Source organism: Bufo gargarizans, chromosome 1, assembly GCF_014858855.1.
Source record: "Bufo gargarizans isolate SCDJY-AF-19 chromosome 1, ASM1485885v1, whole genome shotgun sequence".
Classification (NCBI taxonomy): Eukaryota; Metazoa; Chordata; class Amphibia; order Anura; family Bufonidae; genus Bufo; species Bufo gargarizans.
Genome location: NC_058080.1, coordinates 505,561,914 through 505,706,092, shown reverse-complemented (window position 1 = coordinate 505,706,092; position 144,179 = coordinate 505,561,914). Strand labels below are relative to the sequence as shown.

Below are 144,179 nucleotides of genomic sequence, written 5' to 3'. Positions count from 1 at the left end.
TAGTGGAACAGTACGTGTGCACACGCCTACATGTACTGACTGATGGGACTGCCCCATTCAACTTGTGGGTATTCAAATTGGGCACATGGCCTGAGCTTGCCCTTTACGCTTTCGAGGTGCTGGCCTGCCCTGCCGCCAGTATATAGCACGGCGGGGGGTGATCACAGACAAACGCAGCCGCCTGTCCACAGCCAATGTGGACAAGCTCACGCTTATTATAATGAACCAGGCATGGATCCCACAGGACTTGTCCTTACCTTGTTCTGAGTAGACAAGTATAATGGCTGCACCCAGCCATTGTTATACTCCAGCATACTTTCTCTTTGCATTCTCTTTTCTAGTTCTCAATGTTTTGGAGTCTCCCCAAATTTATAAAAAAAATTAAAATAAAGAAAAAAAATTAAAATAAAAAAGCAACAAAAACTACCTCCTCCTCCTCCACCGCCGCTTCCACCTACACCACCTCCTCAACCTCCTACTCCACTATAGACCGCCTATGTGGTCTCCTCCATCCTGCACTGCTACTTCTCAAGGTCTTATGTTCATTATGCGGACTGGCAATTTTTGTAAATAGCAGAGTACCAAAACTCAGAACAACTATGAACCTTAATTTTTAATAAATAAATGAAAATATATCTGAACAAATCGATGTAAGTTAGGTTATTAAAAATGATAAACCCTAATACAGATAAAGAGGTTAAATAAATTGTCGGTGCACATAAAAAAGAATGGTCTTGCCACTTTTGAAGATGCAGATTGTAGATGGATACCATTTACAGATCCTAAATGAGACAGGGCAGATTGGGATACTAAATCCCTAATCAGTGGACCCCAACTTGATCAACTGGTTAGTGGAGCCCCACCCTGAGAAGGGCAACCTTGATGGATCATCCCTACAAGCTAGCTAAAGTCGCTCTAGATACCCGGCCTAAGTCATTCTAGGCCCTAGGGCGATTTTATCTAGATTGTAGGGGCGATCCATCGGGGTCAGGGTCGGGCTTCACCCTGTCTTATTTTGGATTTCTAATCTAATTTACATCTAGTTTTCAGATGTATTTGAATTTATTTTTTAAAAGTTAAGTTTTATAGTTGCTTTTTTTTTAAGTTGGTACTCTGGTATATGATGTCTATGTAGATCAATTTTTGTACCTTTTGTGGCTACCAGCCTACCACCATAAATTTTGGTTTAGTAATCTGTTTGGGGTAGGAATTGAACCGAAGGTTATAGAAAAGGTATAAAGGGGCAAACAAATACCAGGTCATTAGCCCTGAGTGGCAAAATCCTACACGAAAATGGGTAATGTGCTTTTGGCCCTTTCTCTCGCATTGTGGCTAATCAGTCGTCCAAGGCATTGTATGTACGAATAATCCCACCAACTAAACTGCCCTACCAGGGAGTTAGTTTAAAAAATATAAAAACAGACGCCCTGGTGCTTGAGCACAATGGCAAGTTATCGGCTGAATTCTGCCGATCATTCCATCCTACATACAGTTTTGGCAGATTAATGGCCAAAAGTTTTCGAGCATGGTGGACTGCATTTTAGGCAGACAAGAGTCTGCCGTCGGCAATCGCTAGTTTTTGAAACGACAGTCTGCAGAAATGGCCGAAATCAGTCATTCTGGCCAACTTTAATCTTATGTGTATGGCCACCTTCATGTATCCCGCTGCTTACTGACACAGTTGCGATTCTTTGATCTAAACACACTTGTCATTGTAGTGGCACTTCTGATCATCACAAGCTTCCAAAGATAATCCTCGCATGCCTAATTCCTGGCACATTTTTGGAATGGGCAGAAAATTGGTCTATGTGCCACAGATTTTCAAACTTAAATAACTTTATCAGAATTGATCAGCAACATTTTGTCAGTTAGGGCTCATGCACATGTTGTTTTGCGGTCTGCTTTTGACTGTATCTGAGGGTTTTTTCTCTCTAATTTAAGTCCTCTTCCGTTCCATTATTGCACAAAACATATCCATATGATTTCCGTATTTGATCAGTTTTTTGTGGATCGTATACAGAAACAGTAACTTATTAATCACCAAACACATTAGCAATATTGGCTGGGTATAGCATTTCTACAGTATAAAGTAGATTCTGTATTTTCTACAGCCCCATTGAAGTGAATGGTTCCGCATACGGTGCGCAAAACCCCCGAAATGGAAGCGGAAAGAAAATGCGTTCGTGTGCAGGCGGCCTAATGGACAGGCTCAGTGTTGAAAGCTGTTTTCGAATTGTAGATTGGACGGTAAGTATTCAGGATTTGATTAGGATTCCGCTCCTAAATCTTCATGAGGTTTGTTGCTATTCTGCATCCAGTGTAAATGAATCGTTAATTTCTAACGATAATTTGTTTTCCCTTAGTCCTAACAGTGGCACAGATGGGGTATTCTGCCCCTGTGGACTGGTTAGGACAGGTGGAAGTTTTAATGAAACAATAAAAAATACTGGCATGCACACGCCCTCCCTGCCCCCAATAAAGAGGGGCGTAGCCCTCATGCTATTGTGTAATAACAAGTAGACAAAAAATTGTCATCAAATTGTCATCAATTTAGCAAAATTCAAGAAAACAGAGCTTAATCGCAAGCTTCAGGATCTTTACCCAGAAGATCCTAGCAAGCTCTTATAGTAAGCAACAAAGATTTTCAGCACATAGGTAGCAAACACTCTAGCACCAAACCACACTCAAGGTTGACAGCAAGCTGCGCTCCAGGAGACTGAACCTGGAGCTTCACCAAGTTTAAATAGGGTTTGTTGGCGCCAAAAAAGAAAGCCCCGCCCCAAAAGGGCGGGGTAACCCTCTGAGTTTATCTCCTTTGAATAACAAGGTAAAAACTCTAAATTAGGGACCCAGAGAAGGACCCTGAAACATTTTGAAGGCCCCCACGGCCTTAGATCATCTAAAATACACCTCCGGCTGACGTTATCAATCGGCCGGAGCGAAAACCGGAAGTGACATCACTTGACGACACTTCCGCAAGATGGCGGCGCCCAGCCGAACATGTGGGACGCCGCTCCAGCCACTCCACCTCCGCTCTGCATAAGGGAGAGACACAGTTTAACGTCGGCCGGAGCGAAAACCGGAAGTGACGTCACCTGACGTCACTTCCGCAAGATGGCAGCGCCCAGCCGAACATGCGGGACGCTGCTACCGCCGCTCCAGCCACTCCACCTCCGGACAGAGGTAAGCCCCAGCCTGAGACAGGGCTGTGCATAAGGCCTCATGCACACGACCGTTGTGTGCATCCGTGGCCGTTGTGCCGTTTTCCGTTTTTTTTCACAGACCCATTGACTTTCAATGGGTCCGTGGAAAAATCGTAAAATGCACCGTTTGGCAGCCGCATCCGTGATCCGTGTTTCCTGGCCGTGAAAAAAATAGGACCTGTCCTATTTTTTTCACGGCCAACGGTTCACGGACCCATTCAAGTCAATGGGTCCGTGAAAAATCACGGATGCACACAAGATTGTCATCCGTGTCCGTGATCCGTGTCCGTGATCCGTGTCCGTTTTTTCCTATTATTTCAATGGCAAACTTGACTTAGATTTTTTTTTCATTTTTCATGTCCGTGGATCCTCCAAAAAACAAGGAAGACCCACGGACGAAAAAACGGTCACGGATCACGGACCTACGGACCCCGTTTTTGCGGACCGTGAAAAAATACTGTCGTGTGCATGAGGCCTAAGGGAGAGACAAAGCTAAGGCCCAGGAGGAGCGGCCCAGTTCCAAAGGAACCACAATAAAGAAAAGGGAATAAACACTCTCTCTACCACAAGGATGGAGGAGTGCACCACCCGTCCCGTCCTGTCCGCAGGACAGAAAAAAACACAATAGCATGAGGGCTACGCCCCTCTTTATTGGGGGCAGGGAGGGCGTGTGCATGCCAGTATTTTTTATTGTTTCATTAAAACTTCCACCTGTCCTAACCAGTCCACAGGGGCAGAATACCCCATCTGTGCCACTGGTTAGGACGTAAGGGAATGGGGTGTTTTATACCCCATTCATAGAAAAAATCTGCACAAAATAATGATCCTTGTTGTGGATTTTAAAGTCAGCAGTAAATTTATTATTTGCACAGATTGCACTTGAAAAGGCCTTAGATTAGCCCAAAGGCATGACGATTGGGTTAATCCTCATGTAGACCCGCTGGCACATTCATGGCATCATCCCTTCTACAGTGGGTTATTTGAAGAATACACATTAGCAAAGTCTGTGACACATAGAACAGGGCTGGCCAACCTGCGGCTCTCCATCTGCTGTAAAACTACAACTCCCACCATGCCCTGCTGTAGGCTAATAGCTGTAGGCAGTATGGGCATGCTGGGAGTTGCAGTTTTGCAACAGCTGGAGGGCCGCAGGTTGGCCATTCCTGACATAGAAGGTATGACATAGTATGACACAGTTTTTCAGGTATTTTTGCTACAATACACAACCAATAGAAATTGTATGCTAACAATTTTCCTATTTTTTTTTTTTTTGTTTTTCTGCTTGTTTCTGCCTATTTTTGCCAGCCTGTTTCTGTCTCTGTTTCTCTGCTTGTTTCTGTCTTTCTCTTTGCCGCCTTCTCTCTTTTTCCCTTTCCGCATTTTTCTCTCTTTCTTTCTGTTTTTCATGATCTCGCTTCTTTTCACGCTCTCTTATTTTTTGCCGTTCTTTTTCACGATCACGATTGTTCTGAGCTCTGTATGCTGCACCTGCAACGGCGGCCGTCAGGATCACATCTCCATCCACCTTTTTCACCACCTCCTCTTTTGGCTCTTTTTCAGGACTAACCCTGTTGTACTAGTCAGGGAACAACAAACATTTGGAGTCAGCAATAGTACGTGAGCATTAAAACAGTCCAATGTACTATATGTTTTCAGTATCTACATTTTACAATTATTATGACATTGCATTAAATTGACGGCCTGAAAGGTTTGCTGCTAGAAGCCGCTAGACATTGAACTCATGTGTCAGTATTCTAACCACTTGCTCTTGGATTTGTGAGATATAAATGAAAGTATATTATACCTGCTGAATAAAATATATTGTTCCCTGTTGGCAAAGCCATTTCAAACCTGTGGAGCCGTAATATGATCCCTAAGTTCTGTAAAACATTTCCTTCTGATCACTACTTTATTTCCCATATTTCCAGAAACATTCATATACAATTATGTGAATGATAGTATTATTTCTTGTCACCTGTTACTTTTACAACTCTTTTGTTTTAGGCTACTTTCACATCATAGGATCTCAATAGCGGAAGAAAACGCTTCAGTTTTCTCCCCATTCATTGTCAATGGCGACAAAACTGAACGATACGGAATGCTCCAAAATGCATTCCGTTCCGTTTGGTTGCGCTCCCATCGCTGACAGAATAACGCTGCTAGCAGCGTTTTTCTGTCCACGAGGTGGTGCGGAGCAAAATGGATCCGTCCTGACACACAATGTAAGTCATTGGGGACGGATCTGTTTTCTCTGACACAATAGAAAACGGATCCGTCCCCCATTGACTTTCAATGGTGTTCATGACGGATGTAGAAGACATAATACAACCGGATCCATTAATGCGGTTGTATTATTGTAACGGAAGCGTTTTTGCAAATCCATGACGGATCTGCAAAAAATGCTAATATGAAAGTAGCCTTAGGTGTATTGTCCCTTTACTATGTTTTCTAGAAGTCTCAAGTCTGTATAGGTCTGTAGTAATCTTTTGTACCCATTCTATGGTCATAGCTGCTGCCTACAAGCCCCCCGCAAGCTGTACCAAGAAATTTACATGGAAATGAATATACCTGGTGGCTTCATTTGTAGGCAACTGATTATTATTTCATGTATTGACCTAACAGAATAATAAATGTCTGGGACAGTGTTATAACCAGCAATTCGCGGGGTCAGTAGATTTTTGTATACAGGCTCACATGACAGGTAATTCAACATGCATGCTTATGTACTTAAATACTGAGTAAATACAACCATTGAACCTCCTGAAACAATAAATTATTTTCAAAACTGGGAGCAAAGAGGATCACTCACCTCATCTTCTGAGTCAGTCTCTGGGTGCAGACAACTACAACCACTCATCTTCTACTTTAGGACTTGGAGAGCTTTCAACCAAATGAATCACACCTCTCTGCTGTGCAGGCGAGTGTGACTACGCACCTCAGCCACGGTGGATGGGTGTGGGAGATTTGCTAATCCTGCTGATGTCAATTTGGCAACAATTGATCAACACCCCAAATAGGATGACGTACCGATCCTAGGGATACAAAGAACCAGGGATTTTAATAGCATTTACTCACGCCCATATATGTCTTCACATGCCCTTTACTTGTGCAATCTGTACCAGCAAGCTTTAAAACTCTAAATGTGAGTACATGAACAGAATATATAGATTTAATTCTGTGGTTGCTGGATAAAGACACTGGCAATTTACACAGCTGACTTTTATACACGGGCCCCTGTGGAGGCTGACCTTAAATGCTGGAATCTGATATTTAAGCCTGTGTTGTAATGTTACGTATATCTGGAGGTCACTATGTGCTGTTATGATCACTTGCCTAGGACTGGTCATACTGTCGGCCTATGGGGCGAGGAGAGTAAAACCTGTGTTATACTGGCAGATTTTCTGCCAGATGAACGCTAACGAGTGTTTGTAGTAACGCTTCTTAGCGATCATCTGGCAGTGTAGTACTATAGACGATTACTCGATGAACAAGCAAACGTTCATTCATTGGGCAATCGTCGGTTTGCTAGCGGCAGATCATGCTGTCTAATCACGATCTGCTGCTGGCAAATAACTAGACCGCATGGGGACAATCAATGGCATAACCATTGCTAATCATATACATACTGTGAAGGAGATCTCTGCATGTAATAGTGGAGGTCTTCTCCGCTAGCGAGCACGCGATTGTTCGGAAGGAACACTTCCCTCCCGACAATCGCCTGCAGAATTGGACTGTGTAATACAGCCTTAAAGTGGTTCTTGACTCTCCACAGGAAACATTGCCATGCATGAGAGCTACTGGAACAGCATAGCACAGCAAGCTATGCTGTTTCCAGACCAGGAGGTGGTCTGGACTGTGTCTCATCTCGCTTTAGTGACGGCGAGATGAGACAGTGTCAGAGTCAGGCAGTGGCATATATCCTGGAGGACAAAAGGGTCAAGTATATTGAACTGTCTGATTCTTCTCTCAACCATCTACTGTCAGGGGAGTCAAAAACCCTTCCCATACACAATAATCTGGTGTGTATAGCAAGTGTAACCACTTCATTACCATAGTGTTTACCCCCCTTTCTCACCAGGATTTTAGCTGAGAGCGCCCCCCCCCCCCCCTGCCGGCTTTACTTCATTGTGGCAGCCTGATTCCATATTCTGATGCTCTCCTTTGCCCTGCGCTGAATAGCACAGGGCAAATGCTTTTTTTTATTTATCCGGTGACGTAGCGGGCTCTCCATGGGTAAAGCTAGGTGGAAGCTTCTGCCTAGCATTGAGCCCAGTAACGTCACAGGCACTATTGGTCAGGCTTTAGCGCTGCCCTAGCCTGTAAAATGGCTAGGGCAGCGCTAAAGCCTGCCCATCAGTGCCGGTGACGTCACCAGGAACACTGCTAGACAGAAGCCTCCGCCTATTAGTTTTAAAAATATAAACAAACAGCCCTTGCCCTGCGATATACAACGCAGGGCAGGAGAGCGCATAGGAGGCCAGTGATAACACCTCCTCCATGTACAACTGTCAGTGACTGACCGTTATCTCTGTATACACCTTACACTGACTGACAGCTATCTCTGTATACACACTTACACAGAGAATACTATCAATCACTGATAACACCTCCCCTGTGTACATCTATCAGTGACTGACAGCTATCTCTGTATACACACTTACACAGAGAATGCTATCAATCACTGATAACGCCTCCCCTGTGTACATCTATCAGTGACTGACAGCTATCTATGTATTCACACTTACACAGAGAATACTATCAATCACTGATAACACCTCCCTGTGTACATCTATCAGTGACTGACAGCTATCTATGTATATACACTTACACAGAGAATGCTATCAATCACTGATAACACCTCCCCCGTGTACATGTATCAGTGACTGACAGCTATCTCTGTATAGACACTTACACAGAGAATGCTATTAATCACTGATAACACCTTCCATGTGTACATCTATCAGTGAGTGACAGATATCTCTGTATATACACTTACACACACAATGCTATTAATCACTGATAACACCTCCCCTATGTACATCTATCAGTGACTGACTGCTATCTCTGTATATACACACACATAGAGAATGCTATCAATCACTGATAACACCTCCCCTATGTACATCTATCAGTGACTGACAGCTATCTATGTATATACACTTACACAGAGAATGCTATCAATTACTGATAACACCTCCCCCATGTACATCAGTGACTGACCGCTATCTATGTATACACACTTACACAGAGAATACTATCAATCACTGATAACACCTCCCCTATGTACATCTATCAGTGACTGACAGCTATCTATGTATATACACTTACACAGAGAATGCTATCAATCACTGATAACACCTGCCCTGTGTATAGCTATCAGTGACTGACAGCTATCTATGTATACACACTTACACAGAGAATGCTATCAATTACTGATAACACCTCCCCCATGTACCTCTATCAGTGACTGACCGCTGTCTATGTATACACACTCACAGAGAATATTTTCAATCACGGTTTTGAGTTTTCGTTTTGCACTCCCTGCCTTCCCAGAGCCATAACTTTTTTATTTTTCCATTCACATAGCCGTATGAGGGCTTGTTTTTTGCGAGACAAATTGTACTTTCCAATTTATTGCATATGATGTACTGGGAAGCAGGAAAAAAATTACAAACGGGAAATTGGGGAAAAAAAGAAATTCCACCACAGTTTTACAGTTTTTCATTTTTTTTTATTTACGACGTTCGATGTTCAATAAAACTGCCCAGTTACTATCATTCTACAGGTCAGTATGCATCCGGCGATACCTTATATGTATAGTTTTTCTTGCATTTTGATAAAAAAAAGTTTAACTTTTTCATTGCCATATTCTGACTTCTAGAACTTTTTTGTAATAATATGTACAGAGTAGTATGAGGGCTCATTTTTTGCAGGGCTGTTCTTTTCATTGATACCATTCTGGGATGTGTACGACTTTTTCATAACTTTTTATTTAAATTTTTGTTGGAATTGAAGCGACCAAAAACTGTGAATCGGCCATTTTGATTTTTTTTTCTTCATTTTGCTGTTTGTCATATGGGGAAGATATTTTTATATTTTATAGTATAGGCGTTTTCACACGTGGCGATACCCATGATGTATTTTTATTTATTTTTTTCATTTTGGGGGAAGGGAGGTGATTTGGATTTTTATGTTTTTTATTTTTAAAAACTTTATTTATTTTTACACTTTTTTTTATAGTTCCCATAGGGAACTATAAAAAGCAATCATTTCAATTGCCACACGGGGGAGCCAGAGCATTACTGGAAGCGCACACTTCAGGTATTTAGTATGCACAGGCTACAAAACATAGAGTACATATAGACCCAAAAACAATGTGTTGGGCACTATAAATTAATAAGACCCTAACAAAAAACCTACTCAGTGTACATAAATACACCTATACTAAAATAAACTGAGACTAAACAGGTTTTACATTAAAAAAAAATATATTATTGTAAATACAAATGACATAGATAAAAAAGAGACATGATACATCAGATAAAAATAGTGCACTACACCTGAGGAGGTATTGACAAAGTGTACGTGTAGAGGGAATACAGAAAATCATGTAGGCAGGCCCAATTTATATATGGCACCCAGCATAGTACTAAAGTGCAAGTGCATACAGTACAGACCAAAAGTTTGGACACACCTTCTCATTCAAAGAGTCTTCTTTATTTTCATGACTATGAAAATTGTAGATTCACACTGAAGGCATCAAAACTATGAATTAACACATGTGGAATTATATACATAACAAAAAAGTGTGAAACAACTGAAAATATGTAATATTCTAGGTTCTTCAAAGTAGCCACCTTTTGCTTTGATTAATGCTTTGCACACTCTTGGCATTCTCTTGATGAGCTTCAAGAGGTAGTCACCTGAAATGGTGTTTTCACTTCACAGGTGTGCCCTGTCAGGTTTAATAAGTGGGATTTCTTGCCTTATAAATGGGGTTGGGACCATCAGTTGTGTTGTGGAGAAGTCAGGTGGATACACAGCTGATAGTCCTACTGAATAGACTTTTAGAATTTGTATTATGGTAAGAAAAAAGCAGCTAAGTAAAGAAAAACGAGTGGCCATCATTACTTTAAGAAATGAAGGCCAGTCAGTCTGAAAAATTGGAAAAACTTTGAAAGTGTCCCCAAGTGCAGTCACAAAAACCATCAAGCACTACAAATGAAACTGGCTCACATGCGGACCGTCCCAGGAAAGGAAGACCAAGAGTCACCTCTGCTGCGGAGGATAAGTTCATCCGAGGCACCAGCCTCAGAAATCGCAGGTTAACAGCAGCTCAGATTAGAGACCAGGTCAATGCCACACAGAGTTCTAGCAGCAGACACATCTCTAGAACAACTGTTAAGAGGAGACTGTGTGAATCAGGCCTTCATGGTAGAATATCTGCTAGGAAACCACTGCTAAGGACAGGCAACAAGCAGAAGAGACTTGTTTGGGCTAAAGAGCACAAGGAATGGACATTAGACCAGTGGAAATCTGTGCTTTGGTCTGATGAGTCCAAATTTGAGATCTTTGGTTCCAACCACCGTGTCTTTGTGCGACGCAGAAAAGGTGAACGGATGGACTCTACATGCCTGGTTCCCACCGTGAAGCATGAAGGAGGAGGTGTGATGGTGTGGGGGTGCTTTGCTGGTGACACTGTTGGGGATTTATTCAAAATTGAAGGCATACTGAACCAGCATGGCTACCACAGCATCTTGCAGCGGCCTGCTATTCCATCCGGTTTGCGTTTAGTTGGACCATCATTTATTTTTCAACAGGACAATGACCCCAAACACACCTCCAGGCTGTGTAAGGGCTATTTGACCATGAAGGAGAGTGATAGGGTGCTGCGCCAGATGACCTGGCCTCCACAGTCACTGGACCTGAACCCAATCAAGATGGTTTGGGGTGAGCTGGACCGCAGAGTGAAGGCAAAAGGGCCAACAAGTGCTAAGCATCTCTGGGAACTCCTTCAAGACTGTTGGAAGACCATTTCAGGTGACTACCTCTTGAAGCTCATCAAGAGAATGCCAAGCAGTAATCAAAGCAAAAGGTGGCTACTTTAAAGAAACTAGAATATGACATATTTTCAGTTGTTTCACACTTTTTTGTTATATATAATTCCACATGTGTTAATTCATAGTTTTGATGCCTTCAGTGTGAATCTACAATTTTCATAGTCATGAAAATAAAGAAAACTCTTTGAATGAGAAGGTGTGTCCAAACTTTTGGTCTAGAAGGTGTGTCCAAACTTTTGGTCTGTACTGTATATCTAGTCAAGTTGTTCCTCCATATCAAATAGCAACATGCCAGTAAGGTAAATAGAACTACTTGAATCATACAGATAAATATGCTGGGGAACATACATATGGAATATAAAGTATGTATAAAAATACACCACTAAGTGTTTACCTCATACCTAAAATGACATTGGTATCACATACCCATAGTAGGCAAATCCACCTCAGTAAAGCCACGTACCCCGACGCGCGTTTCGGCGATGCCTTCCTCTCTATTCCCTCTACACGTACGCTTTTTCAATTTCTCAGTTGTAGTCCACTATTTTTATCTGATGTATCATGTCTCTTTTTTATCTATGCAATTTGTACAGTATTTGCAATAAAATCTATATTTTTTTAGGTAAAACCTGTTTAGTCTCAGTTTATTTTAGTATAGGTGTACTTCCGGTATTTATTGCGCTCAGATGCTGTGGTCAAGATTGACTATGGCATCTGAAGTGTTAAATGTTGGCAACTAACATTATTAGCCGTTGGTATCTGTGGTAAGAAACAGCAGGCACCCCGTGGCTATGACGCCCGCTCCACTCACTTTACTGGTCGGGAAGGGGTTAACGACAACCTGCTTTGTGCACCACTCCATTGGCAGAATTTTAAGTTCCACTAATCATATACATAGAATTATGTACACTGTGCTGTAGCTTCTTTCATTCATTATGTTGCCCGTGCATAGAATTAAAGGCTCAATCTATAGCCAGTTTTAGGGTGCCAGGCCCTTTCTGCCGTTATCCTGCTTTCCCAGGTGGGCAGGGTTGTCGCTCCACTGATCCTGTGAGTATTGCTCAGTGAACTTCCTTACAAAACTGCTAGAGTTAATCCTTCCTTCTTGCTCCCTGTCCAGCTGCTGACTAAGATGCTGATAACCTTCCTATTTTCTGGGCTTTGGTTCCACCTCCTTGCCTGAGCTTTGAGGTTTTCTAGTGTCTAGTAATCAGTGAAGATGTGATTTCTTGTCTGACTTCCTGTGTACTGTACCTTGCCTGACTACTGATTGTGCTCCTTGCTGCCTGCCCTGACATTGGAATTGCTATCTGTATTAAACACTGGATTATGCCCTGACCTTGGAGTGTGTTCAAACTACACCTTTTGCCCAATCCTGTGGTGCTTCACATTGGCATCTCTGTAGATCAGCTGCCAACTTCACCTGGGCTATTTCAGGGGGTAGGAGCTGGTTGGTTCCCTGCAGCAAAATCCACATCCCTATACAGAGGTTAAAGGGTGAATACCAGGAAACCACCAAGACAACACTCTTAGGTTTAGCCAAAAGCTAAACTGGTTAGTTGGCACAGTGGGTCCACACCCACGGTCTATTACAGCCAGAAGGCTATGAACAAATGATTGCTAGTATAAAGGAAATATAATTATGTGTTTAGAATTATTCGATATACTGTATGTAGAAATCCTATCTCAGTTATGTCATATGAATTGAATCTCAGTTTCAGATGATAAGCTAATTCTAAAATCTTTATAATTTAAAACTGAGTTCGACCAGTCTTCAAAAGAGTACATTATATACATGCACAAATAGCTGATATTTCATTTGAAAAATCCAGCGGTGCAATATTATCCTTTTTAATCTTTAAAGCCATTCCTATATAGCTATGTGTTCACTTAAGGTCCTTTTACAAAGGCTGATATTTCAGGCAATTATCAGGAAGATACAACAATAAATAGCAATCAACCCGCGCTTACTAGTAGGCACCTATCACTTCTTGTGATACATCATACAATCTCCCAGAAATTTGACCTGTTCTGGGGGGTATAAATTACCTGGTCTAAGTATTCAATTGAATACTTCCTCACCCAAAGTAATTTATATCCCCCAGAACAGGTCAAATTTCTGGGAGATTGTATGATATTTATTTAAAAACATAATTATTTTAAATATGAGACCGAGTATTACCTTTAGACGTGAGGGACCGCGATGGGGACCAGGTTCGCACTGAGTTTTGCAAACCTCTATATGGGGAGGTGGGAGGCCCAAACAATATATGTACTTCCAAGGAACTCTTTATGCAAATCTGGTCCTCTGGAAACATTTTATTGATGACATCTTTTTTATATGGGATGGGGAAGAGGCAACATTGGGGGAGTTTTTAAAGGAAATTAATAAAATTAATTTTATCTACATTTCACCTCCACTTTAAGTAGGATATAGGTACATTTTCTAGATCTCACGGTGTTCATAGATAATGGCCAGATCCAAAGAAAAACTTATTATAAACCTACTGATAGTAATAGTTACAATAACCAGTTGCCACTTATCTAGGTGGCTAAAAAACATACCAAAAATTAAATACATACGTCTACACGGGAACTGCACTACAGTGGAACAATATAAAAAAGGAGGCGAATAACCGGCAGAAAAAATTCTAACAAAAAGGCCATCATAGCACCCAATTAGAGAAAATAAAACATGAAGTGAAGCAGACACAAAGAGACGTACTACTAGAAAATAAAAATAACACAAATGAAACAGATAGTAGAACATCTGAGACAAAGGGAAATGCAGAATGAACTGATTTAGTAAAAGTACCTATAATTACAAAGTATAGTAAAAAAGTAGGCTTTTTTAGGAAAATTGTAAAAAAAAAAACCTTGGGACATTTTTAAACAGGATAAGATAATAGGAGACAGTTTAACAAAAAATCCTATTTTCACTTTTAGAAAAGCAAGGAATCTAGGAAACACAATTGCCCTTAGTATTAAAACTGAAACCACAAAAAATATGGGTAAAGAAAAAAGTGACCAATTAATAACAAAAATTAAAAAATGCTTTTTTCTGTGTGGTATGTGCAAACCATGTCAGAAAGTGGAAAAAAATAGCCCAATTTTTGAAGTAGAAAGTATGGGCATAAAACACGAAATTAAGGATCACATTACATGCAACACAACAGGGGTCATTTATGCATTTAATGCCCATGCAATAAAATATATGTTGGGAGAACAAAAAGAGCACTTCAAATTAGAATAAGTGAACACACAAATAATATAAAGAAAAAATCTGAAATACATCCCCTGTCAAAGCACTACAAAAAGATGCACGCAGGCCTCTTTAAAGGATCAATATTTGGTGGTATTGAAATAGTTTAACCTGAAACACGGGGAGGGGACTATGTAAAACAGATGTCTAGGACAGAGAGCAGATGGATCTATGAATTGGATAGTTTGGCACCTGAGGAGTTAAATCAATCAAATATAATTATTTGCCTTTTAAGATTTAGATACCATAGGAGGCAAATTAATAAAGGAATTTTAGCAATAATTAAATAGGTCCATGGATGCAATATTCACCATAATTAATTTGGAATGGGCGTTCCTGGAGGCAAATATAACATGTAAGATGGAAGGACCAGTATCCCTGACGAAAAAGATTGAGTTCTCTGAAACCCTTTGGATTTTTTTCTGGTTCCCAGAGGCTGCCATACATGTGTGACATCACACCAACACTTCGGGAAGCCCGTTCTGACTTCTAAGACACGAGCGAACGCCACCGGCTGGGGTGTCGCCACGTGCCGAAGCTGAAGACGCAAGCAGGATTAAGCATCGGAGCTCATTGGCAGGACTAAACTACAGGACCGCTACAAATATAAATACAAACACGGAAAGTGACTGCAGGAGACTATTTTTGAGCACTTTGGAACATTGTACTAAATTGTATGTATCGGAATAAGGCATAGAAGTTTCTTTGTGGGAGTCTTGTTTCTATTTATATTGCAGTTGGCGCAATAGGTATCAGTCGGTTTGGAATATTAAAACTAGTATACAACTGATATCAGCACCAATACCCCACAAGAAGTAATAGGTGCCCACTAGTAAGCGCAGGTTGATTGCTATTTATTGTTGTATATTCACCACATCACGTACGGCAGGTTACTTTCTTTTACACAGAAGCCAATAGGAAAATTATATTTATATATAAAAGACTCTATACTGATAGGATATTTGCTACAGCACACTCAAAATATTAAAGGGAACCTGTCATCAACTTTCTGCTGACCGTACTGCAGTATAAAGTAGTGACAGAAATGCTGATTTCAGCGGTGTGTCACACATCAGCTAACAGTAAGTGGTCGCTGAGAACCAGCATCATAATCATTGCAGCCCAGGCCTTGAAAAGAGTCACGGGCACCTGAGAGGAGTCATGGTTGTTCGTGGTCTCCTGCTCTCCCTGCCCACCTTCTGATGACTGACAGTCTTCTACCTAGTTTTCTCCCTTTCTCTAGGAGAAAACTGCCAATCATCAGCAGATGGACGGGGAGAGCAGGAGATTATTAATAACCAGGACCAGGGCCGGCCTTTGGGGTGTGCGGGCTGTGCGGCCGCACAGGGCGCCATAGCAACAGGGGCGCCGGGCGGCCGACAGCCCGCAATGTAATATGGGCAGGCGAGGCGGCACTTATGTTTTCCCACGGGGCGGGCCCCCCCCCCCTCCTATATTCAGCAGGGGGCGCCCGGCGCCCGTTGCGGCTTAAAAAAAAAAAAGTTGCTTATATAAGTTGGGGGCGGCTGGCGTCGCCCCTCACTCTGCGCCGCCTGAGTGGCTGAGGCTGAGCGCTTGCCGCTCTAAAGAATCCTGCGCCTGTTAATGTAGCGTGGCCGAGCTCTGTTAGGTCCGCGGTACAGGAGCTTTTGTTTCCTGTACCCGGCCGGACTGACAGGAAGTGCTCACTTAGTGTGCACTTCCTGTCAGTCCGGCCGGGTACAGGAAACAAATGCTCCTGTACCGCGGACCTAACAGAGCTCGGCCACGCTACACTAGAGGTGGAGGTGGGACGTGGGAGTAGAAAGAGAGTGACAAGGGGGGAGGGGGGAGGAACGAAAGAGAGTGACATGGGGGGGGGGGGGGGAATAATGAGAGTGGGGGGGAAATAATGAGAGTGGGGGGGGGGGGAAATAATGAGAGTGGGGGGGGGGAAATAATGAGAGTGGGGGGGGGAAATAATGAGAGTGGGGGGGGGGGAAATAATGAGAGTGGGGGGGGGAAATAATGAGAGTGGGGGGGGGGGAAATAATGAGAGTGGGGGGGGGAAATAATGAGAGTGGGGGGGGGGGGGAAATAATGAGAGTGGGGGGGGGGAAATAATGAGAGTGGGGGGGGGGGGAAATAATGAGAGTGGGGGGGGGGGAAATAATGAGAGGTGATGGGGGGGGAAATAATGAGAGTGATGGGGGGGAAATAATGAGAGTGATGGGGGGGGGAAATAATGAGTGACAAGGGAGGGCGGGTGGAATAATGAGAGTGACAAGGGAGAGGGGGGATAATGAGAGTGACAAGGGAAGGGGGGGGGGGAAAGAGTGACAAGAGAGGGAGGGGGGGGGGGAGAGAGTGACAATGGAGTCCCCAGAGCCAGACTGCAGCCAGAGTCCAGATCATCTAATTGTCCTGGCGGTAAGTAGACAATGCAATATGTTTATTATTTAATTGTTTAGTTATTAATACTACATTGGAAACGAATTTTCTCAGCTGGACACCGGCCGACACTGCGCATGCGCTGGGAGCCTCACCAGCGGTTAGGGTAGGGAAAAAGCACTGGCCCGTACGTAATTTTTCCCTTCCCTAACCGCTGGTGAGGCTCCCGATGCATGCGCAGTGTCGGCCGGTGTTCAGCTGAGAACATCCATCCGATCCCTGCGCCTGCACATTGGCCCATAGTTTTTCCCTACCCTAACCGCCGGCGAGGCTCCTGGCGCATGCGCACTCTGCTGTGAAATTTCCCTAACCTGTCGTTGTGCGCCTGCGCGGCGCTGCACACCTCCTCACGTCATGTCCGGTGCGACCGGAAGTGACGAGGGTAGGGAAATCTCACGAACTAGGGAAGTATAACATTACACCGGCCTTTGGGGTGTGAGGGCTGGTAACTACTTGGTTGGATAGTCAGCCAGCCTATGCCATGATGCCAGCAACAAGCAGTGTTTTTTTTTTTTTTTGGGGGGGGGGGGGGGCGCCACAAGGTTATCTCGCACAGGGCGCCTGAACACCTAAGGCCGGCCCTGACCAGGACTCTTCTCAGGTAGATCTGACTCTTTTCCAGGCCTGGGCTGCAATGATTATGATGCTGGTTCTCAGCAACCACTGACTTTTAGCTCCTGACTGACACACCGCTGAAATCAGCATTTCTGTCACTATTTTAGGCTGCCCTCAGTGAGGTCAGCATTAAGTTGATGACAGGTTCCCTTTCAGGAGCGCAGCAGTGGAAAGTTATTTAAGTTGTGTGATTTGAATTATCAGGAAGAACCAAATGTTCATGATAATTGCCTGATTTTTAGTGCAGATGAGGGCTGTCCACACGTACACTATGTTATAGAAAGTTGAGTGACACAGGAGGAAATATAATAGACAGGGAAGCAGATAAGAGAGTAGAATGGAAATGATAATTTACTAAACTCACGGTTTAGGAGTTGCAGGTATGATATCCAATATGTAAGTGAAAAGCTCCAGCCCAGTATCCTGTACTCATCATTTCCTCAAACACCACTTCCTTGTATCACAATAAAAGGCTTCTCTCCAAGTTTCCCATCACGTCAGGACAGGAGCGGTGTGACTGTGCCTTTTCTTTTTGGGTGTGCATAGTTTAGTGACAGTAACTTATGAGATTTCATAAGACAGCGTACATTATATAAAAGTTGGTATTTGCATGGAGCTGTATAATTGAAGATGTGCCTCTCCCAGTACATTAAAATCTCCCCTCCAGCTACACAGCTCATTTTGTTGCGTCCTAACAGACACATTTCTGTATATTAAACAATCATAAAACATGCAACAATCATTTATTTGTTGTCCAAATAAAAGGAATCCTCTCAAACTGCTGTGAAGGCTTAGATTGTACCATAGCTTTATGGTATTTGCTCAGGATTCCGCTGGATGATCAGTAGAGAACATTGGTCCCAGTGTGGTTGATTTATTTAAATTGTAGTCCACCCAATGTGTAAAAATGCAAAATACATGCTATACCAGGTGTCACGGAAGTTCCTGTGGCAGGTACCAGGAGATCGGAGAGACTGGCAACTCGTGGGTTATATTAAAGTTCACTGTGGACCTTATTGTCTCTGTGTTTTGGTGAATGCCACACCACTTTCTTCAGGTGTTGCTTTTTGGTAAATTACCTTTACCATAAGTAGCCGCTTCCCACTCTTGGAGGTGCAGTTTATTGATTTTCTTCCTGCCTTCTAACTAGCTGGTCGGTTGTACTCTGTGGGGCTTCTGTAGTTGCCAGTTTTCTACTTTCAGATAAGTCTTGTCTTTTCTTATTGTTTTGTGTTTGTTATATTCCCTGTTGTTTGCATCTGGGCCGGAGACAGAGACTTCTGTTAGTCCATTTGGGGAGGAATGGTTGTCTCTGGTCCTAACCTCATTCCAGGGCCTTAAAGGTATATAAAGGTCTAGGTATACAGCATATGAACATTCCTACCTTCAAGGTCTATTCATATTGATAGGTAGTTAGGGCCCGGATTAGGGTTGTTAAGAAGGTGACCTGTTCCTTCCCTAGTTTCCAGGCCCAGTTACTGTTCCCCTTCCCTCCTGTTTTTAGTGTGGAGTTTTTCCCCCACACAGGTCGTGACACCAGGTCATCAAAAACCTAATAAAACCATTATTTTCCAAACTACAGGATAACTGTTTCTGGTCTACCATCAGGGTTGGACCACCAGAGAACCAGAGGATCTTCAAGTGGGCCAGGCTCTGATTCAATAGTGGTCCAGCTCCAGGAGAAAAAACAATTGGAGCTGCCTGGCAATAATCATGTGCCACTAGGCTCAATTTATTTGATTCAAAACCTATTAGACATTATTGATGATATAGGGGTTGAGGCCTGAGAAAAATTTCCTCTGAAGGGCCCAAGGAACTCCAGTCTGACACACTCTAGCATAGTTACATAATTGCCTAAATTACCCTCTATAGGACTGCACTGTGTGCGCTTCAGTACAAGAAGTTGATACAACAGTTAAGTGAAAAATAAAGTTTATTATTTATTGTGTTAAAAATTACTGTATTGTCACGCTCATTGGAATACTATACAGCTTTATTACAAGGGAATATGGACAGGTTTTTGTATACCTGGTCCCTTTGGGATCTCCACCATGCTGACTTACACTTATAGACCGAAGGAGAGAACTACTTATTACTTATTCTTTTTCCCCCTTCCCCCCTTTCTCCTTTAATTTCTTTCACACGTGCTGTACGCCAGTTTTGTTCATTACTCTGTAAGCGTGTGCAATAATATCCTATGTCTTATACTATTTAAAGGTATCTTTGAAATACCCCCATACACTTTTCTGTATGTATACTCAAAAAATATTTAATAAAAATAAAGTTGAATTTTTTTTTACTGTATTGTGGATTTACCAGCTACACTGTGCTGCAGAAGTGTTGTAGATGTTATCACTTACCCTGCTTGCTGTAATTGAACTGAGCCTGAGGCACTTCTATGCCGCACAATGCCCCACAAGGGGTCGCAACACAATTACAGAGAAGTCGCACCAGAATTGTGAATCATCTGCCAAGCATGGGAGAACTGCAGAGTACAGGAGCAAAGAGTGTGTGGTACTTGCTCCTGGGGGAACAAGGAAAAAAAGCCATACCATGCGGGAAGTGAGTGCCATAAGCCTGACCTGGACTATCGGCAAAGCTGCTGCTTGCTGCCGCTCTTCAAGAAAGCCAAAGACAGATTCTGGCCCTGTCCAACCTTAGACACCAGACAGAGAGAGCACCAGGAGCAGAGCACCACATCACTGGTAGTCCAGCAAGAAGTAAATCCTACTGGCTTGTATACAGACATTTTGATTGTTGGGAGCTGAAAATAGAGCCCATGAAATGAGGTGGCAGAGCCAGTCACATCCTGCAAAAAGACTGCTGCTTCCAACAAGACAAGATGGTGGGAGCATGCCACCAGCAGAAATGGCCAACAATGATGTGGGGAGATGACCAGGATTGACAAATTGGAGAAGCAACTTAGGGTCACTTTAGGAGTAGACAACCATCTCCACGACCACCAGAGCGCACAATGGCTGTTGCGGAGGCCGCAGTTAGAGTCTCTGTGTGACTTCATGGCCAGGGAGTATCACAGCCAGTTATCCCACCTCAATAGGCTGAGGCGGAACTATTGAAAGATTGGATGCAGATGGCCTTATTAGAAAAGACCCAGCAAAAACAGAAGGTGCTCCTCATCCTGGACTACCCACAAGCTGCTGACAAGAATGGGCACCGTCCACTGGTTTTCTGTTCCGTCAACGACGGATTTGGATTCCTGGAAAATGAAGAGTAGATATTGGCGAGCTGGAGGTCAGTAAAACAGCCATATCTTTCTATCTGTGTCACTGCTGCCACTTCCATTCTCTTCGCGAGCGCTCCTGGTGCAGGTTTCTGCAAAAGCTCCTATGACAGAGATGGAGATGTACATGATATGGCCAATAGTATGTAGACCCCCTACCAATAACTGTATACAGGTGTTTTAGTCACATTGATTGCAGATATAGTCAAGATCAAAAGCACACAGCCATGCAATATTCATATAAAAACATTGATTGTAGTAGTATAGGACATACTGAAGAACTTGCTGACTTCATGCCTGGTACTGTCATAAGATGCACTGTCTGTGGTAGTGTAAAGCACACTGTCCTCAGACTCTGTCTTCACTGGAATAATGTATTGCCTTGCTCTAACTGCCAAGCTGATGTATGAATCCTGGTTTGATGGATGCCCAGTTACTGCTACCTACCGGAATGCATGATGCCTACTCTGTTGTAAAGAGGCATAATGGTATGGGGAAGTTGGTCAGGGTTTCGGCTAGGTGCCCAAATTTCCAATAAAGGATAAATTTAATGCTACAGTATACAAATTTGACATAACTGATGGGATACAGGTAACCTGTCCAGAAAACTATGTACCCACTGCAAGACTTGGTACTAGCTATCCTGCAGGCACCTGAATCCTATGAGGAGCTACAGTCAGATTTTGGGGCCCAGAGAGGAACTTCAGGGAATTTACCAGAATGAGTAAGGAAATTAATTATCATTCAGAAGGTCTAGCAGCCAAACTGGAGGGTGTGAGGAAACAGACTGGACTCCACAGCCCTTTGCTAAATTTCAACTGCCTAAGTCCCCCAGTCATACCAGAGAGATTGAATACGGGTCCTTCTTAGGATCTAAACCCCGCAGTGGGCATGATAGAAAAGCTTTGTGAGCGTTGTGCCCCCAGGCTTGCCTAGAGCGTAGCATAGCTTGATATAGGAAAGTGCATCTGGATAAGGTACAGTATCTGGAGACAACCTTTTCTAGTTCAACCAAAAATGTATTAACACTGTTTAAGAAATGTGCCTATGTTTAAAATTGAATATACACTACTCACAAAAAGATTGGGATATTTGTCTTTCTGGTGAAATCTACTGAAATCGTTAAAAGTTCATGCTACAGTGATATTATACCATGAAAGTAGGGCATTTAAATAGAAGCATGCAATGGTGATTTCCTTATCTCAAAAATGTATTGAAACAAAAAACAACAGTGGTGGGTATACCACCCAAAAAAAATGTCAATGACTCAAAAACTTGTCATGTGGCCTTGAACATCAATTAGCGCTTGATAATGATGTCTCATGCTGTTCACAAGTCGACTTCAACTTATTGTCTGCTGAGGCATGGCATCCCACTCTTCTTAAGGGCGGCCCTCAGGTCATTGAGGTTTTGGGGTACAGAGTTACGAGCCTCTACACCGCAACTCAGCTGATCCCATAGGTTTTCAATGGGATTCAGGTCTGGAGAAAGTGCAGGCCATTCCATTTGAGGTACCTCAGTCTCCAGCAGTCATTCCCTAATAATGCGACCTCGATAGGCTGGCGCATTGTTATCCATGAAGATGAAATTAGGCCTGTGTTGTTCATACATAGGCGCAATGACTGGATTAATGTTGCTATTCAAGTAGTATGAGCTTGTCACTGTACCATTCACAAAGTGTAGGGCAGTTCTGTATTGACTAGACACACCTGCCCACACTGTAACACCAACACCACCTAAGGCTCGTCTGGTGACAATAGTGGCTGATGCATAGCGCTTTCCTTGATGTCTCCAACATCATTGGTGCCCATCATTTCTGCTCAGTGTGAATCATCTTTTATCAGTGAACAGCACTGAGGCCCACTGGTCCCTAGTCCAGTGTAGATGCTTCCTGGCCCATGCTAGATGATGATGCCTGTGTCTGGTGGTGCGGTCAGGTACCCTAGCAGGTTGCCTAGCACGCTGATGCAAATGGTTTCAAATGGTCTGACGTGACACTTGGGAGTCTCCCACTTACCTTAAATGTGAAGCCTCGCAATGGCAAAGTACTGTTTATCAAATGTTAGGTGTCGCCTTAGTCTCATTATGTTAAAATGTGAACAGCATGGGGGGGTGTGGCTTGGCTGCCTAGAGTAATGGATGCCTGAACACACAGCTCCTGCACCATAGCGACCTTATACCATCATATACTCCACAATTTCCCCTGGAATTTGACTGGTGGACGCCCGATCAGCTCCCTAACAGAATGGGGAAGTCAAAGAGATTGCTCCGGAGGGTAGACGGCGAGAATTTAGAGAAGTACTTTGAAAGAGGAAGAATCCAAGATGGCGCCCGGAGCCCTGACTTAACTGCAGCTCAGTCCCCGCTGCGCACGCTATCGCCTGTGCCTGCTCCCGACCCTAACACTCCCTCTCCCCCTCCAGAGATTCTGGACACCTCTCGCCCCAACTCACCATCATTTCCCTCCACACTGGAGGATGTCAGGGAGGCGAGTACCGGCCGTGCACGATTTCAAGATGGCGCAGATGCGCAGGACTCCTCTCCTTCCTCCAGCCCGCAGAAACGGAGACCCAGAGTGGAACAACCTCTTGGAAACCAGGTCAGTCAGGTCTCCCCCTTATATAGCGCTGTATTACCTGGCGATGACAACTTCATTAATTATCCTGCATTAGAAAAACCTGTGTCAGAGGACACAATAAAGCAGATGCTACTGGCATTGAAATCATCCATGCATCGGGATTTGGTGGCCCTTATTACCCCCTTATCCTCTAAACTGCAAGATGTAGACCAGAGATTGTCACATATAGAGTCCAAGATGTCTGAGTTTGCTTCATCTCAAAACGAAGTCATTGATGCGCATAATGGAATGGCAGATGAGTTGGAAGATATTAAAATGAAAATGGCAGATCTAGAAGACCGCTCACGGAGAAATAATATCAAATTCTGTGATATTTCAGAAGACGTCTCCAACTCTGAGCTGTCTTCCTATATTCAGAAGATGTTTAAGACTCTCGTACCCCGATTCTCACCCTAGGAACTTATCATAGATAGGGCTCACAGAATTCCAAAACCAAAACACCTGGGTCCAGAGGTCCCTAGGGACACATTGGCATGCATTAACTTTTTTCCCCACAAAAGAAGCTGTAATGTTGGCAGCCAGGAAATTGGGTACTCTCCCTGCCCCCTATCAATCTGTCCGATTATATACGGATCTCTCTGCGGCCACATTGAGACAACGCCGCACCCTTCTGCCCATCACAACCGCCTTGCGCAAACACAACATCATTTATAAATGGGGCTACCCACTGATGCTACTTGTCTCCAAAGATGGTCACACTCATCTGGTTCGCACCTTTGAAAACGGAAAATCACTACTTCAGGGATGGCACATCCACATTTCTGGCCCTGAGACAATCCCGCTTCATCCTTGTGCTCCTCACAAGCAGGTCTGGAAATGATTTTTATGTAGCCTCGCCTTAATAAAGGACTTCGTCTAGACTCCTGAAAATACTTGAGAACACTACGTGGGCAAGCAGCATTGATCAACCTCTTCAAGAGACCATCCGATACTCTCTATTTGGATGTCTTAGTTCTCTACTGCCAATTCGCCTATCTACCATCTCTTAGGATCACCCTTGCTGCTCCAAACACGGGTGTCCCCCACGTCCACTATAATGTTATCTTTCACTAAAAGTGGCTTGGGTGGACGTAGCTCCTCATTGGTGCATCTCTTGTTGTGTTATATATTACTTACGTTTGAAACTATTTTAGCTTTCGGCTTCAATATGGAACTTTTGCCCCTTCCTGTAGATAGAGCCTTGTCTCTATTTTGGACTTTTCTTTTTTCTTTTTATGTTTTACCTAATAACTCTTTTTATGCAATGCTTCTCCCTATGCTTGTCTCCTTTTTAGGTCGCTTTGAGCATAACACCAGCCGAACTCACCACTCCTATCCGAGACCATGTGACTTAAAATTCTTTCCATTAACTCCAAGGGGTTAAACTGCCCACAAAAAAGATCATATTTGTGAAGAGAGGCGATGTCTAGTGGGGCAGACATACTCTGCATACAGGAATCTCACCTGTTGAAAAATGATTCCTGCAGGATTAAACATAGTCTATTCCCAATAATTATTCATTCCAATAATATCAAGAAATCCAGAGGTGTATTTATAGCCATTAAAAACTCCATCTCTTTCTCTCTGATTTCCCAGGTTATAGATCAGAGGGGCAGGTACGTGATTTTGGTATGCGTGGTGAACAACATTAAGTACACAATAGTGAATGTATACGTTACTAATGAACACCAGATGTCCTTCCTACACAAAGTTATCAGAAGGGACCACAAGGTCAAACAAGGTAAATTGATTATATGCGGAGATCTCCATTCCATTGTTGACCCTTCTCTTGATACGACTAATCCCTCCAGACACTCCCCTACGGGCCTAGCAGCATTTTTAGACTCCGAAGGCCTAATAGATGTCTGGCGGGCTCAGCATGGTCAAGAGAGGGACTATACCTTTTCCTCCCCTTCCCATTCATCATACTTCCGAATAGATATGTTCAATGGTCAGATCACGCCCCTATACTTTTGCAGATAGCAGAAAAATTCCAATCCACTCTTCCTCCCATCTGGAGAAAAAATACGTACCTCCTCTCTCACCCTAAACATAAGCGCGAGATCACACAAGCATTTGCAATGAGCAGGACACTGGGTCAGTGGGGTTGCTATGCAGTGGGTCAGTTTATATGTGTATAAGTTTGTGACGCCAATTGCAGCTTGTGCAGGTACTATAGCAGGGCCCTTTAAGATGTTACAGCTCATATACCAGGTGAGGAATGCCAGAGGGGGATAATGTCTCAGTGTAGTGTCAACAGTGTCTTCTACCTTGGTACGGCTGGACTCCTGAATCCTGGCTCACTTGCAATAAAATTGAGTGTTGTTAATAGGAGTTCTGATGGAATAATTGAGATCCAAACGGGTAATGAAGTCCAACTTGTCTTTACTGAATGTCAGCTTTATATCCATACAAGGTACAGCAATAGTCTTGGGTCCCAGCAGGTATTGGCAATATATGGCAGGAATTTCTATATATATTCTGCTTCTAATCATATGCCTAGTAGATCTGGCAGGTATCTATCTTCTGCTCTGTCCATAGTCTGCTTTGTTTGGGCCTGACTAGCTGAGGAGGAATTTGGCTTCTCCTGGACTTGGGATAAGTACTCACAGGACTGCTCGCAGGGTATGGTGATGTCTTCCCTGAGATCTATGGTTCTGTGGATGCTGCTTCTCTGGTCATCCAGCTGAGGTAGATGACTCAGGCTGGGAAGATGGATCCTTAACCTCAGCCGAGGTTGGATCCAGGGTTGGGATCCCTGTAACTGGGAGCTCCTACTAACACAACCTACCCTAACAGGGGTGGCTGGTACACTCGCAAGACTTCCTTCTCCTCCTCATGATACAGGACATGGGAACGTCCCACTTCTGCTCACACAGGGGAGCCTAGACTGGAATGGACTATTCCAGTCTAGATATACTAAACTATTCTATAGACTGTCTACACATTGCCGCCACCTACTGGTGTACATGGAGAATTACAGCAATTTATATAAACAGACATAGAAAATCCATAAAATGGAAAATGCAATGTAAGATTACACAGGATGATAACACAAATACACTTAACATCATGTAGCTGGGTGACAATAGTTTTAGTGACATACTTCAGGATGTTACACATTACAGGAATACTTTCAGCTGAACGCAGACTCTGTCCCTGACCCACTCACGGTGTGGCATGCCCACAAAGCTTTTGTTAGTGGTATATTAATAAAACTGAGCCATATTGGGGAGAAAAAACGGGAAAGAGACCTAGTCTCCACACTGGACAAAATTTCAGTTTTGGAAGTGAGAAATAAACGGCAAACTTCCGCAGAAACTATAAATCAATTGCGCACAGAAAGAGATAAGCTAATGAATATCCTTGATAGGGATTTTAATAAATCACTTCTGCTCTCGAAAGCTAGATATTATGCCCAAGGCAACAAGGTGGGCAAACTACTGGCCAACAAGCTTAATGAGTGAAATCCAGAATCCCCTTTCTGTTACACCCATTGTCTAAAGCTAAACTTCTCGATCCTAGAGACATAGCAGAACAATTTCATCTTTACTACCATGACTTATACATCCTTAGGGATAGCTATTTAATGCCTGCCAACTATGACTCCTTAGTCCAGGACTTTTTGGGTAAAGCTCAATTGCCCCAAGTTTCTCCCACGCAACTGGCCCTTTTAAATGCCCCAATCTCAGAGTCTGAACTGAAAAAACTGATACTATCCCTCCCTATGGGTAAATCCTCAGGCCCGGATGGATTATCGAATGAGTATTATAGACATTACTACTCCACTTTAGCTCCCTTTCTCCTATCCATGTTCCAAAATACCATGTCAGGCACCCCATTCCCATCGGACATGCTAATGACTGATTATTACTTTGCCCAAACCTGGTAAATCACCTGACACTCCCCAAAACTTTAGGCCTATTTCTCTCCTAAACTCGGATATTAAAATCTTTGCCAAGCTAATTGCCTATAGGTTAATTTCCATCCTCCCGCACTTGATACGGGAAGATCAATCTGGTTTTGTGAAGGGCAGACAGGCCTCTGACAACACCAAACGCTTGTTCGACCTTTTCAATGTGGCCGAAATTAGAAACATTCCTATGGTAGCAGTCACGCTAGACGCTGAGAAGGCGTTTGATCGTCTCAGCCTTCTCCGACCTGGAGCAATGGGCTTTGTTGGTCCCACCATCCATACAATAAAGGCCTATACTCTGAACCAACCGCTAAAATATTTGTTAATGGGGTATTGTTTGACAGCTTTCAAATCACAAATGGCTCCCGACAAGGATGCCCCTTATCCCCTTTGATATTTATCCTGGCTTTGGAACCCTTAGCCCAGCACATTCGCCTTTCCACCGACATAGAAGGTATAAAAATAGGACCCACTTCACATATCATTTCTCTATATGCTGATGACAATATCCTGTCACTAATCCTACCCACTCATTACATCATGTATTCTCCATTATCTTTTTTTTGGCTCTCTCCCATTACAAAATGAATAACTCAAAATCACAAGCTCTTCCTAAAAAATATGTTTCCACTAGACTGGCAATCTACCCTATCTTCCATACTTGGGAATCAAACATGCATATCCTTGTTCACACGCGTACCAGCTCAACTATGTGCCCCTTCTCATCACTATGTCGAAAGATTTAGCAAATTTCAATATGCAGGAAGTCTCCTGGGTTGGCAGAGTCGCCTCATTCCAGATGATGACATTACCTAAATTAATATACATCTTTCGTACCCCCTACTGTAAATTATAAGACTATTAAAAAGACAGGGAGGTTTGGTCTGGGCTGGTAGATGATAGAAACTTAGCTGCCGCACAACCTCTTTTTGAAGAATAAGTAAAAAAAAAAAGTTTTCTGATAGTCTGCATCAGCTGCAGAATACATATGTATAAGACACACGGCAGCTGCTGGCGAACTTAAGTCTCATTCACAAATATATTCTGTGTAAGAATATACTGTGGTTCCTGCCACAGTTTATCACTTTGAATTCTGTGGACCTGCTCGGAATAGTACTGAACCCTATGTAGACACCCACCGCGCCTTCAGTGGATTTGTCTGAACACTGAACCAAGAAGGGACAATTGGAGGTGGACATTCCCAGAATTTGGCGCGGAATCGGAATAAAAATTCCAGCCGCAAAAGATGCTATATGAATGGGCCCTTAGACTATACAGTCTAGTAATCTTTGTTTATTAGGCTGCAGCGATGACATCTTCATATACAGTAATGCGCCGAATACTGCTAAGGCCAGTAATTGGCTGAAGCAATGTCTGGTGGTTGTATACAGACACATCATTGCTGCTGCCAAGACGATGATTTCTCGGCTGTAGCAGCAGGGATGATTGGAAGCGACCGGGGATAAAATCGGTAAATATACATTCTTTCATTATTTTATTACAATTGCTGGCTGTTGGGACTTTTTAAGGAAGGACAACCCCTTTGAATCCAGCAGTGTTTCAGCCATAGTGATGTAACTTAACATAACCATGGAGGCACGGGACATTTTTAAAATCCAGGCCAATCGCTTTTTTGATTGTGGAAAATGACATAAGCAAAGTGAAAATATGAAAACTCTATGTAGTATAGTAGTGCAATTTGGCAGATTAAAATCCACCACCAAATTAAAACCAATTCTTTCCCAAGAATAGTTCCCAAGTGAAACTGCAATGAAACTATGACCCCATTATAAGGCCTTATTCTCACACGTGTCTGTTTTGCATTCGCAAAGATCTGAGTTCATGAAATGTTTTTTTGCATTTGGTAAAAAAAAATAAAAAATTAATTGTCTATGCAATGGGTCAATAAAAAATGGACAACACAGATGGCATCCATGTACTGTTTATAGGGACATTGGAGGATATTTAATCTTTTATGGCACTATTATAACGTAATAAAATAGCAAATTATGCCACACTCCATATTTGTGACTTTGTCAAATTTTCTAAGTGGCAATAAAAGGGGCAGGGATTTCTGCCCCTGCCCTCGCCAGTTCATCAATATCTGATCAGTGGGGTCTGACCGCCGGCACCCCGGTCCCGCCCATCAGCTGCTTCCTTTCATTACACTACGCGTTGTCTTCCTTGCCATGGAGGCGTAGTGTAATTACAAGTGCTTGCACCATTCAATGAATGAAGAGGAAGTATCACTCGGATGGAGCACCTCCTCCTCTTCATAAGGCAGATGCATACTTTCCTGTTCAAAAACGCATGGCTTGTATAGAACGCCACAAAAAGTACATGTACTAAAACATGGTACTTGTAAAACATGCAACTAAAGTGCAGCAAAGGCACCTCAGAAAACGTTGTTAAAATGCATGTAATATCCAGACATTTTGTGACACAAAAAAAACAGCAAACCAAAAGGAAGCTTTAATGGGTTTTTCAAGCTTTTAGATATTGACGGCCTATCCTCAGGATAGGTCATCAATATCAGATTGATGGGGGTCCAATACCCAGCACCCCCGCTGGTCAGCTGTTTGCGATAGCCGCTTGTGCTGGAGACCAAAGAGTGGACGTAGCCACAAGCAGAAGGCTCCATCAACAGTGCAGTGGCTGTCTTAGGGTACTGCAGCTTAGCTCCTATCCAAGTGAATGGTAGCTGAGTTACAGTATGCTGGCACAGTCACTATTGGACGGAGCCTTCTACTTCTGGCTCCATCCATTGCTGTGTTTACGGCACCAGTATTGCACCCACATCAATCAAAAGCAGGAATACCCCTTTAAGGAGACTTTATTTTCATGCACACTAGTTAAGCTCATGTCTGTGAACTGGCTTCTGTCGTATTTGCACAGTTGCTGTGTGTAAAATTGGGAACAGAGCTATGTAAATAATACTAACATGTAATCTTGAGATAAAAAAAAATCTTTGTCACTCTTTGCCATTATATTTAGATTAATATTTTTGGAGATTCACATTTTTTTTTTACTTGTGCCAACCTGCATACTGGGACATAAAGCCTCATGCCCACACTTGTAATACAGCAACATGATACTATTAGGCTATGTTCACAACGCATTCGAGACTTTCATCAATATTTTATTACGTATATATATGTGCTAGTGTATACTGTAGGCAACAGTAGCTTATGTCACCTACACAGGATGCCATTGTTAAAACAAAACAAAAAAAACACAAAAAAGGAGCTAAGCGCACTGAACTGAACATGGAGAATTCTGCATGGAACTATTTAGGCTATTTTCACACTTGCATTTTTGCCTGATCCGGCAGGGATCAGCAAAATTGCTTCCTTTAGGCCTCTTACACACAGCCGTAGTGCTCCCATGGCCGTATTGCGGGCCAGCCACATACGGAGGTTCCGCAATACACGGTGCACTGGCCGTGTGCATTCCGCATCATGGATGCAGACCCATTCACTTGAATGGGTCCGCAAATCCAGAGATGCGGTGCGGAACGGAAGCACGGAACAGATCCCCACGGAAGCACTACAATGTTCTTCTGTGGGGTTCCGATCCATGCTTCCGCTCCGCAAAAAAATAGAACTTGTTCTATCTTTTTGTGGAATGGACGGATCACTGAGCCATTCAAGTTGAATGGGTCTGGATCCGTCCCAGCTGCCGCATGGACATTGCCCGTGCATTGGGGACCACAAATTGCATTCCCCAATGCACAGAACAGAACCAATACTTTTGCGTGAAAGAGGCCTTACTGATAATACAACCGTCTGCATCCATTATGAACGGGTCCGGTTGTATTATCTTTAAAGTAGCAAGAACGGATCAGTCATGCACTCCATTGAAAGTCTATTGTGTTAGAGAAAACAGATCCGTCCCCATTGACTTGCATTGTGGGTCATGCTGGATCCATTTTGCTTTACATCCCATGACGGAAAGAAAACCACAGCTTGCTGCGGTTTGCTGTCCTGTATGGGAACGCAACAAACCAAACGGAGCGGAATGTATTTTGGAGCATTCCGTTCTGTTCGGTTACGTTTTGTCCCCATTGACAATGAATAGGGACAAAACGGAAGAATTTTTCTCTGGTCATTGAGATCTATGACTGATCTCAATTCCGGAAAATAAAACCGCTAGTGTGAAAGTAGCCTTAATTGAGGACTCTCTCAGACCTGATTTTTATGTAGGACATTCTCCTACTGTTATGAGCCCAATTATTTTGAGGGTACTGCATTCATTGTCTCTACGGGCAAGACCCACTATTTTTTTATGTACTGTTTACATACTGTATGTTTCCACTTCTGAAAATATCCAATATCCTGTTTCCTGCTAATTGAATGTCAGTAGTATTTTGCTTAGATTTAGTTCAAGTAGAAAAGAGTAAAGGAGTTATCTACCCTTTCAGATCAGAGCTGCTTTAGTGATCTGGCTACCAACACCACTGGAAAATTAGCCAAAAATGCAGTATTGCATGACAGCCATTCGAACGATTGTTCATCCATGTAATGATACATGGACGGCTCAAGATCGGCATGTAAGGGCCTCTTACATTGGTTGAGGATTGGGACTATTATAGTGAGATAATTTGGGAGATTGCTCTGGCACCAAAAATATTCCTTTGCTGGCACACATGAACCTTTGTATATGGGAATATGCTGCTATCCAACAATGGAAGTTTATGGGGATGAATGATCGTAATAATTCATCCCATACATTAGAGATGGTGCACCCTATCATTGTGCAATGATTGAGAATTCATTTCTTCATTCCTGATCACTGCCTGTGTAAAAGAGCCCGAAGATTGCTCATAGTGGGGGGGTCTTGTCTTGAGCAGGGACCCCTTCTGATATTCATAAGCCATAATAGGGCATATGGGCAGGGAGTGTCCTCAGTACACAATTGTAAAAAAAACATATAGGCGATTCTACATTGAAATACCTGGAGATTTTTTCTTGCATTTTCAGAGCTGTTTTAGTTGCGGTCGTTCCATCATTTTCTATAAAGATAACATTGCTGCTTGTTTTCCTCTATTGCTTTCAGTGGTTTTAACGCCCTGATACAGAGAGATGGCACATAACAGACCTTGTGATCATATTTGGCATCAGACAGCTGACTGATATCATCTGTGACATGACAAGGTAACATAACCCATGCCTCTCATTTATGCTGGAAAATCCTAAAAAAAATGATTTTGCCACCCAAATCTGAATCTGTTGTTGTGGAGAAAACATAAAAAATGAAAACGAGAAAGCTGTGACTGTGCCTATTACTCGGGCACAGTATGGTAGTATTGTCTGAGGGGCATTATGGCAGCATTACTCTCCATCTCCCCATTTTCAGGTGTATATTAATGGCTAGATTTGTATACAGTGGAACCATGCCACCCTCACATAGCAACAAAGGCTAGCCCAAGTACTGCAAAAGACAAGGAAAATAGTTGTATTCATAGTGAAATCTTTTCAGTGTCCCTGATCAAAGAACAGTCACCCGGGCCTTATGTCACTACCTACTGGAGGAATTAATTCAGCACAATCAGCTATTCTAACAAAATAGAAGATTATGATAGCCTCATAGATACAAAAATAGGGATCTATTTTGCACACTTATTTCTTTACAGTTGTCTGGACAGCTATACATAATAAGCTAATTTCAATGTGGATTTCTTAGGGTAAGGCATCATGCACACCACACAGCCTTACTATTGTATGAAGCCCGATTTTGCATTATCTGCTATTGCGCCCAATAATAAAGGGAATAGTCTATTACATTTTTGCATTATTCATTGATTAAGAACAATTGACAATTTAAAGTGTAACTGCAGTTTTATTTTTACATTACACAAGTAAAAATTAAAACGGCAGTTACACTTTTTAAGAAAAGCAATTTACTAATAAATGTGCTTTATAAAATAAGGTGTTAGTACTAACAAAAACATGTATAATATTGCCACCTGCTGGTCAAAGCTGTGAAGAACAGCCTAAAATGGATAACCTTTGATGACTTGGATTAGGTCTGTTGTTTGTAGCATATTCAAAATAGAACAAAATCAGACATTTTCTTTAGTTTAAAAGCAGGATCTCTCAGCAGTTCTGACATGTCTCTCCACACATTTCCAAGAGGAGTAACAGAGGAACAGCACAATGGACCACATTTGATAATCCCCTCCATTCCCCCACTTGTGTTAATAAAAAATAAAAAAAGAACTCACTTCCTCCATTTAATCGCGCCGTGGTGAACACTTGCCGCTCACTGGAAGCTCAGGACAAAACTTGCGCTCCAGCATCATGATGTCTCGCAGGTCCTGAGCTTCCAGTGAGGCGCTAATGGGGGCATTATTAATTCTTGGGGGCACTAATTGGGACACTAATATTAGGGCACTAATGGGGGCATTATTTTTCTGGGGGGCGTTAATGGGGGCATTAATATTACTGGGGGGGCACTAATGGGGACATTATTAATTCTGGGGTGGACTAATGGAGGCATTACTATTACTGGGGGCACTAATGGTGGCATTAATATTACTGGGGGGCATTAATGGGCGCATTATTAATACTGGGAGCCACATTATGACATAGCGGCTTGCCAGTAATGATTGGACAGTATCTAAGTGTGAAAATAGCCTGGGACGGATCCGTCCAGACTTTCAATGTAAAGTCAATGGGGGACGGATCCGCTTGAAGATTGAGCCACATTGTGGCATCTTCAAACGGATCCGTCCCCATTGACTTACATTGTAAGTCTGGACGGATCCGCACGCCTCCGCACGGCCAGGCGGACACCCGAACGCTGCAAGCAGCGTTCAGCTGTCCGCCTGTCCGTGCGGAGGCGAGCGGAGCGGAGGCTGAACGCCGCCAGACTGATGCAGTCTGAGCGGATCCGCCTCCATTCAGACTGCATCAGGGCTGGACGGCTGCGTTCGGGTCCGCTCGTGAGCTCCTTCAAACGGAGCTCACGAACGGAAACCCGAACGCTAGTGTGAAAGCAGCCTAAGACTGTGTAGGGACACACCCTACTGACAGTATTACCCAGTAATCAGTTTATAAATTTTATACCTTTCCAAGAGGAGTAACAGAGGAACAGCACAATGGACCACATTTGATAATCCCCTCCATTCCCCCCACTTGTGTTAAGAAAAATAAATAAATAATAACTCACTTCCTCCATTTAATCGCGCCGCGGTGAACACTTGCCGCTCACTGGAAGCTCAGGACAAAACCTGCGCTCCAGCATCATGATGTCTCGCAGGTCCTGAGCTTCCAGTGAGCAGCAAGTGTTCACATCAAATGGATGAGGTGAGTTCTTTTATTTATTTATTTTTTGCACAAGCAGAGAAGGGGGCATTATTAATTTTGCGGGGCACTAATGTGGGCATTAATTACTGGGGGGACATTAATAATTCTGGGGGCACTAATGGAGGCATTACTATTACTGGGGGGCACAATTAATTCGGGGGACACTTAATTCTGGGGGCACTAATAGGGGCATTATTAATTCTGGGGGGCACTAATGGGGAGATTACTATTACTGGAGGGCACTAATAGGGGGAATCTTAATTCTGGGGGGCGCTAATAGGTGCATTATTAATTTTGGGGGCATTAATATTACTGGGGGGCACTAATTGGGGCATTACTATTACTGGGAGAACTAATGGAGTCATTATTAATTCTGGGGGGCACTAATTTGGGCATTAATATTACTGAGGGGCACTAATGTGGGCATTACTATTACTGGGGGCACAAGTATTTCTTGGGGGTACTGATAGGGACATTACTATTACAGGGGGCACTAATGGGGTCATTAATATTACTGGGGGCTCTAATGCGGTCAGTATTAATTCTGGGTGGCACTAATAGTGGCATTATTAACTTTGGGGGGCACTAATGGGTGCATTACTATTACTGCGGGCACTATTAATTCTGGGAGGCGCTAATGGGGGCATTATTAATTCTTGGGGGCACTAATTGGGACACTAATATTAGGGCACTAATGGGGGCATTATTTTTCTGGGGGGCGTTAATGGGGGCATTAATATTACTGGGGAGCACTAATGGGGACATTATTAATTCTGGGGTGGACTAATTGAGGCATTACTATTACTGGGAGCACTAATGGTGGCATTAATATTACTGGGGGACATTAATGGGCGCATTAATAATACTGGGAGCCACATTATGACATAGAAACTTAACACCCCGTGTTGAGCCACACACCCACAATAACTTGGCCAGTATTTTGTGTTAGGAAAAGTGGCAACCCTAGGTGAAGGTCACTCACAATGATTATCGTCCACAACCGCACTTGTAGCATAAAAAAGTGCTTTTACTGATTCATGACCATATACAAAAACAGGACATAAAGATATTCCATAATCCCCAAAACAAAATGCAGACTTAATAATACACAAGGATCTTGATAAGGGGGGTTGGGTGGCCGAATTATCAGGGCAATCGATACGTCCCAGGGCAAGATAGATCCTCCCTAAACTTCCATTGGGGGAGATTTATCAAACTGGTGTGAAGTAGAACTGGCTTAGTTGCCCATAGCAACCAATCAGATTCCACCTTTGGAAAATGAAAGGTGGAATCTGATTGATTGCTATGGGCAACTAAGCCAGTTCTACTTTACACCAGTTTGATAAATTATCCCATAAGTCCTCTGGTATGAATCTGATGTTTTAAGAATACAGGAAAGGCTTTTGATACAGGTGTCGATGATTATTAGGAGCTTACAAAATGGATACCAGCTGTCCCATCAAAGGCCTCACTGGAGTGGCTCCAGTATCCCCAGTAATTAATATGTCGGTAATACGTCCAGATACTGAGAATTAATGAGATCCTCCCACAGCTTCAATTATTTATGGGTGAGTAAACCAGTAATGGGGCAATCTCATTCCTGATAGTTCAATGTAACATTATAAGGGCTCATGCACATGACCGGTCCGCAAATTGCGGATCCGTAAAACACACATACTAGCCATGTGCAATCTGAATTTTGCAGAACAGAATGTCCAGCCTTCAGCAGGGAAGTCCTATCCTTGTCCGTAATGCAGACAAGAATTGGACATGTTCTATATTTTTGCAGATGCCACAGAAAGGACATACAGATGGTGACAGCGCGCAGTGTGCTGTCCGCATATTTTGTGGCCCCATTGAAGTGAATGGGTTCACATCTCACCCGCAAAAAATGCAGATCCGATGTGGACAAAGAATACAGTTTTGTTCATGAACCCCAACAGTGATAGCCCTTTAGTATGTAGCAGCTGAGGATAATAGCCAAACACGTGACATTTGATAGATATATGGTATCCTTAGAATGGAGAGAGAGGGGAGGAAGAGGATGCCTCCCATAGTTACAGCTCTGAAGTACCCCAGATGTTAAATAGTTCAGGGCATATTCTTTTACTGCTTGGAATACTGCCTGATGGAGATGCAGATGCATGCTCAGATGTGGGGGTTGTCAAGTCCACTTGACAGGTTTCTGGAAGTTTCTAATGTGTTTTTGATGCAGCATGCCTCTCATCTCCCCTGCATTTCTTCCTACATGTGCCTTGTAAGAGATAAACTGTTTATTGTCCATAACAACCACTCACAGCACAGCTTTCATTTTACTATAGCGCTTCTCAGTCTGCCTCTATCCGCGTATTGTCAGAAAAGAAGGTCCTTTTGATTCAGAATAGTAATCTCTCTACATGTGCTGTCTAACCAATGCTACAGCATGCATTTTATGCACTTAAGTAACTAATTGCTGAGGCACTGCTTCTCACTCTGCCTCTCATCTTCTCTGCATTTTAGATTACTTCTCATTTCCCTACATGTGTGTTCTAAAAAACGTTTTACTGCCCATTGCAACCAATTTTATAGCATGCATTTTATACACTAAAGTAACTAATTGCTGAGGCACTGCTTCTCACTCTGCTTCTCATCTCCCTACATGTGCTGTCTAAAAGAGTTTGTTGCCCATAGTAACCAGTTACAGTGCAGCTTTTATTTTTTTACTACACCCCTTCGTACAATACTGTAGTCCTGTGTTTACCAACCTGTGGCTCTCCAGCTGTTGCAAAACTACAACTCCCATCATGCCTTGAAGGCTAGGTTCGACCAGCAATGCACTTATGTGTATAGGGGCTTTAAAGGGGTATTCCCATCTCAGACATTGTGGGCATATCGCTAGGATATGCCCCAAAAGTCTGATAGGCATGAGTCCCACCTCTGGGACCCGCACCTATACTTAGAATGGAGCCCACAAAGTGCTAGAGGGTGCACCGCACATACCCGGCCGCCCTCCATTCATTCCTATGGGAGCACCGAAAAAGGCCGAGTGACATACTTGCCTATTTTCAGAAGTCCCCAAACCATCGCTGACTGAAAACTTCATGCAACCTTATGTGCCCCTCCACTCTTTCTCCAGACTCTGGGACCTTGAAATGCAAAATTTACTTTCATCTTTCAATAGGACTTTGGACCACTGAGCAACAGCCCAGCTTTTATTTTACTACTCTGCTTCTTACAATACTGTAGACCTGTGTTTACCAACCTGTTGCTCTGCAGCTGTTGCAAAACTACAACCACTATGTATCCAGGAAATGTATAGCATAATTGGGCACTATATGTATTTTCATCCCTATATATTAATCACTATATGCATTTATAATTTTTTTTTTCAAGTTAAACATAATAAAAACCATATAAATTTGGTATCTCCATAATCATACTGACCCACAGAATAAAGTTACCGCCATTTTTACCACACAGTAAATGCTGAAAAACTGCATTTCTTTCCCATTTCCACCTCACAAATAATGTTGTATCTGCTTCTCAACATATTACCGTATATGGAACATTAAATAGATCCATTAAAAATGCAATTCATCCATTCTTCCTTGCAAAAGGCTTCCAGCTCTGTGAGATTCCTGGGCCGTCTTGCATGCACTAATCTTTTGAGGTCTATTCACAGATTTAGACTGAGGGCCATGGTAAAACCTTCAGCTTGTGCCTTTTGAGGTAGTCTATTGTGTCTAGGATAATTATCCATTTGTATAAGCCAACCTCTGCGCCAGCTTTTTTACAGTTGGTGGTAGGTTTGCTTCCAGAAATTGACAAAATTTAATTGAATCCATTCTTCCCATCATACATGAAATGTTCCCAAAGCCATTGGCTGCAACACAAACCCAAAAAGTGTCATTGCTCCACCCCATGCTTAATGGTTGGCGTAATGTTCTTTTCATGAAATACTATGCCTTTTTTCCCCAAACATACTTTTGCTCATTGTGGCCAGTGAGTTATTTTAACCTAATCGGTCACAGGACCTGTTTGCAAAATGCATCAGGCTTGTTTATATATGTTCTTTTGAAAACTTCTGATGCACAATTTTGTCTTGGGGATGTGTTCTGGTTCTGGTCAAGCTGCCAGGTCGGTTGATGTACTGCTCCAAATTAATTTGTTAAAGTATACTGAGAGATCAATACTGAGACAACACACAGCTGGGTTATAACAGGGTTGCCGAACAGCATACAGTATATAGTACGGAAAGGAGTGGGGGGTGTAAGGTGGCGTGTATCTTTTCTATTGACTATAAACTCTGTATTTTCTGTCACATCGATGACAAGAGGAAGTTTCCCCCCCCTCCCTCTTCCAGATTGGGGAAGCTGCTTCTTTCTTTAAAACTGCTTGCTTGAGCTGAACGGAAACCACATAATAAAACACAAAGTAAGAGTCTAGTTTATAGGCATTGGCTGAATGCCTGGCCGCCATCTTAGCCAAGTATAGTTCTCAACAAGCAAGTATCCATTTTGTCTTAATGGTCCATAACAGATGCAGGAGGTTTTTTTTCTGATGACTCTTCCATGAAAGCCATATTTGTGCAGGTGTTGCTATGCAGAACAACGTACCACAACTTCTTCCTGAAGGTCTTTTGCAGTTCTAGCAAGCCTAGAAACAACTGTCTCTGTCTTCCAGACCTTCTCTTGACCTCCACTGTTTATGTTAACTGGAATTTCATAATAAAATTTCAACCTGATGAAATGCCAACCTTAAAATGCTTTGCTATCTTCTTACAGCCTTCTTTAACTCCTTTGTGGGCCCCATCCATTTTAATTTTCAGAGTATTAGGCAGCTACTTAGAAGAACCCATGGCTGCTGCTTTTTTGTGACAAGGTTAGAGGACTCGGGGTATTTATAAAGCTTTGAAATTTGCATCCCTTGGCCTTTCCTAATGATGATTGCGAACAAGCCTTAACCCTAACAGGCTAGACTGTGGCTCTCATGCATGTCACAGCTACTCAGAATTGCTTCAATAAAATATTACTGAACTTTATGACGACACAAAGCGGTTCTTTAATATTTTTATTTTACAGTGTGAGGAAAAAAAAAAAAACTAAAAACAGAAAAATATAAGAGTACAACAAAATGAATCCTATACAGAATGCCCCCTTCTATACATCCAACTCTTCAGAACATCCAGAATTAAAACGTGATGTAGCGCGCCTTTCTCTATACAAACCTAAAAACATACATTTTTTGAGATTGAGTAACCTTTTAGTAGGGCCAGAATCACAAAATATCAACTATGCAAAACAGCATCTCAAACTCGGACACATAGGGGTATGCCTGTGGAAGACTACTGCATCATTCAAACAGAATCTCAAGACTATTAAAATCTATGTAGAGTCACAGGTTTAGGACTCATGCATACGACTATTTTTTGGCCTTGTGCGATCCGCATTTTTTTTTTGCAGATTGCACACAGACCCATTCATCTCTATGGGTCTCATGAAGACTGTGAGATGCACACGGACCGCATCAGATTTGCTGCTCGTCTTCAACTTGTGTGATATAACCCTGAACATACAGGTTATGCCTTGCACTTTAGATAACTGAGTAACCTCCCATAAACAAATGCTCAGATCAACAAGCAATTGTATTACCATATGGAGACACAGTAGATTGTCTGTTGATCGGCTCACAATTATCTACTCTATATGGCCAGCGCAAGACTGTGGAAACAGTGCTTAAATGATGAGTATACTTGCTCTTTGTATCGATTGAAGGACCCACTATTTACCATGCCTGCATTAGTATGTTGGGTGCATTCCGCACTAGGCTTGGCTACAATTCAGCAGCTCTCATTTATTAAACAGTAAGAGAAACAAGGTTCCCATTCTAACTCGCAAGACTTCCAGATCTTATTTTTTATGTATAAATAGCTGATGAAGTAGCTTCTGCCTTTGAGCGAAAGCCCATATGGTACATAATGTTTCTGACAATAGTCTTAAAATCTGTGTCCATACATATTCCTATGCGTTGTGAGAAACGCTCAAGGCGAAGTAGTGAAACAGTGTATGGTTGGCACAATGACCACAGTACAATACTGATTGTTTTCTTGAAGTCACGGCTTGCAGTTAGCACTAGTGATACTGAGCTGTTCATGATCTTGATCAAGGCATAAATTAGCATACTCTAGCTAAAAACAAAACACCGTAGCCTTTAATAAAAATTTAGATACATTTAAAAAGTAGCGGATAACTGGCTAAATTATTAATGTCCTCTATATTACTCCTAAATCCAATTCTAACATTTATTATTAGGTTTCATTGATATTACACCTAGAAATTATGATAGATAGGGACATCTCCGGCTTGTGTCTACAGTGGGGCCATTACTGGTAGGACACTATTTTGAATGAGGATGGAAGTACGTGACACTTAATCTTATAACTATACATGTCCCCAACCAATCTACACGTTTATTAAAATAAAATTAAAAATGCATCTACCTTGTGATTTATCTACATGTTTTACAACTGAAAAGCAAATACTAGTCTTGTAAAATCTCCCCCTAAGACTCATGGAAGCAACCCTGAGCAAGTGGCAGCGGAGAAGAGTTATGGCAAAGTATTAAAAAAAAAGGCATCAAACACTACTACTTCAAGGTAAAGCATGTAAAGAGAGTTAACTTAAAGACAGCAGCTTTAAGATTCTTAATAGCATGAATGTCTTATTTTGCACTGTTCTCTATTGTGTGCTGCAATCTTTACAGTGACCTCAAAAATGTAAGTATTCCAGTGGTTGGACCTTTGAGAACACCCCCCCCCCCCAATTCCTCTTGGGCATAATGATAGGAGATGAAGCTATCCCACATTACAAGTTATAATGTGCCATGGAGGGCTTTTTAGGATAATACAATGCATTAGAGATACATAGAGGTGGAACTGTAAAGAACTGTTCTGTAGTCTGCCTGGCTTTGGAGAGATCAAGAGCAACGAAAGGAGAAAAAACAATTACAGAATATGCTGAAGAAAAAGGTAACATTAGATACCTAAATATCCCTTGTGATCTCGGGTTAGTGTATTCAGCTGTATGCTACTACAAAATAAGCAACCCTGCAAATCTTTTACACAAGTATATGAATTGTAAGTATAAAATAAGAAAAGGCAAAGTGATCAGAAAAAGGGATAATACAAATCTGGCGATAGGAGAGAAAGAAAGACAGGTACAGACATCTTATCTCTCATGTGAAATCTGGGTTTGTGGTTTAGTTTCCTAATTAGCTCTGCTAAAATGCCTTCCCCTCAGACAGAGCGGGGCTGATCACATGTCCCCAGCGTCACGGCTTCTCAGCAGGTCACCTCCGTGAATGTTCCTGTTGGTCCTCCCCCCGACTCGCTGCTCTGTGACAGGGTACGAGAGCGTGAGCGATTCCCCTCGCTGGATAGAGAGGCGGTGCGGGAGCGAGACAGACGAGTCATGCAGGAGGATGCCACTGCAATGAGAAAAACACAACAGAATGAGAGAAGGAATGGACAGAAGAAACAAGGTTCTTTACTTCAGGTTTATCCAAAGCACTTGACCACCGCTTCACAATTCTGCTAAATACGCAGGAAAAAACAAAAAGGTGTGAACTGTTTTTTTTTGTTTTTTTTTATGAGCTCTCCTCTTAAAGGTAAAGCATTTTAAGAAAAAAAGTGACAACACAGTGACAAAACTAACATGACGTGGTGCAGCTGTGGGATTTTGTAAACTACAGGTCAGCAGTCTAAAGTAGGATAGCCATGCTTAGGTAACAGGTCAAAGGGTCGTCGGCCAATAAATAAAAGATCCTCCATAGTCCAAACAAGCTGCAATGAGTTCAGCTCATCTGACCAAAAAAAGATTGTAGCTAGGTATTAAGGTATAAGCTCACACAAAATATAAAAGTACATTGTAAGCACACAAAAGGTGAGGCGAGTGTCATGCCCAAGCACCTGGACAGAAGCTGGGTGACAAGAGGCAGCAAGGGTGCAAGGGCTAAGAGCAGTGAAGGAGGATGGAAAAATTGATAGGTTCTTCAAAGATACTTCACCCCATACTGCGCTTCTTATCCAGAATGTGGGGGACTGGGAAGAAGAAACAGCAAGACAAATGAAAACTCCTGGATGTGCTGAGAACATCAGTAAGCACTTGGCCAGTATTTAGAGCCTGTGGGGTTGGACAGGCATCAATAGGGTTCTTACAGGATAAAACATCCATACCTCTGGTAAAGGCTCATCAGACAGGTCTTTAGGGTTTTGACATTGCAGTGGACTATGATAAAGTGTGGAATTTTAGGTGGCCTTGTGAAGAAGCCACTTATAGATTCAGGATGTAGGGAATACTTTTTTGGAAACTAGTCTCCATACTTGAATTATTGACCTCTATAGTATATCCTCTTTACAAACTTTATAGCAACTAACCAGACTGATGGTTACGTATGTCATCACAAGTCACCTCCAGCAGCAGCCAGAGCAAGTCCAGTTGAGGTTGAAGCCAGTATACTTCATTCCACTGTACATGTACCAGATGTGCTGGAGTTGCCTTGAGCTGGTCATAGTGATGCTTCAGAGAAGCAGCCTCACCCCAATGAGACCCTACAGTTCATTTGAATATTGCTTTGGTGCTTTATATACTCTTGATGGGTTCCCTTTAAATATTCAACTAGTACCAAGTCTGGATTTCCACATTGTTCAGGTTTTCTGATGCAGTTCTGAACACCTCCCCATCACACACTGGACTATTACAACGTGGTAAGCAGCCCGTTGCTGTACATCATGTAGACGGCAAGGCACTGGAGCTGTGCCCTTCCATCTGCTGCAGAAGCCAGGTGTTATAGCATCCCCCACATGATCATGTTGTAAGGTGCCAGTGATTATTATTAAAGCTGAAAGCCCAACAACGGCCTCCAGGTCCACCAAGTATAGAAACCTATTAGGCTCTGTGCATTATGTAAAGATAGGTTCACGTTTGCGTTTAACGGATCCTGCAGGCAGTTTCAGCCAGTTAGTCCAGATACTGCTGTTCACTACAGGACCCCATTGACTATAATGGGATCCAGCAACACAAAAACTGGTGCATGCCATGTTTTTGTCTGGCCAAAATCCACAATTTCACCGCCCGGATCCTATTATAGTCAGTGGGTCCGGCAGTGAACGGCAGTATCTGGCTTAGCCAGATCTGGTTAACTCCAGCCGACTGTTCTTTGCTGAAACAGCCTGCTGGATCTGTTAAACACAAATGTGAACCAACCCCTAGCAATCAAAGGATCAGATGTTTAAGTTGCCTTTTGGGAGGTAAAAACATAGTATATTAAAAAACAAACAAACAAAAAAAAAAACCCCCCCCAAATTTTTTTTAAATAAAAATAAATAATAAAATGCATGAATTTTGCCTCCCAAAAGAATTCATATACTAGCAAAAATTGTACCAATAAAAACTACAACTCAGGATACTTTCAGACTAGCGTTAATATTTTCTGGTATTGAGATCAGTCATAGAGTCTCAATACTGGAAAAAACGCTTCAGTTTTCTCGCTATTCATTGTCAATGGGGACAAAATGTAACTGAACAGAACAGAGTGCTCCAAAATGCATTCCGTTCCGTTCTCATACCGGAAAGCAAGTCCTGGAATGTGGAGCAAGACAGATCAGTGATGACCCACAATGCTAGTCAAAAACTGAATAGAAAACTGATCCGTCCCCCATTGACTTTCAATGGAGTTCATGACGGATCCGTCCTTGCTATGTTAAAGGGGTTCTGCAGTTTTTTTAAACTGATCTATCCTCTGGATAGATCATCAGCATCAGATTGGCAGGGGTCCGACAACCGGGACCCCTGCTGATCAGCTGTTTAAAAACGCAGCGGCGCTGGCAGTAGCGCCGCGGCCTTTTAGTCATTTACCGCGGGCCCAGTGATGTCACGGCTAGTATCAATGGCCTGGGTAGGGCTAAGCTCTGTTCACTTGAATGGAGCTTAGCCCCGCCCAGGCCATTGATACTAATCGTGATGTCACTGGGCCTGCGGTAAACAGTGAGAAGGCCACCGCGCTACTGCCAGCACTGCTGCCTTCTCAAACAGCTAATCGGCAGGGGTCCCGGGTGTCGGAGCCCCACCGATCAGATGCTGATGATCTATCCAGAGGATAGATCAGTTTAAAAAACAAACAAACTGCAGAACCCCTTTACAGATAATACAACCGAATCCGTTCATAACGGATGCAGATGGTTGTATTATGAGTAACGGAAGTATTTTTTGCTGAACCCTACCGGATCCAGCAAAAACACTAGTGTGAAAGTAGCCTCACCCAGTATTCCATAGAATTGTAACACTGACAGGCAACTTATTAGGACACACCTCTGGTATGGTCTAATAGGCAGATATCAATGGCAAACATGGGGGTCTTTGTTAGTTCTTGACTGTCATGGTAACCAACGATGCCCCACAATTGTATTAAAGGGGGAAAAGTGGGAGGTTGGATGGGCTGAAAATGGTAGCTCCCTTACATGCCACTGTCACTATTGACTGCAGCATCTCTAAGGGGTTAAAGATTATAAATCAGAGGTTCCACTGATCATTGCCTAATATTACAGCGCCTCATTGTGCAGGCAGTTGTTTTGTCTATACAGTTATGCTCATCCTGATGTGGCAACTGCCGAAGAAAGGAAGATCATAACATAACACACAGCAAATCCTGAAAAAACTGCTTCCAAAAACCTGAGCGTGGAAATTCAGCCGAAATACCATACTTAGGGCTCATGTACACAAACGTATTTTCTTTCCGTGTCCGGAAAGTTTTTTTTGCGGACTGTATGCGGAACCATTCACTTCCAACGGGTCCACAAAAAAAAAAAGGAAGTTACTCCGTGTGCATGTCCGTTCCGTAAAAAAATAGAACATGTCCTAATATTGTCCACATCACGGACAAGGATAGTACTGTTCTATTAGGGGCCAGCTGTTCCTATGTAACCTCATGAACCGTATGTCTCGGAGGGCATACGGTCGTGTGCATGAGCCCTTATGCATAGGATTGCAATGAATCATTTTTTTTTTTTTTTTTTTTACAGGATCCAGTAAAAAAACGGATCCTGTTGCATCAGTTGTCTTCCGTTTGAGCCATTTCTGTCTGAGATTAAAAAAAAATTGACGGAAACAAAACTACTGCATGCAGGACTTTTTCCTCCTGTCGAAGGGTACTTTCACACTAGCATTAAAGTTTTCTGGTATTGAATTCAATCATAGTGGCTCAATAACGGAAAAAAACGCTTCAGTTTCTGAATGGAAAGCAATCCGTTCAGTATGCATCAGGATGTCTTCAGTTCAGTACCTCTTACGGTATTTGGCCGAAGAAAGTACCGCAGCATGCTGCAGTATTTTCTCCGACCAAAATTCCGGAGCACTTGGCAGAATGCCGGATCCGGCATGTGATTTCCATTGAAATGTATTAATGCTGCATCCGGTACCAAGTGTTCTGGAAAAACGGATCCGGTTTCCCAGTCTGCGCATGTGCAGGCCTTTAAAAATGCTAAAATATATACCGGACCTGTTTTTCCGGATGACACTGGAGAGACAGATCCGGTATTTCAATGCATTTGTCAGCAGAATCTGCATCCGGAAACAAATGCTATTAGTTTGCATACGGATTTCTGGATCTGGCATAATTTTAGCACTTCGCCACACAACGGCTAATAAGCCTTGCCTGCCGGAATCCTCTAACGCAGTGATCTGCAACAGCTGGAGAGCCGCAGTTTGCCTAACTACAACTCCCAGCATGCAAAGGCTGCCTACAGCTTTCAGCCTACAGCAGGGCATGGTGGGAGTTGTAGTTTTGCCACAGCTGGAGAGCCGCAGTTTGCCTATCACTGCTCTAACGCAAGTGTGAAAGTACCCTAAAGAACGGATTTCAGACGGAAATGGCTCAAACTGATGTCAACTGATGCAAGAGGATCCTGTTTTTTTTCTCCTTCTCTTCTTCTGACAGATCAGAAGAATGGAAAGCTAAAACGGTAATGTAAATGCACCCTGAATTATGCATTAATGGAAGTCAAAATCAGCTGGACTTTAAGACATATGGTTACCCAGATGGGAAATGTCTTCAAGACTTTTAATAGATTTATTTTGTCCAGCTAACAAAAATATACCTTAATTTAGGTGAATGAAAACCAATGGAAGGATTGTACTTTACTTTCTAATTGCAAAAATTAGGAGACTTAGGCCTCCTGCACACGACGTATCCATTTTGCAGTCAGCAAACCGCTTTTTTCTCAGTCCCATTTATAGAAATGGCAATTCTGGGCTCTATGTAATTGCACATATTCTAATGTATCTGACTAATATGTTAGATTTGCTGCTCTTCTCCTACAATGTTGGGGTTATGGGGGATTTTGTTATTGTATTTATTGAATACATTTGTATTTACTTTTACTTCAATAAAAATTATCCGATTTAAAAAAGAAAATGGCAATTCTTGTCCACAAAGCGGACAAGAATAGGACATGTTCTATAATCTGTGGGACGGGCATATGGATGCGAAAAGCATGTGGATGATATCTGTGTGCTGTCCATTTTGTCTGCAGACCCAGAAGAGAACAGCCATGGACACAAAACCCCCAAAAACTGTCACGGTAGAATCTTTATTCATCCCTAAACAAATCTTAAGTCAGTCTAGGGGCAAAAGAATGAGAGGACGTGACTCATGGTATTTGAGTCTATTCTCTTCTGATCCCAAATGGAAGAAGAATCCTTTCATTAAAGGGGTTCTCCGGGAATTAGGAAAATGAAAATACGTAAATATTACTTTATTATTATAAATATATTACCAAATACCTTTCATTAGTTATAATGGCAGTTTTGTCTAGGCCTGTCCTGATCACACACGAGGACAAGTTAGTTCACAACGCTGAAGTAAAAGGCTGCCTCATCCTCCTCTCTGCTTGTCAGGGATTATGATCCTGAATGCAGTTTAATATGATAGATGAATCTCTGTGGGAACAGAGAGGACGGACAGGATAGACTGTGGTAATGGAGGCTGCATACAAGTGCTGCTGCTCATTAGCCACATCTGCTCATGATCTCCATTCCTACAGAGATTCAGCTAAAGATCTTATCATCTGTATTCAGGATCATAATGCCCGACAAACAGAGCAGAGAGGAGGATGAGGCAGCTCTTTATCTCAATGTTGTGAAGTAACTTGTCCTCCTGTGTGATTAGAACAGTTTTTGTGTGTACTAATAGGACAGCGGCCATTTAGTTTCTTCTAATCATTGCTCCGTAGACAAAACGAGCCTTTATAACTAATGTAAGGTATTTGGGAATATATTTATAATTAAAGGGGTTGCCCGGGTTCAGAGCTGAACCCAGACATACCCTTATTTTCACCCAGGCAGCGCCCCTGAGGCTACCATCGGAGCATCTCATGCTCCGATGCGCTCCCTTGCCCTGCGCTAAATCGCAGTGTGTTCGGTGACGTCACACGGCACTGATAGGTGGGCTTTAGTGCTGCCCTAGCCGTTTTACTGGCTAGGGCAGTGCTAAATCCCGCCCATCAGTGCCGGTGACGTCACCAGGCTTCCTGGCAGCCCCATGGAGAGCCCCGGTACGTCACCGGATCTCCAAATCTCACATAGTTTAGTATACGGCGCAGTGAGGAAGCCGGCAGCTGGTGAGAGCCCTTCACTCACTGCACCCAATACTGAATGCGACGGTGCAGGCGTGAGATTTACATGGCAGACAGGGCTGGCAGTAGGAGACCAACGCTGCCTGGCTCTGTCAATCTAGTGTAGCAGGGCATGGCCAGAGGTGGGAGAACGGAGCCTCTAGGAGCAGGGGCAACGCCCCCCTCTCTGCACCTAGAGGCTAATTAGCATATATTTTTTAAAAATGTATATTTCTGGAGTAACAGGGGCATAGATAAAAGTAGGAATAGGCTAGTTAGGTTTAGCTGACATTAGCACACCGCTAATGTCAGCTAGCTTAATAGGGTTAAATCTGGTGACAAAGTATTTTCAATTTCTTACTTCCCAGAGAACTCCTGGGAAAAACCTGCTCGTGTGTGTTCCCATTGTTACGCATTTAAACAAAGAGTGATGTACATATCCTCACAGTGTGCATCTGGATGCAATTAAGGATAATCTAGCACAGGAAAACCAAAGCAAAGTAATCCTTTTGTCTGGATACATGATGTCCTCTATGTAGCCATCTAGCTTTTATACCAAATATTGCAACCTAGATACATCTGGGTGTATCCTGTCTTATAAAGGATTCAGAAAATAAATTGCTCAGTATTCAAAGTGTTTCTATATCTGTACCTAATGGCGCTCTATCCCATCACTCCTGGTGTAGGTCCTATGTGTATCCACACTATGTATAATGGGAGTAGGCACTCTCCAGCCCTCCTGCAAACTCTGATTCGGCCATCATTAGTGCCAAGGTAGAAAAGTGCTTTGCTATTCATTACTAAAAAACTCCTTGGAATGCACTTAGTGTGTGCACATAATGGAGAGCACTGCAGGAGAAGTCCTCTCAAAGTCCACAGGGTATGGACTGGAAGTCAGCAGCAGTCCTATTCATGTAGTACTGCACTTTATACCACTTCCCAGCTCTGGATCAAGGCTCATGAACACTGAGGGGCCTGAGCGTACATATTCAGAACCTGCAGAAAATGGCTGCGTAGCCAGCTGTTTGCAGTCTGAACTCCAAAGAGAAATTATAGACACCGCAGTCCGTAGTCAATAGAAAGTGAAACTCATGACCATTCTATTTCTTGGCTGTCAGTCCTTTGTTTTTGGAGAGATTCCACCAGTGACAGTACATCTGCTTTTGCAACTCTAAACCAGAACTACCATTATACCATGAACTACCATTATGTACATTTTGAAGGTTTTACATTGATTAGTTACCAAGTTAATGGGGTTGTGTCATCTCAGACTTTGAGGACATATCACTAGGATATGCCACCCATGTCAGATAGGTGCAGATCTCAGAGGTGGGACCCGCACCTATCTGCAGAACGTGCCCAAAGTGAAGGAGGGCGCACCGAACATGAGTGGCATGCTCTCCATTCATTTCTATGGGAGTCCCGAAAACTGCCAAGCGAGCGTGCTCTGCTGTTTTCAGAAGTCCCATAGAAGAGAAAGGAGGACGGACGCACATGGGTGCCTACTCTCCGCTCATTTGGGGGGTCCCCTTACTGGAGATTGGTGTGGGTCCCAGAGATGGCCACCAATGTCTAAGATGAGACTGCATGTTTATATAGAAGAAATAACAGACTTATCATGAAACTAATGCAAGGTTTGCCATGGGAGAAAGTCATAGCAAACCAAAGCGCAGAGTCAGCAGAAATTATATGATGTGAAGTTTTTCAATATAGGGGAGACCTTAATTATATGTGTTCTCATATAAGTACACAAGTAGTTTATAATAAAAAACAAAACAAAAAAACAACTGTTTTCTCCATTAAACGCCATCATTTACACGTTTCATTGCATCATGAGCTAGACTTTTATATTGGAGCAGAAGGCTGCAGCATTCATTATGTTGTATTTCAGTGAACCATTTATATGTATGAGTAATTGAAACTTGACTAGAGCGGGAACAGACCAACATCTGTCCTGGAACACAGCTTAGCTGATAAGTCTGCAGAACATGCAATTGCTTCTAAAGCCACCATTTGAAGAGGACAGCTGTGAGGCTCGCCTACTTTAGAGGACACCATGTGTAGTCAGTGCCGAGCACAGAGACGTCAATACTTACTGTAGCCCATTCCCTGCACAAAGTACTTGAAAGCCTCCGCGAGTTTTCCAGGCTATAATAGCATGGAAAGAATAATAAAAAGTCAGAATGTTTCATTCTACAACATTAGCTAATGAGACTAGTAACATATAGTGTATTATTATTGTGATGCTATTCAGTACATGGGTGTAGAAGAGTGCAACGATGTAGAAAATAAAAATTAGATATAGAAAAATACAGGGGCACATCTATTAAAGGGTTTCTGTCATCAGAAAAATCGTTATGCATCTGGCTGACATTAGCGATGTGCTAATGTCAGCAGTACAGACCGGTATGCTTTATAACTCCCTGCCTGCCACCGATCCCTCAAAATAAAATACTTTTATAATATGCTAATGAGCCTCTAGGTGCTAGTGGGGCGTTGCTGCAGCACCTAGAGCCTCAGTCTTCTCACCCTTTGGCACGCCCATGTCCAGTTGATTGACGTCCTAGTTCTCCTCAGTGCCCTGTAAATTCTGCGTCTGCGCCATCCTGTTTCGGATTCGGCGCAGGCGCAGTAAGTGGAGCCGGCAGCAGGAGAGCGTCCTTCACTCACTGCGCCGAATACTAAATGGGACGGTGCAGGATTTTCGGGGCACTGAGGAGAACTAGGACGTCAATCAACTGGACATGGGCGTGCCAAAGGGTGAGAAGACTGAGCCTCTAGGTGCTGCAGCAATGCCCCACTAGCATAGAACTAGGATAGAACTGAGCATGTGCGACCATATAAAAAATTATAATCAGACATTATATAAAACATGACAATCTCTTTCTAGCAAAAACTAGAACCAGCCAAGTACCTCACGTGGATCGAGAGCTCCTCCGATTCATTACTTCAATTGCAGCTCAGGAGGAGTGTACTTTCTACTGCAGCTCTCTCCCCGTCACTGCTCAGGAGGAGGAGTGTACTTTCTACTGCAGCTCTCTCCCCGTCACTGCTCAGGAGGAGGAGTGTACTTTCTACTGCAGCTCTCTCCCCGTCACCGCTCAGGAGGAGGAGTGTACTTTCTACTGCAGCTCTCTCCCCGTCACCGCTCAGGAGGAGGAGTGTACTTTCTACTGCAGCTCTCTCCCCATCACCGCTCAGGAGGAGGAGTGTACTTTCTACTGCAGCTCTCTCCCAGTCACCGCTCAGGAGGAGGAGTGTACTTTCTACTGCAGCTCTCTCCCCATCATCGCTCAGGAGGAGGAGTGTACTTTCTACTGCAGCTCTCTCCCCATCACCGCTCAGGAGGAAGAGTGTACTTTCTACTGCAGCTCTCTCCCCATCACCGCTCAGGAGGAGGAGTGTACTTTCTACTGCAGCTCTCTCCCCGTCACCGCTCAGGAGGAGGAGTGTACTTTCTACTGCAGCTCTCTCCCCATCATCGCTCAGGAGGAGGAGTGTACTTTCTACTGCAGCTCTCTCCCCATCATCGCTCAGGAGGAGGAGTGTACTTTCTACTGCAGCTCTCTCCCCGTCACCGCTCAGGAGGAGGAGTGTACTTTCTACTGCAGCTCTCTCCCCATCATCTCTCAGGAGGAGGAGTGTACTTTCTACTGCAGCTCTCTCCCCGTCACCGCTCAGGAGGAGGAGTGTACTTTCTACTGCAGCTCTCTCCCCATCACCGCTCAGGAGGAGGAGTGTACTTTCTACTGCAGCTCTCTCCCCGTCACCGCTCAGGAGGAGGAGTGTACTTTCTACTGCAGCTCTCTCCCCATCATCGCTCAGGAGGAGGAGTGTACTTTCTACTGCAGCTCTCTCCCCATCATCGCTCAGGAGGAGGAGTGTACTTTCTACTGCAGCTCTCTCCCCGTCACCGCTCAGGAGGAGGAGTGTACTTTCTACTGCAGCTCTCTCCCCGTCACCGCTCAGGAGGAGGAGTGTACTTTCTACTGCAGCTCTCTCCCCATCATCGCTCAGGAGGAGGAGTGTACTTTCTACTGCAGCTCTCTCCCCGTCACCGCTCAGGAGGAGGAGTGTACTTTCTACTGCAGCTCTCTCCCCGTCACCGCTCAGGAGGAGGAGTGTACTTTCTACTGCAGCTCTCTCCCCATCATCGCTCAGGAGGAGGAGTGTACTTTCTACTGCAGCTCTCTCCCCGTCACCGCTCAGGAGGAGGAGTGTACTTTCTACTGCAGCTCTCTCCCCGTCACCGCTCAGGAGGAGGAGTGTACTTTCTACTGCAGCTCTCTCCCCGTCACCGCTCAGGAGGAGGAGTGTACTTTCTACTGCAGCTCTCTCCCCGTCACTGCTCAGGAGGAGGAGTGTACTTTCTACTGCAGCTCTCTCCCAGTCACTGCTCAGGAGGAGGAGTGTACTTTCTACTGCAGCTCTCTCCCCGTCACTGCTCAGGAGGAGGAGTGTACTTTCTACTGCAGCTCTCTCCCCGTCACTGCTCAGGAGGAGGAGTGTACTTTCTACTGCACTCTCTCCCCGTCACTGCTCAGGAGGAGGAGTGTACTTTCTACTGCAGCTCTCTCCCCGTCACTGCTCAGGAGGAGGAGTGTACTTTCTACTGCAGCTCTCTCCCCGTCACTGCTCAGGAGGAGGAGTGTACTTTCTACTGCAGCTCTCTCCCAGTCACTGCTCAGGAGGAGGAGTGTACTTTCTACTGCAGCTCTCTCCCTGTCACTGCTCAGGAGGAGGAGTGTACTTTCTACTGCAGCTCTCTCCCCGTCACTGCTCAGGAGGAGGAGTGTACTTTCCACTGCAGCTCTCTCCCTGTCACTGCTCAGGAGGAGAAGTTTACTTTCTACTGCAGCTCTCTCCCAGTCACTGCTCAGGAGGAGGAGTGTACTTTCCACTGCAGCTCTCTCCCTGTCACTGCTCAGGAGGAGGAGTGTACTTTCTACTGCAGCTCTCTCCCCGTCACTGCTCAGGAGGAGGAGTGTACTTTCTACTGCAGCTCTCTCCCAGTCACTGCTCAGGAGGAGAAGTGTACTTTCTACTGCAGCTCTCTCCCCGTCACTGCTCAGGAGGAGGAGTGTACTTTCTACTGCAGCTCTCTCCCCGTCACTGCTCAGGAGGAGGAGTGTACTTTCTACTGCAGCTCTCTCCCTGTACCGATCAAAGCTTCTAAGAGTAGATATGGCTGGTTGCAAGTGAAGGATAGAACTGAGCATGTGCGACCATCTCCGTGGGGTGGACAGAAATATAGAACAAAACAGCAGGAGGTACTATAAAGATACATTTTACTGAGTAACTCAATAGCTATACTAAAATTATAATTACATGCAAAGGCAAAAGGTATTCAGATCCAGGTGTTGGTTTGCAAAATGTGAAATATTTTTTGTGGGACAAATCCTTTAATTGCTAGTTATGTCTGACTGCATCAACATGTACTGTATGTTGGAAGGGGACACAAAACAGCTGACTACCAGTAGAGGTAGTGGGTGGTTGCCTGTTTCCTTAGCACTACCTGGCACCCACTGAAACACTGAAATGAATGAGCTCACATGAAGTAAATGCTGAGACTGCCAGAGCTGCAGCTGCTCTTTCTAGCAGCTCTCCATTTTGGCTCTGAGTTGTGTCACGGGTGGGAGCCCCCTGCCAAATCATGTCCAAATGCCCTAAACAGACTTTTTTTTTTTTTCAATACAAATTTAGAAGTATGATAATGATGTGAGGGAACGGTTGTATTTTTAGCTAGCTATACGATGCTGTTTATTGCAGTTTTTTGGCAATATTCTTGATGCGTACCTGTGTTATCTGTGGCTGTCCACCAGAGTCTGCCATCTGAAAAAAAAAAGTTATAGTAAAAACAGTTCAGGCATCTTGATCCATTTTGGTGCCCTCTGAATATGCAGCTTACCAACTATCCCATGGTTCTACTTCTGTGCTTAGTGTTGGCAGCAGGGATACTCCTATCTGCCAAGAGGGCCTCCCCAGACCCTAAATATAGTCTCATGAGCTGACCAAGTCTAAAAGCTGGAGGAGTTATGACATTTGGAGCCTATACAAAATTAAAGTGTATCTGGGATCCTAATATTTATTGTACAAACTGGCCGGTGCCTTCCATCATTATAAAGGCTCTAAGCACATACTCAGGCATAATTAACAGTCTATTACTGCCCATCACCTCAGGGTTTAGTACAATCTAACACCCTCACTTTCCGTGCCGCAATTATTCGCTTTACTCATTGCTCTCTTTACATAAGTTTCTTTGTTTCGGGTGTATATTAAGTTTACATGGAGTCTGGACATGGACATCGAGTAATGCTTCTATACCAGATTATACTAAAACTGAACCAAACCACCACATAAAACACAAATGCTGATCGCCATTTCTACTATTTAGCGTTTAAATCGATTATTTTACTTTCACTTCTACACTGGTAATAAAATAGTAAAGACCCTTGTCCCAGTTTCCAGACAACACTGCTACGTCTGCGCAATCCCCAGCACTGGGGCATGGAACTGATCTTCTAACTCACCTTTAAGAATGAAGTCTGGGTTGGATCCAGTTTTGAGTTGCATTCCACCTGCAAGGACACATCATGTGAGATGGCAGAAGATTCACCCACGAAAGAAATCTAACACGTAGCATAAATACATTTATCCTTACCACTGCATCCTCATGAGGAGCTTGATCACCAACTACTAGCATCACAGGGCACCTAAAATTAGAAGTAGTGGGAAGTCAGAACACTGCTTGCTAAATTAGTATGAACTGATAAGTACAGTATGCCTTCATATCACTTACTTTAAAGTGACATCTCCACCACGTTCCAGGTTCAAGTCTCTGCGGCTGTAGATAAACAGTACAAAGTTTTATTAGCGCAGAAGAAGCAGAACAGAATGTTGCCAGAGGCCATCTTCGTTAAAGGGGTTTTCCAGAACTTGTGCTTTAGGCAGGGGCGTAATAAGGGGGGTATGAGCGGAGCACAGACTGCGGGTGCAGAGGGTTGAGGGCACAACCGGACAGTTTATTTACACGGTGAAGCAGGGAGCTGTCCGCTCTATGTGGGTATTACTACTGTAAGGGGGGTACAATGTGAATAGTAATGCCGTGAGGGGGAACAATGTGGATATTACTACCATGAAGGAAGCACAATGTGGGCATTACTACAGTGACAGGGCACACCGTGGCCATTACTACTGTGAGGGGGCACAATAAAGGCCAAACTACCTAGAGGGTTCACAATGTGGGCATAACTACTGTGAGGGTGCACAATAGTACTGAGAGGGGGCCGGGGCCCAGGAGTGACAGACACCAAACCCAGGTAAGTATGATCTCCACCGGGGGTTGGCCACTCTTGGAAGTCTGTATCAATGTTGAATAACCCCTTTAAAGAGGCCATAACTGCCGGATTACAGCGCGGTTGTAAAGATGGAAACGAACCACATACAATGTCATGGAAAAATTAATCCAGCCAGCAAAGGAAACAATATGGAAAAATCACAATACATTAATAAGTGCCTTGTATTAAAGGAAATGTGTAATCAGAAAACGTTTTTATGTTTAACATTTAAAAAAAAAAATTGAGGATGTTATTTTTAATTTTCCCTGTCAATATCTATATTTAAACAAAAAACAAAATCCTGCGGTTTACGCACTGGTCACTAAGCCTAATAATAGGAGTAAATTCTTGGTCTGTACAGATCACTTTACTGCAGTTACCTGCTTATCTATACACAAAGGTGATATCATTAGAGGCAGGATTACAATGACAGATAAGACCTGATCCACTATTCATAATAGGTGATTGTCACCGTTTATCTATTCCTTTTTCTTCCAATGACCTCTGCACAGGTCACAGTGCATGCCTAGAAAATTCTCTCATAGAAGTAAATACTTCTCGGAACCAAAGAAGAGTTTGGATCCAAGTTTTAGAGTGGTTTTCAACCTTAAAAATCAAATATTGAAGTTATTCAACGAAGTCTTGCTCGACTTAGTTAATAACTAACTTCGCCTCATTAAGGCCGTACATTTTAATGCTGTATGGAGACGGGTCTACGTACAGGATTAATCCGAAGTTTTGATCAAAGCGACTTTGGATCTATGAACCCAGCTCGCTTCGTTCTACTCTAATCCAAACTTGACTGTTTTGCTTACCTGTTGTAGCTGTTCCAGTACAGATGGTTGTTGCTGAGAATAGGAGAGTTCAAAATGGCGGCTTTGTACTGACTCACAACATCTGAGTTTCCAGAAAGCTCCTCCTGCACAAACACATCCAACAATGGCACTAATAAGCATTTTATTCACTTCACTAGCAATATTACATTATCTGCAGGCTTTACTTACTGTACTGAAGAGGTGTGACAGAATCATTTCTGGGATGGATGAAGTGAGGCCTGTAAGCTAGAGAAGAAAAAGACATACCGTAAAATGTGTGGGAAATAATAGGAAAATGCCAAGCAATATGATATGTTTCATCTAGGTTTAAAAAGGCTATGGACACCTTTAATATCGAAAATGATTTTTACATATGTTAGTGGTTACCTTGAGTAAAAAAAAAAAAAAAAATGCAAGTCTAAGGACACCTTTAACATATTTAGACGCCTTGATACACAGTTTGCAACATGCTCCTAGTTCAGATCCTTTTCATGTGGATGTCTCACCAGCTAATATATGCAAGCTTTAAGATCTGTGTGTCTAGGATGCTGCTGTCTTCCCCTGTGACTGCCTTGTGTGTGCTTTCCTCCCTATATACAGCCTGTGTGAGCTGTGCTCCTTAGATTCGTCCCGCTTCACAGGCTGATCTTACCGTGTACACAACCTCCTCCTTCCTGCTGCTATCTGTAAGGCCTCATGCACACGACCGTTGTGTGCATCCGTGGCCGTTGTGGCGTTTTTTTTCACGGACCCATTGACTTTCAATGGGTCCGTGGAAAAATCGGAAAATGCACCGTTTGGCAGCCGCATCCGTGATCCGTGTTTCCTGGCCGTGAAAAAATATATGACCTGTCCTATTTTTTTCACGGCCAACGGTTCACGGACCCATTCAAGTCAATGGGTCCGTGAAAAATCACGGATGCACACAAGATTGTCATCCGTGTCCGTGATCAGTGTCCGTTTTTTCCTATCATTTCAATGGCAAACTTGACTTAGATTTTTTTTTCATTTTTCATGTCCGTGGATCCTCCAAAAGACAAGGAAGACCCACGGACGAAAAAACGGTCACGGATCACGGACCTACGGACCCCGTTTTTGCGGACCTTAAAAAAAAACGGTCGTGTGCATGAGGCCTAACCCTGAGAGACTAAGCATTAGAAACAGGAGTAGAGCTCCGAAGGATTAATGATTCAGGAGCTAGGTGAAGGACACTCAAGGCTATTTAGAAAAGAGGTTAATTTGTATTCAGGAAGTACATGAACAATAAAAAAAATCCTCGCAAAGATGTCCATAGTCTTTAAATAAAAACCATGGCCATACAACTTGGCAGAGGAAAAAACGGAAGTATAAATGAGTATACAGGTATTGAAAATTACATACAACCTCCTTAGAACACAATATATATCTCTATATCTATCTATCTCAATGCTTGAACAGTACAGCAGATAACACAAATCTTATTCTACCTTATGTGCTGCCCAGTCCATCCAGCCTTTGGCATTTGGATCAATATTAAGGAGAACTAGACCTTCCACTGTGTTTGGATGACAAAGCTGTGAGGAGACGCAGAAACGCATGAAAATTAGATTTTAATAATACAAACATGAATTACATGATACTAACAAAAAGGATGGTTTTCATCAAAAACCTTGCTTCCAGAGCCAATTTACCAAAGCTAGTACACATTTCCTTTTTTCTATGTAATTACAATCATTCCAATAATGCGCTACTTTTAACAGCCAAGGTAAGCCAGGCAAGCAGAGACTTCTGCTGTTTAACGATCCAGGTTTAGACTACATTCACACTTCAGTATCTTACATCAGCATTTGTAAGCCAAACCCAAGAATGTGTTGTTCAAATGTGGCAGAGGTGAAAATCATGATAGCCAAAACCACTACAGAGAGAAACGAACACATTTTGTTATTAAAGGGAACCCGTCACATTGAACCAGCAGGCAGCAGGTTATAGAGCAGGAAGAGCAGAGCAGATTGATAACTGGATTTCTGTACTCACCGTAAAATCCTTCTCGTAGGATGCATTGGGGGACACAACACCATGGGTATATGCCTAGCTACCACTAGGAGGCACTAAATAAAAAAAATAATAAGTTGGCTCCGCCCAGGTGGGTTATACCCTCTCCACAGCACTAGGCTATCCAGTTCGTACCAAAAGCAGTAGGAGAGAGAAACAAAAGCGAAGAACCAACATATCCCAGACCGTGAAACAGCAGTCCGGTGACAGGGAGAGTAAAAAAAACAAAAAAACAAAAACAAACAGAGGGTGGGATCTGTGTCCCCCAATGCATCCTAGGAAAAAAGGATTTTACGGTGAGTACAAAAATCCAGTTTTCTCTTGAATGCATTGGGGGACACAGCACCATGGGACCTCCTAAAGCAGTCCTCGAGGGTGGGATTGAAACCTCATCCAAAAAGAAGGATGCACAGGTGCAGAAGAACCATGTGATCCAACAGGACCAGGAGAGACCCTAGCATGAAAAGGTCCCAAGGACAGGAGCCGAGGAACAAGCCTCTGTAAGACATAATATCACTATGAAATGTAAGACCAGGGAAAACCCTAGCTACATAAAGCCACAGGGAAAAAAGGGACCAGTCGCAGGTCCTGGAAATACAAGCGGAGACGCACTGGTGTAAGAGATATTGGAGTAGAAGGAGAGGACTCCAAAAACAGCCCAAGGAGGAACATTGCTCCGAAGGAGGGAAAGCTCCGTCACAAAAGTGACCATATGATGTAAACTGCAAACCATAGCATGAAACAACTAGGTACCAGGTCTTGACCTGGGGGGATGGGAAGAGAGGTTAGAAGCTCAAAAAAAACAACCACCTTTGAGGACCCAGGGGGAAAAAGGAGCCATGGTGGAGGCCGCAAAAGGAAGAGGAATGACCAGGAGAATGGGAAGGAGGCCAGGGGGGGAAGGAAGAGAGGACCGGAGAGTAGGTCCCCCTCCCTCTCACAAAGAGAGAATTCCTCCCCGCCTGGGAGAGAAAGCGACTCCCCAGGTGGAAAAAACGTCCACATCGGCCACGGAATGGATCCCACTCCCTGGCCACAATAAGGGGACCTCACCCTGGACCCCCACCAACTCTGGGACAGGGACGCAGGAGGAATACTCACCGCCCAACGTCTTTGGGCGCCACAGTGTCACCCTATCGGCAGACTCAACACGGAACCGTGGGAATGCTAGCATGCCACTGCGGATGCAGTCAATGGGGACTGGGTCACCGGCGAGGTACCTGGGTACACGCCCGCAGGGGGTGCAGCTAAAGTGGAAGCCCACGATGGAGTACCTGCCTGCAGCAGATGAAAACTTGCAGAAGAGAAAAAATTAAATAAAAAAGCAGCAAGACCTGCAGGAAAAAAGCAGGACAGGTCTGCCTCCTACGGCACTAGACAAAGAACTGGATAGCCTAGTGCTGTGGAGAGGGTATAGCGCACCTGGGCGGAGCCAACTTTTTTTTTTATATCTAGTGCCTCCTAGTGGTAGCTGGGCATATACCCATGGTGCTGTGTCCCCCAATGCATTCAAGAGAAATATAGTTTTATGTGGAAAGATTCAGTATAACTTGTAATTTATACATTTATATCCCTGCTCATTCTGGGCTGTGAAGTCAACGAGGTGGTCCTATCTGTGATTGACACCCTTCCCTCTATGACTTTGTATACAGAGACAACTGTCAATCACGGATAGGACCGCCTCCATTTCAAAGCCCAGAATGAGCAGGAAAAAAAGTTTTACTGAACGTTTTCCAATAAAACAATATACTAATCTGCTCAGTTCCTCCTGCTCTATAACATGCTGCTGGCAGATAACACTGCATTTTCATGGTGACCGGTTTTACTAGACTGCAACTGATTGCAATAGTGCAATTGGGTCAAGAACACAAAAGTAGGAATCAACAGCCGTTCACAAAGCATCTCACCGCAGTCCTGTGGAGCGTAAAGGGGTTATCCAACATTGTATCAGATCTTATTGAGTGCCCAGCCCACTGTGGTGATCATACTTAACTGGTGCCTGCCACTGGGTTTGTTCTCTGTTGTTCCCTGGTTGCTGATATCATCATGTCCCCAGGGGGCACGTGACTGCTGCAGTCAATCGATTGCCACAGAGGTGACCTGCTCCCCTTGCGTCACAACAAATGGTGACGTGACGCATGGGAAGCAGGTCACCGCTGAATGACTGCAGCAGTCACATATTCCCTTCCTTCAACAGAATGTTGATATCAAAGAGCCGACCGAAGAGCGACAGAGACCAAACCCAGAGGGAGGGACCCGTTAAGTATGATCACCACCATGGGTCAGCCACTCTGAGGTCTGACGTAATGTTGGATAACCCCTTTTAAGTCTCACTGTGCTTTCTTTTCATAGGTCATAGCAACATATCAAAGGATTTGACTGCGGGGATCTGAGTGATGAGATCCCCACTGATCACTAGAACAAGGAAAAGAAGCACTCATATAGCATTCCTTCTTTCTTCGCTGTAGGAGACACAATTGAGGTGTGCCCATAGAATTTTTATTGAGCCTGTCTCCTGCAGTGAAGAGAGAGCTCTATAAGGGGCCTTGGGACCCCCACCGATTAAAACCTTTGATGTGTTGCCATGACATACCAAAAGTTTTTTAAAAGCTCAGTGGCACTTTTACATTGCATGACGTTGACAAGTATGTAATATTTGGGATGGGTCAAGTTACACTGTCTTCAAGTCTGAGATGATGACACATTTTCTGCTGGCAAATACAGGAAGGTCTTTGAGACAGTCAGCCTTGTGTAAAGCAATGCATCTACAATGAATGGAAGCAATTGAAACTATAGGTGGATTTACATGGCCTGATTTGCCGGAACGAGCGTTCCTGGGAAAACTCGCTCCCAACATTCTGCCCATCTAAATGTGCTGCCGATCACCCGATGAACGAGCAAAACGGTCATTCTTTGGGTGATCCTGTTGTTCATGCAAGCACATCAAGGTTTCTGGGTTTCTAAACAGCGATCTGCTGCTCCTAAAATGATTCTGCAATTGCGATCCCTGGTCCTCATACTGTGAAGGAGATCACTGTATATAAATGCAGCGGTCTCCTTTACTGAGCGAGCAGCCAGGGGTGCACCACCAATGAGGCCAGTTGAGGTGATCGCCTCAGGCAGCACGAGGTAGAGGAAAGAGGAAGGCAGTGGAAGGGCCATGGGCAATGAGAGCTTTCATTGTGGCAAAGGCGTTAGGTTAAGAAAATGGCATGGGGGGGGGGGGGGGGGGAGCGGAGCATTTCAGTTTTTGCCCCAGGCAGCAGAAAGTCAGCTGCTCGCAGGAGTGCACCTAGCCTATCGGGAAGGAACGCTTCCTTCCTAACAATCAACTGTTACATCGGGACGTGTAAACCCGCCTTTAGATATCAAAGTCAGATTTGAAAACAAGAGTATGTGTATAGGAGATATTCTTGGAATGAAGCAGTTCATGTGTATACAAAAGGGCCCGGCACACATCACAGTTTGTGTTGCGGTTGGTAAAACCTATAGTAAAGTCAGAAGACAACATTAATAGTCAGGAAGTGTAGAGATGCTGCCCTTATCAACCATGCAGGTTATGTTTGTTTTCTAAAAATGAGAACTGAAATCTGATTGCCGTGGGCAACTCCTAGACTTTTCAGTTTTATTTGTAAGGTAACGGGTGGTGCGATGAAAACCAAGAAAGAACAATGTTTTCTGTTATGCACGGCCATAAAATTTGCTTAAAGGGAACCTGTCATGTGGATATTTGATTATAATCTAACTCATTATATACAATCATTAACTACTAAAAAGTACCTTAGATGTATTCACTTACTGGTGTGACAGATGGTTACCTCATAATATACACACAAAGATGCCACATGCTGCATGCTAATGAGCTGATTTGAGTCCGGCGTGATGTCATTGAGTCCAGCGTTTATTTCATTCACAGCTATAGCCACTCCCCCGCCCACCTGCTGCTGATTCCTATGGAAACAAACTGTCATTCAGCAGCAGGTGGGCGGGGAGAGTCAGGAGCTCATGAATATTCAGGACTCATCATTATCAGCTGGAGCTTTTCAATACACGATGTTGGCAGATTGACTGGGTCAATTAAAGAAAGTGACCCAGCATTTTGCCAAGAGAATCTGTCACTTATTTATGTTGCCTTAGTTAGGACACCATAAAACTGGTGACAGGTTCCCTTTAACTGTGCTATTCCTGACTCTAAGAGACAATGAATGTCATTTACCGTGTATCGGGCTAAGACGTACGCACCAGCACCAACACCAATCCCAATAATGCTGGGGAAACTGTAGAGAAAAGACAAAATAGATATATATATAACCGAGAAGCCGTTTGTGAGTTAAAGGGGTTTTCCAAGATTGTGATCCTCAGGGTTATAACACACAGGACTGATCAGCTGTTTGAAGAGGCCATGGCACTTTGATGAGTGGCCTCCTCACACCTTACCAATCACAGCTCCGTTTATTGGATATCGGCCATGCTTGGCTTTGCAGCTCAGCCCGATTCACCTGAATGGGGCCATGTGATTGATGAACGTGACGTCACAGGCCTAGGAAGATGCAGCAGCCTCTTCAAACAGCTGCAGACTTACATCTTTACTTACTTCAGGTATTGCAGCACACATGGGATGGTTTCAGACAGTTGATCAAGTGACGGGTATTGGTACCTAAGAGGATGTGAAATGAGAGCATAAGGAGGAAGCACATACAGTGGAAAAAGCAATGCTATATACTTTGTAAACCCATATGCAAAAAACATCATTACATGTTCTTCATGGATGTGATAAAAAATAAATTAAAAAAAAAGGTAAAAAAAGACAGTTGATCTATAAACTGCACATAGACATTATGGGGCACATTTATTAAGACCGGCATTTCACTCGGTCTTAAGCCCCTGCGCTGGTGGTCGATCGCTAAAGTTATGTAGAGGTGCCAGCTTCTACATAGCTTCGGCGTATCCACCGCAGATTCTAAATGTAAGACAGCTTCCTATGAATGAGACTGGCTCGTGACAGAATCTGCACCAGAAATACGCCACCAAAGTGGTATATATCTATTTGTAACCCCCTATATTCTTGTCACTATATCGATAGTATTGATCTTGCCTGCTCATGCCACCTGCACCACCACCACATCACTAGACTCTGCCCTTCAGTGATGCTCTGACCCATTCTCACCTGGATTACTGTAACCATATTAAAATCGGTCTTTCCATTTGCATCAAATGTTTTGTACAACTAGTGTTTAACCAACACAGTCACCACATTCTGAAAAGGGGTATGGTGGTGGCAGGGCCACTGGCGTCATACTAGGTACACTTACTGCTGGAATGCGGCCCCTCATAAATTAAGCAAGTCCTCTGGAGGCAGAGGGGATATCAAGAAAAGTTTAAACCGCCGGTCTTGATATATATATCCCCACAGCCCATTGTCATGGTGCACAAGGATCGGGATGGTTATATTTTACCCACTGGATAATATGATTCTCTGGGGATAAGTGGTGCCAGAAGTGCCTGGCAATCCCTGATCTCTCCCAATTCTATTGCAACAGTATACACAAGCCTGAGAGAAGTCATCTACATGACTGACCAACCACTATCTTCTGTGTATAGCTACCTTCAGACAGTATCCAAGGTCTATGCCTAATATCCTACATACGGTAACCTCACCCAGCAGGATAGACAGCAGCCCCCTCCTCTTGTCCTGGAGCATCAATGTGGCACACAACAAAATTCTTCACAATCTCATACATGTCCTCGTTGTCGAAGAGCGATTTAAAGCACAATTTATCTGAGGGGGGAAATAAAATAAGAAAGAAGAGAGAGAAGACACATTTTAGAGGGTATACCTAATAATAAGGTTAGCGGTGGGAACTAGAAGGAATAGAAAACTTCCATAGTCCTGATCATGTCTACAGACTGTCAGCAGCTATGCTCCTGGGCACATCATTTAGAGAAATGGTCTTATAGCCCAGAGCAACCAATCCCAGCACAGCTTTCATTTCTTATATTGTTTACTATGGGCAAGAAGGCTTTGCTTTAGACAGTTTTCATAAATCTGCCCAATTCCTAATTCTGATGCAAGCTATCCACCATGACGGCAAAAACTAGCTAGGATTCCTTTTCTGCTTCCGCTTCCTGCTCAAGTTATGACCGCCTCAATCACTAGGAATTAGCAAATCTGGCTAAAAAACTAGAAAGAGCATCTTCGATAGAGCAGGAAATAAAGTGTAAGCTCCTTTTAGAGTCATGCATTGCCTTAACCCCTTAAGGACCCTGGGATTTTCCATTTTTGCGGTTTCGTTTTACACTCCCCGCCTTCCCATAGTCCCAAGTTTCACATAGCCGTAGGAGGCTTATTTTTTGCGGGACAAGTTGTACTTTCTAATGGCACCATTTACGGTTGCATATCATGTAGTAGGGAGCGGGGGAAAAAAATTCCAAATGGGGTACAATTGGGAAAAAACGCAATTCTGATAAAAAGGTTTTTATTTTTTTACACTGTACACTATGCGGTAAAATTGACCTGTTATCTTCATTCTCCAGGTCAGTACGGTTCCAAAGATACCACACTTATATAATTTTTCTTGCGTTTTAATACTGACAGTTTTTTTCTCTCAAAGGTTTAAAAAAAAAATTTTTCATAACCATATTCTGACCACTATAACTTTTTTGTAGCTATGTGTACAGGGATGTGTGAGAGCTCATTTTTGGCGGGACAATCTGTTCTTTTCAGTGATACCAATTTTAAGTGTGTGCAACTTTTAATCACTTTTTATTTTAAAAATTATTGGGTAGTTGAAGTGACAAAAAACAGCCAATTTGACATCCCCCCCCCCCCCCACAGTATTCAGTGATGGCTAAATAGCCATCATTGAAGACTTCATTTGCACTATATCAATACAAGGCTGCCACCTAGTGGCCTGTATTGATATATACATCTAATTGACTCTGAAGCCAGCTTCGATCAATTAGCTGAAGGTAACAGATTCCCCGATCTCAGCCGGGGAACGCTGTTACCGGACCGGAAGCGCGCGACTTCCGGTTCCAGTCTGCGCAGATGCCATGGTCACATTTGACCACGGCATCTGAAAGGTAAGATGTATGCGATCAGCCTTATGGCTGATCGCATACCTATGACGCGGGTCTCTGCTATTTTAAATAGCAGAAACCCCGCGGCTTAGGCACTTGCTGCACGCGCCATGTTTAGGGATTGGACCCATGACGTACAGCTACGTCATGGGTCCTTAAGGGGTTAAACTGCACAAATACCACCACACAAAGACAGAGAAGCCCCCACAAGCCCGTGACAAACAGAAGGACCACATGAACCACCAAGACAGACGTACACAACACTCAACAATGAAGAGATGGACACAGACAGCCCTCATACTCACGGTCCATCCCCACATCATGGAATGTTACAATCGCTGGCCTCTTGGGTTTGGGGGAGCCCTGAATTGTGACTGTCACCATCCCATAGGGAGTTTCGATAGAATGTTTCTATACCATGAGATACACAAAGAGCGAGATCAGCATAAACCAGAGGATCAGTAGCACGAACTCAATGTACAGTAAATGCTGGTTATGTATATAGTTTGAGCACAAGAAATTGTGGTTTCTGCAGCGGTATAAGATTTTGCATTTGTTTAGGAGACTAAATTGGTACATTGTGTGTATGTGTGGTAGGTATGCAGTCCGGCTAAAGGTAAGAATAGGGTTTAAAGACAACTAGTAACCTCTCCTGACAGTACTTTCTGAAGCATCTACTCTGTTGTATATATGATGTACCATCACTTTATTATTCCAGCTAGAAGTTATGAATAAATTGCCAGCTATTTACAATGAAGATCCAGATGGGTGTTACCAGTTGGGGGTATGTCCCTGCACTGTACTACATTATCCAATCCGTGCTGCCAGTGCAGGGACACAATCTCAACCATCTGGACCTTTATTGCAAACGGCTAGCAATTCATTCATAATTTCCAGCAGGAATAATAAAGGAATGGCACATCAGAGTGATAATAGATGCTCCAGAATTATTACAAGGTGAATACAAGTAGTTGCTAAAACAGACATGTCGGGAGAAAGGACGGGTCCTCTTTTAGGCGGTTCAAAGAATATGAATGCGTTCTCATTTAGTAGCCTTTCTTTAAATCAATTCAAATGCCGATATATTCAATACAGATAATGGCAATTAATATGGATGAACTTTGATTGTGAGCCCCATTGGGGGCAGCTTGATGCTAATGTCTGTAAAGTGCTGCGGAATAGGTCAGCGCTTTATAAGTGCGTAAAATGAAATAAAAAATAAATGTCTCTAGTCCCACAAGCCAATACAAAGAACCAAGAAGTAGTTAAACCTCGTAAGCGCCTCTGAAAGGATCTCACTAAATAGATTCACTCTTAATACATTATTCAGCTTAATAGCAAAATCCCATTAACAGTACCTAAAACACCACAGGACCGAAGACTTGCTGAAGGAACCATGTAGAGTGCTAAAAAGCATGCAACACGCAATGGTACACAACGCTGTATACAACAGGACACTGCTACACCACACTAACGGAGTAGCTGTGCTATCCATCTGATACGCAGAACTTCTAATAAGTGCTCCAGCTCATTAATATGTGATCTAGATTTAAATTAAATTGGCTATGAAGCCAGCAAATTGAAATCTTGCATGTTTTATTATATCTTCATTACCCTTTTGTTTTGCTTTTAACCATAGTTTTGGTCAGAAATTTTTCTGTGGTCCACATTTTGCGGACATAGTCAATCTTTTTTGTGGGACGTACATGCGGATGTGGAAAGAGCACGGATGATCCATGTACTTTCTGCTATCGTATGTCTGTTCCGTAAACGGTAGAACATGTCCTATACTTGTCTGCAAAACGCAGACCATGGACGCATTGAAGTCAACGGGTCTGCCAAAAATGTAGATGCAACACATACGGCATCCATATTCTACGGAGCCGCCATTCATGGACCAACGAACATATAAAGGTTGTGTGCCTAGGGCCTTAGGACACTATCACAGGTCAGAAGAAAAGAGACCAGCACTCGCTTGTTTAGATAATCTTGCTGTGATTTATTGTCACATTCCAGTGACGCGTTTCGGCATACAATCTGCCTTTGACAAAGGCAGATTGTATGCCGAAACACGTCACTGGAACGTGACAATAAATCACAGTAAGATTATCTAAACAAGCGAGTGCTGGTCTCTTTTCTTATCTACACGGGACGCCGGCCCTGAGACACGCACACACCGCTACTCCACTTCACCGCAGTGCCGATTGATATATTGTATTACTTTCACAGGTCAGGGATTTCCATCCGTTATTGTGAGCCAAAACCAGTAGTGAAGCCCCCACAGAGATAAGGTATAAGGGAAAGATTTGCTCCTGTTCTGTGTTTTTGACCCAAACCTGGCTTTGGCTCACAATTACCGATGGAAATCATTGACGTGTGTATGAGGCGTAGGGGAAGAGTCGGAGACGTACACATTAGACGGTCAGCTGGTCCCATGGAAATTGGTGGGTTTGGCCAACATACATCTAATGTGTATGGGCAGCTTTTTTTCACATGACGTGTGAACAGCCTGTGTAGTAACCTATGAACAGCCAAAGAGTCTGATATTAGTATACCTAATATATGTATTTTAGCATGCTACATGGGATTTATGTAAATAGGAAGACCATCCCATACAGAGGACACAGACGGCACCTTCATAGAAGGCATGGCTATTCCTTACACGCTGATAAGACATGCACAAGCAACCTCCCAAATATACAGGATGGGAGGCTCTCCATCATAGACGCAGGCATACCTGTTCTTGCACTTGAAGTAGTTTTGCTGCTAGCTCAGCTGCCTGAAGGGGAGAAGGAGAGGTCTGTGAGAAACATGAAGGAGAAGGCAGTGACAGGGTACGAGCAGATGTTCAGAAGTTACCTTTAAGGGATCCTGCAGAAGAGCATTCTCATCCGTAATCTGAACTTCTTGTAACTCCGACATCTCCAGATCTAAAACACACAAATACGGTTCACACGTTATGCAGTTCTATACGTTATGTACAGTAGCTGCATGGCGGGATGCCAGGCGAGCAACCCTACACAATCAATATCTAGTGAAGCAAAAGTGGTTTCTGGCCATTTCTTAGAACCAATCAAGCCTCATCCTGGTGCCCCTTCCATAAAACCTCACTTTATAAGCCTGTATTGGAACATCAGCTTGTTGGGTGCACGAAACCAAGGGACTGCAATATCATGAAGGTCCAGGGCGACATACGATGCCCCAAAATTCCTAGAATTTGTGGGGTACATCCAACCACACAAGACACAGCACTAATCATATAAACTGCAGCCTTCCAATGAGCAGGAATCCTTAGGCTAATTTCACACTCGCGTTTGGTGCGGATCCGTCATGGATCTGCACAGAGGGATCCGTTCCGATAATACAACCGTCTGCATCCGTTCAGAACAGGTCAGTTTGTATTATCTTTAACATGGCCAACACGGATCCGTCTTGAAAACCATTAAAAGTCAATGGAGGACGGATCAGTTTTCTATTGTGCCAGATTGTGTCAGTGAAGTCCCCATTGACTTACATTGTGTGCCAGGATCCGTTTGGCTCAGTTTCATCAGACGGACACCAAAACCCTGCAAATAGCAGTGTGCAGGTAGCCTAAGGCTTCACCTGCAGCGTCCTTTTACCATGTGCATCAAACACATCCGTAGGCCCTGTGGTATACAGATTTTCAGGACTCATGGACCTGACTATTAATCCACGTTATTTGCCGCTAGCACACTGACCCATTCATTTCTACAGGCCCTGCACATATCTGTGTATTTCTGCACATCTGGGAAGCCGTACTGTGGAAGAGAAAAGTCATTTCTATTGATGGGAATGCACATGGAAGGTAGCCACATTTGTGGATCCGATGTTAGCGGAAAGAAATATAGACACGGCTGTGTGCAATAAGCCTACAGGCAGGTAGGCTGATTGGTTAGGCACTTTTTCGGACACAGGCCCAACATGTACCAAAAGCAAAATGGACAGGCGTTAATACTTTGCTCCCATTTTCAGGGGGATCTGCTACGATACATTTAGAAGAGGTCCGGTCCCTTCATAGACCCTTCAGCAGATCACAGTCTTTAGTCTCTTTTATTATGATGATAGGACATGTTTATAGACAACCAGAGGGGGCTTTGGCATTTCTGGGACCCCTGTCACCCCCTTTGGCCCATCTAGCACCACTCAGTTGTGAAGTAGCCTAATTCTGCTACTGCTCCGCAGCTAGAAAGGGCCTGGGTCGCACAGGTGATGTGGTCGCCCCTGGCTTAGCCGTTTGTTAAATCTTTTCAGTTATTCACTTGGGCCAGTATGGGCCCCCCAAGCTTGGTCCACTCCTAGGAACATGTTCACATTGTTGTGGTGACTTACTATTATGTCTTACAGCAGATTTACTGAGAAAAGTCTGAAGTTCGTTGTACTAAGAACCCTTGCTCCTCTTTCGCAGGATTGTCAGGAATTTACAGCAGCCATTTTTTAGCAGCGATGAAGCTGAAATTTAGTCACCAGGACTCGCACATTGACACTGTGCTTACTCTCCATAGTTCCTTCTTCGGCGAGTCATTCCTGTGAATTCAATTAAAGTGACCCAAACCCATTAACAATTAACCAAATGCTCATCAGGCACACACACATGCTAGGATGAGCAGAGTGTGCATGTCTATTTCAATGGGCAGAGGGGAATAAGCTGCTGTCAGACACCACTGTGTGGATCAGGCAGTTGGGGGAAGAGTCAGCCAGCCCCAAGAGTCATCTTATACCTTTGGACAAGTTTGTATGGGCCACTTATAGGGGTTCTCCAAGATTTTTAGAATGATGGCCTATTCTCAGTAAAGACAGACAATCACTGTCAGATCGGTGCCGATCAGCTGTGTGGAGTAACTCCTGCGCTGAAAATGGAAGCGGAAACTACACAGCTCCACCCGCCAGATAGTGGTTGGAACTGGTTACTGCAGCTCTGCTCCCATTAGCCTCAGTGGGAGCAGCTGCACAGTGGATGGAGCTACTCCCTAACAGCTGATCGGCAGGGGGGTTTGGAAGGTCTGGTCTATGGAGTAAAATAAAGACTAGTGCCATTTCATTTACACTGATCAAAATCACGAGATAAAGCACAGAATAAAAAAAATGTAAAACGAGATCATTGAAAAAAAACACTGATCAAAATTAGAGAACACTTTCAGATACCTGCAAGTTATTGGTGTTAGGCTAGGTCTACACGACGACATTTGTCATTTTGTTGCACCAATGTCGCGCAACAATTTTTATAATGGCAGTCTATGGTGTTGCACTGCAACATGCTGCGACTGCGACAGTTGCAGAAAATCCATTTGAGATGGACTTTTCTGCGACTGTCGCGTCGCAGCACGCAGCAGTGCGACACCATTGACTGCCATTATAAAAATTGTTGCGCGACATTGGTGCAACAAAATGTCGCGCGACAAATGTCGTCATGTAGACCTAGCCTTAATCTGGCAACTGGTGCCAATTTCCTTAATGATCTGACAAACCCTATTTAACTTTCCAGTTTTCACTGACTTTGCCAAAATGGCGTGCCGTTCCAAAGTGACTGAAACCCTCCGGCAGCAGGTTGTCCAGCTGAAGGCCAAAGGGTTGACCCCATCAGCCATAGCAAGAGAAGTTGGTCGTTCCAAGTCTGTGATTTCTAGAATATTGCATCTTTACAACATCACAAACTCATTCAAGTGCCCCAAGAAGGCTGGTCGCCCTCAAAAGACAAATGCAAGAGAGGACAGGATAATGCGGAGACTCTGCATGGGTAAACGTTTCAACCCATAAGGATCCGTCTCGTCATACAGGGTCTCCACATTTAGGAGCATTTGGACTGAAAGCCCACTCTGCAGTGACCAAACCTCTCATTAGTAGGACGAATCAGAAGGCTAGACTCGCCTTTGCTGAGGAGCATGTTGTGTGGACAGAGGAGAAGTGCTCCAGAGTTTATTTTAGCAATGAAAGCAAGTTTAAATTTATTTGGGTCTGATGGGGGACATTATGTTAGTCGATAAACTGGGGAAAGACTGAACCCAAAGTGTGTAAAGAAGTCAGTGAGAGGTGGAGGAGGTGTCATGGTTTGGGGAATGTTTTCTGCAGCAGGAGTTGGACCTCATACAGCTACATGGCCGAATGAATGAAGAACCTTCTTGAACAACACGTGGTTCCTTCCTTGCGTTCATCACTCAATCAGCCAGCAATTTTCATGTAGGACAATGCCCCCTGTCACACAGCAAAACGGGTAAAGAAGTTCCTTGAAACTGAAAACATTGAAACAATCAAATGGCCAGCCCAGAGTCCTGATCTAAACCCAATAGAAAACCTCTGGAGAATCCTTGGTGACAAAGTTATGGTCACGAAACCCACACCGGTCACAGAACTGTTAGAGACTGGAAGAAGAATGGACCAAAATCCCACCAGAGCAGTGTGAGGACTAGTGATGTCCTGTGGCCGCAGATGTGCTGAAGTCATTCAAAGCAAGGGCCTGTACACTTCTACTGATTGGGGACTGGTGTAACCTCCAGAATCGTTCTCTGTGCTACAGTCATTGCTGTTCTCCAATTATGATCATCACGTTTTTTGAAAAATAAAAGGTTTTATGTTTATATACTTTGGTAATTTTGGAAAACGCTGTTCTAATGGCATGGTGTACCCCTTACAAAAAATCCTTCAAATGATGATATTTCTTTAAAAAAATCAAGTGTTCATAAATTGTTCGATAATTTTGATTGCCACTGTATATTGCTGATATTCATTACTGTTTAGTGTAATCGCCCCATTTTTTTATAGTTTTGTTCTATATGAGAGCCCATCAAGGTGCAGGTTAAATCTTTCAAGGTGACAGTCAGCTCAGATGGGAACACAGTTGGGTAAGAGGATGCATTTGACAGCCCCACGCTGATTTATTACTATACAGGACCAAGCCTGTTGTAAAACTTTCAAAATATCAATTTCTTAAAAAAGAGCAAAAACAATCAATCATCCCACTGAAAGCAGACAAGTCTCGGCTCTGCTCACCTGGCAACCTCCCATTTCGCCGTGCCCACCCACAGACTGGTTCTAGCAAGGACTATAGGTAAGGACTGCTCGTGACAGGAGTGCCTGCTCCCTGCCAGTCTCATCATGTACAACTAGAGCTGCGGGGAAGCAGCAGAGAACATTATATAGGAACACCGCCCTGAAGTAACATCTTCTCACGTGCCTGTTTTAGCAACTACTTGCACCCCCATGTAATAACAATTCTACGACCCTATGTTCTGCCATTCCTGCGAGAAACTAGCAGTTTACAGTGAAGGTCCAGATTGGCGTTACCGGTTTCCAGTTAAAGAGTGTCCCTGCATAGTCTGGCACAGATTGGATAATGTTAGACCTCCAACTGGTAAAGCCCATCAGGACCGTCATTGCTAACTGCAGGCAATTCATAACAAATAGCAGGAATAATAGAGGAATGGCACAACATGCAGTTATAAGAATGGATGCTCCAGGATTGTTAATACATGGGAAATTCAAAAAATTACTAAAACAGACATGCCAGGAGAGGATACAGGTCCTCTTTAAAAAGGGTTGGCCCATCATAGACAATGGGGGCATATCGCTAGGATATGCCCCCATTGACTGATAGGTGCGGGACGAGAACAGAGCAGGGAAAGGTGGTGGAGGGCTCACTGCACATGTACAGCCGCCCTCCATTTATTTCTATGGGGCCACCGAAAATAGCTGACCGTTGGCTCGGCTATTTCCATCGGCCCCATAGAAATGAATGGGAGCCCCACCCCCTTTTGATAATGTTTCCCCAGGTTTATGTTCTACCTGATACTGCGGTATACCGATGATATCAATATCTGTATAACTAATGTATTGGCTGTTATTTAGGCATGCTGATGTATCCAGGATCTAGTCATTGTTAATCTTTTATTGACTATCGGTGTATTTTTCGTATTTTGAAGTAGAAATGAATGGGAGCGGTGGCTGCGCAAGCGCGGTGCACTCCTATGGGGAGAGCGCTTGGCGGTGGCTGGAACCTGGGTCCTCCAGCCACCACTCTCCCAGCTCTGTTCTCGGTGTAAGGCCTGATGCACACGACAGTTTTTTTTCACAGTCCGCAAAACGGGGTTCCGTTATCAGTGTCCGTTTTTTCCCCCGTGATTTTTGGAGGATCACCATACATGGTTAAAGTTAAAAAAAAAAAAATTTCGTTTTGGTGTCCGCCTGGCCGTGTGGAGCCAAACGGATCTGTCCTGACTTACAATGCAAGTCAATGGGGACGGATCCGTTTGACGTTGACACAATATGGTGCAATTGCAAACGGATCCGTCCCCCATTGAATTTCAATGTAAAGTCAGGGTATATTTTAACTTGAAGCGTCCCCATCACCATGGGAACGCCTCTATGTTAGAATATACCATCGGATTTGAGTTACATCGTGAAAACTCAGATCCGACAGTATATTCTAACACAGAGGCGTTCTCATAGTGATGGGGACGCTTCAAGTTAAAATATACTAAGAACTGTGTACATTACTGTCCCCTGCTGCCTGGCAGCACCCGATCTCTTACAGGGGGCTGTGATCCGCACAATTAACCCCTCAGGTGCCGCACCTGAAGGGTTAATTGTGCGTATCATAGCCCCTTGTAAGAGATCAGGTGCTGCCAGGCAGGAGGGGGCAGACCCCCCTCCCTCCCCAGTTTTAAATTCATTGGTGGCCAGTGCGGCCTCCCCTCCCCCCCCTAACTAAAATCCCCCCACGTATACGATGGCCCCAGTTGTGCCCCCATACATATACGATGGCCCCAGTTGGTGGCAGCGGAGAGTTCCGATCGGAGTCCCAGTTTAGTCGCTGGGGCTCCGATCGGTAACCATGGCAACCACGAAGCTACTGCAGTCCTGGCTGCCATGGTTACTTAGCAATTTTAGAAGCATTATACTTACCTGCGCTGTCTGTGGCCGGCCGGGCGCTCCTCCTACTGGTAAGTGAAAGGTCTATGCGGCGCATTACTTATAGCACAGACCAGTCACTTACCAGTAGGAGGAGCACCCGGCCGGTCACAGACCGCGCAGGTAAGTATAATGCTTCTAAAATTGCTAAGTAACCATGGCAGCCAGGACTGCAGTAGCATCTAGGTTGCCATGGTTACCGATCGGAGCCCCAGCGATTAAACTGGGACTCCGATCGGAACTCTCCGCTGCCACCAACTGGGGCCATAATATATGTATAGGGACACATCTGGGGTCATAGTATATGTATGAGGGCACAACTGGTGCCATAATATAAAGATGGGGGCACAACTGGGGCCATAGTATATGGCATGGGAGCGCCTCTGTGTTAGAATATACTGTCGGATCTGAGTTTTCACGAAGTGAAAACTCAGGTCTGAAAAAGCTTTTATGCAGACGGATCGCAAAGTAGCCTACGGACGCGGATGACAATCTTGTGTGCATCTGTGTTTTTTCACGGACCCATTGACTTCAATGGGTCCGCGAACCGTTGTCCGTAAAAAAAAAAAAATAGGACAGGTCATATTTTTTTGACGGACAGGTAACCAAGATCACGGACGCGGATGAACAACGGTGCATTTTCCGAGTTTTCAACGGACCCATTGAAAGTCAATGGGTCTGCAGAAAATCATGGAAAAGGGAACAACGGACACGGATGCACACAACGGTCGTGTGCATCAGGCCTAAGTGCGGGTCCTTTGCCCCCATTGTCTATGATGGGAAAACCCCTTTAACGCTCACCAAATAAGAAAATACTCTAACCCATCAACATCCATGTAGCGAACCATGGGGTGTAACACTATATTATTCAGGGTTGTTGGAGTAAAGGTGGATGAACATGTCCTACTCCAGAGCAGGGCATTACTTATCATGGGAGGACTAGAAAAAGTTAGCACCTTGTACAAGAAACTTATATTGTCACCTGTGGCCCATTCCTTAATGAGGCGCTGTCACCTCTCCTGACGGGTCTGCTTTAGTAACTACTTACACTTCCCATGTGCTACTAATTCTATTCCTATGACGTGCCATTTCTTTACTATTCCTCCTAGAAATCATGAATGACGGTCCGGCTGGGTGTTACCAGTTGCACATTCTGACACTATTCAATCAGTGCTGCCATTGTCAGACTCCCAACTGGTAACACCCAACTGGACCTTCACTACAAACTGCTAGTAATTTATTCATAACTTCTAGCAGAAATAATAAAGGAATGGTACAACATACAGACATAAGACTAGATGCTCCAGAATTGGTATTACATGGGAAATGCATGTAGCTATTAAAACAGGCAGGTCAGAAGTGGCGACGGGTCCCCTTTAAAGCTAGCCATAACCCTCAAATAACTAGAGCTAACGCTGGGGGAGAGCAATAGGGACTGAGGGAAAAAAACAGAAGATAAATGTATAGGCATGGACCTTCTTAGTATTTGTGACCTCACAAATACCACCGGGACAGATGGTGAAGGTGCCACTACCCCTTGTAAAACCCTGGTCGGGGCAGCTCCATAACTTACATTGTGCACATGTTTCAAGGTGTCCCTGCCCAAGCGGTCAAGAGGCATCCGGTATCCGCAGTACTACAGATGGGACCACAGTACACCAGCGCCATCCTGGTCACGGATACAGATTTATTCCGGCCAATTTCTGCATGCCATTTAAATTCTGTTGGTTGCTCCTCAGTTTCTTCTTAGCAACAGGTTATAAATTGCCATCATTAAAAAGGAAATGCATCAATTTGTTGCTAAGGAGCAAGTGAAAAAAAAGCAGACAGCATTTTAATGCCGCACTTTAATAACAGCCCCCCTCTGTCCCTGCCACACTGTCTGCATGAGGACTCCTAATCTAATCTCTGCAGCATCAATTATGTATATTTCCCAGCAGAATACGTGATCTCATGGTCACAGCTTCCCGTCCTTGCAGTCTCATTTGGCTTCCATTAACCAATGTTATCTTGCATGATAAAAAAGTTGCAATGTAACACTGACGGAATTCACTGTCGTCATGTGCGGCACGGGTGTCACGGACAGGTCCTCAGGAATCTATGGGCGGACTCGTATACATGGCGCCCCAGTGACAAGCAACATGCCTGCACCAGAAGTGACTGTATCTATGGGGAGGGTCACAATGTGTTAGGAGATTACCTCCAACAGGACCACTCGAAATTAAATGCTGACCATACGCAAGTGTCTGATGTGGAAGCCAATTTTAAAACACCCCCACCAGCAGAATAAACGCTATTAAACAGACAAACTGCCCGAAAGGGTTGATCCTGCTGATTAAAATCATGCCCGTCTTGACGAAATCACTGGCAGCATCCCCATGAAAAGTATGTTTATTCTTTATGCGCATGAGGGCCTCCGCGCACTGTAGGGCGTGGTCAGCCCTGGAAAGGAGGAGGAGCTAGGGAAAGTGATTGGCTGAGCCCCGCCCCTTGGTACACTGCAATAAAAGTCTTTTCAGGAACTCCGCTACCGATTTTCATAAGAAAAAGTATCATTTTAAATCAGCAGGATCGATCCTGCCAGGCACTATGCCTAGTTTAAGAGGGATAAGCCTGCTAAACAATAAGAGATCTCAACATATAGTTGTCTGTTGAGGGTGCAGTATACAGCAGTACACTGGACAAATGCATGCCAACAGGAGACCCTTTTGATGTCTGGATTCTAACCCTTTCCAGACCTCCGCCGTACAGGTCCATCCATTCTTTAAAAATGGCTTAACTGCTGGGTTTCAACTGTTTCATACAGCAGACACCCAGGGCAAATGCCTGCGATCGGCGAAAATGCAGAACAATAGCATTTAACCCAAATGTGACCATGACATTTGAGAGTGTAAAACCTGGAAGCGCTACTCTTCTGGACCTGGAACGGCTCCCCAACACAGCGATTGGAGGACTTGTTGTGAAAGGTAAGAACCTGCTGGAGCCTCTGATGCCTTTCGCAGGTATATTCCAATATTCCTGCAGATGGCAGCACTACATTGGAATATACTGAATCTTCCAATTATAAATGGATTTAATTCCATAGCTGCATAGAAGTGGCGATCTTACAATTGCATGCTGTTAGGCCCCTTGGGGCCTAAAAAAAATAAAAAGATACATATAAATGTCCGTACTAAAATATAAAAATATTTATCCTGCATGGTGAACGGAGTAATGGAAAAGAAAAAAACTAAATGGCTGATTCGCCATTTTTTCCCGTCATTTAACCTCCCAAAACATATCATCCTGTAAAAAAAATTAACACCCACTCACCTCTCTAAACGTAACTATAGAAAAAGTTATTGGGATCAGATTATGGCAGTGAAACGAATAAATTATATTTTTTCCAAAGTTTTTATTTTTTTCAGTATTAAAAACACAAGAAAAACTAAATGAACGCGGTCTAGTTGTAATCGTACTGACCCAGAGAATAAAGGGCATGGGTCAGTTTTACTGCCTAGGGACGGACTTCAAAACAAGACCCATAAAACCATGGAGTCATTAGATTTTTTTTCATCCAATTCCACACCATTTGGAATTTATTTTCCAGCTTCCCACTACATCGTATGTAAAACTAAATGGTGCCAATATAAAATACAACTTGTCTTGCAAAAAAGCAAGCCCTGATATAGCTATGTAAATGGAAAAATAAAAAAAAGTTATGGCTCCAGGAAGGCAGGGAGTAAAAAAGCACGGCAACAGCAGGGTCCTAGAGGAGTTAAATACTAAGGGCACATAGGCGTATACATCCGGAGCGTATTCCGGACTATATACGATGGGCATCACAGACATGGTGTGAAATGAGCCGGAGTTTCCATTGTTCGTTCTCCACAGAATAAATTGCACACTGGGCCTCCTGCATAGAAACCAGGGCAGACAAAAAGTGCCAGTGCAACCAGTCAAATTCCAGGGCCGTCTCCCATTGCAACCACTTATCTGCACAAGATTGCCTTCATGTCGGGTTCTCTACTTCACCACATACCTTTCAAATAAGGCCTCATGCACACGACCGTTGTGTGCATCCGTGGCCGTTGTGCCGTTTTCCGTTTTTTTTCACGGACCCATTGACTTTCAATGGGTCCGTGGAAAAAAAAAAAAAAAACGGAAAATGCACCGTTTGGCAGCCGCATCCGTGATCCGTGTTTCCTGGCCGTGAAAAAAATATGACCTGTACTATTTTTTTCACGGCCAACGGTTCACGGACCCATTCAAGTCAATGGGTCCGTGAAAAAACACTGATGCACACAAGATTGGCATCCGTGTCCGTGATCCGTGTCCGTTTTTTCCTATCATTTCAATGGCAAACTTGACTTAGATTTTTTTTTCATTTTACATGTCCGTGGATCCTCCAAAAAACAAGGAAGACCCACGGACGAAAAAACGGTCACGGATCACGGACCTACGGACCTTAAAAAAAAAACGGTCGTGTGCATGAGGCCTAACAGAGGATTAAAACTAGGTCACAAACACTCTTTATCCCACACATGAAATGCTCAGTTACCACAGTTCCACATGCCGAGGGTCCATGCACACCGCGTGTACTTTGTGTGGATTTCGCTGTATATCCGTATGCATTAGTAGTAGATTTGCCCCAGATCCCACCCGTGGCATTGGGCAAATGGTGAAATCTGCTATGAAAATCTGCACAACCGACTACCTGCAATTTCAAAATCCGCATCACCAGTCGAATTCTGCACGGTGTAGATGAGAACCTCCCTTCCGTGGGCTTCCAAGTCTGTGCCTCCCCACAGCAAAAGATCGGACATGTCCTATCTTTTATTGCACATGGCCAGTGCCCGCGTTTTGTGGACCCGCAGTTTGCAGCACAGGCATGGCGGCCCTACAATGGTATGCAGGAGGCCTAATGCGCACTTTGTGCAGGTAGCGTTAGGCTATATTCACACAACAAAATGGTCAATTTTTCATGGATGCGTTCCGACAAACGGCCACCCCCTTAAAACTGTATGGGGGCCGTCTGCTCATAAAAAGCGTAGAAAATAGGACATGTTCGCAGGTAACTTAATGGTGTAGACCAGGCATGCTCAACCTGCGGCCCTCCAGCTGTTGTAAAACTACAACTCCCATCGTTCCCTGACAGCCTACAGCTATCATCCTACAGAAGGGCATTGTGGGAGTTGTAGTTTTACAACAGCTGGAGGGCCGCAGGTTGAGCATCCCTGGTGTAGACGATCCGCATGAATTTCCGCACCAAAAAAAGCACTGGGCTTTTTGGTGCGTATTTGATTTGGTTTTGCTACAGATCGCACCCTTGCATTGGAAAGGGTGAAATCCGCAACAGAAAGATCCGCAAACGTAACGGACATGCTGAGGATTTCTACATCTGCACGGCAGGTCCATTTCTGTGAAGTGCACATGAGATCTGCCGTACACTTTGCTAGTACTGTAATATGCTGCGGTTTTTCTGCAGGAGAACCCGTGTGTAAAGCCTTATTCACACGTCAGTGTTTCACGGAGGTGTGCTGTACGTGTTCGGCACGGACAGCACACATCCCCATTCATTTTAGGCTACATGCACACGAACGTTGTTTGTTTCAGTGTCCGTTCCGTTTTTTGCGGATAGGATGTGGACTCATTCATTTCAATGGGTCCGCAAAAAATGCAGACCGCACACAGTGTGCTGTCCGCATTAGTATGTCCGTTCTGTAGCCCTGCAAAAAAAAAAAAAAATAGAACATGTCCTATTCTTGTCTGTTTTAGGCATTGTTACAATGGATCTGCAAAAAAAAAAAAATGATGGCACCCTTTTTTTTTTGCAAATCTGCAGTTTACCGTTTGCATGTAGCCCTAATGTGTGCATTTAGACATCAGTGTTTTAGCACGGATCCATCACGTCCATTATAGTCTATGCGTCCGTGAAAACCACGGATGCAACACAGACAGCAAAAAACGGACACACAGACCCAACACGGATCCGTCACTGACCACCTGCTCACGGATTTGAGCACGAACGTGTGAATGAGGCTTAATCCACATCGTGTGCAGGTAGCCTAATGATGTGCGCAGTAATACGAAAGCTGATATGTAAAAATGCCAAATAAACTAGTCTAACAGGAGCCCTATACAAGAAAAGGGCTAGATGCCTTCAAGCAAGGCGGTGAAAGCCCCTTATCTTGAGCATATACTGTGCTTGAAACACAGCCCTCCCCGTGTCATTTAGTATGAAATCAGTAATCAAGGCAGCGCTACAGTTCTTCCATCTCGTCATACTACACCGACGAACGGCCTGCACTCCCCTTTAAATAATGGTATGTCCCAGGCAGAATGGGCTGGAGCTATGGCAAGGCTCCCAGGAGTTACGCAGCTTCTGCCCTTCAGATCCTGAAGGTCACGAGATCAAACCCAGCAGGCTGGTAGAAGGCACACACATACTACACATAGATATCAAGGAGCATACAGACTGCAGGTAGGTTGGCACAGGAGATGCCAGGCATGGGGTGCTGCTTGCAGCCTGAATGGTAATTAAAAGCAATCTGTTCTGTTCACTGAGCCGGTCATTAACTGTAATTCCATTAGTAAAGCAAATCGATTAACGCTTCTATACAGCCACATCTGGGCACCGTGATGTACAAAGCATTACAATTACGGATGTGGCGGGGTATTGCATACGTCCACTATGAGGACAACAGTTTAGGTGAATGTATAGAAATGTGTAGGATATAAAACGGAGTTGTACCCAAATGAACGTGGAACAGTCTGCCGGATAGTTTTAACGCTAGGGCGACACTAGCCTAAGGCCTCATGCACACGACCGTTGCTTTGGTCCGCATCGGAGGGCCGCATCCATTACTCCGTTCCGTAGCCCCACGAAAAAAAAAATATAACATGTTCTATGCTTATCCGTTTTGCGGACAAGAATAGGCATTTCTACAATGGGCTGCCCGTTTCTGCACCAAATCTGCACCAACATCCGCATGTGTTAGGCCTCATGCACAGGACCGTTCTGTTTTTTGCGGTCCGCAAAAAACGGAAGCCGCCCGTGTGCATGAGGCCTAACGCATGCGGATGTTGGTGCAGAAACGCAATGAAATCTGCATAAACTACGCTGCCATGTGCATGCACCCTTAGCATATATTCACTTTTTTTTTTAAATCCCGGATTTAAAGTAAAAAAATTTAGTGTAGATAACAAAAAGAGTAATGGCGGGTTTACACGGCCTGAGAAGCAGCCGATTATCGGGAAGCGCTCCTTCCTGACAACTGGCTGCCCATTCAGTGTGGGTGAAGCACTGCGTTTACATGCAGCCATCACCTCGACCAACTCCACGATCAGATAGGAACTATCATAAGTTACCATGATGCAGTCAGTTTGGGTCAGGGGAGCCGCCTGGTCCAAAAGATGCAGTCGACCCAGGGACCACGTTTCACACGGTCATATCAATCAGCCCTTACGGCTCCTTTACATGGGCTCACTGTGCAGGCAGTTATCGGGAATGAAGCATTTGTTCCTGATAATTGCCTAATCATTTACATACAGCAAACGTCTCCACTGTATGGGGACAAGGGATTGCTGCTGTGATCTCGCCCCTCAATACAGGTTCATGGTTTCTGGGGAGCAGATGCTTGTTCACACAGCACAGTCTGCTGCCCAGAAAGGGCGATTCTGGGTGCCACATCAACAAAGCTTTTACCCGAGTAATGAATGATTGCTTCTTCATCGCTGGCACCAATACACAGGGCAATTAACAGGAGCATGCATCCATACCAGATAATTGGCCCAAGTAAAAGGGCTTTAAACATAATGGAATAATGTTAGAACCAGTCCTGCTCCTTCCGGTCCCCGGCATGTAAACCTCCACATGGAATCGATTGCGCCGCTGCAACCAATCAATGGCCTCAGTGGTGACGTATCCCCAAGCAGCACGTTACTGCTGGGTCATATGCTGCAAATTAGGACTTAAGTGCATCAAGGGGCATTGCCAGCATTGGAAAGAACACATGCAGAGGACCTGGCCGGACTCCGCACCAACTCATGCAGATTTTGGTGTGGACTTTAGTGCTGAAATGATGCAGATTTGCCGCATAGGGAGCTGTTACACCTGCTGGTGTGGATCATAAAAGGAGACAAAGTATTAGGCTGGGTCTCCGCAATCCGGTTTCTTGATGGAGAGCCCAAGCCAGGAACAGGTTATAAACTGAGGACACCGATAAAGGAAAGCCTGTCCTAAACAAGGCCTAATTGTCTGGAGAATGTAAGGACCACAGTTCTCACAGAAGTGGAAAAGTTACATCTACAGATGACTATCTCGCTTTCTGCAATTAAGACAATTTGCTTCCTGAATGAAGTTTAACAAGTGTAGCGAGACTGATCGAGGCACATGACCCTTCCAGCCAGTTCTGGTCCAAGCCAGAATATACATGAACCTGAAGCAGTAACACTCGCCTACTGGTAAACACCTGCCCACCGCTCCCCCAGGTAAACACCTGCCCACCGCTCCCCCAGGTAAACACCTGCCCACCGCTCCCCCAGGTAAACACCTGCCCACCGCTCCCCCAGGTAAACACCTGCCCACCGCTCCCCCAGGTAAACACCTGCCCACCGCTCCCCCAGGTAAACACCTGCCCACCGCTCCCCCAGGTAAACATCTGCCCACCGCTCCCCCAGGTCTAGAGCATGCAAGTCCACCACTAAATGCAGGAGAAGGTGGACCAGAAGGTTAAACAGCAGGGGGCGCTACCAGAGAGGAAAATGTATTGTACATAGAAAACCAAGCAATATTTTTATCACATGCATTATGCAATACCACGTCACATAAAATACCCTGTTTATTGCACAGTAATAACTTTTGTGGGATAACACCTTTAACCAGGACTTTGTGCAGCTTCCACTTGCATCATATTATTATTATACAGATTACAGGGCTACTGTTCGACGATTGCAGAACCACATGATACACTACCAGGGTACACCTCCATTATTAATCTCCCTAGTGTACAGTTCCTGTAGGGATAGCTGTGGAGGGTCCGCTTTCAGAATAACTCTAGGTCATGTGGGGGAAAGCTCTTCACGAAAGAGGAAAAATCAATAGCCCATTCCCAAGAGCCTGTGAATAGTGTGCATATGGCAGAAATTAAATTTCAGCCCCCTCAAGGAGTCCAGAAAGCCTCCTGAGCCTGGGATCATTCACGGTACTCACACACAGAAAAGACACGTAACGGCTGATTCACATGACCGTGCTCAGTCCGGGAAACATGGCCTGTGTCAGCCGCGGCTCCCCTGACACACACTGACTACATTACAGATTTATCATATAGTCAGTTCCTATCTGACTGTGCAGCCATTGTACCGTACTCACGTCAGTACAACAGACCCGCAATCAGATGGGAACGGACTGCACCATAAATCTCTGATGGGTCAGGGGAGCCGCGGCTGACACACAGGCCATGTTTCCTGGACTGAGCACGGTCATGTGACGCACGCTTTGTATATACAGTATAAAGACTGCAAGAGTATAACTTCTCCTCGAGACAAAAAAACTAAATGCTATTGAAACGCGGTGGAATATATGGTGGAACTAAAAATCTGTCATGAGAAATCTAGTCTAGATAAGGAGGTGGTCTTCTCATAAAGGAGGACTTTGAGAGGTTTCACCGTATTTCTTCTCAGTATGCATAACACATAGGGCATATACAGGTAATACAGGGGGTCCAGATTGGCTCTTGACCACAGTCACTGAGGTGGGAAAAAGGTATGTTCACACAGCAAAAGTCCCCCATGGCTTCAGTAGCGGGAAAAAGCGGTTTTCCTCTACGTAATCTGTGATCAAAACAGCAGCTTCCCATTGATTTCAATGAGGAACACACCACCATGTGTACATGGCGGAATTTTTTATTTTTGGCGCCGATTTGCAATTGGCTTCAGAAGTAGCATGTTACGGCTATAAAGTTTTTGGCAGCGTTTCCACCATCAAAAGACACGCTGCTCGCAGAGGTAGATCAGCCTGTTGATCAGCTACTGTTTTATACATGGTGGATTTTTGCCTTTTAATCACACCCCAGGGTTTACTCTGGATTCCAGCTTCACTCATGGAGACCCTCAACATCACGTGGTCCATTTACAGAGTCCTTGTACGATCCTTCTTCTGTGGGTAACACAGCAGCAGCGGTCAGGCTTGTTTACTACCCGTGTGGTTTTTTTTTGCCTATACTGGGACGTGACCCAAAAAGGGAATAAAGATATGTCTTCCTAGTTGGATCTCATCCTGGTTTTGGTTTAAAAAAAAAAAATAATAGGTGACAAACGAGATCTGCAAGTGGGACGCGGGGCTGCAGTCTTAGGGCTCATGCACATGAACGCAAGGGCTCAATGCCTGTATTAAGGACCGTAAATGGCGGTCCACAATATACGGGCACTGGGAGTGCACACGTGCTGCGGACTCAGACATGAGTAGGCCCGCAAGTTACAAACGAAGATAGGACATGTCTTATCTTTTGCAGAGCGGGGGCACGGATCGGAAACCCGCAGAAGCACTACAATGATCTTCCTTGAGATTTCAGGTCTGTGCCTCCGCACCACAGAAGATAAGACACGTCCTATCTTTTTGCGGATCACTGATCCATTCTAGCCAATGTGTCTACATCAGCACCGCTACCGCTGGTGCCTGTGCATTGTGGACCACTATTTGCGGTGTGCAGCATGAGCACAGAGCCCTTACGTTGTGTGAATGAGCCCATTTATTGAGCACAGGTTTCATTGCAGATTTAGTGCCGAAATCTGGGAGTCGGCGCCACAGTTCATGCGGCCAAGGATTTTTGACGTACAGGTCCATTCTTGGCGCAGTTACCACTCAGACCCCTCCCAAAGCCGCAGCGGGAGCCTGCTTGTGGAACTAAATCTAAAGCGGATCCGCGCCATTCAAAATGAAAACCGGGTTATGTAGCAGATTCTGTCACTGACAAAATCATCCATGTGAACAAGGGTACCGCCACCTTTTTATGCAGATTTGGGAGATACACTATTACTCCTGAATTTGGTTTCAAAAACTGCATAAAAATAAATAAATAAAAAAACACGGAACATGCGGCCGTGCGCTAAGGTCGGCCATACACATTCAATCTCTATCGAGTGGGCTGAACATGTACGTGTACTCAGTGGGGAGAAAGTCGTTATCAGGCACTTTACCCCTTCGGAGGACAAAAGGATCAGGTGAAAATATTCGCTTTGCCTGCACTCCGTATACTCCGACCAAACACGACCGTTGTTATGGTCCGCAACCAACCCGCAGTTTTTGCTGCTCTTTTGCGGACCCATTCACTTCAACGGGGCCGCAAAAGATGCGGACAGCTCTCTGTGTGCGCTGTACGCATCCGTTGCGTGGCCCTGCAAAAAAAAAATATAACGTCCTATTCTTGTCCATTTTGCGGATCTGAAATTTGCGGACCGCAGAAAATGGTACGGTCGTGTGCATGAGGCCTAAGGGTAGGTTCACACACAGGCTTTGAGGCAGATCCGCCTGCGGGTTTTTCAGCTAAAGCCAAAGTGGATTCGAAAGGAATGGGAAATATAAAGGACGGACTCCTACTTCTCCTTCCTGGTAGATCCACTTCTGGCTTTGGCTGAAAAACCTGCCTAACAACCTCCGTGTGAACCGGTCCTTACGACTGCGATCAGCCCAGTAAACACAGTCCATGTGTCAGCCGCATCTCCCAGGCCGACCCGAACTGCCTGTGTCATAGCGCCTATCTGATCCCGCATCATGTCAGTACACCGCAGCCCTGCGATCAGATAGGAACTGATCAGAAACTACCATGAGGCAGTCAGTTTCGATCACGGGAGCCGCTGTCAACACACAGGCCATGTTTCTTGGACTGATCACGGTCGTGTGCATGAGCCCTTATTCACACAGCGCTCGAGCAGTCCACATTACCGCCTTCACTCCTGGTTTTGGCTCACAATCACTGACTGTAGATACAGCCCTATATAATTAGAGGCGCTCACACACACACACACACAGCAGCACAGGGATCACACCCTGCCACACATGGAGGAGAGCGCCCCCTGTCAGGCGACTGCAGGAGCAGGCCAGCTGCGTGGTGTTGTTGTTCCACGTGGGGACAATGCTCTGCTGGGCGGGGTTACAGGACGTGTTTATGGGCGTGGCTACCCGGAGACGGACTCTAACAGAGGTGGGCGTGGCTTTCTGCTTCCAGAAAGGATTGATGTTTACTTTACTCCGAGGCGGTGTCCTTCAGCATGCTGGGCGTTGTAGTGCGCCGCAGCTCCTGGACGTCCCCACCTATGCCCAGCGCTGGGCCGCAGTCCTCCGCTGTGACATTCCCCACAAGGACACCGCGTTCCCAGTACATTATAATACCACCCCACCCACACACGGAGCATCTGTGCCCGCGACACACACGGCCATCTGCCAGATGAAAAGCAGCACAAGGACACAAACATGGAGGGTACACCTCACCACCACACACACCCGTCAGCCCGAGGACACTCACTGTGATCTGGGGGTCTGGCCTCTCTGAGAAACGTCTCTTGGGTCCTCTCTGTGCAGCTGTCTGAGGGATCTGAGAGACACCCAGACAAAGACACTCCTAGAGAAAGAGACAGCTAGGGGAGGAGCTGAGAGGGGGAGGTCCGCGCAGAGACGGCTGCTGAGGAGAGACGTGCACACAGGGGAAGGGAGAGACAGACATATGGAGGGCTTGGAGGCAGGGGACGCCTCAGGTTACACATGGCCACATGAAGGATGGACGCCGTCCGTGTGTCCTCTGTCAGGACGTGTGGTCTCCGAGGTTTCTCAGGGACAGCCAATATGGCCGCCATGCCAGGCTTCACATGGCCCCAGCGAGCTAGTTTACCTCAGCACTGAGGGCTGCACTTCTTATACATGGCAGCATTCAGTGGCATATTTTAGGGCACACGGGGCGGAGGATTTGACATAAATTGGGCAGTTTCCTCAGGGGATTACTTTTGCAGGGTGCAGATAAGATTTCTTTACAGCCCATGTGTACATAACCTTATGGGGGCCTCCAAACATGACTGAAAAGACAGCCGACATAATCTGCTGTGGGTTTTACCCTCTCCACTGCACAGGGTCAGATCCGCGGTGGAAATGCTGCAGGTGTCAAAGCCGCACCGCAGGTCAATGTACGCTTTTTTACGCCGTGTGTGATGGAGATTTCTTAAAATCTCATCCTCTTTGCCGGATCCGGCATTAAAATTGCCGCAATGACGGAATCCGTTCTTCCGGTCCGCGCATGCGCAGACCTTTAAATTCCGGATCCGTTTTTCCGGATGACACCGCAAAACATCTAACGATTGTGTACATGAGCCTTTACATGGCTACATAGGGTCTTTTATGCTGGCCAATGATCAGGAACAACCGCTTATTCACCTCATCATTGCCCCATGAAAATGTGCCACTATTCGCCAAACAAGTGAGCAAACGCTATTTTTTGGGGAGATTGGAACTTTTCTGTGGCATTAAAAGTCCTTGTCAGCAGCACATCACACAGGCACGTGCTGCCAACAAATAATTGCCGCCGAAAACATGGGTACTGAGTACCAAATACCGCGCTGTATCGTTGATTGGTGCTTGTTAATAGCCAGAAACTTTGCCAATGTTATAGGACTCATATACATATGGAGCTGAGCTTTAAGGGGAAAATTGGTTCCCATCTCTAGTAACTTTAGCCTAAATAAAATCCATCAGAATGGAGATGTCTTTCAGACCCTCATATATAATAATCTTAGTAAGGCCTCATGCAGACGACCGTGCTGTGGACCGCAAATTCTGGTCCGCAATGCACGGGCACTGACTGGCCGCCTTCTGCGGACGCAGACCCATTCACTTGGAAGGTTGTCCGAAATCCGCATCCGACAGTCTGCACAGCAAAAAGTAGTGTATGCACTTTGCGGTGTGGAGGCATGGACAGAAAACCCACAGAAGCACTCCATAGTGCTTCTGTGGGCTTCTGAGCCGTCCCTCCGTTCTGTACCATATCTTCAAGGGAATGGGTCCACATCCGTGATACAGAGTGCACACAGCCGGTGCCCATATATTGCGGACCCGCGGTTTGCGGTCCACAGCACGGGCCTGGCCAGCACATGTTCGTGTGCATGAGCCCTAAGGCTGCTTTCACAGGAGACTTCGTCACAGACTTTGTTAAATATAGCGGAGAAAAAAGTCCTGCAGGCAGGACTCTTCTCTCTGCTAAAAAATGTTCTCCCAAACGGATCTCATTATAGTCAATGGGATCTATTAGTTTCCGTTCGTATCAGTTATTTGCCGAATCCAGCACTTTTAAAAAATGATAGCACAGATGTGAACGTAGCCTAAGGCCTCTTTCACACTTGCGTTGTCCGGATCCGGCGTGTACTCCACTTGCCGGAATTACACGCCGGATCCGGAAAAACGCAAGTGTACTGAAAGCATTTGAAGACGGATCCGTCTTCAAAATGCTTTCAGTGTTACTATGGCAGCCAGGACGCTATTAAAGTCCTGGTTGCCATAGTAGTAGTGGGGAGCGGGGGAGCAGTATACTTACAGTCCGTGCGGCTCCCGGGGCGCTCCAGAATGACGTCAGAGCGCCCCATGCGCATGGATCATGTGATCCATGCGATCACGTGATCCATGCGCTTGGGGCGCCCTGACGTCACTCTGGAGCGCCCCGGGAGCTGCACGGACGGTAAGTATGCTGCTCCCCACTACACTTTACCATGGCTGCCAGGACTTTAGCGTCCCGGCAGCCATGGTAACCATTCAGAAAAAGCTAAACGTCGCATCCGGCAATGCGCCGAAACGACGTTTAGCTTAAGGCCAGATCCGGATGAATGCCTTTCAATGGGCATTCATTCCGGATCCGGCCTTGCGGCAAGTGTTCCGGGTTTTTGGCCGGAGCAAAAAGCGCAGCATGCTGCGCTATTTGCTGCGGCCAAAAAACGTTCCGTTCCGGAACTGAAGACAATCCTGATGCATCCTGAAGGACGGACTGTCCATTCAGAATGCATTAGGATAATCCTGATCAGTATTCTTGCGGCATAGAGCCCCGACGACGGAACTCTATGCCGGAAGACAAGAACGCAGATGTGAAAGAGCCCTAACATAGTTTGTAAGGCTGAAAAAATACATACGTCCATCCAGTTTAGCCTCTTAGGGCTCATGCACATGGCTATAGTTTTGAACTGCATCTGATCCGCGTTTTTTGCAGATCAGATGCAGACCCGTTCATCTTAATTCAACAAAAATGGAACATGTCCTATTGATAAGGATAGAATATTTCTGCAGGAGTAAAAAAAAAAATGGTGGTACAGTATATACATGGCCGGTATCCTTGTTTTTCGGATGCACGGTTTGCAGACCGTAAAACACTTATGGCCATGTGCATGAGCTCTTATCCTGCAAAGTAGATCCAGAGGAAGCCAATTTTCCTCATTTTAAGGAAAAAATTCTTTCCCGGCTCCAATCAGGTCCCTTAGGACCTGCATGCAGTACTTTTTTTCCATCTAAAATAACGGATCCCAGACGGAAATGGCTAAAACTGATGCCAGATGTGCAAAGCGGATGCTTTAAATACAGGATCCGGGGTGAGGGGTCAGAAGAGCGAAAAAATGAATGGGACATTTCAGGGCAAATTTTCTCCTATAAATGTAAATAAAATATATTAGAAATAAATATTTTATATAAAATATATTAGAAAAATGTTTCCTATCACTGTCCTTACACATTAGAAAAAAAGGCAGTTACACTTTAAGAACAAAAAAAGTTTTAAATTTTTTTTTATAAAAATTCAAATCACCGCCTTTCACCAAAGTAAAAATAAATAATAAAAAAATAAAGATTATTTGCATCGCTGTGTCCCAAAACACTGTAATTATTAAAATATAAACATATTTATCCCATACAGTGTCTATAGTAAATGAATTTAAACATACCTGGGATTAACGTGTCTACAAAGATAAATAAGAAATAATATAAAGGCAGACTAGATGGACCAGGTGACGGGGAAAAAAATCAAACTGGCTGATTTTCTGTTTTTTCGCCACTTTACCTCCCAAAAAATGGAACAAAAAGTGATCAAAAAGTCATACTCACTCCAAAATGGTATCAATAAAAGCTACATATTGTCTTGTAAAAAATGAGCCTCCACATAGCTTCGTGGACATAAATCTAAAGAAGTTATGGCTGTCACAATACAACAATGCAAAGAATTTTCTTTTTACCAAAATGTTAATTTTTTTTGTATTAAAATACAAGAAAAACTATACAAATGTGGCATTGTTGGTTTTGGCTTTCAAAGTGGCATTAGGAAACCTGACCATGTGGCTGTACCCTTACTTCTGTTTTTGTACTCCACCCTGCTAAATGGAGTAAGATTGCACCTTTTATTGATGGGGCTATCCCATGGCTAATGTAAAAAATGAAAATCTTTTTCCAGCACAGCTAGAACCAACTCTGTACCTCACATGGATCCAGAGATCTCCCTATTCACAGCTCAAAGGGAGTGTCTTTTCTGCTGCAGCTCAGGAGGCGTGTCTATTCTCTCCCTATCACAACTGAGGATGCAGTTGGATGAAACTGAGCATGTGCGGCCTTCTCAGTGAGCAGGACAAACAAATAAGAAAAAGAACAAACAGCAGGTGGCGCTATACAGATACATTTTATTGAATAACTTAGTGGCTATACAAAATGTTTAATTACATGCAATTACAAAAGTATTCAAATCCAGTTGCTGGTTTGAAAACTGTAGACTATTTTTGTGGAACAACCTCTTTAACATCTGTAGGCAAAAGTTTTATAGTGCTACAAATTTATCAAACCCTGTACAACATTTGATGAAATTAGTGCAAATTACGCCAATGAAGACTCGAAGCAAAACTGACTTCAAAAGATTCTCATGAACCGGGGCGCTCCTCGCGTTCCTTCTTGTCAGGTACTAGTATGCGCCCTCTCCGATTTTATCATGTCTTACGCGGGTCCTCTCTGAAACCTCTCAATCAGATGCTAGAGCCCTCCGCCATTCGCCCCAGGCATACCTTTGAACACCTCCAACTTCAACATTTTTATTCGACCTTGCGTAAAACCCATGACCTATCCAGAGCCCTCACTAAGTTTGAGCAAATGTGCCTGGCTCCATCAGCAGTATTCAGGGACATCTCCACTATATACAATTTGCTCATTCAGCAACACTCCTCCCGTCCTCCTCCCTTTTGCTCGGCGTGGGAACGCAATTTAGGTGTCCAACTCACCCCCTCCCAATAGCAGAGACCCTTCCTTTTGACTCACAAGGCACTGATCTCCACGAAGGCGCAGGAAACTAATTACAAGGTCCTCTCCAGGTGGTACAGAGTGCCCACTTTTCTCCACAAGTGGTTTCCGTCTGTACCGGACAGATGCTGGAGATGTTTATCAGAAGAGGTCACCATGATTCATATATGGTGGCAATGCTCTGCCCTGCACCCTTTCTGGGACTCGGTGCATTCCATTGTGCGCAAAGTGACAGGGATTCCTATACCCAACACCCCCGAATCCCTCTTGCTTTTCGCCTTCGACCTCACCATCCCAGCCTATAAGGTCTCCCTCTTGAAATATATGCTCCAAGCCACCAAAACTGTCATTCCCTGCCACTGGAAGTCACCCTCCCCCCCTACTAATGGAGTGGTTTGAGGAAATCGCTCTCCACCAAAGGATGGAGGACCTCATCTGCGTTTCCCCATTGTCCGTAGCCCGTTTTGTGAAGACGTGGAGCCCATGGGAGACGTTTCGTACCTCCAGTGAGTTCCGGGCTGCACACTAGTAACCAGCGCTCGTGTCTGTTCCCCACTCTCCTCCTTCCCTTTTTTCCTCGTGTGTCCCCCCTGTTGTCTCCATTGTATGCTCCTTCTCCCAATGCCTTTTCTTTACTGACTATGTTCTTGATACAAGGGCAGACCCCCTGATGTTCTCTGCTTTTGAAACTGATATTCGCTGTTCTCGACTTATTGCCACATGCTGTATGTTCAGATACGCTTTATTGCTCTTGTCCTATTTACCTTGGAAAATTTAATAAAACCTTGAATAAGAAAAAGATTCTCATGAGTGTTTCTTCCACGTCAAGTATTTGTGACCTTATCACCACGAGGATCGGATACAGATACTATCCAAGTATACTGTATTACGTTTTGGCCTCCCATGTGGAGAGGGAAAAAGTAAAGCTGAAGTTGTTACAGCTGTTCTTGACTTGTGGAAACCCCCTCCTTCAAAGGGGTTGGCCAGTATCTATTACAAGCCGCATATGTCGCTGATGTCTCATAGTTTAATATGAATAATTCATGTTTACGTGCAGGTCTGCTTCCCGGCACTGTTCTCCGAAAATGGCCGCTGGTGGAGAGTTCCGTCCATCAGTGGCCCCCATTAATTTACACTGGGGATTGATAGGGAAAGTAGCACGTACATAGTGCGTCTATTGTAAGTGAATGGTGGCTGCTGGTGGACGGAACCTTCCAGAAGCAGCCATTTTTGGAGTGCAGCACTGAGAAGCTGGTGACCTTCATATTAAATCGTTGGACATCAGCGCTGATAGTTTAATGATGCCTATTACTAGCTGCATGTGTGTGCTGTGCCCAGCTAGTAGTGTACTCAGCTTGTAGTGTAAGCTGGTCAACCCCCTTAAATTAAGTAGTCTAAGGGTGGCTGCACACTGTGCAGATTTATGTGCAGAAAACCTGCATGAAATCCACGCTAAAACCGTATAAAAATGCACAGATATTCATACTATTGTGTTTTTGGTGCATTTTTTGTCTGGTTTTAATGCGGTTTTTGGTGTGGATTTGATCCATTGAAAAGTGTGAAATCTGCAGAATAAAATTTCACACCTAAGAAAAAAGCTTTTGTGTACATAAGATTTGTCTAATCTCATACTTTTGCTGGTAATGTATCATGTGCAGCCACCCTTATAGTGCTTGATGTCAGGAATCTATACTTTGCACAAAAAACAGGTATAATGGGGGTAGTCCTCATCATAACTTTAATCAGGTATAATGGGGGTAGTCCTCGTCATAACTTTATTCAGGTATAATAGGGGTAGTCCTCGTCATAACTTTATTCAGGTATAATAGGGGTAGTCCTCGTCATAACTTTAATCAGGTATAATAGGGGTAGTCCTCGTCATAACTTTAATCAGGTATAATAGGGGTAGTCCTCGTCATAACTTTATTCAGGTATAATAGGGGTAGTCCTCGTCATAACTTTATTCAGGTATAATAGGGGTAGTCCTCGTCATAACTTTATTCAGGTATAATAGGGGTAGTCCTCGTCATAACTTTATTCAGGTATAATAGGGGTAGTCCTCATCATAACTTTAATCAGGTATAATAGGGGTAGTCCTCGTCATAACTTTAATCAGGTATAATGGGGGGTAGTCCTCGTCATAACTTTAATCAGGTATAATGGGGGTAGTCCTCGTCATAACTTTATTCAGGTATAATAGGGGTAGTCCTCGTCATAACTTTATTCAGGTATAATAGGGGTAGTCCTCGTCATAACTTTAATCAGGTATAATAGGGGTAGTCCTCGTCATAACTTTAATCAGGTATAATAGGGGTAGTCCTCGTCATAACTTTATTCAGGTATAATAGGGGTAGTCCTCGTCATAACTTTATTCAGGTATAATAGGGGTAGTCCTCATCATAACTTTAATCAGGTATAATAGGGGTAGTCCTCGTCATAACTTTAATCAGGTATAATAGGGGTAGTCCTCGTCATAACTTTAATCAGGTATAATGGGGGGTAGTCCTCGTCATAACTTTATTCAGGTATAATAGGGGTAGTCCTCATCATAACTTTAATCAGGTATAATAGGGGTAGTCCTCGTCATAACTTTAATCAGGTATAATGGGGGGTAGTCCTCGTCATAACTTTAATCAGGTATAATGGGGGTAGTCCTCGTCATAACTTTATTCAGGTATAATAGGGGTAGTCCTCATCATAACTTTAATCAGGTATAATGGGGGTAGTCCTCGTCATAACTTTAATCAGGTATAATGGGGGTAGTCCTCATCATAACTTTAATCAGGTATAATGGGGGTAGTCCTCGTCATAACTTTAATCAGGTATAATGGGGGTAGTCCTCGTCATAACTTTATTCAGGTATAATAGGGGTAGTCCTCGTCATAACTTTATTCAGGTATAATAGGGGTAGTCCTCGTCATAACTTTAATCAGGTATAATAGGGGTAGTCCTCGTCATAACTTTAATCAGGTATAATAGGGGTAGTCCTCGTCATAACTTTATTCAGGTATAATAGGGGTAGTCCTCGTCATAACTTTATTCAGGTATAATAGGGGTAGTCCTCGTCATAACTTTATTCAGGTATAATAGGGGTAGTCCGCATCATAACTTTAATCAGGTATAATAGGGGTAGTCCTCGTCATAACTTTAATCAGGTATAATGGGGGGTAGTCCTCGTCATAACTTTAATCAGGTATAATGGGGGTAGTCCTCGTCATAACTTTATTCAGTTATAATAGGGGTAGTCCTCGTCATAACTTTATTCAGGTATAATAGGGGTAGTCCTCGTCATAACTTTAATCAGGTATAATAGGGGTAGTCCTCGTCATAACTTTAATCAGGTATAATAGGGGTAGTCCTCGTCATAACTTTATTCAGGTATAATAGGGGTAGTCCTCGTCATAACTTTATTCAGGTATAATAGGGGTAGTCCTCATCATAACTTTAATCAGGTATAATAGGGGTAGTCCTCGTCATAACTTTAATCAGGTATAATAGGGGTAGTCCTCGTCATAACTTTAATCAGGTATAATGGGGGGTAGTCCTCGTCATAACTTTATTCAGGTATAATAGGGGTAGTCCTCATCATAACTTTAATCAGGTATAATAGGGGTAGTCCTCGTCATAACTTTAATCAGGTATAATGGGGGGTAGTCCTCGTCATAACTTTAATCAGGTATATTGGGGGTAGTCCTCATCATAACTTTAATCAGGTATAATGGGGGGTAGTCCTCGTCATAACTTTAATCAGGTATATTGGGGGTAGTTCTCATCATAACTTTAATCAGTTGTCTCACTTCAGCAAATGGCATGTATCATGTAGAGAAAGTTAGTATCATGTAGACCCGGTGGCCAGGTCTGTTGGATTGCGCATAGACACACATGCGCAGCAGCCAATGTCCCTGCCACCTCATATGTGCTGCAGCGGTGGCCATAACCCCTGGAAACGAACGTTATCTACATGACAAATTCTGAAGTGAGACAACCCCTTTAAGCCTATCCTCCAGCAGTCCGAGTGCCTAGAATGTAATCTACACCAGCCTATAACTAGTATAGATTTCAAGGGAACCTGTCACCGGGATTTTGGGTATAGAGCTGAGGACATGGGTTGCTAGATGGCCGCTAGCACATCCGCAATACCCAGTCCCCATAGCTCTGTGTGCTTTTATTGTGTAAAAAAACCCGATTGATACATATGCAAATTAACCTGAGATGAGTCCTGTAGGTGAGATGAGTCAGGGACAGGACTCATCTCAGGTTAATTTGCATATGTATCAAATCTTTTTTTTTACACAATAAAAGCACACAGAGCTATGAGGACTGGGTATTGCGGATGTGCTAGCGGCCATCTAGCAACCCATGTCCTCAGCTCTATACACAAAATCCCTGTGACAGGTTCCCTTTAAGTCATCAATTACCTCGGCATATTGGCGTAAGTGATGATAAATATGCTGGGGCCAATGTTCCCATGACCCCCTTTCGGAAAGCAGTGCGGACAGCATAAAAACACAATTTGTGCAAAATAAGTTTGTGCAAATGGTATTTAAAAACTTTTTACACCAGTTTTCTGGTTAAGGCCAATAATAATTGACCCCCAATGTCTCCAGCTCCTAAAGTATGTCCATCAGCCGACTTCAGTTTCCATATTATATAAGCAATTCCCTGACATGTATCTTTTTCCTCCTAGCATAGCTTGAAGGAAGGAATGCTGTCCAAAAAAAAACATTGTCTAAAACATTGTGGCCCATCTCAAGGTTGCCCAAGTCCACCCGGATGTTCCTGAAACACTAATCTTAATAAACCTCCCCCCAGAACGCTTTTGGTTTTCATAGGAAGAAGTGATACTGTATTAGTGACACATTGGTGAGGTGTAAAGTTTTTTAGTGTAGACCATTGAGCACGGTTTCCATTACCACCTGGGCCCACTCACAGCAGACATGGGCTTGTGCCCTAGTTTATTATCCAGAAATATACGTCAGATTTTCTTATCTGTTTTATAAAAAATCTGACTAGTAAAGATCTATGATTGGTATTTCAGAACCTAATTTTGTATATGTCGTACTCAGCAAGTGTTAAATGGTCCATCTGGACATTTACGGCATAGTTTAAGACATTATATGCATATCCCACCTCTAGAACCCACTCCTGTGTCAAGAGTGGGGCCCTGCCGTGAATAGAGAGCATGTCAAACATATGTGGCATCCTCTTCATTGACTGCTACGGGACATCTAAAATTAGCCAATCTTTTGGAACGCCCTTACCAGTGAAGGGATGGGTGACCACCGCATGTGCAGTTTGCCAATTCTTTAGGTAGGAGCGTGGCCTTCAGGTGGCACCCGCACCTATCAGACAGTTAGGGTCCATTCACACGTCTGTATGTGTTTTGCGTATGAATGGGACATTTTGCGGACCGCACATCACCGGCACTCTCATAGAAAATGCCTTTTCCTGTCCGCAATTGCGGACAAGAATAGGACATGTTCTAATGTTTCGCAGAACGGAAGTGCGGATTCGCAAATGCGGGCAGCACATTTCAACCCCATTGAAAATGAATGGGTCCGGATGCGGAACGGATGCGGTCCGGATGCGGACCCATTTTGCGGACATGTGAATGGACCCTTATGCAGCAGGTGGACAATACACCAATGTGTATGGGGCCATGATTTCCCCCCGACATCATCTGAAGCTCCTTATACATAGATGTCGGCTCCACTGTAGGTATGCCACTGCTTAGCATGAACCAGGCATGCTGTAAGTCCTGGGTATTCCTCCTGGTTGGTGGCAGGGACTGGTGTGAATGATACAGTCTGTGTACAGCTTTGAGGAACACGCTAGTGCTATCTAAATAATGATATGATTGGACTCTGGTCACACTGGCATCATGGCTTATGTCTATAGACAACCATGACGCATCAGTTTTGATGGCAAAGATATTTCTGCCTGCAGTCCTAGCTCTAGCCTTAGTGCAGCCGAAAAGATTTCCAAGGGTTCAATACAGGAAAAGCACAAATGGTCATGCTAATCATTCCAAAGGGCCAGGAACTTTATAGGAAAAGGGTCTTCTCTTAGTAACCAGAAATAGGAGGTCGCTTTGTGACATCATTTTCTTCGTTTTGACTTTACAGTACCGAGAGCTCGCCCGTTTCATGGGATTGCAGAGAGCAGGGAAAGACGAGCACTATATGTTTAAATGAAGTGGCTACATTGGCAGAACACAGAGATCTTTCTGCCAAGGAATCTGTGAAAGTGACAGAGCTGGGACAAAGATATGTCTGTGTGGAGCCGTCTCCTGGAGGTCTCCACCTGACTTCATGTCTTTTTCTTGGTACAGAGCATTGCATTAGCATACTCAATCAGTGTGTTGTTTTTCGGGTCCCTTACTTGCTACGCTGGTATATTTCCATAACAAGTGTGCCTTCTTCTGAGAACAGGCCAGTCTGGAGGTGTTTACCTCTGATCACAATACAGAAGTGCTGACACCACAAAGGTCCACCATTATGTCCACACATTAAAATGCCTTTAGATTAGAATCAGTCACACCTTTGACTGTCTTCTCACATACTTGATACTTGTTTTGTGGCCCACGAACAGCCGTGTGTATGAGCCCTTAGTTTCAGGTCTCAGACAACTTAGGGTTCATTCACACGTCCGTGTGTGTTTTGCGGATCTGTGGATCCGCAAAACACGGACATCGGCGATGTGCTTTCCGCATTTTGCGGATCGCACATCGCCGGCACTTAATGGAAAATGCCTATTCTTGTCCGCAATTGCGGACAAGAATAGGACACGTTCTATTTTTTTCGGGATCAGAATTGCAGACCCGGAAGTGCAGATCCGCAATTGTGCTGCCGCATAGAAATGAATGGGTCCGCAATTTCATTCCGCAAAACGCGGTACGAAATTGCAGACGTGTGAATGGACCCCTTAGGCTACTTTCACACTCGCGTTTGGTGCTGATCCGTCATGGATCTGCACAGAGGGATCTGTTCAGGTAATACAACCGTCTGCATCCGTTCTGAACGGATCTGTTTATATTATCTTTAATATAGCCAAGATGGATCCGTATTGAACACTATTGAAAGTCAATGGAGGACGGATCCGTTTACTATTGTGCCAGATTGTATTATAGAAAACGGATCCGTCCCCATTGACTTACATTGTGTGTCAGAACGGATCCGTTTGGCTCAGTTTCATCAGACAGACACTAAAACACTGCAGTCGACGTTTTTTGGGTCCGCTTCCATAGCGGAATGGAGACAGAACGGAGGCAAACTGATGCATTCTGAGCGGATCCTTTTCCATTCAGAATGCATTAGGGCAAACTGATCCGTTTTGGACCGCTGGTGAGAGCCCTGAACGGATCTCACAAACTGAAAGCCAAAACGCCAGTGTGAAAGTAGTCTGAAGCTTATTTATTAAAGGGTTTGTCTCACCTCCTGATTTCAGTGTCTCACATTGCTGCTGTCACACTCTCTGAGCTATAGTGGGGGCGCTGTACGGATCGTGACAACCAATGGTAAATCGGTTTGCTAGCTCTCCCTCTTCAAGGCTGTGGCGCATATCCTGGATAGGTCCTATACAAGCAGCTATAGATAAAAAGGAGTGGCCAGAGAAGATGGAGCCGTGGACTGAAGCTAATTTCCACGGTTTCCGGCCAGCAGAAAGGCTGGCGTTAGCACGATACCTGGAGATTAGCAGATTTGAAGATACTGTGGGCCACAGCCATTATGGAGAATGAACATATATTGTTACTCGTGTCAACTGTATACACCTAATAAATTCAACTTGACGAGGTGAAACAACCCTTTTAGAGTACATGCACACGTTCAGGATTCATGTGCGGAGAATCCGCACTGAAATCCGCAGGTGTTCGCAGGCAAATCTGTGCAGTCAATCCGCATTAATTGGTGCGGATTTCCCGCATGCGGATTTTACTAAGTGAATGAAGAAAATCCGGTCAGGAAAAATAAAATAGATTGACATGCTGTGGATTTAAAAATCCGCACCGCAGGTCAAAATCCGCGCAGAAAAAATCTGCATCATGTGCATTGAGAATTTCTAATTCTCATAGAATACAATGTACATGACCTACGGTGCAGATTTTACGCACGCAAATCCACGCGGAAAATCTGCACGCAATCCTGATCGGGTGCAAAACGCTCAACACATGAAAACCAATGCTTCCCTATGGCCCTGGTTCACACTTGAGCGTTTTACAGCGCGTTTGAACGCGCTGTAAAACGCCCTACGCTCAAAAAAGTTCTTGATCTTCTTTGGGGCGTTTTGTCGCGCGTTCCCGTACATAGACTTTCGGGAACGCGCGACAATGGGCGTTCGCTTGTCTCTGTATGCGCGATTGTAAACGCCGGTACAATCGCGCATACAGAGCGCTCCATCGCGAACGCTCAGGTGTGAACCCAGCGTGAAGGAATTGCTTACTTGTATTAATAAAACTGCCCTCTTTCTGATCAGGAATGAGCTGACAATGAAGCAGGGAGACTTACCTTCTCTTTGGTGGGCTGCAGGTCGGTCTGCAGAGTGCAGGCTCGGAACAGTAATATGGGTTTCTCCTAATTTGATTGTAGACAATCTTTTCTCTTCTATTATTGGAACTCTCCCATTCATAAAGATATTGATTTCCTATAACTACAGTATGTTAGGGAATATCTAACAGGACCTGATTATAGCTTGTCACAACATATTGTAATTGTAATGCATACAAAAAGAAATGGTCTAGTCATATTGGTAGTCAATACTACAGAATGGCATGGAAATATCACATTATGACAAAACAATTTACCCTAAACTGTTAAACATCTAATCCTCCCCCACATTTGTTATGTTCATGGACAACTGGAGGTAATGACTTAGGTAAACGTTTGTCCATCAGTACAACCAGTATATTTGAGTAGTTGATCTTTGTTAGGGGTATGTGGTAATTCTGGATTATATTGCTCCATTGCTTCCTCTGCTTGTTTAATTTGGCTTGTGCTCTTTACCTAGGGCTGTCAACTGGGGAATGGGAGATCACAGTGGTTACAGCCCGTCCAAATGAGACTGTGCCTGTAGTTTTCAGCGTGGTATGTACGCCGGCATGTCAAATGAAGTATGTAGTATCCCGGAGAGTTCTCACAGAACCGTGCACCTTCACTAGTTCTCCATTCTAAAGCAGCGTTGGTAAAATATCCCTGCCTTTGGACAGGCAGAGACCTCCACTAATCCCTCCTGAAATACTGCTAATAAATCGTTTATACTGTATGTACATCTAGAGAACGTAATAACCACACTTATACTATGTAATCCTTTATGTACCTATGTTCTAAGGCTGTGGTTTGGATCAATTACACAATGGCTTTTAGGTTTGATACCTTCAGTGATGTTTCAGGGAGCCACCTTAACTGATATGACTTCCCCCAAAAGATTAATTGTTGGCACCCTCCTCAATATAAACCGGTTGTCTATCTCTCCCTTTCTCATTTTTGGCTGGTTTCCATCTTGTTATTTTCCAACTGTGAGATCTTGGCTTTCATCATGAAATAGACAGTTTAAGAGGAAAGGGAAGTTACAAAGACAGCCAGCGAAGAATATTTTCTATAATGTCTCACCTTGTAGAACTGGTCTTCAATGTTGTTCTCTCAGATCGCCCTCCAGGAATTAGTTCCCAGTCTTACTTTACCTCCTGGTTTGGATCCACCTATAGTTCGTCTTTTGTCTGTGCTCAGATTCTTCTTTTTCTCTTCCACTGTTATGGCCTTGCGATGAATTTAGGTGGTCTACTTGTCCTTTCAATTTTTCACCTAAGAGTTCTTCACATCATCACTGCAAACTCAATGTCAATGTTTCCAGTGTCCATTTTCCAGAAAACAAAAACTAAGAAGCGTGGACGGAGAATTAGAATTACTCTCATGAACATCTTCTAGTGATATAGGTTAGAAGTGGGGGATAGCGGTCATAGGGAACAGACCAGTGCTATGAGCAAACGGGGCTGTTGTTGCCACAGGGGATTCTGGTCATGGATTTCCAATAGGACTCTGATTTGTGTCAGGGACATGGTGTGATATCCTGAGAGAGACAGTTGTTTGGTGTGTCAGAGGCAGTTACAGTTATGGTCACCAGGATAAACCAAATAAGAAAAACCATAAATCATATTTTTTTTTTATTGTGCTGAAAATTGAAATAGCTGTGGCATAGTTTGATAATTCTGTGCAGGGGCCAGTGGGCTTTTCTTGCACATTTGAGGGCCTCATTGAGTAGGTCATACACATGTGATGGCTGTTGGCTGGACTGTCACATGGCTCTCTCTCCTCGCTCCCACATATACATACATAACATGCATGTTTATGTCAATGATAAGCCAGTGGATGTTGAAATCTAACATGACCGATCCTGCTCTTTCCGAACACCTGCCATCAGGAGACTGTCATGTCCTGTACATCATATTTCCAGTCCATGCTGACTAAATTGATGAGTGTGAACAGCTTTACAACTTTACACTGCATTTGGGAAAACCACCTTTACCCTTATGTCCTCTTGTATGGATCATTTTTCAAGAAGAAGGGACAAATTCCCTTTGCTCTCTTTTTAATGGGATCTGATTCTTTTCCCTACTCATGAAAAACGGTTTACAGAGAAGCGGATCTCCCAAAGGCCCTAATTTTAGCAAAATTTGGAACATGCTCATGAGAAATGTTTCTCATGCAATAGCTTGTATAGTTGTATCTTCAGACATTCATAAATACGGTATGTTGCCCAAGCTGCAGCTAATAGGCTGTGCCACTTCTGAAAGTGTCTCAGGTGTCATCAGCTGGTTAAAGCCTGAAGCTGCCACAATTTGAAAACTCTTAACCACTGTCTGGATTTATGCTAAAACCAGGAGTTGGGTCCTAAGGACAGCTGCATGAAAACTGCACCCTATGATCATGGACATACGCTAAGATGACTTGCTAACTTAATGAAATGTCTGATTTGGAAAATCATCTCATGCATTAAAGTCACTTGCACATGACTATCCTCCAGTCTAGCACACTTACGATAAGTATCACTTAACATAGTACCATTCCGGCTAAGAATATCTTTGAGAGACTGGCAGTGTACCCATCTGCATACCGGTGGTCTTTTACATTTTTTTTTCAGGTGTCTGTCTCATGCAGTTGTTTGTTGCAGTCTATGGGTCTCTTGCAGTCTCTCACAGTTCCTCCCTCTCTCCACGGTCTCTCCCTTGACTTTCACAACAAGTAATACAGGGAATGGAGCCAGAACTCTTAAATCTAGGACAGAAGAGGAGGGTGTGAGGGGGTCCGTTAGGTGAGGGCATAAAAGAGAAGGGGAGGGAGACAAGAGGGAGGGGTAAAAAGGGAGTTGCAGATGGGGAGAGAAGCGAGAAACACTGTAGAGACACAAACAACATCCTCACCCCCCACAGAACAGTGTGTTCAAGCACATCGGTGTGCCTGCATGTTTGCTACTGTGCATAGCCTTGGTACTGTGTGTTATTGAGCCCTGGAATGTGTCTGGGTGTCTATGCAAGCTACTGTGCTAACGCTACATATGTAGCACAATCAACTCTTCAGAGCTGTATTGTTTGTACATCTTGATAATAAGCAATAAGAGCTGTGTGAAATAACAAACTCAGCTCTAAGGGTACGACCACACCTTTAGGTTTCTCGAGGAGAAGTCGTAGAATATAAAATCAGTGATACAGTCCTAACCTCAGTATCTGAGGAAAGGGATTTAGGGGTCATTATTTCAGAAGACTTAAAGGTAGGCAGACAATGTCATAGAGCAGCAGGAAATGCTAGCAGAATGCTTGGGTGTATAGGGAGAGGCATTACCAGTAGAAAGAGGGAGGTGCTCATGCCGCTCTACAGAGCACTAGTGAGACCTCATTTGGAGTATTGTGCGCAGTACTGGAGGCCATATCTCCAGAAGGATATTGATACTTTAGAGAGAGTTCAGAGAAGAGCTACTAAACTGGTACATGGATTGCAGGATGAAACTCACCAGGAAAGATTAAAAGGACCTTAACATGTAGAGCTTGGAAGAAAGACGAGAGAGGGGATATGATAGATACTTTTAAATACATAAAGGGAATCAACAAGGTGAAACAGGAGAGAATATTTAAAAGAAGGAAAACTGCTACAAGAGGACATAGTTTTAAATTAGAGGGGCAAAGGTTTAAAAGTAATATCAGGAAGTATTACTTTACTGAGAGAGTAGTGGATGCATGGAATAGCCTTCCTGCAGAAGTGGTAGCTGCAAATACAGTGAAGGAGTTCAAGCATGCATGGGATAGGCATAAGGCCATCCTTCATATAAGATAGGGCCAGGGGCTATCCATAGTATTTAGTATATTGGGCAGACTAGACGGGCCAAATGGTTCTTATCTGCCGGCACATTCTATGTTTCTATGTATCTGTCCTTTATACTTTCTTTCCTATTATAATTCACTCCTGATTTTGCCTTTTAAATGTGCATCAGGAAACCTGACTTTGTGGTTGTACCCTACCAGCGTTAGAGACATCCAGCAGGCTGTTCTGGCAGAGAATAGCCTGCCAGAGTTCTCTTGAAAGTGCCGCTTTCCTGCCGGGGCCTGTTGACTATAACCGGCGGAGAGCCGGACGCTCCCCAGCGTATATTCTGGCATTTGGCCGGACAGAAGTTTCTGCGCACCAATATTTTTCTCCTGCCGAATCCCAGCATATATGCCGGAACTGTCTGCCAGATGTCTTTAATGCTGGTGAGAAAGTAGCCTTAGGTTAATCTATGCAAATAAGTTGGATGATAAATTAAAATATTTATCATTGTGAACAAATCTTTTAGAATAAAAATTGCAACTCAAGAAGTCTAGCTGGCATTTTCAGAATATAATTCACCGGTCATTACATATTGTGCTGCTGAACCCATGCCTTTCTGTTCCTACAATAAAAGTGCAGTTATACATAAAAATAGAACAGGTTCAGTTATTGAAATAGCCTTCTGCAAAGGCTACAAAACAATACAATCCTGAGTCATTCTATTCCCCTAGGTCTCAAATGGTTAATGCTGCCGTATATTATCTGTCCTGCATGTCGCAATAGAGGTCACTCCAAGGACATGTAGTACCTCCTGTAAATGCATACATACTGATAACGTCTTTTCAGTTTCATTTTCTAAAAAGTTAAAGGGGTTGTGCAGTTTTTTTAAACTGATGATCTACAGTCATGTGAAAAAATTAGGACACCCTTTGAAAGCATGTGGTTTTTTGTAACATTTTTAATAAAAGGTTATTTCATCTCCGTTTCAACAATACAGAGAGATTAAAGTAATCCAACTAAACAAAGAAAACTGAAGAAAAGTCTTTTCAAGATCTTCTGTAAATGTCATTCTACAAAAATGCCTATTCTAACTGAGGAAAAAGATAGGACACCCTCACATGTATTCCCTCTTAAATTGGCTCAGATCTCACACAGGTATATCACACCAGGTGCACATAATTAGTAGATCGTTACTCTGCATGTTGAATGAGGCTTGCCCTATTTAAACCTCAGACATTTAGTTTGGTGTGCTCCTGACTGTTGAAGTGAGAGTGAGCACCATGGTGAGAGCAAAAGAGCTGTCAGAGGACTTCAGAAAAAAGATTGTAGCAGCCTATGAGTCTGGGAAGGGATTTAAAAAGATCTCAAAAGATTTTGAAATCAGCCATTCCACTGTCCGGAAGATAGTCTACAAGTGGAGGGCTTTCAAAACAACTGCCAACATGCCCAGGACTGGTCGCCCCAGCAAGTTCACCCCAAGAGCAGACCGCAAGATGCTAAAAGAGGTCTCCAAAAACCCTAAAGTGTCATCTCGAGAACTACAGCAGGCTCTGGCTACGGTTGATGTAGAAGTACATGCCTCTACAATCAGAAAGAGACTGTACAAGTTTAACTTGCATGGGAGGTGTGCAAGGAGGAAACCTTTGCTTTCCAAGAGAAACATCGAGGCCAGACTGACATTTGCCAGATAAAGTTGACAAAGACCAGGACTTCTGGAATAATGTTCTTTGGACAGATGAGTCCAAAATTGAATTATTTGGACACAACAGCAGAGGACATGTTTGGCGTAAACCAAACACAGCATTCCAAGAAAAGAACCTCATACCAACTGTGAAGCATGGAGGTGGAAGTGTCATGGTTTGGGGCTGCTTTGCTGCAGCAGGACCTGGTCAGCTCACCATCATAGAATCCACGATGAATTCTACTGTGTATCAGAAGGTGCTTGAAGAACATGTGAGACCATCAGTTAGAAAATTAAAGCTGAAGCGGAACTGGACCATGCAACATGACAATGACCCAAAACATACTAGTAAATCAACCAAAGATTGGCTGAAAAAGAAGAAATGGAGAGTCCTGGAATGGCCAAGTCAAAGTCCAGATTTGAATCCCATTGAGATGTTGTGGGGTGACTTGAAAAGGGCTGTACGTGCAAGAAACCCCTCAAACATCTCACAGCTGAAAAAGTTCTGCATTGAGGAGTGGGGTAAAATTTCCTCAGACCGATGTCGAAGACTGGTAGATGGCTACAAGAACCATCTCACTGCAGTTATTTCAGCCAAAGGAGGTAACACTCGCTATTAGGGGCAAGGGTGTCCTATCTTTTTCCTCAGTTAGAATAGGCATTTTTGTAGAATGACATTTACAGAAGATCTTGAAAAGACTTTTCTTCAGTTTTCTTTGTTTAGTCGGATTACTTTAATCTCTCTGTATTGTTGAAACGGAGATGAAATAACCTTTTATTAAAAATGTTACAAAAAACCACATGCTTTCAAAGGGTGTCCTAATTTTTTCACATGACTGTATGCTCTGGATAGATCATCAGCATCTGATCCACAGGGGTCCGCCGATCAGCTGTTTGGGAAGGCCGCGGCGCTGCTGGAGCGCATCGGCCTTCTCACTGTTTACCGCAGGCCCAGTGACATCACGATTAGTATCAACTGGCTTGGGCGGGGCTAAGCTCTGTTCACTTGAATGGAGCTTAGCTCCGCCCAGGCCAGTTAATACTAATCGTGATGTCACTGGGCCTGCGGTAAACAGTGAGAGGGGTGCAGCGCTGCTGGAGGGCCGCTGCCTTCTGAAACAGCTAATCGGCAGGGGTCCGGGGTGTCGGAGCCCTGCCGATCAGATGCTGATGATCTATCCACTTTAAATCTAGGGTCAGCATGTCAATAGCATGCCACTTCTTTTCTCGTAGTCAAACTCTGCTGTAATTTAAAGTGACAGTGTCATTATCGTAATGCCTACTCTGCTCTGGGTGGATAAACATAGGCTTGTAGTGAGCTGCCATGTGCTTGACAATACTTTTGATTTAGAAACAGCGAGGCTTAAGGCCAATTTCAAACAAGCATAATGCGGCCACGTTTCTGCGCCTGAAATATGTCCCCAAGTCCCAGCCCAACCACAGGTCTAATGACCCGAACTAAAGCGTCACTATTGTCACTTATCATATGTACAGTGCTATGGAATAAATTGCGCTTTAATAATTAATAATAGGGAGAGTGAGAAGTAGTCTTGATGGCAGAGTTAACAAAAAGCAATTCCACCGTGGTAAAAAAGATGAAATGCACCTATTCAGAAAGCCACAAGACCTTAGGGCATTTATGTAATGATGCAATGTTTTAAACACTGAAGTGTTTGGCTCAGACGGAGCAGTTTGTAAGATAGCTGTAGGGTACACTATAGATGAGTATCTACTGACAACTATGAAGCAAAGCAGTGGCTCCATACTGGTTTTCAGATTATGTTCCTGCAAAATAGTATATGGGATTTTGTAGACTATATGGAATGAAAAGAAGAAGACGACCCCAGAAGTCCCCCAGCCTATATAGCAAGGACAATGCCTATAATATTTTAAATAAATGTTGGGGGATACCTGAAAGAGGGTAACTCGGTACAAGCTCCGAGTATAATGGCAGAAAACAGAAGAAAGGAGCTTAGAGTACCAACAATTAGAAAAATATATACGTTTTTATTGAGTTCACGATAAAAAACACACATGTAGTGAATGCCAAGGACAGGGTAAGGGAGCAGGGAAAGAAAAAACTAGCGCCACCCTGGACGGACACACTGGTCACAAAATATATAATGATCTATCGATTGTATTACTGCAGATATGGGAAAAACAAATAATGTGTGGTACAATGACCAACCCATAAATACAGACATGATAAATTATTTAATGTAAAGGGTGAGTGAAGATCAGATGTAGGCAGACCGCCATGGCTGTAGTGCATAAAATATGGTACAAGGGACATAGGTCATACAAAAATGTGTAAACAATGTACCAAAAAATAGACAGTGATAGACCAAGTGAGATAGCTCAACATTGGCAGCACATAGCCATGGCTGGGAACCTGTGATCAGACACTCACCAGTATGGGACCAAGTGTGAACGGAGAACCAGGATGGCGCTACCCCAACGCGCGTTTCGCCTTTCCCTGCTCCCTTACCCTGTCCTTGGCATTCACTACATGTGTGTTTTTTATCGTGAACTCAATAAAAACGTATATATTTTTCTAATTGTTGGTACTATATGGAATGAAAGTACATTACAACATCATATGGATATATGAACAGTTTTATTTTGAAGCTGGATGTTTGCACTAAATGAAATAGGAGATAAGATATGACCAACAAAGAGTATTAATCATCAGGGCTTTTTGGAAGTACCAGTAGCCAAAGGCAAGCAAGAAAGGAGTGCAGTATAAGGGTCCATTCACACGTCCGTAAGTGTTTTGCGGATCCGCAAATTGCGAATCCGCAAAACACGGACAACTGCAATGTGCGATCCGCAATTTGCGGACCGCACATCACAGATACTATAATAGAAAATGCCTTTTCTGGTCCGCAATTTTTTTTTTTTAAGGAATGAAATTGCGGTTCCTGAAAAAACGGATCCTGAAAAAACGGATGGGGATCCCAAAAATGCGGATGCGGATCCAGGAAATGTGGATTTGCATCCGTTCCAGCCCCATTGAAAGTGAATAGGTCCGCAAATTGCGGAACGAATGCGGACCCAAATTACGGATGTGTGAATGGACCCTAAGGCTGTGTTCACATCCACGTTAGGATGCCGTGGCACGATTTGTCACATTCTATTGTACCTGTGCATCTGTCATACAAACATGTAGTCTGTCCGAAACACGTTACAGTCAGGGTGCTGTGATTATTTGTATGTGCTTGCTGTACTCAACAATAAAGGATCGTCACAGCTTTTAAGAGTGGTGCTGGTTTTTACTTTGTGGAAAATTGATACAACAGAGGTCTTGTATGACCTTATTGGGGATAAAAAAAAAAGAAAAAGTGTTTTTCCCCAATTAAAGGGAACCTGTCATCAACTTTATGATGCCCATACTAACGGCAGCATAAAGTAGAGACAGGTGAGTTGATTTCAGCGTTCTGTCACTTATAAGTTAAAAGTAAGTGGTTGCCGAGAACCAACATCACAATCATTGCAGACCGGGCCTGGAAAAGAGTCCCAGCCACCTGAGAAGAGTCCTGGTTATTCATGAGTTCCTGCCCTCCCTGCCCACCTGCTGATGACTGACAGTCTTCTACCTAGTTTTCTCTCTTTCTCCCTAGAAGAGAACTGCCAATCATCAGCAGACGGGTGACACTGCAGGAGATTATAAATAATCATGACTCTTCTCAGGTAGATCTGACTCTTTTCAGGACCTGAGCTGCAATAATTATGATGCTGGTACTCAGCAACTACTTACTTTTAGCTCATAAATGACACACCGCTGAAATCAGCATTTCTGTCACTATTTGATGCTGCCCTCATCGATTAAGTAATTAAAAAATAGTTAGAAACCTCCCAAAAAACATAATATCAAGCGATCAAAAAGTCTTATGTACCCCAAAACGTTAGCAGTGAAAACGTCACCTCATCCCGCAACAAGATCATTGCCAGAAAAATAAAAATGCACCTATTGCATAAAACATAAAAAATAAAAAAAATAGACATATTTGGTATAGCCACATCCGTAACGACCGGGGAAAAAAATTATGCCAAAGCAGCCTTTTTTTTTGTCACTTTGCATCCCAAAAAACATAATATCAAGTCATCAAAAAGTCTTATGTACCCCAAAATGGTACTGATAAAAAGTACAGTCTGTCTTGCAAAAGGCAAGCCCTCAGATATCTACGTTGGCAAAAAAATAAAGATGTTATGGATACTAGTATATGGTGATGCAAAATATAACAGATTTTTAATAAAAAGAGATTTTATTATGTAAAAGTAGTACAAATAATTGTATCAACCTGCAGAATAAAGTTACCATATCATATATACCACATGGGGAACCTCATAAAAAACTGACAGAATTTCTTCTTTTTTTTCATTTATTGAATTTTTTATTTATTTTTAAACATGAGTGTACATAATAAAGAAAGCAATTAGCAAAAAACGGAGGAATGAAAGCAAAACAAACATAGTATACAGAGCATAGTAGTTCCTGAGTACATATATGGTCACTGATCAAGTTTAGGCATACACAGCATCAGTCAGATACCCTTTGGGAACACCAGCAGTGGGTTCACATGTCATGCAGTAGGCTGCATATTCTCTATGCTTTAATTAACACTTGGCTGTAATGGCGTGGCATAAGTGCTAGACAACCAAAATAGCCAACGATTATGTGTAACTATCCTGGATTGCATTGTAGGAGCAAAGACAAGTTCACAATGCATATGGAAATTCGCCAATTGTACTACCTCCTTTGTTGAGGGGGGTGTTGTAAATTTCCAGGGGCGTGCTATCACCTTTTTTGGAAGTATTGAGGATATGGGCCACAATCCAGCGATCGCAGTATGGAATCTCTGCTAGACCCATGCAGAGAATTGCTAGTTCCAAGGGTTAATGATCTCTGCAGATCTGTAACCTCCCTAATAATGGTAGATATAGCCAACCAGTAGTTTTTGACTGTCGGGCAGTGCCACCACATTTGAGTTGGGGTGCCTAGTTCCCCACAACCCCTCCAACACAAAGCAGAATAATTTGGGATGATTTGGAATAGCCTGTTCGGGGTCAAGTACCATCTGAGTTGAATTTTCCTATTCTGTTCCGTGTGGTTAATACACCGAGAACACTTCATAGACCAATATTAAGCAGCTTGCCATGAAGACAACAGGAATTCTTTCCCCAATTCTGCTTCCTATTTTAACATAAATGGCTTTTTCACCTCAGTGTCAGCCGTAACTAGGGTGGAGTATCAAATGGATAGATTGGAGTGTTGTGGGTTTTCCGCTGTAAATAGCCCATTCAGTGGCTCAGCTCTGCTCAGAAATACCTGTGGGAATCGGGGAAAGGAAGTGGCGGATCTGCAGATACTGGTAAATAAGGGAGTTAGGCAACGCAAATTTAGAGTGCAGGGTTTCAAAATCTTCTAGCATTGAGTTGGTAAAGAGGCATCCCAAACTGTCAATGCCACAGTCTAGCCATCTAGAGAGAGATAGTGTGGGAATATGATGTTCAAGGACTGTGATCGGGAAGGTGAGGGCATCTGAATGTAAACAACCACTAGATTTGAATAGGCGGGACCAAGCGAAGAATGTGGCTTGCATAGTGCTTAGGTGCAGGGAAGGGCTATACGGTCTTAAATCATATGCAGCCAATAGACATTTCAGGGATTTCCTTCTGATAAAATGCTCCTCTATGTGCAACCATTGATGGGTTGAGGGTGGTGACAACCATTCTGTCGCTTGGTCTAGCAGGTTTGGCAATGTAGTAATTATACAAATCCGGACAACTAGTCCTCCTGGGGGGGAAGGGGGGGTGTCTAGCGCTTTTTTGTCAACTCTAGACATGGAGCCGCTCCATATAAAAAAAGCATGTCTTCCTGCAATTGCACAATTAGGTGTTTTGAGATCTTAAGGGGGATACAGCAGAATTTATACAGTATTTTTGTTCTACCTATACCCCTTAAAAATTCCTTGGGTGGTGTAGTTTACAAAATGTGGTCACTTTTTGGGTGTTTCCACTGTAGGGGTACCTCAGGGTCTCTTCAAATGCAATATTCCAGCAAATCTGCCCTCCAAAATCATATGGTGCTCCTGGCCTTCTGTGCACTGCCATGTGCCCATACAATATTTTACAACCACATATTGCATGTTTCTGTAAACTTCAGAATCAGGGTAATAAATATTGAGGTTTGTTTTGCTGTTAACCCTTGATGTGTTACAGGTAAAATGGCTTAAAATGGAAAATCTGCCAAAAAATGTGACAGTTTGAAATTTCATCTCCATTTTGATTTCATTCCTGTGGAATACCTAAGGGTTTAATGACATTTTGTAAATCAGTTTTGAATAGCTAGAGGGGTGTAGTTTCTAAAATGGGGTTAGTTTATGGGTGGTTTCTATTATGTAAGCTCCTCAAAATGACTTCAGAGCTGAAATGGTCCTTAAAAAAGTTGATTTTGGAAATTCTTGAACATTGTAAATATTGCTTTTTGGTAATATCATTACCAAAATAATGCCAACGTGTCAATTAATAACTATTTTATGAAGGATCACTATCTATCTTAAAAGCTGAGAGATTCAAATTTAGAAAGTAGTGATTTTTTGCCAAATTTTCAGTAGATTTTGGATTGTTTTATAAATAAAGATAAAACACATGAATGCAAATTTACCACTAACATGAAGTACAATGTGTCTTAAAAAACAGTCTCAGATCTGTGTTAGATTTGCAAAATTAGGCTTGGTCAGGAAGGGGTTAAATAGACAGTCTCTGCTTTGTGCACCAAGTAAGGCCCCAGCAATATGCTCATAATGGAACGGGTCAGAAGGAAATGTTTAATGTGAGCTAAAAGTGATCTGGAATAACCATGAGTGGTCTGCATCTCCACTGTATCTGTAACATGGTGGATGATGATAACCCCCTGTTAGTGATTTAGAGCTCAGTGTGCTTTTATTGTGTAAAAAAAACCGATTTGATACATATGCAAATTAACCTGAGATGAGTCCTGTCCCTGACTCATCTCACGTACATGACTCATCTCAGGTTAATTTGCATATGTATCAAATCGTTTTTTGTACACAATAAAAGCACACAGAGCTATGGGGACTGGATATTGTGGATGTGCTAGCGGCCATCTAGCAACCCCTTTAAAGGCCAAGTACACCTTCACATCAGTGTTTAATTGTCCTAATTCCTCTAAAATGAACACCAAGAAATGTTGCAATAGGTCTGTATATTAATTTCCCACAATTTAGTTTCCACATTTCCACAGAAACAATGTGTGTCAGACCCAGCAGTCATATTCCTTTCTTGTCCTTTACTTTTTACTAACCTAAAATAAAGTAGGGGTCAAATGGGAAAAACTAAGACAGGGTTTGCTTGTTGACTGTTACCATGGACATACTTTGTCTACATAGGAACAAAACAATAGGACATTTTTAATTAAGACCTTGCTTAATACATAGCTTTTAATAGTGTTTGTGTACTGTCATGTGATCTGAAGCTAAGGCTACATGGCAAATTTGCACTGTGAAAATTTCAGCTAGTCAATATGGTTGCAATAAAATCCAGCATGTTTGGATTTCTGCTGGCTTTTGTGTCACGGAACTTGCAGATCACAATGCGAGCACATTCATTATCATTAGCTGCAATGTAGTCCTAGTTTAAATATTCATAAGCACTTCCAATGTTCTTTGATCACAAAAGCATCAGCAAATTAGCATTACAGCTTACAGTAGGTTTAATAATTGGTAGACCATATTAAAGGAGTTTTCCGAGACTTAAATACTGATGACCTATCCTCTGTATAGGTCATCATTATCTGATCGGTGGGGGTCCGGCACTCAGGACATCCGCCAATCAGCTGTTTGAGAAAGCAAGGGCGCTCACAGTAGTGCCACGGCCTTCTCGCTGCTTAGCCTAGGCCAAGTGACGACACGTTATCGGTCACATGGCCTAGGCGCATCTCAGCCCCATAGAAGTAGATGGGGCTGAGCTGCAATACCACGCACAGTCGCTATACAATGTAAGGCACTGTGTTTGATAAGCGCAGAGAAGGCCATGGTGCTCTCAGGAGCGCTGATGCCTTCTCAAACAACTGATCGGCAGGGGTCCCAGGTACTGATAGGTCATCAGTATTTAACCGCTACAGGACCGCCGTACGCAGGATCGCGTCCTGGCGGCGGCCCTGTTATTCCCCCTGGACGCGCCGGCGCTTCCTCTTGCGAGAGGCGAGATTTCCTGTGAACGCGCGCACACAGGCGCGCGCGTTCACAGGATCGGAAGGTAAGCGAGTGGATCTACAGCCTGCCAACGGCGATCGTTCGCTGGCAGGCTGTAGATGCGATTTTTTTTAACTCCTAACAGGTATATTAGACGCTGTTTTGATAACAGCGTCTAATATACCTGCTACCTGGTCCTCTGGTGGTCCCTTATGCTTGGATCGACCACCAGAGGACACAGGTAGCTCTGTAAAGTAGCACTAAACACCACTACACTACACCCCCCTGTCACTTATTAACCCCTTATGAACCCCTGATCACCCCATATAGACTCCCTGATTACCCCCCTGTCATTGATCACCCCCCTGTAAGGCTCCATTCAGATGTCCGTATGTGTTTTACGGATCCACGCATCCATGGATCGGATCCGCAAAACACATACGGACTTCTGAATGGAGCCTTACAGGGGGGTGATCAGGGAGTCTATATGGGATGATCACCCCCCTGTAAGGCTCCATTCAGACGTCCGTATGTGTTTTACGGATCCACGCATCCATCGATCGGATCCGCAAAACACATACGGACGTCTGAATGGAGCCTTACAGGGGGGTGATCAATGACAGGGGGGTGATCACCCCATATACACTCCCTGATCACCCCCCTGTCATTGATCACCCCCCTGTAAGGCTCCATTCAGACGTCCGTATGTGTTTTGCGGATCCGATCCATGGATCCGCAAAACACATACGGACGTCTGAATGGAACCTGACAGGGGGGTGATCACCCCATATACACTCCCTGATCACCCCCCTGTCATTGATCACCCCCTATCATTGATCACCCCCCTGTCATTGATCACCCCCCTGTAAGGCTCCATTCAGACATCCTTATGTGTTTTACGGATCCACGCATCCATGGATCAGATCCGCAAAACACATACGGACGTCTGAATGGAGCCTTACAGGGGGGTGATCAATGACAGGGTGGTGATCACCCCATATAGACTCCCTGATCACCCCCCTGTCATTGATCACCCCCCTGTAAGGCTCCATTCAGACATTTTTTTGGCACAAGTTAGCGGAAATTGATATTTTTTTTTCTTTCTTACAAAGTCTCATATTCCACTAACTTGTGTCAAAAGATAAAATCTCACATGAACTCACCATACCCTTCACGGAATCCAAATGCGTAAAATTGTTTAGACATTTATATTCCAGACTTCTTCTCACGCTTTAGGGCCCCTAAAATGCCAGGGCAGTATAAATACCCCACATGTGACCCCATTTTGGAAAGAAGACACCCCAAGGTATTCCGTGAGGGGCATATTGAGTCAATGAAAGATTTAAATTTTTGTCCCAAGTTAGCGGAAAGGGAGACTTTGTGAGAAAAAACTAAAAAAAATCAATTTCCGCTAACTTGTGCCAAAAAAAAATTCTATGAACTCGCCATGCCCCTCATTGAATACCTTGGGGTGTCTTCTTTCCAAAATGGGGTCACATGTGGGGTATTTATACTGACTTGGCCTTTTAAGGGCCCTAAAGTGTGAGAAGAAGTCTGGGATCCAAATGTCCAAAAATGCCCCCCTAAAAGGAATTTGGGCCCCTTTGCGCATCTAGGCTGCAAAAAAGTGTCACACATGTGGTATCGCCATACTCAGGAGAAGTTGGGGAATGTGTTTTGGGGTGTCATTTTACATATACCCATGCTGGGTGAGAGAAATATCTTGGTCAAATGCCAACTTTGTATAAAAAAATGGGAAATGTTGTCTTTTGCCGAGATATTTCTCTCACCCAGCATGGGTATATGTAAAATGACACCCCAAAACACATTCCCCAACTTCTCCTGAGTACGGCGATACCACATGTGTGACACTTTTTTGCAGCCTAGGTGGGCAAAGGGGCCCACATTCCAAAGAGCACCTTTCGGATTTCACAGGGCATTTTTTACAGATTTTGATTTCAAACTACTTCTCACGCATTTGGGCCCCTAAAATGCCAGGGCAGTATAACTACCCCACAAGTGACCCCATTTTGGAAGAGAAGACACCCCAAGGTATTCCGTGAGGGGCATGGCGAGTTCATATAATTTTTTAATTTTTGTCACAAGTTAGCGGAAAATTATGATTTTTATTTTATTTTATTTTTTCTTACAAAGTCTCATATTCCACTAACTTGTGACAAAAAATAAAAACTTCCATGAACTCACTATGCCCATCACGAAATACCTTGGGGTGTCTTCTTTCCAAAATGGGGTCACTTGTGGGGTAGTTATACTGCCCTGGCATTTTAGGGGCCCAAATGCATGCGAAGTAGTTTGAAATCAAAATGTGTAAAAAATGGCCTGTGAAATCCGAAAGGTGCTCTTTAGAATGTGGGCCCCTTTGCCCACCTAGGCTGCAAAAAAGTGTCACACATGTGGTATCGCCGTACTCAGGAGAAGTTGGGGAATGTGTTTTGGGGTGTCATTTTTACATATACCCATGCTGGGTGAGATAAATATCTTGGTCAAATGCCAACTTTGTATAAAAAAATGGGAAAAGTTTTCTTTTTCCGAGATATTTATCTCACCCAGCATGGGTATATGTAAAAATGACACCCCAAAACACATTCCCTAACTTCTCCTGAGTACGGCAATACCACATGTGTGACACTTTTTTGCAGACTAGGTGGGCAAAGGGGCCCACATTCCAAAGAGCACCTTTCGGATTTCACAGGCCATTTTTTACACATTTTGATTTCAAACTACTTCTCACGCATTTGGGCCCCTAAAATGCCAGGGCAGTATAACTACCCCACAAGTGACCCCATTTTGGAAAGAAGACACCCCAAGGTATTTCGTGATGGGCATAGTGAGTTCATGGAAGTTTTTATTTTTTGTCACAAGTTAGTGGAATATGAGACTTTGTAAGAAAAAAATAAATAAATAAAATTCATCATTTTCCGCTAACTTGTGACAAAAAATAAAAAGGGGTCATTTGTGTGGTTTTCCTACTGTCTGGGCATTGTAGAACCTCAGGAAACATGACAGGTGCTCAGTAAGTCAGAGCTGCTTCAAAAAGCGGAAATTCACATTTTTGTACTATAGTTTGTAAACGCTATAACTTTTACCCAAACCATTTTTTTTTACCCAAACATTTTTTTTTATCAAAGACATGTAGAACAATAAATTTATTGCAAAATTTATATATGGATGTTGTTTTTAAAAAAAAAATTGACAACTGAAAGTGAAAAATGTCAATTTTTTGCAAAAATGTTGTTAAATTTCGATTAATAACAAATAAAGTTAAAATGTCAGCAGCAATGAAATACCACCAAATGAAAGCTCTATTAGTGAGAAGAAAAGGAGGTAAAATTCATTTGGGTGGTAAGTTGCATGACCGAGCAATAAACGGTGAAAGTAGTGTAGTGCAGAAGTGTAAAAAGTGGTCTGGTCATTAAGGGTGTTTAAGCTAGGGGGGCTGAGGTGGTTAAGTCTTGGAAAACCCTTAGTCAACAGAACAACATAAGTCACCAAGGAACTATACATTCCTAGATATTGATTTAAAGAGGTATTCCAGGATTTTAATATTGATAACTTATGCTGAATATCTGATTGGTGGGGTCTGACATCACGCACCTCCACCATCTTACTGTAGTATTTCTGTTGTGAGAACTGCACAGCTTAACCCATTGTGCAGTGTATGGAGCTGTTTACTGCAGCACTGCTCCCACTGAAGTGAATAAGAGCAGTACTGCAGTAGCCAGCTCTGTCTATTACAGAAATCAGGTATTGATTGCCTTTCCTGAAAATAGGCCATCAATATTAAAGTACCAGAAAAGCCCTTTAAGGTTGGCATTAGTACTAGAGTCACAGTGCACACCTATTACATGTACAGTATATTCACATGTGGTTGGGTTGGTTTTGTGAAGTAGAGAAATAATGGGGGCCAGTTTGCATTCCTTTGGGTTGTAGTTGAAATTAAATAATCATTGTATTTTTGTAGAAATTATTTTTATAATATCACCACTGAGATGTCTGTTTACAGGATCTTCTATACGCTGTGACACAGTGAGGGGAATGGTCTGGGAAAACAGGTATTTTCCTCCTAGCGTGTGCTGCTGGGCTGATTTGCAGCCAGATGAGGTCAAATACCGGACTGGATTTTAATTGCCGGTCCGGGTTTTTGGCACCTGGGCTCAGCAGCAGGATCTCTGTGTTGGGATCTGAGGCTTGGTGCCAGGATGGAGGGCTGAGACCCATTGGCCAAGGAAACAGGCCCCCTAAAGCCTGCCGTGGACTGCTGGAGGCAGAACTGACATCAAGGTGACTTGTCTTATATGAACTTTCCAATTTGTGTGAAGTAAACCCCAAGACTGCCATATAACGCTTTGCCTCAAGTGTGAATAAACACTGAACTTGTCTTTTGCCTCTGTACTGCGTCCGCTTACCATATCTACCAGAGCAAAACCCCACAACGCCTAGACATATTAGACTGCTGTTCTTCAGTATTAGAATATGAGCTCAAGTGCAGTCTCTTATTCTGAATAAAAAATACTTGTCTTGGCCTTTGTTGAATCTTCTTATGTAATTCCTCTGATGTACAACAGTGCAACCAGCATTCTGTGTGCCACCATCAAAGGGTTTTTTTTGAGGCTCAGCTTTCACTAACATGCTAAACAGACTGGCTGCATAAATGTAGCTGCTGTTGATTTCTAGAGGACTCACTGATGTACAAAGTTAACAGGAAGTTGGTCAGTTGGCGTTAAGTTCCTGCGGTAGCAACCAACAACTGAATCTTTAAGAGGAGAGGTTTAAAGGAAGAAATCACAGTGCATTATACACTGCCTGTCCAATAAAAAAGTCGCCACCAAAAAAAACACACTCTAATATTTTGTTAGACCGCCTTTAGCTTAGATTTTTTATTATGGCACGCATTCCCTGTGGCATTGTTTCGATAAGCTTCTGCAATGTCACAAGATTTATTTCCATCCAGTGTTGCATTAATTTTTCACCAAGATCTTGCATTGATGATGGTAGAGTCTGACTGCTGCGCAAAGCCTTCTCCAGCACATCCCAAAGATTCTCAATGGGGTTAAGGTCTGGACTCTGTGGTGGCCAATCCATGTGTGAAAATGAGGTCTCATGCTCCCTGAACCACTCTTTCACAATTTGAGCCCGATGAATCCTGGCATTGTCATCTTGGAATATGCCCGTGCCATCAGGGAAGAACAAATCCATTGATGGCATAACCTGGTCATTCAGTATGTTCAGGTAGTCCGCTGACCTCATTCTTGGAGCACATACTGTTGCTGAACCTAGACCTGACCAACTGCAGCAACCCCAGATCATAGCACTGCCGCCCCAGGCTTGTACAGTAGGCACTAGGCATGATGGGTGCATCACTTCATCTGCCTCTCTTCTTACCCTGATGCGCCCATCACTCTGGAACAGGGTAGATCTGGACTCATCAGACCACATGACCTTCTTCCATTGCTCCAGAGTCCAATCTTTATGCTCACTAGCAGATTGAAGCCTTTTTTTCTGGTTTGCCTCACTGATTAGTGGTTTTCTTACAGCTACACAGCTATTCAGTCCCAATCCCTTGAGTTCTCTTCGCATTGTGCGTGTGCAAATGCTCTTACTTTCACTATTAAACATAGCCCTGAGTTCTACTGTTGTTTTTTATTTTATTTTTTATTTCACCAAACGTTTAAGTGATCGCTAATCACGATCATTCAGGATTTTTCCCCGCCAATTTTATTCCTCGAATACGATGGGTCTCCACTATCCTTCTAGTTTTTAATAATGCGTTGGACAGTTCTTAACCCAATTTTTGTAGTTTCTGCAATCTCCTTAGATGTTTTCTCTGCTTGATGCATGCCAATGATTTGACCCTTCTCCAGCAGACTAACATCTTTTCCTCGACCACGAGATGTGTCTTTAGACATGGTTGTTTAAGAAATGAGAAGCAACTCATTGCACCAGTTGGGGTTAAATAACTCATTGCCAGCTGAAAGATAATTGCCCATGCGGTAATTATCCAATAGGAGGCCCATAACTATTCAGGCAGTGTGTATTTGGAAGTGAATCCAGTAACATACAAACTTGCTGTAGCCAGCAGATTCCTGCCAGCCAATGAGATTGGATTACTGAGAGACACGCCTCCTTACTCTGAAGCCTAATGCAGGCATGCAGTGTGAAGGACCGCCCCTCCGTCTTCCTAGCCGGAGACAGATGAGCCATAGTAACGGTCTTTTAAGGGAGCAGTGGAAAGGGACAGGAGACATTAATGAAAGCTGTTATTATAAGGTAATTACAGATCTTTTGACAATCATTGACAGACTAACTCAGGTATACATGCCTAGCTCTAATAAACTAGCAAATAAAAAATAATATGACAGTTACCCTTTAAATGTATTTTTGTAATTATTAAAGGACGCCTGTCAGCAGATTTGTACCTATAAAACTGGTTGACCTGTTGCTTGTGCACCTGGGGGCTAAAGGATTCTGTGTTGTGTTATGTGCCTGCATTTATGAAAAAATTAAGTTTTACTTAATGCAAATGAGCCTCTAGGAGCAACCGGGCATTGCCATTACAGCTGGAAGCTCTGCTCTTTCTGCAAGTGCCACACCCTCTGCAGGTCGAGGTGTGAAAAAGTAATTATGCCCTGTCAATCAAAGTGCAGAGGTCACCCCAGTTGCAGAGAGATTGGTGTAATAGCAACGCCCCTGTTGCTCCTAGAGGTTCATTTGCATATATTGAAACTTCATTTTTCTTAGCAATGCAGGCACATATGAACATGGGACCAACACAGATGCCTTCAGCTGCCAAGTGCACATGCAACAGGTCAGCCAGTTTCATAGGTACAAATCTGCTGACAGATGCCTTGTAAAATTGGAGCATTTAAAATATTATGTTTCATATTATTATATGGTACCAATATATGCTCAAACATTTTATAGTTAGATAAAGCAATAAACATACAAAATGATCAATAATGATAACAAATGAGCAACAAAAAGAGTTTATAGCAGTGCAAAAGAAAGCAGTAGATTATGTTGCTGCTTTAATTTTCCAAAGGATCTTGTAAAGAAGTACACTAACCTCATAAATGGCTATGGACAATACATATTGGTTTGCTACAAAACTACTTGGAAACTGAGTGCAGTTGGCCTGACGGGTCATAGCATGACCAATCTCTAGGCTGGTATTTAGATTTTATTTCAGAATAATAAAATTGATAGTAGGGACTTGTATAAATGTATGTGTGTAGCACTGGCAGAATAGTCATGAAGCTAAAATGTGTTGACCATACCAAAGACGTTTACAGGAATTATAAGGATCTGTCATTACCTGTCCAGGACTGTGATACAAGCCACTTCTTGGGAGGCTAGACATGACCTGTAGTGGAAGCTTGGTTACCTGGAGGTCTACTGGAGGCCAGTAGGTTCAGTTTTGAGAAGTTCCTGACTGAACAGATTTGTCCCTGAAAGTGGGTTTTGTGAGTGGGTCTGAGTAAAGAGTTACAGGTCTCTAGACAGTAAAGGCAGGTTTACACTCTCCGATCTAACAGCCGATTGTTGGGAAGGAAGCGTTCCTTCCCGACAGTCAGTTGCTCGAACAGTGAAGGAGACCACTGCATTTTACAATGTCAGAAGTATTGGATTCATGAGACCATTTATGATGATATATCCCTCATTTTCCTTGGGCAGATATTCCAGAATGACTGATAAACATATATTGTTAACCAGTCAAATAACTATTGTTGGAAGTGGAAAGCAACCTAAAAAAGTTGTAAATTGCTTTAGGGCTCATTTACATGGGCTGATACTCAGGGTAATGATCGACAATGAAGCATTCATTCTCAGTCATTGCCAACATTTTCAAGCTTCATTTACAAATACAACATTCAGTACTGTGATTGTTCATCCCCATACAGATTTTTTGTTTGTCGGGTGCGCATAAGGGTCCATTCACATGTCCGCAAAATGGGTCCGCATCCGTTCCACAATTTTGCGGAAAGGGTGCAGACCCATTCATTTTCAATGGGGCCGTAATGTGCTGTCCGCATCCACATTTGCGGATCTGCACTTCCGCATCTGTGCTTCCATTTCCGCAAAAAAATAGAACATGTCCTATTCTTGTCCGCAATTGTGGACAAGATTAGGCATTTTCTATTATAGTGCCGGCGATGTGTGGTCTGCAAATTGCGGAATGCACATTGCTGGTGTCCGTGTTTTGCGGATCCGCAAAACACTTACAGGCGCGTGAATTAACCCTAACTCTTTACAAAGAGCAGTTTTTGGCTAACAAATTATTTTAGATAAACAATGGATTACCTGGCAAACTAGCATCTCAGATTTCAGGGTCAATAGCAACCGTGGCATCTGAGAGGGTTACACAGAGGGAGGGGGCTCCCTTTGTCCTCCAATCAGAGCCGCTGTGATGAAATTACAAGGTCTGAATGGTTACAATAACAACTGGGACCTTGTGAAGGCTCTTAGGCATGCCATAGCAAACTGCCTGTTAAGCTCGGCCAATAGCATGGATTAATAGGCAGCCTGTCAAAATCCCATGGACCGCAACAGTATACTATTGCTGTCTATGGGATAAACAATCACATGTTAAAGTCCTTTATGGGGAATATAAATTACAGTAAAAAAATGTTTTCAAATGTTTTAAAAAATAAAACAAAAACATTAAAGGGAATCTGTCATCAGGTTTTAGCATATTAATCTGTTACCATTGCAATGTACAATAAACTACCTTCTTTCCAGCAAAGGTCTTCTTTCTTTTTTTCCTGTTGTCATTTAGATAAAAAAGCGATTTTTCAGTTATGCTAATTAACCTTCAAGGTGCCCAGAGGGACGTTATTCCTCTCCTCTAGAGAGCCCAGTAACGCCCCCCTGCAGTGCCCAACCTGCCTTAATTTCAAGCCCAAGCACGCCTCCTCATAAATACATTTCCTCCCACAGCCGAGCTGAACGGCGCCGCCCCCTCCGCTACGTCATGTAATATATTCAACATACGAACCTTGCTTCATCCTTTCTTGCGCATGAAATCTCGCGCAGCCACAATACCGCCGACTGCCTGTGCGATCCTACGGCTCCTGAGGCAACAGCACTCTGATAACATCACTGGGGTCGGCGCATGCCCAGTGACACTATTGAGGCTGTTGCCCTCAGGAGCCGTAGGATCGGACAGGCGCAGGCGCAAGATTTCATGCGCAAGAAAGGATGAAGCAAGGTTCGCATGTTGAATATATTACATGACGTAGCGGAGGGCGCGGCGCCGTTCAGCTCGGCTGTTGGAGGAAATTAATTTATGAGGAGGCGTGTTTGGGCTTGAAATTAAGGTGAGCTGGGCACTGCAGGGGGGCGTTACTGGACTCTAGAAGAGAGGAATAACGCCCCTCTGGGCACCTTGAAGGTTTATTAGCATAACCGGAAAAAATGCTTTTTTATCTAAATGACAACATGAAAAAAAGAAAGAAGACCCTTGCTGGAAAGAAGGTAGTTTATTGTACATTGCAATGGTAACAGCTTAATATGCTAAAACCTGATGGAAGATTCCAATTAATTGAAATCAACCTCCTTTCCCAATCTGACATATAAAAATAATCAATAAAAAAGATAATTAGTATCCCCACATCCAAACTACTAAAAAATAAAAGTAGTTATCTTACATGGTGAACACTAGAGATGAGCGAATTTCTGCTTATGAAATTCATTCACACTTCGTTTGTTGGTAAAAGGTGAATTGCATAACAGAAAAAGGACGAATCCTTTTTGCACCCCATAGACTTCTATTATGACGGAATAAATAACGGAATGCCTCTAAAGGCATTCCGTTATGCATTCCATCATAGAATTGCGTTATGGTCCGTGGTAACTGAATCCATAATGTAATTTACCTTTAACCAACAAATGAATTGTGAACGAATTTCAAAATATGACATTCGCTCCTCTCAGTGAACACCATAACAGAAAAAAAAATGGCCAATTTTCTGTGTTTTGATCCTATTGCCCCTCTCCCAAAAACCTTTAATAAAAAGCGATGAAAAAGTCATATTTCCCAAAATGGTATCAATAAAGGTTCCAACTTGCTCCACAAAAAGTCCTCACTATAAAGAAGGTATAGGTGTTAGAATATTGCTATGCAAAGAAATAACATTTTCAAAGGTTTTTATTTTTTTTAAATGGTAAAATTAAATAAAAACTGTATAAATTTGATATTGCTATGATCGTACTGACCCACAGAATAAAATTGTCATGTAATTTTTAGTGCACAGTGAACACCATAAAAACAACCCCCCCCACCCCCCAAAAAACCATTGCTGAATTGTGTTTTGTTTTCAATTTCATCCCACAAAGAACTCTTCCCTTTTTTTAATTCATGTTATGGTAAATTAAATCATACCATTTAAATCATGACTTGTCCCACAAAGAACAACCTCTCATTCCTTCATGTGAACAGAAAAATAAAAAAGTTATGGATCTTGGAAGGTAGGGAGAAAAAAACTATGAAAATTCACAGGGTCCTTAAAGGAAATCTGTCACCAGCAACCTCCCTATCCAACTGTTTATATAAACACAGAGCTGTGGTTCACTTGATTAACCCCTTCCTGATGCAGCAATTTTCCTTTTTTGTGGGAAAAAAATCCAAATGGCGTGGAATTGGAAAAAACACAATTCTGCCAGTTTTATGGGTTTGGTTTTCATGGCGTTCATTATGTGGAAAAATTGACTTGTGCTCTTCATACTCCAGGTTAGTACGAATACGGCTATCCCACATTTGTATAGTTTTTCTTGCATTTTCATACTGAAAAAGAATAAAAACTTTTGAAAAAATATTTTTTTTCTTGTCATTGCAGTATTCTTACTCCCGTAACTTTTATTGTAGTTATATAGTGTATGGAGATGTGTGAGGGCTCATTTTTTTGTGGGACTATCTGTAGTTTTTGCTAATATTTAATGGTGTGTATGACTTTTTGATCACTTTTTATAAAATTTTTTGGGAAAGTAAAGAATGGAATACGTTTTTTTAAATATTTTAATACACAGCGATGACCAGGTTGTTCTTTTTTTATTGTTTATTTTGATCTTGATTTGGGGGAAAGGGGGGGTGATTTGAATTTTTTTTATATATATATTTCTCAAAACTTTGTTGACTTTTTTTTTTACTTTTTGTAAGGTCCCCAATTGGACCCCAACTTGCATTCATCAGATTGAAATTTGTATAGAATAATGGAATGTGCTCCACTATTGTATACAGAAATTACGGTATTACAGTTCAGTGCTGCTTCCTGCTGACCTGAACTGTAATATACAAGTAATGAGCCTGAAAGCCTAGTACAGGCTCAGGCTCATTACTGTAAGGGAACGTCTTCTCTGATCCCTGACGGGGCAGGTGTTCCTGACCCGGAAGCGTGCGCTTCAAGGTTTTAGCCCTCTCATACGCCATGGTCACATTTGACCACGGCATGTGAGGGGTTAAATGTCTACAGTCAGCATTACCGCTGATCTCAGACATTAGCTGCGGGTTTCTACTGTATGAAACAGCACAAGCGGCTATAGCACTCACTCCGCTCCAGAGCGGGTGCCATCTTTAAAGACCTGACATCTGCTGTACATGTACAGCGATTGTCTTGAAGGGGTTAAAGAGCTGGTTTTTCTTTTGTTGATCCAAGGCTCCATTCCCAAGTTATGATACTGTTTCTTAATGTGCAAATTAGGCCTTTGCACTTGTTGCACCCAAGTCCTTCCCACTCTGCTTTGATTGACAGGTCCAGGCAGTGGCAAAGCAGTGAGGGTGGAACTGGCTACAGAAATGAGTGGAGCTTGGGCGCAACAAGAGCAATGGTGACTCCTTCATCGACCTACTTTGCATATTAAGAAAAGATATCATAATTCGGGAACAGAGCCTTAAATCAACTAAAGAAAAAGCATTTAAATCAGCTTATATGCTGAACGAAAATCCTCCCAATAGAAGGGAGCATGAGCCTGGCCTCTCCCCTACGGAAATGGATTTATCTGACACAGGCAAAGAAACCAGTAACAAGTACCTTAGGGGCGGGGGAAGAGTAAGGAGGAGTGGCAGAGTAAGGCTGAGGCTCTGGAGAAAAACTGATATCCTAAATAACATTGTTTGCCCGGATTCAATGTATAATCGAGAAAATAGAAAAAAATCTGCGGCACTCACCAAATGCAGGTTTTCAACATATCATCACTTTTATTGTGACAATAGGTGCATGCTTATACAGGGCTGGGGCGGACAAGCCTTTCACAGAAATCAAAAACCGCCTAGGCGGTGTGTGGCAGCGACGGCCGTGTGCTTCTTCCGGCTACCTGAATGACGTGCACAGGTGTGCCAACCCATTTAAAGAGGAGCGTGAGAATTAACCCTATCTGGTGTGACTAGGTCTCAATCGCCGCGTACCTGCCGATACCATTGTTCACCAAACCTGAAAACATTGTTGCTTAGAACGAACAACAGTGCTTCTTATATAAATTGGACGTATGTCTCATCTTTCTCAGTGGATCTCAACATATCTACGACCGCCCCTACTCCCGCTCGCTGGGGAATGCAGGTATATAGGCTTTCTACATCCAATGACACCAGGTTCCAGTCCTCTTGCCACTGGAGGTCCTCCAGTGCCAGAAGAAAGTCCTTGGTGTCCTTCAGATATGTGACCGATTTCTTCAGGGCTGGTCGCAAGAGCCAATCGAGGTACTTCGACAAAGGTTCAGTCACCGACCCGATCCCCGCCACGAAAGGCGGCCGGGGGGTTGGGTGGGTGACTTATGTACCTTTGGCAAAAAATACCAAGACGGTCTCCTGGGATGTGTTGGTACAAGTTTGTCTATACTGTTACTAGCGAGGAAGCCAATGCTGATATATTTCTGCAACAAATCCTTGAGTTGTTGCTGTAGGGTGGGAACTGGGTCGTTATGTAATTCCTGGTATGTACTTGTGTCCTCAAGCTGTCTAAGGGCCTCTTCCCTATAATACTCACGGGACATCAGAACAATGTTACCCCCCTTGTCGGCAGGTTTGACTATTATGTCAGGGTGGTCACGTAACCATCGTATAGCCTTGAATTCCCCTGAACTGACATTGAAGGGAACTCGAGGGTACAAAAGGGCCCTGGCATCTCGGAGTATCCTTTTGTAAAAAGTATCTATGCCACCACCTGCAGGCATAGGGGGGCACCATGCTGACTTAATCCCACCCATGAATCTTTCTTGTTTCTCTTCCCCCTCTCCACATTCATCGAGGTCTCTATTAACAAGAATCCCTAAACAGGCAATCTCCGATTCATCGAACATTGTTCTGAACATCTCGCTTTCATGTCGAACCGCTACAGGGATCTCTCCCTGTGTCGGTGGGGCAGAAAATGTTGGGGCATCATGGAATGTTTTGTGCAGATACATTTTTCTGATGGACTTATACAACTCTATCTCAAAGGTAGTCTGGTCAAATTGCTCAACCAGGCTGAACCCCAGCCCTCGATTGAGGGCGGAGGTGCAGTCCGGGGGCAATTCGACTCCGGACAAATTGATGACTAAGTCATCCTCATCTATTAGGCCAGTCTCTGTTATTGCCTTTAGGAAAACGCATACCCTCAGGGATCAATTAGTGAGCAGCCGCATGAAGTGTGAACAGTCTCCAAGCCAATGGCTAAGTGTGAAAAAACCTTTAGGGAATCACCGTTGCGGCAATTGCTCCTTCTGTGATCACATGCTCCGGGACAGAATTTTGTCCATAGGAGAAGTGTCACACATAGGAGAAGTGCACATGTAAAACCACATACGTCGTGTACGTAGATAAATGTAAATGTGGGTCATTTTATATAGGAAAAACAATAAGACCTATGATGGAGAGATTCCGTGAACACCTCAATTCCATCAAGACTAAGAAGGGCTGCCCACGCTTAATAGACCATGTGTGGCAGAAACATGGGGGTAACAAAAAATGCCTAGGTTTTGCTGGAATTGAGGTGGTCCCACATCTGAAACAAGGAGGCGATAGACATCGCCTCCTGTTACAGAAAGAAGCGAGATGGATAATCCGCACAGATGCCATGGGACCGCTAGGTCTGAACGATCGGAATGACATAAATGTATTCATTTGAATGTACTGATTGCTTTTGATTGAATTTCAGTTGTATACGTACACAGGTGTTGCCTTTAATTGCGATTAAGACCTAGTCACCCCAGATAGGGTTAATTCTCACGCTCCTCTTTAAATGGGCTGGCACACCTGTGCACGTCATTCAGGTAGCCGGAAGAAGCACACACCGTGCGAAACGGCCGTCGCTGCCACACACCGCCTAGGCGGTTTTTGATTTCTGTGAAAGGCTTGTCCGCCCCAGCTCTGTATAAGCATGCACTTATTGTCACAATAAAAGTGATGATATGTTGAAAACCTGCATTTGGTGAGTGCCGCAGATTTTTTTCTATTTTCTCGATTATACATTGATATTCGCTATTGGAAAGCAGGCACCACCGTATTGTCTCCTTATACCCGATTTACACTGAGGACAGCAATATTGTATCACTCAGCGACTCATAAAGGGGTGTAGTGCCGTCTGGACTTTCTTTATTTGCTGTGAAAGTTTTTTAGGAGTTGGCCTATCCCCAAAGATATCAAAAACCCCCTCACACAAACAAAACATGAAATCACAAGCGAATTGTCTTCCACATTGACAGTGGTAAATAAGGGTTTTCCTTTTGTTCCTACCATGAAATGTAGCAATTTTAACTGTAATTTAACCATTTTAACATTGAAGTTTTGTTTAATGTACATCCCACCACAGCTACGTTTCACAGCCTGCTGAAGGTCCTCAAAGATCTGAACCCTCTCAATGGGAGACTGATTGTACCGAGGATATGAAGTCTGTCAGAATTGGGAATTTATGTGTCTATATATAAATTCTTGCCCCATTTGTTGCAACACTCCTCTTGTGTACAAGGGACACAGAAGATTTAGGCCTCTTTCAACCGCGTTGCGGTTTGGATGCCGGATGCGTTCAGAGAAAATGGTGCGATTTTGACACTAAAACAAGTCAGTTTTCACTGCGATTGCGTTCCATGTTTGCGTTTTTTGCGTGCGGGTGACATGCGGATTGGCTGCATTTTTTCCGCGCGTGAAAAAAACCGCGCAACCATCCTTTTGAGTCACCTGTTCATTTTCCAGACATATAAATACCCCCAGCATGCTCTTCTTTTTGGGAAAGCTCCATTTTGTGTGGATAGAAGCTGTTGTGTGTTTGATTTTGTTCCTTAGCAGGATGTCTGCTTTCTCCGTATCGTATACTGACCATGTGCTTTTGCACTGGCTGGTATCCCGTTGCTTTGGGGAGCAGAGAGAAAGTATTGAGGAGGAACCGCAGAGGAAGAGAATGTGGGTTCATCCGATTATGGCGCAGAGGGCTAGTAAAGGTCAGTTTGCCAGTCTGTATTCTGACCTTCGTGCACACCCTGCAAAATTTTTTGCTTACTGCCGAATTTCCATTTCCACATTTGATCGGCTTTTGGTGGAGTTGAGGCCTGGGTTGACCTTCATGGACACCAACATGCGGCGTTGTGTTTCTGCAGAGGAACGGCTCATAATAACTCTCCGGTCAGTAAAATACTGTGTAGCTATAAAGACATAAAAGTAAATTATTGTGGATTTATAGATGATGTTTTCAGTACGTGCCTCAGTCCCGGCAAAAACTAGTGCATGCACCACTTTTTGGGGGCGTACACAGATCACATACCCCTTCAAGTTCAATGGGTCTGGATCTGTCTGCGGCATGCGCATGGATGCTCCCATGCATTTAGGGCCGCAAATGTCCCCAATGCACATAACGGCCAGCACAAGTTCGTGTGCCTGAGCCCTAAAAGAGAGTATGGTTACAGTGTTTTAATACTTAGTTGTTTTTTTTTTGTTTGCCTACAGATTTTTGGCCACGGGGAATTCTTTTTCCTCACTCCACTTCGCGTTTCGCATGGGGACCTCAACCATAGCTGGCATAGTAAGGGCAACCTGTGCCACTATTTGGTTGCGTCTGAGAGCTGCCGTGCTGCCACAACCAACAAGGCAGCAGTGGCTAAATATTGCCCAGGGCTTCCTGGAGAGGGCACAATTTCCCAACTGTATTGGTGCCCTTGACGGGAAGCACATACGGGTGAAGAAGCCACCGAACTCAGGGTCCCGATTCTATATTTCTAAGCAGTTTTTCTCTGTGGTTTTGTTGGCCTTGGTTGACACAAACTACAGGTTTATAATTGTAGATATCGGGGCCTATGGAAGTTCGGCAGATGCTTGCATCTTCCGGGCTTCCAGAATGAGTCGGTGGCTTCAGACCAACCAACTGGACATTCCCCAGCCAGCTCCTCTTCCTGGATCCTCTGGACCACCTGCACCCTTTGTCGTAGTTGGCGATGAGGGGTTTGCACTCTCTCCAAACCTCATGCGTCCTTTTCCTAGGCGAGGATTGGACGCGAAAAGGCAAACCTTCAATTATCGCCTAAGCCGTGGCCGAAGATATGTGGAGTGTGCCTTCGGGATCTTAGCCAGCAAATGACGTATATTTCTTTCTGCCATCCAGATGGCCCCGGAAAATGTAAACACAGTCATCAAAGCATGTGTAGTCCTCCATAATTACATTTGTATATATGAGGCTACTCAGGATGAAGATACCCAAGCCTTTACAGCACCAGACCATGGAGAGCCCTCTCAACTCGGAAGAGCTGGTTCAGCAGGACTGAGGGTGAGGGAATTATTTGCTGATTATTTTTCTTCTCCAGCTGGTTCTTTTCCTTTTACTTCCCAGCAATCTTCCCGTAGTGATACCTAAATTTATTTTGAATTTCACTCAAGATGACTATATAGAGTGGATACATCCTGGATGGATATTTTTTTTTGTTAGTTTGTTCATATTTTTGTAGTTAGGGACTCGCAAGACAATGAGGACCCTTGACGTGGGTTGCGAGCTTACATATTTGGCAGACATCCGGGGGAGATTTATCAGAATGTGCAAAATATACCAATAGCTGATATTCTATTGATGTTTCTCCACAATATGTTTATTATAAATGTCTGTGAAATATGGACTATTACCTCATTAATAGGAACCGAGCAATGTGATGTGTTATATTTTGGAAATCATCAATATAACGGTAATTGTGGTTAAGGGGAACAACAAATAAACAAACATGACCAAGTACACACACTATGCCTCAAATCTAGTGAAGAGTGAAAGGTGACCTCCAATCCAGGCAGGAGCCTCGCCATGACAGGTGACAGTATGAGCAAGTCCTCATGGTATGCAAACTCATACGCTGGAACCTATTCCCTGCTCATACTGTCCCAAGGCCAAATATAGAGAGCAGGGGATGAAATATCCCTTACCATTCACCGTGAAGGGCCCATCGTCTCCCTGAGACCGAGGCAAAACACACAACTAGGAAAATCAGGAGAACTTTTAGCTTGAGATGAGCAGGGCGCACAGGATACCCTAACAACCATCATTGGACTGGCGATAAGGTAAATATGCTGAGCTAAATACACCCTGAGAGGCGAAAGGAAAGTGGGCCTCTTCACAGACCCCAAGCACCATCTGTGTAGAGGTGTGATCCGCCCCACAACCACCAGAAAATAAACACCGAAACACCTGTCAGATGCACTCACGTGTCTCTAGTCCAGTGTTGGAAAAGGTGTGGCTCTACAGCTGTGGCTAAAATCCTGCTCCAACCATTCCCTGCTGTAGGCTGATGGCTGTAGGCAGTCTTGGCAGGCTGGGAGTTGGAGTTCTGCAACAGCTGGAGAACCGCACTTTGCCCATCCCTGCTCATTGCTATCTGATATTCTCTGCGATGTCCCAGGAGACTATGTTTTTTTTGTCTAGTAGGAGTATTGTGGCTACTTTACTACATATTAATAATGTAATGTTGAAATAAAAGTGTGTACATTGTAGTACATGATATTTTAATGACGGACATGTATTCTGAAGATGTGGAATAAAGAACGTATTTGGCCTTGTGTACTTGAAATAAAGGGTATAGTTATTTCAAACACATTCCAATACATCCATAGTGTACATTGTATGTGTAATGTATGATAATAAAAATTACCGAGGGAGATGTGGAATGAGTCTGTAAACAATAACGTTAAATAATAAAGTGTTCATTAAGAAAAAGCAGACAAGTAAATAACCAAAATAAACGTGTTTAATAAAGATTATCTGTTTCACCTTTATATTGTTTGCTGATAGGACCTCCTGTCCTGGCCAACATAACTAAATAAAATACACAATTTTATTTTATAACTGAAAAAACGTGTGGGCGAGGATGCGCCTGCCTCATACTGTGGGCCATGGTAAGTGGCACGTGAGGAGGGACCTGGCTGTGGCGCTGGCATACTCTGTGAAGATGAGGGGCCCGGTTGCCGGTAAGCGGCCTCTCTACTGTATGTAGGCCCATAATGCCGAGGTGGGGGGCCATAGTGTTGCCCTTGAGGAGGGTATTGGGATGGCTGTGGGTATATTTGCGGAGGTGGCCTTGGCACAGGCCCACTGGTGTTGCCATATATCCGCCAGTACTCACAGGCCCTAAAAAGATCCGAAGGATCATTAGGAGGAGTGGCTGCCTCCAGAGCAATACTGATTACTGATTGGATACAAAAGTATCGTTCTGGAGGCAGATTCCGAAAGTGGGTGGCCAGACTCCTTGCGTACAGGTCAAAAGTGTCCTCATGGCGAGCACGATTGAGGTACTCAAGCACCTGCAGGTTTACAGAGGTGTCCTTAGGCTTGGCTGGTCTCTTTCGTGCGTGGCCTGCCAATGCTGCCTCAACTTCCACAGGAGGGGGAGCAGTCACTTGGGACGCACTGGATGCTCTCCCTTCTTCAACATCAGTAGGGCCCTTCTGCCTCACAGGCACTGGAGTGCTGCTCCAAAGGCTCCTCCACAAGGTTGTCCTCCGTTCTATTAAAAAAGGTGGAAAAACATTAGTGATCAGTTATCAAATGGGTGTCATGTGTTTCTTGGACATTCCTCCGTTAATTTATCCAAAATCCAAAAATAACTAAATAAAAGAATGATACTGGTTGTTATTGGCAACTTAAGGCCAGCTATACTTGACACAATTTGAAAAAATCCACACCATTATATGAAAAATACATTTAGCACTTTTGGATACAATCTGCACAAAAAATATATAGGCGCATACACATGACAGACGGGATATTATTACTAATATTTCTTATACACCAAGCCCACATCAAAATTGCATTGAAGGCTCAAATATAGTTAGCTTATATATACACGTAACATCATATTATTCACATTACTATAACATCATTTGTAACATCATGACTAAGAACACCATTGTTCGAAACGCGTTGATTCCCTGGGATGAAGCGGGAGCTTGTGCCACTGATTGCTGTATATTCATGGAATATTGCTGAATAAAGATTGGGATTTTCACACGTCCACGCTTGGTGCTGGAGCCTTCCTTTCTATTTGAATTTACCACACGGACTGACTTGGGTCCGCCCCGTGCACCGCTATATTGGACATCGGAGGTGAGCTGGCTATCTTTCTTTTTCTCATACTATGAAAATATTACTTACGGACGCAAATCCATTATGGCACGCAGGAACATAAGCTGCTCCTTATACATATATGGCCTCTTCAGTGAGAGGCCAGACCCACTGCGGCTATGTACCATTTCCTTTCGGAACTGATCTCTGCAGCTCCGCCATCGGTTTTTCACCTCTTCAACTAAAATGTGAAAATATAAGAAAAAAATATTAACATTCTCTGTACTGTTTGACATGTACTAGGCCACATACTACAGGATACGACATGTACTAGGCCACATACTACAGGATACGACATGTACTAGGCCACATACTACTGGATACGACATAAACTAGGCCACATACTACAGGATACGACATGTACTAGGCCACATACTACTGGATACGACATAAACTAGGCCACATACTACAGGATACGACATGTACTAGGCCACATACTACAGGATACGACATGTACTAGGCCACATACTACAGGATACGATATGTACTAGGCCACATACTACAGGATACGACATGTACTAGGCCACACACTACAGGATACGACATGTACTAGGCCACATACTACAGGATACGACATGTACTAGGCCACATACTACAGGATACGACATTAGATTACAATTTGAACTTACATAAAGCATGACAATTCTTTTCCGACGTCTTGCCCCACACATTTGAAAAAAGCTCCTGTGTAACCTCCTGCCAGGCAGCTTCCTTTTTGTAGCGGTCGTGGTACTCCGCGGAACGTGTGTCCCAAATGCAGGGCCTCTCCTGCACCAGGATAATCATTCTCTCCACATCAAGTGGTCTGGGGATTTTAGGCATGGTAGCCAAAATAGAACTGCAGGGGCTGGGATAAATGTTTGGATCTGCTCCAGACTTTAAAAACGCTCAGATCCTTGCAAACAGCCAACTTCCTGGGTCATGCGACAGCCCAGTTGCTAAGTTACATCCTTTTATAAATTGAAACACAACGCAATGCAACGCATTACATCCGCATGCACTGCGTGTTTCACGCAGTCCCATTCACTTCTATGGGGCCTGCATTGCGTGAAAAACGCAGAATATAGAATATGCTGCGATTTTCACGCAACGCAGAAGTGTTGCGTGAAAAACAACGCTCATGTACACAGCCCCATAGAAATGAATGGGTCCGGATTCAGTGCGGGTGCAATGCGTTCATGTCACGCATTGCACCCGCGCGAAAAACTCGCCCGTGTGAAAGAGGCCTTACTGAAATATTTAGAAGGTATCTTAGTGGATCGGGGCCACGGCATGCATCCATTGATGTCTAGGCATCCTGTAGCTATGTGTCTATCTGGACTAAGAGTAGTGGAACATTATTTAAGTTCCAGGGGTTGTCAGTACCCAAACCCACATCTGATTTGTCATCCAACTCCTTGAGTTTACCTTGACCAGGAACTACTTTTTGTTTAACAGCTGTTTCTACCATATTGAGACCCTGATGGCGAGTGCCTGTGCTCTATCATAGGGTAATTTGCCATCTATAGAATCCAGGGCACAATCAGTACGCGTTGCAGTCTTTATTTTGTTCGTTCATCAAATAAACAATAAATCAAGTTTTTCTCCTATTATTTCACTACAGCTAATGCAACAAAAGGTAAATACAGATATCGTGCTCTCCGTTCTGCCAGTGATCTAAGATTACCTTCCTCCATAATTTGTACCTCTCACTCCCGTCTTCAAGACTTTTGTGTCCCCCCCCCACTTCCTCATAGATTGTAAGCTCTTGTGAGCAGGGCCCTCACTCCTAGTGTTTCAGTTGTATATTAGCCAGTTACTTTGGGACGTCTTTTGTTTTTTCCATGAACCTTGTGAATTGTAAAGCGCTGCGGAAGATAGTGGCGCTATATAAATAAAGATGATTATTATTATAATATTGCAGGTGACGTTTCAGTTATAGTGACCTTTCTCAAATCGCATCCATATGAAGAGTGAGGTTATTGAATATACTGTACGTGGAGGCCACCTAAAGGGAATATGTCATCAGAAAATGGCCTATTTAAATCAAGTTTTTATGTTAAACATATTTTAAAAGACTTTTTGATGATGTCATTTTTAATTTTCCATGTAAATATTTATATTTAAACAAACACCATAAAATCCTGCCAAAAAAGTTGGTGACACACTTCCTTTAAAGAATAATGCAAATGCAATGATGAAGATATGTAGGAATAGAGGGGGGGGGGGGTAATGAAGTCATGGCAGATATAATGTGGAAAATCTAGTATAGACTATAAACATAGCTAAAGGTGGAAATAGTCACAAATGTGTATAGAAATAGATAAAAATAGTCTGATTGAGAGTGTGCTGTGGGGGAGGCAGACAGAGGCATGGAGCGGTAAATATGGGAGTATTAAATAATGGAATATAGTGTGGGCAAAAGGAGCAGCTAAGTGGGGCAGACAATATGGAAAAGGTAGTCGGGCAAAAAATGGATGCAGGTAAGCGACTCAAAAATATAAAGAATATAGAACATGACCGGGTGTAAAAGTGCATGGTCGATGCTAGGGGTGAGTGAATTGAGCTTCGGATCCAAGATCCAAAGTCGATTTGTTCGGCGTGGCCTAGCTTGCATGGCGTGAGGAAGCAACTGTGAAGAGCTCCGTCGGCATCCTTGCTCATATCCTGCCATCACCCAGTAACTTTTTGGCTTTTTGTGCCTCCATCCTGAGCCCCAGTGTGCCTGGACCCCGGGAAGTAGGAAAGAGCAGTGGGAATCAGCGCTGCCTCGTGGGGACCGGAGCCCTGACACAGAGTTGTGCCTGAACGCGAAGCCACGCTGCCAGGGGAAAAGCAAGTTAACTGCATATATAGCTACCTGCCCGGGTCATCTGTCGAGGGGCACCCCCAGGAGCCCTGTACAGTTGATTGCAGAACAGAGAGGACGGAGGTGAAGGCAGTGGGGGAGGCGTGGTGGGCACCATCTTGGATGCAGGGAGCTGCGAACTGGCCCCGCTGCTCTGTGCCATCAGGAGAGGAAAAAGGCTGTGTGGAAGTGAGGTGAGGCGGGTCCTAGGAACCCATCTCCCCAATAAGGCCTATTGCACACGACCATATGGCTTTTTCTGTATTTTGCGGTCCTCAAAAAATACAGATGACATCCATGTGCATTCAGTTTTTTGCGGAACGGAACATCTGGCCCCTTATAGAACAGTACTATCCTTGTCCATTATGCGGACAATAATAGGACATGTTCTATCTTGAAATGGAACGGAAATACAGAAACGGAATGCATACGGAGAACATTACGTTTTTTTTGTGGAAAAAAAAACGTTCATGTGCATGGGGCCTTAGGGACATTGGGATACAGACACTGTATTTTAGAGGGGGCCTATTCTCCTAGCCACTGTGAGCAGAGCATCCAGGCCTACTTACATCTGTGTGACCAATCTTACTCCTGAACGGAACTCCAGACCTAAGGGACTGTTCCTGCTAAACCCACTGCTATATCTCCTTATCAGTCTAGCTCCTCTTTTATTACCGACTACAGACAGACTGTACGTTTTCTGTTGATAACACTCCGGGGATTAACCTATAAAGATTGCTGCGCTATAAGTGCTGTCTCTACTCCATTGGGACAGCAGCTGTGGGCTTTTATATGGGCCGCAAAACCACGACACTTGTTGCTCCCCCTGCTGCAAATCTTTTTTATGGATGCCATGAGTCAAACAGAGCAGGGAGACGGAGAGCCTCATCCCTTGCTAACCTCAGCAGAGGCCTCCCAAATTATGAAGGCAATTGCCACGTGCGAAGCAGCTCTCATGGCAAAAATTTGCCAACTTCAATCTGATCTTAGCTGTCTGCGGTATGATTTTGATCAAATACGTGAAAGAACCACCGAAGTGGAGTGCAGATTAAGTGATGTGGAATATATGACCCAAGCGGTTGAGACTGACACTAGACAACTGCAGCAGCAAGTTAAGATGTTACAAGCCAGAACTGAAGACTCTGAGAACCATAACAGGAGTAACAATATTCGTATTTTGGGTCTCCCAGAGCGAGCTTAGGGGTCTACCCCGGAGATTTATGCGGAGCAACTTATCAGGGACGTATTACAGACTATTGTCCAATTTAATTGCTTCGTTATTGAGAGGGCACATCAGGGGCGTTGCTAGGGTCTGAAAACATCCGGGGCACAAGCTCATTGTATCACGCCCCCACCCCATGAAGCCACGCCCCCATTGCCTGGGGGGGCCTTCACAGTAGTTATTAACCCCTTTTAGCAGTCCCCCCATCACAGTAATTAACCCCTTTCAGCAGTCCCCCTTCACAGTAGTTATTAACTCCTTTCAGCAGTCCCCCCTTCAGTGAATGGAGGACTGCTGAAAGGGGTTAATAACTACTGTGAAGGGCCTAGCCGTCTGGGCAACCCCACAGATCATCCCCCCACCCCCCTTGTACTTTAACCCCTTTCAGCAGTCCCGCCTTCACAGTAGTTATCAACCCCTTTCAGCAGTCCCCCCTTCAGTGAATGGGGGACTGCTGAAAGGGGTTTATAACTACTATGAAGGGCCTAGCCGTCTGGGCAACCCCACAGATCATCCCCTCAGTAATCCGTATCCTGTAGTAACTGAACTTTAAATCAACGTTCATCTCATTACTATCTTACACACTCAGCTCCGGAAACATGCAGTGCGGGCGGCGCTTGCTCACTGACGTCACGCGCCTGCACCGCCTAGTGGGAGGAGCAGGCGCGTGATGTCAGTGAGCGAGCGCCGCCCGCACTGCATGTTTCTGGAGCGGAGTGTGTAAGATAGTAATGAGATGAACGCTGATTTAAAGTTCAGTTACTGCAGGATACAGATTAGGATTACAGTTTATAAATGTATCCTCCTGTCCTGTGAGCGGCGGGGCCGGTGTAGAGTAGCGCAGGAGAGTCAGAGCGGCCGGCCCTGCCAGCATAACATTCGGGGCACTGGTCAAAACATCCGGGGCTCAAGCCCCGAATGTTTTGACCTAACGACGCCCCTGGGGCACATAGAGTCCCTTCCAAGCCTCTGCATGCGGGAGCCCCTGGCAGACTTTATTATGAAGATCTTGAATTATAGAGATAGAAATGCCATCCTGCTGGCTTCCCGACAGAATGGCGATATCACTTATGAGAATGTTTTATTATCTTTTTACCCAGTTTTCAAATCGGAGGTCCAAAAGAGAAGAAGGCAGTTCAATTATGTCCGTGCTTGGGTCCGGAATATAAAGTATGAAATGATAGATCTCTCTCGGTTCCGAGTGCAAGATGGTGAGACCATTCGCTTCTTTGAAACCCCGGAGGCAGCAGCGGATTGGCTCAATAGGCGTCCAGACGCGAGACCTCTCCGCTCATACGTTATGGATATCTGAGTAGTTATGAGGAGATTTTTTTGAACTCTATTTCCCTTAAGTGCATTTTTTATTTTCTGCTCCAGTCTGCCAACACATATAGGTTGCTGAGTGACAGTACTTTGAGATAGGAGCCCTGTTGAGAAGTTTGAATTTTCCCTTTTTCTTTTTTATTGTCTTTTCACTACTGTGTCTGGATGGTGTGTATGATGTGAATATGCGCCTAGTTCGCTAGGGTTAGCAATATACCCAATTGGTTTTAGGTACGGGTTCAGGCTCAACCATGTTAGGACGGATTGGGCGGGGTGGGTGGGTATGGGTTCCAGGTTTCTGTTTGTATGTGTCGGCATGTGTGGGTATGAATGTTTGCTCCTCCACGGGACCTAAGGACACAGCTACATTTTTTTGGTGGTTGTATGGCATCAGGTAAGTTAATGTCCTGGAATGTCAGGGGTCTTAAAGATAAGCTTAAACCTTCATTTTAATTACTTGAAAGGCTATAGCCCTGATATAGTTGTATTACAGGAAAAACAACTAAGAGGTCAGATAGTTTTGGCTTTTAAACTCCCCTGGGTGGGATCCACTTATCATGCGGTATACTCCAATTATGCGAGGGGAGTTTCTATTTTAATTGCCAAAAGCCTTACTTTCCAGTTCAAATAGATGTCTCTGGAAGATATGTGTTATTACATGCCAGTATTAGAGGGTTGCTATACTTGATTGTAGGTATATATATATACCACCCCCATTCTGTAGGGAACTTCTCAATTCTATTATGAGCAAAGTCGCAATGTTTTCAGCAACTCCCTTTATCATTATGGGTGATAGGTTACATCCTCAGGCTTCTCATAATAGGTCTCTCCTACATTGGGTTGAAGCACATGGGCTCACATCTCCTGTTTAAAGTGTGCGCATCCCTAAAATATCAGTGACATCCAGTGTAGTTTTTCCTTAGACGGTGTCCACTGCGGACTGTTAAATTATCCGCGCGCCACATCTCCTGTTTAAAGTGTGTGCATCCCTAAAATATCAGTGGCATCCAGTGCAGTTTTTTTTTACACGATGCGAACTGTGACATTTCCTGTGGTACCTGTCCTGTATAACGTTTCCTCATCACAAATACTGTTGTAAATTTTTTTGCACATACACTTCCAAATCCTACACTACTGTACGTGTGACATACTTTCAAGAATATATCAAATTTAAAATGAAGAAGGCAAGCAGTAGGAGAAGGGGAAGTGGCTGTGATGCTGATGGTGCACGTAGAGGCCGTGGCCCTGTGCGCAGAGAAACTGTGCCTGCTGCCAGAGCACAAGAAAAACAATCATCCAAGATACCTAGCTTTATATCCCATTTTGCAGGGCGGTGCAGGACACCACTCTTGAAGTCAGCCCAGTGCGACCAGGGGGTCGGTTGGATTGCAGCAGATAATGCTTCCAGTCAGTTAAGCACCACCCTGTCTTCCACCAAGTCCAGCCTCAGTAGCCAGGAGTCTGGTCCACACAATCCTCACCCTGATCCTCCTTCCTCCCACCATTTACCATGTGGCCAAACAAGTGATCCCACACTCGCATACTCAAGGAACTCTTTTCAGTGCCATTACTTGATTTGGCCCTCTCACCAAGCACACTTGAAGAGGGACATGATATTTTTTGCCCTGATTCCCAACCTCTTGAGCATCCGCAGTCACAAGAACATGACGGTGGTGAACGTCAATTAGAGTTTAATGAAGGGATGATGATGAGACACAGTTGCCAATGAGTCAACCGCAATTACTGTATCAAGAGGTTGATGAAGAGGATGAGACACAGTTGGCAATCACTGAGGTTGTGGTTAGGTCAACAAATGAGGAGGATGATCAGAGTGAGGAAGTGGAAGAGGAGGTGGTGGATGATGAGGTCACTGACCCAACCTGGGAAGGTGGCAAGCTGAGCGAGGAGAGCAGTACAGATGGGGAGGGATCTGCAGCACCGTAGCAGGCTGGAAGAGGCAGTGGGGTGGTAAAAGGGAGAATGCGGGCCACATCAAACAGGCCCACAACTGTTCCACGGAGTACCTCCTTGAGGAAATCTCCCTTGCCAAGGGGTATATGTTCCACAGTCTGGCGCTTTTTTGAAGAAAGAATATTAGTTTGCAACCTATGCCATACGAAAATGAGCCAGAGCGTGAACACTAGCAACCGCACCACCACCAGCATAATTCGCCACATGGCATCCAAGCACTGTAATAAGTGGGACAAATGCCTGGGTCCACAATCTGTGTCTGCGGGTCACACCACTGCCTCCTCTTTCCCTATGTTACATGCTGGCCAATCCCCTGTCAAAGACACAGGCCCGGATGCCTCCCGCCTTGCACCTAGACATTCGCAAGCACCATCAGCGACCACATCCACTTCCGTGTCCCAGCGCAGCGTCCAAATGTCCTTACCCCAGGCCTTTGAACGCAAGTAAAAATACCCAGCCACGCACCCACAGGCCATAGCACTAAATACTCAGCTTTCCAAATTACTGGGCCTGGAAATATTGCCATTTAGGCTAGTGGAGACTGAGGCCTTCCGCAGCCTGATGTCGGCGGCCGTCCCGCGTTATGTAGTCCCCAGCCACAACAAATTTTCAAGGTGTGCCGTGCCCGCCTTAGGCTACTTTCACACTGGCGTTTCTGGGTCCACTTGTGAGATCCGTTTCAGGGCTCTCACAAGCGGCCCAAAACGGATCAGTTTAGCCCCAATGCATTCTGAATGGATAAGGATCCGTTCAGAATGCATCAGTTTAGCTCCGTTCTGCCTCCATTCCGCTCTGGATGCGGACACCAAAACGCTGCTTGCAGAGTTTTGATGTCCGCCTGATGATGCGAAGCCAAACAGATCCGTCCTGACTTACAATGTAAGTCAATGGGGACGGATACGTTTTCACTGACACAATATTGGTCAATTGAAAACGGATCCGCCTCCCATTGACTTTCAGTGTAAGTCAAAGCGGATCCGTTTGCATCATCATGTTCATGCAAACGGTTCCGTTCTGAACAGATACAAGCATTTGCATTATCGGTGCGGATCTGTCTGTGCAGATACAAGACGGATCTGCACCGAACGCAGGTGTGAAAGTAGCCTTACACCAACATGTGTCCCGTAACATCACACGTGCCCTGACCAACGCAGTTACTGGGAAGGTCCACTTAACCACGGACACATGGACAAGTGTATTCGGCCAGGGATGCTACATTTCCCTGAGGGCACAGTGGGTGAATGTTGTGGAGGCTGGGAATGAGTTGTACCCTGGAATGGCACAGGTGCTACCAACGCCAAGAATTGCGGGCTTACATCGATCAGGATTTCCGCCAGTACCTACATTAGTGGCTCCAACCCCCAATTCTCCTCCGCCTCCTCCTCCACTTCCACCTCTGAATTATCCACGTGCAGCACCAGACAGTCATCATTAGCTGGAAGCAGTGTAACACTGCATTGGGGAAGCGGCAACAGGCCGAGCTGAAGCTGATATGCTTAGGGGACAAACAGCACAGGAGACAGTGCAGTTTGTCCCCTAAGTTTGTCCCCTGTGGCAGGAGATAAGAGACCAGACTGAGCTGTTGCTCTCTCCACTCAACCTAGAACCAGGCATGGTTGTGTCTGATAATGGCTGTAACTTGGTGGCTGCTTTGGAGATCGGCAGGCCTAGACACATCCCATGCCTTGCCCATATCTTCAACATTGTAGTTCAGCGGTTTCTCAAAACCTACCCCAATTTGTCTGAGCTACTGGTGAAGGTGCGCCGCATGTGTGCACATTTCCGCAAGTCACCAACAGCTTCAGCCGGTCTGTCAGCGCTTGAAATTGCCAGCACACCGGCTGTTGTGCGATGTGAGCATGCGCTGGAACTCCACGTTCCACATGTTGGCCAGGTTTTGTGAGCAGCAGAGGGCAGTAGTGGAATACCAGCTGCAACATGGTCGTCCCCTTTCCAGTCAGCTTCCGCTATTCACAAGCGAGGACTGGGCATGGATGTCTGACCTCTGTGAGGTTTTAAGAAACTTTGAGTAATTAACACAGATCGTGAGCGGCGATAACACTATTATCAGCATAACCATCCCACTTCTGTGTCTACTCAAACGCTCGCTGCTCACAATTAAGGACGACGCTTTCCATGTGGAAGAGGTGGAAATGGGGGAAGACATTACACTGGTTGATTGCCAGACCACCCTCAGTTCGTCCACACAGTGCGAATTGGACGATGAAGAGGAGGAGAATTAGGAGGAGCAGTAGACGGTTGCCTCCGCTACAGAGAGTAGTACCCATGGAAGTTTAATTCCATCTGTTCAGTGTGGGTAGGCAGAAGAGGAGGAAGAGGATGAGGAGATTGAAAGTGATCCTCCTGATGACGACAGCAAAGTCTTGCCTGTTTGTACTCTGGCACGCATGGCTGACTTCATGTTAGGCTGCCTTTCCCGCGACCCGCGCGTTATACGCATTTTAGACAACACAAATTACTGGTTGTTCACTCTTCTCGACCCCCGCTACAAAGAGAACTTCTCATCTCTCATTCCTCTGGTGGAGAGGACGAGCAAAACGGTGCAATACCAGAAGATACTGGTTGAAAAATTGCTCCAATAATTTCCATCTGACAACGCTGGCGGCAGAGTCCGTAGTTCCTCGGCCAACCGAGGTTCCTTGCCCTTAAATATAATCTTTTACAGGGTCAGCTCACCTACAGGCCCTCGCATATAATTTTTTAGAGGGTCAGCTCAGCTGCAGGCCCTCGCATATAATTTTTTAGACGGTCAGCTCAGCTGCAGGCCCTCGCATATAATTTTTTAGACGGTCAGCTCAGCTGCAGGCCCTCGCATATAATTTTTTAGAGGGTCAGCTCAGCTGCAGGCCCTCACATATAATTTTTTAGAGGGTCAGCACACCAGCAGGCCTTTACCTACAATCTTTTACTGGGTCAGCTCACCAGTAGGCCCGCACATAAAATCTTTTACAGGGTCAGCTCACCAGCAGGCCTGTACCTCAAATCTTTTACAGGGTCAGCTCACCAGCAGGCCCGCATCTCAAATCTTTTACAGAGTCAGCTCACCTGAAGGCCCTTGCATATAATTTTTTAGAGGGTCAACTCATATGCAGGCCTGAACCTCAAATCTTTTACAGGGTCAGCTCACCAGCAGGCCCACACCTCAATTATTTTACAGAGTCAGCTCACCAGCAGCCCCACAACTCAAATCTTTTACAGGGTCAGCTAACCTGAAGGCCCTTGCATTACATTTTTTTTGAGGGTCAGCTCACGTGCAGGCCCGCACCTCAAATCTTTTACAAGGTCAGCTCAACTGCAG

General features: G+C 43.9%; 2 protein-coding genes across 3 annotated transcripts; both read right to left on the bottom strand.

Annotated features, from left to right (window-relative positions):
- Positions 1-4,407: 4,407 nt before the first annotated feature.
- Positions 4,408-18,087, bottom strand: LOC122933420 (putative uncharacterized protein DDB_G0271982). The gene is made up of 3 exons (XM_044288402.1): positions 17,935-18,087; positions 6,013-6,235; positions 4,408-4,779 (listed from the first exon to the last, which is right to left on the bottom strand). Exons 2-3 carry the CDS (start codon positions 6,058-6,060, stop codon positions 4,459-4,461), a joined length of 369 nt encoding a protein of 122 aa, XP_044144337.1. The 5' UTR covers positions 6,061-6,235; positions 17,935-18,087; the 3' UTR covers positions 4,408-4,458.
- A 21,599-nt stretch (positions 18,088-39,686) lies between these two features.
- Positions 39,687-87,113, bottom strand: LOC122924240 (protein NDRG2). 2 transcript variants are annotated; one of them, XM_044275173.1, is made up of 17 exons: positions 86,985-87,113; positions 68,419-68,489; positions 68,297-68,338; positions 65,865-65,970; positions 64,138-64,258; positions 63,074-63,136; positions 62,696-62,756; positions 57,915-58,001; positions 56,638-56,694; positions 56,449-56,552; positions 55,096-55,140; positions 54,958-55,009; positions 54,827-54,874; positions 54,093-54,128; positions 50,393-50,444; positions 42,695-42,728; positions 39,687-42,115 (listed from the first exon to the last, which is right to left on the bottom strand). In XM_044275173.1, the coding sequence occupies exons 2-17, from the start codon at positions 68,479-68,481 to the stop codon at positions 41,944-41,946; spliced, it is 1,143 nt and encodes a 380-aa protein (XP_044131108.1). In that variant the 5' UTR covers positions 68,482-68,489; positions 86,985-87,113; the 3' UTR covers positions 39,687-41,943. The 2 variants fall into 2 exon arrangements, with proteins under 2 accessions (XP_044131108.1, XP_044131115.1); XM_044275180.1 differs by lacking the exon at positions 42,695-42,728 and having other exon boundaries at positions 86,985-87,109.
- Between the last annotated feature and the right edge of the window lie 57,066 nt (positions 87,114-144,179).

Bases quoted from the DNA above. Each gene is read 5' to 3' on its own strand.
- LOC122933420 (XM_044288402.1), bottom strand. From the start codon at position 6,060: ATGAGTGGTTGTAGTTGTCTGCACCCAGAGACTGACTCAGAAGATGAG. The intron at 4,780-6,012 runs GTGAGTGATCCT...TTCCCTGACTAG, and splicing joins AGACTGACTCAGAAGATGAG to TACAACAGGGTTAGTCCTGA.
- LOC122924240 (XM_044275173.1), bottom strand. From the start codon at position 68,481: ATGTCGGAGTTACAAGAAGTTCAGATTACGGATGAGAATGCTCTTCTG. The intron at 55,010-55,095 runs GTAAGTGATATG...TTCTAATTTTAG, and splicing joins GGTGGAGATGTCACTTTAAA to GTGCCCTGTGATGCTAGTAG. The intron at 42,116-42,694 runs GTGAAGTATCTT...TTCTCATTGCAG, and splicing joins GATAAGAAGCGCAGTATGGG to TGGCATCCTCCTGCATGACT.